General features: G+C 38.0%; 1 protein-coding gene across 2 annotated transcripts; it reads right to left on the reverse strand.

Annotated features, from left to right (window-relative positions):
- Nucleotides 1–23395: 23395 nt before the first annotated feature.
- ey (eyeless) lies at nt 23396–86754 on the reverse strand. 2 transcript variants are annotated; one of them, XM_043213342.2, is made up of 9 exons: nt 85985–86754; nt 82940–83128; nt 77773–77938; nt 70312–70492; nt 68623–69256; nt 54567–54740; nt 34392–34661; nt 25364–25754; nt 23396–24082 (listed from the first exon to the last, which is right to left on the reverse strand). In XM_043213342.2, the coding sequence occupies exons 1-9, from the start codon at nt 86091–86093 to the stop codon at nt 23500–23502; spliced, it is 2697 nt and encodes an 898-aa protein (XP_043069277.1). In that variant the 5' UTR covers nt 86094–86754; the 3' UTR covers nt 23396–23499. The 2 variants fall into 2 exon arrangements, with proteins under 2 accessions (XP_043069277.1, XP_043069278.1); XM_043213343.2 differs by lacking the exon at nt 82940–83128.
- Nucleotides 86755–144179: the final 57425 nt, after the last annotated feature.

Genomic DNA, 144179 nt, shown 5'->3' on the forward strand with positions numbered 1-144179 from the left:
ATTATCCATCCCAATTTTTAGGTAAACAAAGTGGTTATATTTCAACCATAGTCAACCATATGCATATGCATGCATTACATTTTTTTATTGTTTCCAGTGCAGAAGTTGGAATTTCGTTGCCTTCAGTTTTTTGTTGCTGCTGCCAGTGATATTGCCAGTAACTCAATTCACGCTCTTGTCATCATCCAGATGATTCCCGAATCTTTCTATAAAGCATCCTATTAGATCATTGATTTCGTTTTCTTTTAAAAGACTCGCTTTTTCTGGGAGCAATACATTCAATTGGTAACCATCCAAAACTTCTGGTGAAAAACGAGCTTCCAAATATTTTTTAATGGTATCCAGCATAGGTATGTAGACAGAGACCCTGTAGTAATTTTCGCATGTTTTCACGTCGTAATTTTCGTGTTTCGTTTGTCGACCACATGTTCTCGGTTTTGCTTCATCAACATCGAGTTTTTCCGCCATTTTCTTGGCATCTGAATAAATCAGTCGGAATATTTATTCAACTTTTTCCCTCTTTTTATTCAACGTGGCAACAACGTCCAATCATTTTTGATGCCTTCACCAAATCAATTGCTTCCTTCTGAAGAACTACGCTGAGCGAATGAGTGAGCGATAGAATGATAGAGGACAGCATCGTGTCTCTCTACCCATCTTGTTTCACACAACTGGACTATTTTTTCACCAAGTATCTTTGCTAATACAGTCACACGTTTTGGAAATGAGTACTTGAAGAATTTGTCCCCTTCTCGTATGGCACTGGCAAAGTTTTTGATTAATCGTACTTTCACTGACTTTAAAATACTGTTGTTGAGTTTGTGTGAGAAACACGGAGTCATGACAGCATTTTTTGCTTCTTTCCGAATTTCGATATCTGACAGCATGACCGCACATCCATCAGTCCCTATCGAAGCGCATTTCTCCATTCGGAGATTCATTTTCTTCAAGTCTCCAAGAACAATCCCCCCGATGGCAGATCCAGTTAGAGACAATTCTTCATCGGTTCGGTCATTTTTTCTATCAGTCCTGTAAGCCATTGATCCATCTTCATCCTCGCTTTCTTCTGATTCTATGCCTTCCGCGAGAGTATTCTTCGAAAGTTAACCGAATGCGTCCAAAATAGATACAAAGTCTTCTTGTATGCATGCTTCACCAGGAGAAAAATCTACGTATCTGAATAAAAATCTTATCTGTAACGAGAAACATTATTCAGTAAATTTCTGTTTATTTTCTTGCGATCAACCACTATCCGATAGTTCAGGCAAAAGGCATCAATTATTTTATTTTTACGGAAATTCTACGTAATAATTGGCAGGATTAAAGTATTACCTGAGTTTTTCCCGACAGATCTGGAGATTCATCGAAAACAATCGTATAGAACTCAGCACGAGCCACTCGTTGCAAAATTTTGTCCAGTATCTCTGCCCTGCAGCATTCAATTAGTTGGGTCTGAATCGTTTTTTTAATAGGTATTGGTCGCTCTTGAAGATGTGCTCCCAAGGTGATGCTCCAGAGTTTTGTCACCTGCATCGATTCTGAATCTCAGCAAAGCCCTCAAATTCCCTTCTTAGAGCCCTTAAATTCCCTTCTCTTAGCATATGTTCAAGTATGTACGAAGATTCGTACATAGGAAATTAAGGAAATTTACATCATGGAAATTAAATCATGTCCATAAGTTTTTTGTGGTTCGTGGTGTCACATGACGCTAGGTGACACTACGAACTACGAAAAACAGATAGACATGATGTAATTTCCATGATGTAAATTTCCTTAATTTCCTATGTACGAATCTTCGTACATACTTGAACATATGCTCGAAGCAATACTGCTTGTATACCTTGTCTAACGTTTTCTGCCACCCAAAATGCATGATTGCTTCATGGACATGATTTACTACAGACCACTTAAAGGCTCTTGCGATTACAAACAGCGTGTCTTTCCATTTATCTGAATTTTCCGATATAATTTTCCGATATATTCCTGTGCTTAACTTATTCGTCTTGGCTAAACTCTCCTGCAACTCTCCATCATTTAACTGGGCTATAATTTCCCTCAAGCTCGAATCACGCTGCTTCTTTCTGCCACCCAAAATTCATGATTGCTTCATGGACATGATTTACTACAGACCACTTAAAGGCTCTTGCGATTACAAGTAAACAGCGTGTCTTTCCATTTATCTGAATTTTCCGATATAATTTTCCGATATATTCCTGTGCTTAACTCATTCGTCTTGGCTAAGCTGTCCTGCAACTCTCCATCATTTAACTGGGCTAAAATTTCCCTCAAGCACGAATCACACTGCTGCTCAGCTACAAGCCAATTGTATGTCAGGTCAATGCAAACTTCAGGTATCCTATCTATTGTCTTAAATTCAGTATCAATCGGATTTATGGATAAAACGTCCACGTTCGCCATGCGATTTCCCTTGAAGTACTGTTTAGGTGAGGGGCCGTTTTGCCGCTCAGCTGTGCATAAGAGCGCATCAGCGCTGAAGAGCACATCCGCGCTAAAGAGCGAATCCGCGCTGAAGAGCACATCCGCACTCACTCCTCTGTGCACTCTCTCTCGCTCGTTGGTTGTCATCGATCGTCATTTTATTGTACTAGTTAAGTTAATCTCTTGTAAGCAGCGGAATAAAGCTGAACGCGTTTTTTGAATTTACCCCGACGACGCCCCCGACTTCTTATTTCATCCTTACTTCTGGAATCTTTTGCGGCAGCAACGCCCCCCTACAACATTTTTGTCCTTCGAGCCGGATATACTTTTTGATATTCACTACCAGCAGTTCCCGGCATTGTTCCGCCAAAAGATAAGTACGACATTTTTCTGTCTCCGTCTCTCTGCCCGTCTTCAGCAGTGGTCCGAACATTAAATTTCGTTCACACTTCTGCAAGATTTGTTTGTTTTTCCCTACCGTGTCAACTCCAAGTCCGAGTTTTCCGACACAACGGCAGCTTGAGATTTTCTACAAATTCTACAAAGTTTTCCATCCGTCTCCGTTTTGTGTGCTTCGCCATATTCCCCGCCGTTTTTGTCCTCTCCGTTATCCATTCGCTTGCCAACGGTAGAGGCATATGGGGATCCATATACATACATACACATAGGGTGACCAGGCCCTATTAATCCGTATTAATACGGACATGTCCGTATTTTCAGCTCTGTGTCCGTTAGTCCGTATTTTTTTGTAAAATGTCCGTATTTTTCGCGTTTTTAACGAAAAAACAGGTTGCACCTGCAATTTTTCCGAAAGGAGTTTCTAGACTTAAACATTCGAAAGCGCCCGCGCTCGCAGCTGACGTAGAGAACGCGCAATTAGTTTAGCACGCGTTAACGGTAAAATTCCCTAGAAATATGGGACGATTGCGTCTGGTTGTTCGGTTTGCTATGTATGTATGCATACTGTCGCGTACATATGTACATTGCTTTTAGCGTTGCTTTGTGTATTTCTGTAACAGCTGACTTTTTTATTCTCAATCAGTCAATCTGTAACAAAACAACCAACTCGTAAGTATTCTGGATGTTTTATAAACGCTAATAACGATTAGATTAGTTGAGAGCTTTATTGTAAAAAAAAAGTGTACTTGTTGTTGCAGATCCTGGAAGTTCAGGTTTCAAGTAATCGAATGGTCTGAATGTTTTCAACGCGAAATTCGGTAAAGGAAAATCTAACCTGACACTCGATAGGGACAACAAGCTTGTGACAATTAACACGGCATAATGTCCGAGTCACCCGATCACAAACGCTTGAAAACCACGCCGAATTCAACCAAACGCAAGTGTACATTTACAGAGGAGTTGAGACAAAAACTTATTCTCGTAGTTTTAGCGATGGGAAATCTGCATATTTTGCTCATTGCATTTTGTGATTGTGAGGTGTCAGTTGCAAATAGTGGTTTGTATTTTTTCTTTTTTCATGAAATATCGCCTGATTGCTATTGTGAAATTGTAGGAACCCGTGATCTGGAAAAACACCTCGCTACACCAAAATATTCAAAAAAAGTGCAAGATGCATTTACTTCGCGTTCCATTTTGGACTTCACTTATCAAAAATCAGCAACAGAGGCACATGCAGTTTGGGTGGCTGAAGGAACTTTGGCATACCACACCATAAAACATCATCAAAGCTACAGATCCATGGACTGCACAAGTCAACTCATTCGCTCACTCTTTGGCGATTCTCATGCAGAAAAAAATGTTTCTTGCGGACGTACAAAAACCGAAGCTATTGTAAATCAGGTTCTATCTGTTAATTCCATTGAAATGGTAGTGCAAGATTTGAAAAAGACACTTTTCTTTAGTATAGGCACTGATTCGAGTAATCATGGTAATTTGAAAATGTTTCCATTGATAGTCCAATATTTTGATCCTGCTGAAGGAGGGATAGTTGTCAAATTGTTAAATATCAAAGAAAAGTTTGATGAAAAAGCTCAAACTATTGCTAACATGATAAATAGTGAATTGGATAAACATGTTTTGACTGAGAAACTGGTCGCATACGGAGGCGATAATATCAATACAAACTTTGGTGGGCTGAATCGCAAAGAAGGAGAAAACGTATTGACTTATTTAAGGCGTGAAATAAACCAAAATATCATTGGCATTGGGTGTTCAGGCCATGTCATGAACAATTCAGCTCACCATGGTATAGATCGGTTCGGTTCTTTCGACATTGAATGTATTGTAATGAACATTTTCAATCACTTCTCGATTTACACTGTTCGGACAAATCAATTAAAGAATTTTTGCGATTTCGTTGACGTGGAGTACAGGAAACTGCTATCTCACAGCAAAACACGTTGGCTAACCCTCAAGAATTGATCTAATTTTACAAATTTTTCTAGCTCTGAAATCATTTTTTTTATCCACTGACCATCCGCCAATTATTTTAGAGAGTTTTTACAAAGATGATTTTGCGGAATTGCAATTGCTGTTTATAAGTTCACTTATGAATGTCTTACATAATAGAATCAAAAGCATCGAACGCGAAGACAATTCTGTTCTAGAAGTTCTGCAAATCATTGACGAAGTATCGGAGACTTTGACTGAAAGACTTAATTCGAAATTTATACCATTCGCAGTCAAGCAGAAAATGGAAAAGCTAACAAATGAAGGTAAAGAAACTGAGTGTCAAAACTTTACAGAATCCATGCTTGTGGTGTATGAAAGATCTTGTGAATATTTGCTGAAATGGAGCCAGTCATTGCGTCATTTGGAAGACTTCGAATGGTTAAATTTCAAGCCAGGAAAAGATTTGAGGTATGATTCTGTTGAAAAATCTGTTGCATTTCTCGCATCCAAAAATATTGAAATTGATGATACAAAATTGTTCGACCAGTTTGTTAATTTAAAAAAATTTTTGAATAAAAAAGAAGCAAAGGATAATTTTTTCAGAAAAAGAGGCAATGAAAAAGTCTGTGAATTTTTTTCTGCTAATAGTTGTCTTGAATCATGTTCTGAAATACTAAAAATTGCTCAATATTTCTTTGCGATTCCCTGTCACAACGCAAATTGCGAACGCGGGGGTTGGTGGAAACGAGAAAACGGCGGTGTCCGTATTTTCCACTTCAGTTATCTGGTCACCCTACATACACACATACCATACATATATTTTTTTCGGTGCAATTAATCCAAAGAGGAAAAAAAAAAATCCGCAAGTGAAGAGTGAAATTGTGTGGTGACAAAAAAGGGCATAATTTATATTGGCCAGCCGGTGTGAATTAGTTCCGGAAATTTCCAAATTCACCGAACAGTCCGCCGCTGTCGTAATATTTGTTTTTTTCTTTCCCAATTTTTGTACACCACATAACTTTTCTGTTCAACCAGTTATACAGTCCACTTATCAACGCTCCACTGTGCGAACATATGCCCCACATGCCCTTACATATATCCGTACTTGCAAGCATGTCCATAAATGTATATCCAAATATTTTCTGCCTCCGATTTCAGGAAATATATTACCGACAAAATTTAATATATACAGTCATATACAGTTACATATACAGTCCACTTATCAACGTGTGTCATCTACTAAACTTTGGCATTTCTCCATTCGGTCGCCGTCTAGACCCGCGCTACAATTAAACACTGCGGCTTACGTTCTTCTGCAGTTGGCAGGAAATCTGCCATCATATCCGATTCATTCCTCTGGCGGACCCCAACTTCTTTGAGAGCTCCCAAGTCGATGTGTTAATAGGCAAGTACGTGTGACGCTACGAGCTAGCGGCTTCACGGTCTTTTGCTCTTGCTCAGTTCCTGGGTAATGAGTAGCGCCTGAAGAGGGATCCGCCCCTTAAGGCCCGCTATGACTCGGTAATCCAGGAATATATCGACTTAGGCCACATGACCGAGGTCTCTCCCGCGAGCAGTTCCGCTAGCTACTATCTTCCACATCATGCCCGAAAGCACGACGAACAAGGTGCGGGTGGTCTTCAATGCTTTGAGCCCGACCGCAAACGGGACCAGTCTAAACGACATTCTTTACGCGGGCCCGGTTTTACAATCCGACCTGACGATCAATTCCTCAAGTGGCGATACTTCAGGTTTGTCTTCAAATTCTGAATTCTGTATCCATTGGAATCTGATGAAATCCACCAGTCACATCTAAGCAAGAGAAGTTAGAGGCAAGGGATATTTGTCAGCCACTGTATTTGCATTAGGCTCGTTATAATCTACGCACAAACGGTCACTGCCATCATTGTTTTTTACTAACGAAATCGGGCTCGCAAATGGAGAATTATTTGGACGTATTACGGTTGCCGCCAGCATTTTTTGTTTTTATCTCTAACTAATTTCTTTTCATCTACTCCAAGTCGATATGGGCGTCTCTGTACAGTCTTGTTGGCATATAATAAACGAATTTCTAATTCTCCAGTCGTGACACGCCTGCTCGGTATTCCAGTGATAAAATGTACAGTGTATGGATCAATAATGTTCTTCAATTTAAACTTTTCATTATTACTTACATATCATAATTTATAATAGTTTCATCAGATATTGAAATCACTTAGGATATCAGATATTGAACTTAACTTGTTTAGTTTTAAAAATGTTAAATTTATCAGCATCTATCGTTATGCCAAAGCCAAGTGCCAAGATTTTACGACCAATCATTATGTCATGTTTCAATTACTCATCTTCAAATAAATTAAACATGATTTCAAAATTAAGTTGACAAATTTGTATGGTGGATAGTATTTTTAAATTACAGTGTACAGTATTTGCACCAATTCCTTTAAAGGACTAAATTCTTAAGCCTTTTCCGGCAAATTTGTCTGCTAGCTTTGCCTTTATTAGGGAGTACTCGGCACCCAAGTCCAAAAAAGAATGGAAAGGCCTCACCAATTTGATAAAAGATTCCTTTGGGCTCCAACATTGTACAGACATCTACTCCATTCTCGTTCATACTGCTACTCGATGCTGCTGATCCATGTTATTATTGTTATATGGGTGGCGAACGCTGCAGCTTAGTGTCGTGTCGTGCAACGTGTGGGCCAGCACGAAAGAGATAGCTATCTCTTTGATGTCCATCGAATTCCATTTTGTCAAAAGAGACGTCAATAGTCGGTTACCAATAGTCCGTTGAGAATATTTAGACGCTGGCGTCTCAGAGTCGTAGTAGCGGAGAAAATATAATTCTTGATATTTTGGCCAGGTTATGCCAGCATATTGATCTGTGCCAGCCATTGGGAAGCGCTTCCTTCTAGTGCTCGCTCAGCGACATAACTAGCGCACTGTCCTCCAGGTTGTGCTCCGTGAAAGTCATATTGGCTGTTTTGCGCCAGCGCTGGCGTCAGCTTCAGCCGCTTCTGGTTGGAAATTTAATAGTCTGATTAATTTTTCACTTGTTTTCGTTAAAACAGGCTGCTGTATTGTTTTTTGTATTTCGATAAATCGTAGATTTTGTGCTTCCAACAGAGATCGCTATTCACTATCACGCTGGGCCTGAGCCGATCCCATTTCTGATGTCAGGGGTTGAGACGTTTGCTGTTCTTCTTTTTGCCAACTACGAGCACTTCCCTGAAACTCTGCTTTCATTTTGCTCGCTTATTATGGCACGCGCCATTCTATATTTCATCATCCAATTTCATCATTTCATTTCTCTCTCTCAGCGAGAACCAACACCCGACCGCGCCACACTTGGCTGAGACATCTATCTCGTTCTCAATCCTCGCTCTCATCAATTATGCAAGTAAAAGAAACCACAAATAACTTTATATCTAGTTTCTTTTGTTCTATATACCTTAAGGTTTCTCTTTCTTAACGATTTACAGCTTAATTTACATTTTGCTTAATCTTTTACATCTCCGACATATGTATGTAAACACCGGCTTGCGGCAATAATTTTAAAAACGCAGTGGGCAAATTTATTTTAGTTTCTATCCTTAATTTTTTGTTACCTCTAAGACAGTGGGGGGCAAAACTCACACATGCTTAAAATTTGAGTGTATGCGTAGCAGAGAAAACCAATGAGAGCAGAGTATACACTGAGAAAACCAATGATGAGCACCGCTGCTAAAAAATTTGAAAGTGCTCACACTGTCAGTGTCCCGGCAGCGCTGCGGCAGAATTTCCGACCCTATGCACGCGTGCAATGGAAATGAGAGTTTGCCCACCACTGCTCTAAGCCAAGTTTGTTGCGCAAAAATTTAATTTAAACAAGGACAGTTTTAAACCAAATTTACCCCATATCAAAAAAAAAAAATAATTATATAAGTAACCACAAGAGGAAAATTTATTACAAACTTTTCCAAGAACACAAGGAGATTCATCTCCTTTAATTTATAAATGGTATTAACTTTAATATATGTAGATGTACTTACCAATCATATTAACAACATAGCGGAGAGCATTTTCGTCACCAAATTAAAAAGTATACTTCATTTTTAATAAAAAAGAAATATAAGGTATTCGAATTTGTATAAAGAAACACAACTTTAAAATAGAAAACGATGTCGAATTATATAAAATATTAAAAATTGATCCAGTAGCCAACGAAAAACACGAGTGAGAATTTTCAAAATCCAAAGACCCATAATAGATTACCTGCTATTAACTATAAAAAAATATTAGATTTACAAAATTATATGGTATATGGTAAAAAGAAAACATTATTAAATACGTTGAAGCTAAGTGTCAAAGGATTGTGCAAGTGTAGCTAAGCCATGTGAATGTTACAAAAAAAAACGAACGAGATCAGCGAAACCGCGATCGAAGACCGCCTTTACACCTAGTCTTGGTTAAGAAAAGCCACAATTCCAATTATCCTAATCCTGAATAGGAGAAGAAGACAACCAACAACACTTTTTACCCCTTAACCAACCCTGCAATTTGTGTCGACCATATCTTTACTCTTCATTCGTGCCGTCCTCTCACTCTATGAGTGACTTCATGGCTACCCATTACCACTGCAAATCATCGCTACATTTCGACGACACCCAATACAATCAGCTCAAAGTGGGAGGAACGGCTGATTTAGAGGCGATTTATTAATATCTTATGAAATAATGATGATATTTTTATACGGATAATTTTTTTTTGATAGAGATTCGAACCACAAATCAAAATTAATATAACATTTTTTCTGTATATTTTTTAATATTTTAAATTTTTACGTAAAACTTTTTATTTTCTCAGTTATTTTGGTGCAGTCGCTATCATTATATTTATTTCTGTCCATGATGTTGTTGTAGACGTATGTCTGCACAGCAAATAAGAAAAACAACAATTTCCATCAATTTCCGAAAAACAACAACAACCGAACCTTTTTCCGAACCTCAAAAGTTCTGGTCTTTGTTAGTAAACATTATATCTCTTACGTGCACTACACGTCATGCAATTTTGGGACGAAAACAATCACAGGTCACAAACACTTATTTTGCAAATAATTACATACCGTTTTTCATATATAATCCCAAAAATGGAAATATTAAGAATTAAATAAAATGAATAAAATCAAATTATTTGCAAATCTTAGCAAGTGGTCAAAATTGGCGGGCGAGCGGTTACCGTCAGCTTATGAAACACATTTGTTGTGTTTGAAGCTTTAAAAGCTTTGTTGAAACATTGAAAGAAAGCGAAAAAACTATAATTAAGTAGAACTTTGGAGTATTCCAGTATTCCCTCTGGAGGGCTCACTCAAATCTTAGCGCTGCAATTAAAACGGCTACCCCGATAAAAAACTTTTCGGGATGCTGGGCTCGCAGCGACGAAGACAAAGCTAAAACATTCGCTACACATCTCCAAAGTGACTCCTAGCCAAACATTGCCTCGAATTCAATTCTCCTGCCACTAATTTGGCTAAACACTACCTCCCTGCCAACATCACCGTTATTCCGGGCGAACGAAATCAAAAAAGTCATAAGAGGGCTAAAACCCAAAAATGCTTCCAGTGGTGACCTACTCACGACAATGATGTACCTACTGACTTCCAAAATTCGCTAAAGAGGTCGTTTGTAAACTATTTATGGATATAGTTTACAGTCTATTTAATGGAATCATTTATCTTGGCTACAAGTCGCAAAAAAAGAAGAAATCCATTAATGATGATAATAATTCATATACTAATTATTTTTTTTTTTTTTTTTTTTTTTTTAAGGTTGCTTTTATTTCTTGAATCTTCTCTTTGCGAGACTAACAAGAGGTGTATCAAATCTTATATTTTTAACTTAACTAACAGTCATATTGACTGATACGGAGTTAGACGGCCCTAAAAATCGATTGCTGGGTTGGGAGGTCGTTGCGTCTAAGGCGGGATACGCTAGAAACCCGAGTCAATCCCCGAGCGAGAAAATTTGGGTGCGAAGACAGTTTTTCTTTGTATGACTCTTTTTGCTTCTGGATTTCGTCTTTCACTGCGAGGATGCCCAGATCCCGGTGGATGTTTTGATTGTGCGCGCTGTATGATGTCTATGTTGCTGCTGCTCGCGTTCCCCCACAGCTAGGAGCCATACGTCCAGATTGGCTTTAGGACTGAATTGTACAGTAGTAACTTGTAGTCCAGGCACAGTGGCGATCGTGAGTTTATGATCCAGTGGAGGCTGCTGGCTTTTAGTTTTAGGTGCATCTTTTTGCATTGCTGCTTGCGCCAGGTAAGTCTTCTATCAAGGTAAACTCCAAGGTACGTTACGTCGTTAGCTTGAGGGATCTGCATACCGTTTAGTAAAAGCAGAGGGCATGTTTGTCTATTAAGAGTAAACGTTATATGTTTACACTTTTGTTCGTTTATTTTAATGCGCCAGTCGGACAGCCACCTTTCCACTATTGTGAGATGATTAGCCAGTTGGGTTGTTGCCTGCGTTGGGCATCTGGAGCGACTAAGGATAGCGGTATCGTCGGCGAACGTTGAGGTTGTTAGTTGTGCGCTCGTAGGAATATCCGCAGTATACAAAACATATAGACACGGGCCGAGTGCGCTTCCTTGTGGAACTCCAGCTTCGATGGTGTAGTCGCCCGAAGTAGCTGCGTTGCATCTCACTGAGAATACCCTATTGTAGAGGTATGATTCCAGTAGCTTGTGGGTGTATGTTGGCAAATACGTTTTAATTTTGTGCATGAGTCCGATGAGCCAAACTCGGTCGAAAGCTTGAGATACGTCGAGGAAAATGGCGCTGCAGAATTCTCGCTGTGCGAAGGCTGAGCGTATTTCGAATGTTAATCTGTTCACTTGTTCGATGGTTCCATGGTTTCTTCGAAAGCCAAATTGGTGTGCCGGAATAATATTGCAAGCTTCCAGATGTGGTATTATGCGAGTTAACAAGCACTTTTCAAACAATTTAGACAAACAAGATAGAAGGCTTATTGGTCTGTATGATTGTGTGGTCTCTTCCAGGCTTCGGTATCATTATAATGATGAATTTCTTCCACTTTTTTGGGAAATAGCCAAGATTAATGATTCCATTAAATAGTTTGCAGACGGGAGCCTTTTTTGGTTTTAGCCCTCTTATGACTTTTTCGATTTCGTTCGGCCGGAATGAAGGTGCGGCCGACTGAGGGGAGGACTCTGGCTGAATTTCTGGCAGGAGGAATGAATTTGAGGCTGGGTTTGGCTGGAAGACACTTTGGAGATGTGTGGCGAATGTTTCAGCTCGGTCTTCGTCGCTGCGAGCCCAGCATCCCGAAGAGTTTCTTATCGGGGTGGTCGTTTCAATTGGGGCGCTAAGATTTGGGTGGGCCCTCCACAGGGGGTACTTTGTGCTTGTTGGCGAGAGATTCTGGTGGATGTCCTCAGCTGTGCATTTTCTTCCTGTTGGTGAAGAGCCTGGTCGAGTGATCGGGTTGCATCCTTAAGGCGTTGTTTTGAAGCTGGTTATCTGCTGTTTTGCCAATCACGACGCGTGCGCCTCTTTTCTCGCACGAGCTGTTCGATTTGCTGATTAGATTTGAAGTGTTTGTTTCGGTCTACTTCTTTCCTATGAGGAGTAGACATTTTAGCTGCCGCAACGAGTACTTCTTCCAGGGCGCTCGTAGTGTAGTCGATGTCCGATTCCATGATAAATTCCGGGGCGAGTTCTATGTGGGCACTCACGTACTTTTTGTATTTTAGCCAGTTCGTTTTTGGCGACGTCAGGCTGAAGGGGTGTTCGGTTATTTCTGGGCTTTGAAGAAGCGTTAGAAGCACAGGCGAGTGGTCTGATGATAAGTCCGAGACTGCTTTGGCACTTATTAGATTGCGAGGTATGTTTTTTGTCACTACAAAATCAATAAGGTCTGGTAGCTTTCGTGAGTCTGTTGGCCAGTATGTGGGGCTTCCAGGGGAAACGTAGTCCAGTTTATTTTTCACATTTATAATTGCATTGTACAATTGTCTTCCTTTGGGAGTCACTAGACGTGATCCCCAGTGCGTATGTTTGGCGTTGTAGTCTCCTGCGGCTATAAATCGATCCCCAAGTGAATTGTAGAAGTCCATAAATTGTCCTTCCGAGATTGCGAAACGAGGAGTGCAGTAAACGGCAGCGATTGAAAGGATTCCGTTGCTTGACTGAATTTGTATCGATGTGGCTTGCAAGAAGTTTGTTGCAAACCTTTTGTGAAAGTGGTGTTTAATGCGTTCTCTGATTAGAACTCCAGTTCCGCCATGGGCTTTCCCATCTGGATGATCTGTGCGGTAGATTGTGTAGCCTCTTATATGAAAGTTGTATTTGCTTGTAAGATGCGTTTCCACCAATAGCATAACGTCAATATGGTTTTCGGTTAAGAATTGTGATAATTCTAGTTTATGCCGTGAGACACCATTGGCGTTCCACATAGATATTCGTAGCGCCTGCATAGATTATTTAGACTGTTGTGCTACGAGCAGCTGTATCACCATGTTCTGGTTTTGAACAAGCGTATGTCATGAATGACATAAGCTCCATCATACTTTGTTGGAGGGTAAGCATCATAGTTTCCATTTTGCTGTGTGGCTGTTCTGGGGCCTGTTAAGCGCTTTGAGAGTTAGGCTGAATTGGAATTTCCCTTCCAGATCGTAGAGCATCGGCGTAGGAGAAGCCGTTGGTGGTGTTTAGTGGACCGAATGAGGATCTCGCAGCTTTGGCGTCTGTCCTTGTTTTTAGTGCAATAAGCGGAGTTGTGGGCGTTCCGCAGACTACACAGACAGTCCAAAGTGTGCAGTATGTCCTAGTGTGTCCATACTTTTGACAATTAGTGCATTGCACTGGACCGTTGCATTTATGTGGCTCTTTAACAGTGATTCTCCGATGCAGCTTGTAGACTGGGTGGACTTTGATCTTCTTCAGCGACCTGCTTTCTGGCTAGAACTAGACCTTGAAGAGGGGTTGTGGCTTTTTGTCCTTATTTAGAATGCTAATAACATTCTTGGCGGCGAATCCTTTTTCTTTAAGGGCGGTTTTTATTTCCGCGGCGGTAACATCGGGTTCGATTCCCTTTACTACCACTTGTAGGCCCTTACAGCTTTTCAGCTGGTACGTGTAGCCTGCATCCTCGCAAAAAAGAACCTTAACCTCTGTTTGCTACCCAATTTCACCAATGAAGACCACGTAGCCGCAGCCGTAGAGAGCCCAAATGGCCCTCTAAGGATATGTTCGGCGTATATGGGCCACGACCAGGAGACCCTTCCCCCGCACCCGCTAATCAATCAGCTGGTGGAAGACAGCAGGAAGCACAAGATTGACCTGATCATAGGCTGCGGTGCTAACGCCCATCATCATCAGTGGGGCAGCACTGACACGAACGAGAGGGGTGAGTCAATCTTCGATTTTATCCTAGGCTCCAATCTTTTGGTGGGCAACAGGGGTACAGAACCCACTTTCATAGTCAAGAAGAGAAGGGAAGTACTTGACGTCACTCTTTACTTTGAATCCCTAGCAGACAGGATTGTTAGATGGGGAGTCCTAGAGAAACACTCATTCTCACACCACCGATACATAGAATTAGTGGTCAATTTCGAGAATTTTAATCGACTAACGGTACGCAACCCGAGGAAAGCGAACAGGGAGTTATATAGAAAGAAGCTAGATAGTTCCTTGGGAAATCCTCCAACAGGGAACGTTGACAGTAGGGAAGCCCTGGATGCCATGGTGAACACGCTCACGACAGCGTGCGCCAGGGCATTCAATAAAGCTTGTCCCAAAAGCAGATCGGGCAATAGCAAGTCAAAGAAACCACCATGGTGGTCGCAAAGACTTGCGCCCTTTAAAACCAAGGCCCGCAAGGCCTTTAATTTCGCCAAGAAAACAAACTCGGAAATAGTCTGGGAGTCGTATAAAGCGGACCTTAGGCGATATAACAAAGAACTTCGCAAGGCAAAAAGGAATGCCTGGGCCAAGTTCTGTACGAACATTCAGCAAACGTCAGAGGCCTCCCGACTCAGGAAGGTCCTCGCAACAACTGCACCAAATGTAGGACACATTAAAACCTCAGAAGGTAACTGGACATCGTCCAGCAAAGAAACCCTAGAGGCTCTCATAGGGACACATTTCCCGGGATGCTCTCGAGAAGATACAACCCTGGAAATGCAGACACAGGGGAATAGCCCCTCCACCGCTAACCAACTTGAACACCTATTGAGTGATAGGTATCTCAGCTGGGCAATAAACAGCTTCAAGCCCTTAAAATCCCCGGGCCCAGATGGCATTGTCCAATGTCTCAACTTATTAAAGCCGGTCCTAACCTGAGATCTTGGGTCAAGAAAGCTTTCTCAGCAATTTTCAGGATAGGCATCGTACCCGCAATGTGGTTGTGGACGAAAGTCGTATATATACCCAAGGCGGGAAAACCATCTCACTGCACCCCCAAGGACTTCAGACCAATAAGCCTGTCGTCCTTCCTTCTCAAGACAATGGAGAGACTAATCAGCCTCCATATTTATTTATTTATTTATTTATTTATTTATTTATTTATTTCGCCAACGGACAAATCCTTACATGGCTACATAATAACAACTTATACCTAATAAATAAAACTACAAAATTAACAAAAACTTAATAAATGCCGTATAACCTTGCGTTTTAACACACCCTTATTAGAGCCCCACTCGATTCGGAGGTGCAAACGTTCAAAAGAAGGCAACGGCTCTGGTATGAAGGAACAGGATCCTGAAACCTTAGAGGCAGAAGTGCAAATTTTAAAAATTTTTTCTGGAGTCGCTCAATTCGGTTGGAACGAACTTTACACTCCGGATTCAAAATGATTGAGGCGTATTCCAGCCTCGACCGAATGAATGCAGCATAGACGCTGAGGCTCGAGTATGGACTTTTGAACTGGTTCACGTGCCTCTTAACAAAGCCCAGCATAGCATACGCTTTAGGTAAAATATAGTCTAAGTGACCAGAAAATTTAAATTTGCTGTCGAATAAGACACCAAGGTCTAACACCTCTTCTTTAGCTGCCAAATTATAATTATTGATGGAATAACCCGTACAGATTTCAAGAGACCGCCTACTGTAACGGGTAAACATACACTTAGATAAGTTTAATGGAAGAAGATTGCGGGAGCGTCATGAGTAAACTCTGGATATATCCTCCTGTAACAAGTAACTGTCACTGATGCAGCTAATCTCTTTATAGATTTTAAGGTCATCCGCATACATTAAAAAGTGCGAATGACGAAAGCATGACGAGATGTCATTAATGAAAATGATAAATAGAAGAGGTCCAAGAGAGCTGCCTTGTGGAAGACCAGAGGAGGTGACAAATGGACTTGAGATAGCATCTCCAACAGTAACGTGGCAAGGTCGGTCAGCCAGATAAGACTCGAACCAACTTAATAGGCAGGAATGAATACCTAATTTATATAATTTGGCCAGAAGGGCAGCATGACACACTTTGTCGAAGGCTTTGGAGAAGTCGGTGTAAATGGCATCAACCTGAAATCTGTTTTCAAAAGCTTCAAAGCAGTGCTTAGAAAAGACAGCTAAATTAGTGGTAGTGGACCTCCCAGGCAGAAAACCATGCTGGTTGGGGGATATGAAATTGCGAGCCAGAAAAGTCAATTTTTTAGTTACTATCCGCTCCAGTATCTTAGCGACATTGCAAATTTTGGCAATAGGTCGATAATTGGTAACATCACACCTACTGCCACCTTTGTGAATAGGCGTTATAGAAGTCATCTTCCACCGGTGGGGGAATCTACCAGATGAGAGCGAAAAGGAGAACAGCAACTGAAGGGGAGTAGAAAGAGAAGCGATACTCCTCTTAAGAAAGAATGGGGAGATACCGTCCACGTCAGGTGTGAGCGACTCGGTCAAATGTCCAGTGGCTTCAACTAGGTCACCGTCCAAAATGTCCATGTTACTCACATTAAGAAAAGGCTCAATGCTAAGAAGAGTTTCATGATCACTCCAAGGAACCTTCGGCTCCAAGTTAGAGGCAAAGTATTTTGCAAAAAGATCAGAAACGCCCTGATCCGAGTCGGCTGCTAAATTACCGTAACATATGGATGAAGGTATGTCCGATTTTGACTTTTTGCTGTTAACAAACCGCCAAAAAGCTTTAGGATTGGATCGAAGGCTAGCTTCGACATCAGATATATACTGATTGTAGAGGAACTTATTAAGGAAATCAAATTCCCGCTTAAATTGCCGGTACAGCTCTCCTGCTCGAGTCTCACCTGTCATTATAAATCGTTTATAGTTATAGTTATATAGTTTATAGTTATTATCCCTTCTATTCTTTAAATTTTTTAAACCTTTTGTATACCAGGGAAGCCTATAGGATCTTCGTACCCTCACAGGGGCATAAGTATCAATAATATTAAAAAGGGCAACCAAGAACTTAGTATAACAATCATCGATTGAGCCATCCGAAAAAAGGGAAACCCAATCAAAGGCTGAAATAGAGGCGTTAATAAGTGACAAGTTAGTATCATTCAGATGATAATATGGAATTGGAGAAGCAGAAGGCAGAAAACTATAAAACTCAATATTAATTACCAACGGCTTGTGGTGCATATCACAAGGACTTAATGGTACATTGCATAATTCTACTTTACTATTAACCAAATTATTTAAAAATATAAGATCAAGAATTTTGGATAAATCATTAAAAATATTATTTACTTGGGAGAGGCCCAGACTAAAAATATCATCTAAAACTACAATTTCATGACTCTGGTGAACGTTGCTAGGTAGCATGCAAGGAGAATCCGGGTCCCAAGACCAGACAACGGAGCTCAGGTTGAAATCGCCAGCTACCATCAAAGCGGTAGGGTCCGACGTTCTAGCACAGACACTACTGATGTTTTCCATATGCGCATGATAGATACTAAATGCGCTGTTCGGAGGGATGTATGATGCAATGATGACGAACGGGCCATGGACGCCCTGGATTAAAACCGCAAGCTGATCCAGTAAAGGGTCGGCCACCGGAAGGCGCAGTGGTGTAGCCTGAAGAGATCGACGGATAGCGATGATCACACCTCCACCTCGCTCACACTGGGTACTGAATGCATCTCGGTCCTTTCGAAATACATGGTACAAATTAGGCTCGAAGAACTCAGAAGAGCTGAATTTGTCATTGAGCCACGTTTCCACAAGGATGATTACATCAAAATCGCAGGCAGAAGAATTGAGGAATACCATCCGGGTCTTGGTTCTCATTCCCGATATATTTTGGAATAGAACTTTTAGGCTTTTATTAGGGTCCGAGGACGACGAGTAGCTACAGTCCAAACTGGGAATTGGACGGCAAGGCGGTGATGGTGAAAGTGCACTCCTGGTTCTGGTGCATGTGGAGGCATATCCAATACGCATAGCTTGCAAAATAGCCGACAAGGACACATAGACATTTCCATTAGACTCATCAGTAGACCTGCGAGAGTCCAGTAGCAAGGCAGATTCCGTGCCAGGTGCAAACATTGAGCCTTCATAGTCGGGCACATTCGAACGCAGCAAAGATCCTCCCACACGTCCAAAACGTAAATAAACATCTTCCATCGGCGAAAAGAAAGCACCAGCGAGTGGCCCAGCGAAAAGAGATAAGATAAGCGATGCGCTGCCAACGTCTCGATTACCATCGTCTTGTTGTTGTTGGGCATCCACAAGTGAAGATAAGAAATAAACAACTCGCCTTGAAAAAAGTTGTTGTTGTTGAAGAAAAACGATCAGCAAACGAAGCCAATTATTGGAGGAATTGAAGACAGCGTCAGCCGTTACCATGAACGCCCACGCCGATTGTTGTTGGTAGCGCAGCAGAGAGCAATCGGGGTGACGAACTGCAGCTTGAGACGATGTAGAAGAAAACGATGTAACGGCGCCAGCGGCGCCGCTTACTGGGGGTTTTTTGAAGATTGCGAATGCGGTAATGGTAGAATCGCCGGGAGGTCAATAACCTTAGCCGGCTCTCTATGAACAAACCGGCTGACTTTTACCGATACAGGCCAAAAATCGTCATTGAAGACTGTTGGGAAATTTTGCTCCGGAACTCCCAATTTAAAATTGACGAACTTGAGGGCGTTGATGTCAGCATCCTTTTTGATCAGCCTAGCACAGACTAAATCATTGGGCTCCACGTTCAGCTTATCTGCGACAAATTTGCACAGTGCATCCGGTTGAGTAGAAGTCGCGAATTTACCCACATGAAGGTATTTCAAGGTGGGAAGCACTTGAAGTTGAGCGCAACTGGGTGCTTGTCCCACAATGCGCCTATTAGGGTTGATCCGCTTCTTCTTCGGGACAGCCCCCTTAGAAGCCGCTGTGGCCTGCCCCAGAGTAGCCATTATGCTCCCAGTGCTGGTGGGCATTGCAGGGGGAGCAACAACATGCACCCCAGCCGAAGAGGCGCGTCCAGCGGGCACAGCCGCTCCATTTACCAGGGCTAGGTCAACTTTGGCATTAAGGCTTTCGAAGCGGGACTCCAGGTCTACAACTTTATGATTTAGCTCATCAATTTTGGAATGCGAATCATTTCCAATGACGCAGCTATCACATTGCCACATTAAGTTCGGAATGTTAATAAGTAATTTTATAGCCTCCGAGGGCAAATCAACTTAAGCGGTGTGATAGGCACGCCGGCAGATCGACGCGCACCGAACGGCCTCACACCCACGAAGTTGGGTAGCAGTAACTTCTGCACTGCACTCGGTGCAAACGAGAGGCGACATGAGCGAAAAAGTAGACGTCCGAACTCAAAGAAAGCTAGATGAAGACTTTGATATTAATCTTACTATCAACCCAGATGATATCTCGGGATCACAGCATGCGTATAGGAAGGGCCGATCCACGGAAACGGCACTCCACGAAATCACTACTTTTGTCGAAAAGGCACTTAGTGATAAGGAATACGCACTCATTGCTTTTCTAGACATAGAAGGTGCGTTCAACATTATCCTACCAAGCTCGATAATCAATGCGCTGACAGGACTAGGAATAGACGATCAATCCATACGCCTTATAGAGCAGATCCTGGTAAACAGGACTGTTGAGGCGTCACTAGGAGGAGAATCTATTCATAGATACGTCAGTAGAGGCACCCCGCAAGGAGGCGTACTCTCACCCCTACTCTGGAACGTGGCGGTTAATAGCCTACTGCGATCCCTAGAAGGGGGTGGTTGCAAAGTTATCGCTTACGCGGATGATGTCGCAATTGCCTTCTCTGGAAAATTTCCCCAGACTCTATGTGACCGCATGACGGACAAACTTAGGGTCCTCTCAACGTGGGCAGTTAGAAATGGACTAGGTGTGAACCCATCCAAAACAGAGCTCGTCCTCTTCACCAGGAAGTACAAAATACCAAACTTAAGGCTTCCAAAACTATTAGGAGAAACACTATCTCTTAGCGATAGCGCCAAGTAACTAGGGATTACGCTAGACAGGAAACTGGACTGGAAGTCAAACACTATGGATAGAGCTAACAACGCTACAATCGCGCTCTATACTTGCAGGAAAGCCATTGGCCTTAAATGGGGAATGTCCCCAAAAATAGTAAGATGGCTTTATACAGCGGTCATAAGACCCATCCTTTTCTACGGAGTGGTGGTCTGGTGGCCTGCTCTCACCAACTCCACAATCAGGGAGAAGCTTAGGAAAACGCAAAGGATGGCGGAGGTCTGTATCACAGGCAGCCTACGTACCACACCGACGGATGCACTAGATGCACTAGACCTATTACCAGTAGAGATAATGGGGGTCAAGATAGCCACGCTATCGGCAATTAGGCTACGAGAGACGGGCACATGGAAATGGACTGACTACGGACATACCAAGTTAGATCTAAACCACTGCACGCCAAGGGGGTCTGCGTACCTGTCGATAATCCCACCTTAAAATACAAGGTCTACATTCCAACAAGGGAGGAATGGGCCACACAAATCCCGGGACCAGCCGGTTCCCTCCATATCTACACAGACGGTTCAAAATTGAATGGCCAGGTGGGAGGCGGTTTCCATTGCGAACAGCTGTGTTTAAATGAGGCCCTCAGACTCCCCGACCACTGTAGTGTTTTCCAAGCAGAAGTAATAGCTATCGGAGAAGCACTCAGATCCCCAGCACTGATTGGAAATCAGGACACAATCTGTATCTTCTCAGACAGTCAAGCGGCACTCAAAGCCCTTGACGGTCTTTCATCCAACTCCAGGACAGTGAATGACTGTCGCAGATCTCTTAACGAGATGGCAGAGCAGCATGACATACACCTCATATGGGTGCCCGGGCATAGGGACCACGAGGGTAATTGCGCCGCCGACGAACTAGCAAGAGCAGGTACTACCAATCCTCTCCTACCGGAGAAGGAACCAGTAGGTATCCCCTTAGCTACGTGTAGGCTAAAATGCAGGGATCACTTTGACCGCGCATCACTGAGGAAATGGAGAAATCTCCAAAACGGCAGGAACTCCCGCATGATATGGCCCATCGGATCTAGGAAGAGGTCAATGATGCTTACCGCCCTAAATAGGCAGGACTATAGTCTGGCGATCAAGGCCATTACGGGACATTGGTTAATAGGAGCACACGCGGCTAGACTAGCGGTGCCACATTATGACTACTGCAGGAGCTGTGGAGACGAAGAAGAGGAAGAGACAGTTGCACACCTCCTGTGTCAATGCCCTGCGCTGGGGCGCATCCGACTCAAATTCTTGGGCGCAGCAATACTTACAGACCTTACAGACCTCGCGGAGGTCGCTCCACACAGACTCGTAGCTTTCATCCGTAAATCTGGATGGGACCGCGAGCCGTTTCATGAAGGATAGAGCACCCTTGGGCACATAAGTAGTGGGAAGGGAGAGGTCCTTTTGTAGGATCCTTGCCTGTGCGGTATCACAAGGAGCCCTAGCGGCTCAAGTGGATGGGGGTCAGAACCGGCCCCTCATCGCCGCCTCAACCTTACCTTACCTTACCTATCAATTTACTATCCAGACAATCCACACCAATAACTAACATTCTTTTAAGCATCCAGACCAGTGTTTGAAAAGCTACGCTACTCCCGTAGTTTTTCGTATTGCTATTGCTACCGCTGTCACTTTTTTCGAGATCGGGAGCGGAGCCGTAGCAGAAAAATGAAAGTTGTCTGCTTTGCTCTGCTCCAAGCTACGAAAACCAATAGCAGAGCAATATTTCTATGCATCTCGCTGGTGCGGAGTAGTAAATGCAAACCATGATTCGAACCTATTTCAAAATTTTATACTTGTAGTTGTCCAAATGTCACCTTCCTTGTTAAGGTAGCCTAGGGTTGTGGCTGAATGGGATAAGATTTTCCTAAGCCATGCAGATTGAGCTGTGTTTTTTATGTTCTAGAGCTCTATCGATTACCAGGGAGGCTGGTATTGTATTTCTTTTTTTTTATTTTGTTTTCGGGAATTCTCCTTTGGGGGCTCCAGAGTGTTTCGAGATTTTTACGTTTGGGGGATAGTCTGGTGGCTGTGGTGTGATATTGTTTGCAGGGATTTTGGAATTTTTGACCTAGTTGGTTTTCTTGGGGCTTTGAAAATTTCTGGCTTTGGATTTTGAAAGGGTAGATATGATTCTTAAAGAGCGCTCAAGCATAATGAAAAAACTTATCATAGCTTTTCTCGACATATAACACTTTCAGCAACATTTAACTATGCGCACTAAGCAATGTTCTGACGAAACTATGTGGGAAAGGACCATCAAATCGTGAACTTTCTGGTTAATAGGACTGTCAAGGCTACACAAAAAGATTCGTCAGAAGGGGCACCCAACAAGAAGGTGTACCCTCTCGCTTCTTTTCACCGTAGCGGTGAACCCTATAAGGTAGAAATTATCTCGGTCGGCACGGCCCTATTCCGCGGGCATAGGAAATTTCCCTGCCCGAGCTCTGCTACACACACAGAATAAATGTGAGAAACGTCATGCTTACAGCCTACTTTCTGCTATTCGTTACTAATACTAATGCATAAAAATAATAGCTTGCAAATAAGTGTTAACCTATTACTAGGGTCTCAAAATAAGTGTTGTTTAATGAGTCTTTGATCAAAAAGTTTGAGAGCAACCGTTTGCTTTGTTCGTATGAAAATTTTGCTCTCGCTCAAATGACGAGCAATATTTTCTGTTCCCAATTGCTCTGTTCTTTCCAGGACCGTTTGACTTTGTGAGATAATTCAAAAAGTCAACCGAAAACAAAATCAAAAGAAAGTAAGTCTCCAGCTCTGAGAGAGAGAGAGTGAATGTCAAGTTATGGTTAAAATCATATTAATGTATTGGGTGCCGACCACTGCCTTAGACATAACCCTAACGTCCTTGCCCGATAAAGATAATTTTCTTTCTTTAATTTTCAACTTCTGAAAAGGTGGGTGCTGTGCTACTACGTAGAAATTACATTATTAATTATAATTGATTTAATTAAATGAAACATTTCATTTAAAAGAAGATTATTTATAACTTTTTGTTTTTATTTAAATATATTTTGTATACACCAAATTTTTAAAACTAAAAGTTGAATTTCATTACCGAACTTTTTGATAAATACATATAATTTTTTGAAAAACTGTTTTATTATTGTGAGATATGTTAATTCTATTTTATATAATCTTTTTATAGCAGCTTACAAGCTTTTAAGCATTAATAATAATTAATTATCTAATCTAGTCTATACCCATGGAGAATAAAAACATGAAGCAAAAAACTGTTGCTTTCCAGAACCTCCGTGTGGTGAACTTGCGATGCCCGATGTGGGTACATTGCTTGTAGATGTTGCATAGTTGTAGCCCATATGAGTGTAGGAAGGGACAGGCGGCGAAATCGTTTCAGTAGCATATATGGCACTGCTGCCACCTCCCAGATGTAATGAATTTGAGGTGCAGGTCGAGTGACGTGATTCCAAAGATTGATGAGAAGTGCAGGCTGCTCCAGCAGAGATTGAAGGGGAAAAATTGGAACCAGAAGAACTACTCGACGGTACTGGTGGGGGTGGCAAGCCGTAAGCGGAGAGGACTTCATATCCTATGGCACTATTGTTGGCGCCTAGACTAGTCGGATGTGACGAACCATTACCGCTTGCAAGGCTGTTTTCATCATTAGTTATATGGTGTGCCGCAATTGGCGGGGGACGCAATGTCATATGACAAGGGTAAAGAGTAGGTGGAGTCATATTTCCTTGCTGTGACATTGGTGATGGTGAAGCCAAGGGTCCAATCGACGAATGATTAAAGCTTGACACTGGAGTGACCGATCTAAGAAAAAAAATAGTATGTTAAAATGTTACTGTTTCACAAAATTTTAAAAAATATGACAAACAAAAATTTTCAGGGCTAGCCGAAGTTGAAAAATCCTAGCAGTTAGTATTACATAAATATCAATAATATAAGATAAAGTTATTAAACAGTACAAGTATATACAAGTATTACAAGTACAAGTATTTATTATCAGTTAAAAATCAATTTCTTTCAACACAAATTTCGACAAGAGTCCGAAGATTTGGTCTTCAAAAACAATAGACTTGGTTTAGTTACATGAAAGCTTTAGAAGCTATAGTTGACGAATTCTTATGAAACTTAGTAGACCGAATCTGTTCTCCAATAACACAGTGTAACAGGGATTTGGAACTTTTAAAGAGACACAGTAGGAATTGTTCATCAGGTCGAATATATCCACCAAACCTTTAAGCTTAAAAATTCCTGAACTCGTAATTTTAAACCGATATTAAAGTTCCGATTTTTTTCAATAGTTTTATGTTGTGCTAAAAAACAAAAATACTATATAAAATAAAAATAAAAGTTTGCCTTTAATTTTTTTAAACAAAAAGGATAAAATTTGTACACAAGAAACTAATAATTTTGCATTTTTGTCGTATTTCGCGAATTTTGACGCCATTTTTCTGTAAAACTTACAGGAAAATGTATCATTTTTGACACACTTCAATATTGTTAATCCTGAATTAAACGAGACCAATTACATTAAGAAATTATGAAAATTGTTGAAGTAGTTAGGAGATTACTGAACATTGTACCTTATACATAAAATCAAAGTCTATAATTCGAAGTCGAATATAAATTAGCCACAGAGTTCAGCTTTGGCTTTAATTTGTCTTTAAAACTTTTTCTCTTTTAAAACTCTTCCCTGTACTGGCGCCTACATGCCATTTGCGGTGTTGAAAAGAGGCTGAAATAATGAAACACTTAGGGGTCACTTGGAGTTGGTGGTCACTAAACTCGGAGTTTAAGAAACTTTCTAAGTCAATCAAGCCACCACAAATGGAACCGCATAACAAAATGTATTATTAGCAATGAATTATTCTGGCTCTGTCTTGGTAGTTATTTTTAGTGAGTTACAAGAAAAGCATGCCTCTTCGCTCTGAGCAGAACATTCTTATATCAATAACACAAAAAAAAAAAAAAATGTTACGTCCTAATCGTTTTTTTTTTTTACATTGAAATGGTCAACAGTTTTTTGCAAGCTCTGGTAACAAGTGTTTTTGATTATACTATATGAAACGTTTTTTATTTCAATCTTACCCGTAACTTTCCGACATTGACAGAGTCGTATGATGCATACTTGAGTACATGGCACTGTTAAATCCTACCGGAGTTCCACTATTAAAACTAAGGCGTGGCGAGATCGCAGAAAGACGGGTGTGCGCATGAGATTGAGGATGAGATGAAACAGTGATCTGATGCTGATGTGTATTTTGCTGAATAGAACTACCATTAGGGCAAGGAGAACAGACATTGCGGCTGTCGTCAGTAGTCCGACTATCATTCATCTTAGACTTACTAACAACTGATAGTTGTAGTGTGGATGTAGGACTATCGTTGTCCTCCATAGCAGCAGTGATTTCACCTTCAACTGTAGTATCAGTAACAGGGACCGAAAGCGGGCTCAACGAAGCTATCTCATTAATTTTACCTATAAGTACAAACATTTTTATAGTTATGTTGATATATTATAAAAGTATATATAATATATAATATATAATATATAATATATAATATATAATATATAATATATAATATATAATATATAATATATAATATATAATATATAATATATAATATATAATATATAATATATAATATATAATATATAATATATAATATATAATATATAATATAATAATATAATATATCTTAATATTATAAAAGTATATAATATAAGTCATATAAGCGCAATAAGAGTTAATCTTAAAATAATTTGTTTAATATCTGACTTTAAATTTTATAGGTTTTAAATATTCTCGTTTACAACACAGCCTTTTGATTCTATATGGGTTATCATACCATTCTTAAAGGTTTTATATTTTTTTATCAAGAGTGGGCTGGTAGTGAAGAAGACCCCTTTAATGTTCATACAATTATTCTTGATCAAAATTATCTCCTGAGTCGATAGCATTTCCTTTAATCCATCTTGAAATTCGATTCTCATGAAATTTTTTTACGTATTAAGTCCGCCAACATCTGTTTATCATCCTCTTAAATCCTGTTCGACATACCAAAAATCGCATATAAAGTGAGTTACTACCTTATCACACTGACAAACTCACGCTTTCTTGGCATTTTAACTCAATTTAAACTGGGGCAAAAATCCTTCAACATTAAGTAAATACATTAATTCTGTTTATGAGTGTTTTGTACAGTAAGTAATGTCAAGAAAACGTGGAACAAGTAGATCTCGAAACATGCGAAATAGAGGATCCGAAAGAACCGAAGAACAAAACCAGCAACAGGGAACGTGGATGTTTACGGATTTTGTGTTGCGAGCATTGATGCTTTTGGAGCGTGTATATACATCGTTTTAAAGAAGCAGAGCCGATTATTGTGGTCAAAGTTTCGTATAGGGGCGACACCACTTTGACCATCCCGAAGCTGAAGTTTTCTTCTGCTGAGCTGTTGGCCAGACTAATGACTGAGGTGGGTAACTTAGGAGATTAAATTAGATTATTATTGGTGGTGTGATTATTCTCTTGCACTCTATTGGATACAGGATAAGCCGGCTCGCTTCGACATCTTCGTCGCCAATCGCATTACTGTCATTTAAAAGCTCACTTAAATATAGAGTGGCGATATGTTCAACGGCCGCTTATCCAGATGATATATTGTCCAGAGGAGCTCTTCCCACTGAGCTTTCTGAATCCGCTCTATGGTTTGAAAACTGAATGGCCTCTTGCCATTGTGATTAAGAAGCCCGCGGTTGAGCTGCATGTAAGGGTTTTATCGCGAATTTTGGAGCATATCGTAGCGGATCTTCCGAGGAAACGTGTTGATGACCGGCGTTGACTTGTGTAGGCCAATTAAGCCGGAAGTCCGGAATAAGAATCCCATAAAATGCTACAATAGCGAGTTTATATGCTTTACTACTCAAGCTGTGCATCTGGAGCTGGTCAAGAGTTCAACTACGAGCCCTTTTGCACCAGGCAACGGCTCAGGCAGCAGCGAGCATCAATCATCCCTTCAGGATTTCTGTCTGGTTGAGACAATTGACCGGTGTTTTGTTCCTTCACGTTCTACCCATTTTGGAGAACTTTGGGAGGCGGCCATGAAAACAGCAACCATAACCTAAACCGTGCAGTTGGAAACCCTCCGTCACAACGGAGGACGGGAAAATAGAAATCACAACGGGAAAATAGAAATCAACAGCTACACTGACCATCAGCCTCTCACTGCGAACTGCCGTTTCAAGACAACTCGGTAAGGCTATTTCGTAACCATCTTAGGTGACAAATATAGTTATGAGGGAGAAGCAAATGAAAGTAATGGTCATTGATCATAAATCACATAAATAAATCACATAAATCAATCGCAGCCCAGGAATTTTATTCAACTATAATTTTCCGAAAATAGGAAATATACCAGCCGAAGATAGAGTAAAATGACTAGTTTGCGAGAAGGAAAATAGCCTACTCGTGTTCGTGAAATGATATACGTCGACATTTTCTCAAAAACCGGGGAATATTTTGTTACCATATTATGTCTATTGATAAGTTTTCTAAGTTCTCATTTAAGGGAATGATACTTAACAATAGTCAACCAACTATTACGAAGGCAGTCCGATAAGTACTTAGCCTCCCCCGCCGATAGCGTCTCTAACACAAGAGAAATTTACTATCTAGCTGTACATTCTCGTAGACCGTTACTGTCGAAATTTCAGCCGAATCGGACTCGAGGTAGAAGTTGGAGCATAAGTGAACTATAAAAAAATTACACAACTTTGGTGTTTTTAAAGATAGAAGTTTGATACTTGGTACAAATTATATTTCTGAAAAAATTGGTGGTGTACTTTTGTATACATATCTAGCTTCCACATATTGTTTGGTATTCTTGATAGAAACGAAAGCAATCATAAAATATTACTATTTTTCACGTATATTTATTGGTATATTGGTATATATTGGTATTACACGCACGTTTTTTAGGCTGCGACAGCTGACTTTAAGAATTGACACTACTAACTGTGTGCTGTTTTTTAATATTTCTGGAAATGAGTTTCACGGAACCATATGCTTTTAAGATTTGTACATAAAAAAAATCCAATTTCAATAGTTAATTCAAATGTAAAACAAATGATGCCTCTGAAGTGAGTATATTTGTATATCATTAAACAAATTTTGGTTGTGCATTTGCTCGTGAAATAAAAACGTTCTGCTAGGCGATTTTGACAAAAAAAAAAATATATATATATTTTTCTACAAAATATATATATATACCATATTTTTCTACAAAATATATATTATATGTTGAAAATATTTGCATATGCACCACAGTATATCTTATTCCTCTTGTGTTATACACTAAAGTAACGAGTAACGAATTCTATTTCTTCATTAAGTTCTGGGTCTGTCTGGGTCTCTAATAAATCGTCAAACCGAATAGGTTATGGGCCCAGGCCAGCCAAAAAAAATACTGCGTAATAGTCGAAAAGATTATACGATAAAAAAACAAGAAAGGAAAGCTAACTTCGGGCGGAGCCGAAGTGTATATACCCTTGCAGTTAAAACCGGATACATATCGCAAACATCGGATATAGTTGGCCGCTCCTTATGGGAATATGAATATATAATCCAATTTATTACAATACAAAATCTAAAAAAAGTCCCAAACTTCTATCTTCAAACATACCAAAGTTGGTATTTCTACCAAAAACCATTTCTGATCGTTCAGTTATATGACAGCTATAAGATATAGTCGGCCGATCGTTATGAAATTCAGTAGGTCGGATAAACTGACCAAAAATATAATCTGTACCAAGTTCCAGCTTTCTATCTTCAAAAACACGAAAGTTGGGTCATTTCCGATTGTTCCGTTATATCGCAGCTATAGGATATAGTCGGCCGATCCTTACGAAATTTGGCATGTCGTATTATTTTGCGTTCATGTAAAATTTGAACTCTCTAACTCTAAAAACACCGAAGTTATACCATTTCCGATCAATCAGTTATATGGCAGCTATAGGATATAATCGGCCGATCCGGGCCGTTCCGACTTATATATTGCGTGCAAAGGAAAGAAGGGTGTGTGCAAAGTTTCAAGTCGATAGCTTTAAAACTGAGAGACTAGTTCGCGTAGAAACAGACAGACGGAGAGACAGACGGACAGACAGACGGACATGCTCATATCAACTCAGGAGGTGATCCTGATCAAGAATATATATATAGGGTCGGAGATGTCTCCTTCACTGCGTTGCACACTTTTGACCAAAATTATAATACCCTCTGCAAGGGTATAAAAAAGATAAAAAAGATGAGTTCGCAATACTTAATAGAAAAACTTGATAGTGACAATTATAGTTCGTGGGCAGTGCGGATGAAAAGTCTGCTGGTCGTGAAATTTAAAACTAAAGTGGAACGGTTGCAGAGCAGGCAAATTTTGATAACAAGGACGAAAAGGCTTTCGCGAGTATTTTGTTGTGTATAAAGCCGTCCCAGATTAATTATGTGAAGCTTTGCAAGTCATCAATGGAAGCTTGGAAAATCTGGCTAGTGTTCACATGCCTAGTGGACCAGCGCTTAACATACAGTTTTTTTAACAGTTGTTGTCATATGAAGATGTTAGAGTCAGACAGTATCGCATTGCATTTGGGTAATTTCAGTGACGTCATCGAGAAATTACAAGATCAATCAGTCCCAGATGAAATGATTGTAATAATTTTGTTGTCCAGTCTATGTAATTCGTACAAAAATTTCGTAGTTGCTATGGAGACGCGTGATTTTTTCCTTCCTTGAGTTTTATAAAAATTAAGTTGCTGGAAGAGGGAGAACGACAAAAAGTGGGAGAAAAAATAGCAAATAGAGCGGAACAGAAATTGTACTCGTTGCGTGCCGAAAAGGAAAAGCCCAAGCATAAGAAAGACATGAAAAATGTGGAGTGTTGGAACTGCGGTCGTTACGGACATGTTTCGGAAAAGTGCTACTCAAATCAGTAAATACCAAGACCAGACAAGGATACAGAAATAGTGAGAGCAAACGCGAAGATAACAAGAAGTCGTTCTTGGTTTCGCTGCCGCAGCGAGTCAAAGTGGACTTACGAAAAATATTTGGTGCGTTGACAGTAGGGCCCATTTATGTGCAAACGAATCGTTATTTGTTTCAATTCGTGTGCATAGGGAAAAAATAATGCTGGTTGGAGAAAATCACATTGAGGCTGAAGGCATTGCAACAGTAAATCTGTTTTGGCAAGAAAACATTATTGAATTGGTTGATGTGTTGTTCGTTCAAAACCTTCAGTGTAATTTTATTTCAGTGTCGATAGCAACTAATAACGGATTCCAAATAAGTTTTTCGAAAAGTAAAGCTTGACACTCGAATAAGAATGGCGAAATGGTATTAAAAGCGGACAAACAAATAAAAAGGCTTTTGCTGCAAACGGGAAAACAAATTAAGTGATAACGTGGCACAATAGATTCAGACATTTGAATTTCGAAAGTTTAAAATCCATGATTCAAAAAGAATTGGTATATGGTCTACGCGGAGTAACCGGTAGCACGAATGACTTTGTTTGCGAGACGTGTGCGAAAAGCAAGATATGCGGGAAACAATTCCCAAAAGTGGCGAAAAATCGTTCGAGAAAAGTGTTGGGATTGATACATAGGAGTACAGTTTCCAAAGGTGGAGCGCGTTATTTTGCTACATTTATAGACGACAAGACGCGTTATGTATCTGTGTATATGCTTAAAACAAAAAACCAAGTTTTTTAGAAATTCAAAGAATTTATGTTGTTGGCTGAGAAGCAAACTGGGCAGCAGGTTAAAGCTATACGGAGCGATAATGATAGAGAGTACATTAATGGCGCATTCGAAAACTTCCTGGTAAGCAATGGGATTAAGAGGCAGCTCACCGTTCCCCACACTCCACAGCAAAACGGCGTTACTGAGCGTGCCAATCGGAGTCGCTGGAAATGGCAAGGAGCATGATGGTTCATGCTAATGTGAACGAGTACCTGTGGGGGGAAGCGATAATGACTGCGATGTATTTGAGGAACCGATCAGAAACGTCTACATTGCCAGACATGACTCCATACGAAGCATGGTTTGGGGAAAAGCCCAGCGTATCCCATCTTAAGGTGTTTCGTACAAAGGCAATTGTGCTAGACAAGACAATGAAAAGAAAATTTTCTCAGAAAGAAATAGAGCATATCCTGGTTGGGTATTCAGAAACTGCCAAAGCGTATAGACCCTTCAATCCTGATACGCAAACTATCAAGGAAGCCAGAGATGTGGTGTTCTTTGAGCACGATATAACAAAAAGCGAGGATATATCGACCGTAGAATTTGTAGAAAACGGAAGCGTTTTTGGTAAGGAGAAAAATGGCGATCACGATGGAAATGACGGAGATCATGCAAGGGACGAACAGTCGGGAGCCGAAGATGGTGACGACGAGTTGGTTGATAGCGTCGACAGAGTTCAGCGAGGCCCAGGTAGGCCAAAGATAATTCGTACTGGAAAGCCAGGACGACCACATAAGGAGTACCATATGCTTAACGCTATTGAAGTTTCTGACGTCCAAGTACCGAGTGAAGTCAAGAAAGCTTTGAGCTTGAAACAGGCTGAAGAATAGAAGGTTGCGATGCAGAAGGAGTATTCTCAACTACAGTCCACCAAGACATGGAGTCTTGTAAATAATCCTCCTGGCGAGAGACATATTGGATGCAAATGGGTGTTTGTGGAACGGAGTACGTGGAGTACGGCATCGTGGAACGGTTCAAGGCTCGCTTAGTCGCAAAAGGTTGTGGACAGGAGTACGGCATAAACTACACAGAAACAATTTGCCCAGTGGCTCAATATTCTTCCATCCGATTGGTGATGGCACTGGCTGTAGAGAACAAAATGTTTATGCATCAAATGGACGTCTCAGCTGCGTATCTCAATAGCGACCTACAAGATGTAGTCTACATGCGGCAACCGGAAAGGTTCGTGGATACAGCGTATCCAAAAAGGGTGTTGAGGTTGCACAAGTCTTTACACGGTCTGAAGCAGATTGGGCGTGAATGGAACCAGAAGGGTATATCGGCCGAAGTCGGTTCCGGCCGAAGTTAGCATTATTTTCCTGTTTTTCTCTGCAGCCGGGAGCGGCCGACTATATCCTATAGCTACCATATAACTTATTGATCGGAAATGGTATATCTTTGGTGTTTTAAGAGTTAGTGAGTTCAAAGAATCGGTTAGGATATAGTTCCTAAAGCTGCCATATAACTGAACGATCGGATATGGTTTTTGGTAGAAATACCAACTTTGGTATTTTTGAAGATAGTAGTTTGGGACTTTTTTTTAGATTTTGTATTATAATAAATTGGGTTATATTATCATATTCTCATAAGGATCGGTCAACTTTATCCGATGTTTGCGATATATATCCGGTTTTAACTGCAAGGGTATATCAACATGTCTCCGCTCGAAGTTAGCTTTCCTTTCTTGTTTTTGCTACAATATTGGTTTTTTTAAAGTAAACTAACCTATTTTAAATCGGAACCGGTCCTAGGAACCGTAATCTTACTTTGTAAGATTTCGATAAGAATATCGATAAACAAGATAAAAATTAGTTCATTTTTGTAAATTTTTGAATAATATAATTTTTCAAAGTAAATATGGATTTAAAGTTTAAGTAATTTATTTAAATAAAATGCCCTGTCGAACATGTATGTATATGGAACATGTATGTACATACATGGCAGTATGTATATACGCATTTTAAAAAGACAGCCCGATCACTGCTGAGCGACTAAGACTAAGACAAATAAACTCTAGTTGCGTTTTGCTTGTGAACTGCAATTATCGTTTTAAACGAATATGATTTCCCGTACACAATGTTAGTATTGTTTTGATACAATTTATAGACACATTAATTTTAAATTTATCCCATGATACACCAAATGCTCAACGACAACTTTTTACATAAAAAACAAGAAAAGAACGTCTGTAGTCGAGTTTCCCGAATATATAATACTCGGTACGCATCACTTCCACCCAAAATTAATTTGGTACGTTAAAGGTATGGATTCTCAGGCACAAATTTTCTTGCATACTTTTGAGCTTGGGCAAAACAACAACTTCAGTTGCAATTAAGTAGGGAAGTCGACTAAAAAGTCTATGACTCTTCTAGAAATTATCCGATTTGGTGCTTTTTGATAGGTAGATTAGAGGCCATTGAAACAGTTTGAAATCAAAACATTTTCCAAAAACATAAACGAACTGGAGCTAAAACCAGATTTGTTTTGGGGGCGGGAGTGCTCGTGGAAAAATTTTGACACAAACTTCATCTGCGCGGATATCATACGATCCCTAGTTCAAAATCTGGTAGTTCTATCTTATATAGTCTTCGAAATCCACGCGTTCAAAATTTTAATCTGTTTTTTTTATGTATATGGGTATGTATATTATATATTATATATGGGTATGTCAGAAATTCGCGATTTGTGGAGGCGTGAAGGGGAGTGGCAAATTTTTTAAACAAACTTGAACTGCGTGGGTATATTAGGAGTCTGCATGCCAAATCCTATAGCTCTATCTCTTAAAGTCTCTAAGATCCACGCATTCATACGAACATTCTATACCCTACGAGTACCGGGTATAATTTCAGGATAACAAACATGAAAAATGTGACAAAAAAATATCTGGCTGTTGTCTTCTCTATTAGCCAGCTCTGCTTTAAAACAAAATAATTCTTTGTATTTCCTAAATACAATTTGAATAAAGTGTCGGATCGGGATGGTTGAAATGTGAATCGCTGCCTATAATGGTAAAATGTAACGAAAGGTATATTTTGCCTGATGACTCCAATGCTTCCAAATTAGTTATTTAAATTTTTCTACATTCACTAAAATTTATCCCGTTTTTATCTTCTATACTAACTGATTCGTGACAAAATTTGATGTAAATGATCTAATTCAAACAGTAAATGATTTTTAATTTTTTCAGAGCAGTTGCACTCAAAAAGGTAATAATTCTTCAGTTTGTCACCTAATAGGCCACGAATAGCTTTTTTTACGAAAAAAGTAACGAAAATGTGTTTTATAAAGGTATAATAGATTCCAACTAATTAAGTAGCATTTACTTACTGACTGTGGGACCTACGCCTATCGTTAACAAGGAACAGGCGCTCAAACTAGTTGGACTATCAGTTGCCGATACAGTAGTTGAAGTTGTGGATGAAGTTCCGTTACCACATGTTGCATTTGGAGTTCTCCTCTGATTTCGAAGTTTTTCTTCACGGCGCCATTTAGCGCGTCGGTTTGAAAACCAAACTTGAATCCTTGCTTCGGGTAAACCAATCTTACCAGCCAATCTTTCTCTCGCAAAAACATCTGGGTAATGTGTACGTTCAAATTCTAAGAAAAATAAGATAAATTGAGTACAAAACATAATAACATACGAAACTAGCCAAACATATGTACACAAGGTGAACTTTTGTTAATGTTTCACAAAAGGCGGCTTTTTCAATGGACAAAGCAAGATACAAAATTTGAAAATAACAACAAAAATCGTCCATAGAAAAAATTTAAATTAAATTTTTAAATTTTAAATCATTTTAAATTAGTTTTTCAATGATAGGCGATCCCATTTTGCTCAAAAGTGTTCGACACAGTAATTTATAAGTACCCCATGCTCACAGACCCTTAAAAGCAGGGCTAAGCAAGAAGATCGTAAAGCAAAAGGGAGAGAGTATTGGAAAATACACGAGCTGCTGTACTGAACGCATCGTAGCGTGCGTTGAGCTTTATCATTTTTTTTTATGTTTGCCATAATCTAGCAATATTAAAAACAGGGACTGTAACGGTTATAATTAAAAAAGCAAAAAATTACAAAATAAAAGTTATTTCTTAATTTTTATGAAAAAAATTGATTTTTAATAATTAAAATTAATTTTAATAATAAAAAATTAGTAATAATTATTAAGTATCAATTTTTATATAAAAATTACGCAATAACTTTTATTTTGTAATTTTTATTATATAAATTGGAAAATAAAAATTATTCGATAACTTTTATTTTAAAAATTGAAAATAAAGATTGAATCTATATATCTTTTGATCCGTTGAAGCCAGATCCAATAATATGTATATATATGATCTACACATCAATACCTTTCAGATGGTATATAATAAGTATGTATATATGTTTATCCGCTTATGTGCCTGTGCAGTATTGGCAGTATTCATAAATAACTATTTATAATAACTATACTATAATAACTAACCCAACTATTGTTGCGGCGGCTGAGAAAGAGTAGTTCATTAAATTATTAATCAAGATTAATTTACAACAATTTATTAGTTTTTAATATATAAATGGCTAATTATTTAATTTCAAGAACATTAACTTTTGCACGGAGTCTTCGGCAAGGTTGCATCTAAGATCAGTAATTACTAATTTAAGGGCCGAAAATGCCCTTTCAACCGATACCTGCGTTGCAGGCACTGCATGTACTATTTGAGCCAGACGGTACAAGCGTGGATACGTGAATTTTTTCAACTCCCAATAGCTCATGATATTCACGCTTGGATCTATGGGCTTTGGTGAATATTCGTTTATAAATTGTTGTAATTTAATCTTGATTAATAATTTAATGAACTACTCTTTCTCAGCCGCCGCAACAATAGTTGGGTTAGTTATTATAGTATAGTTATTATAAATAGTTATTTATGAATACTGCCAATACTGGACAGGCACATAAGCGGATAAACATATATACATACTTATTATATACCATCTGAAAGGTATTGATGTGTTGATCATATATATACATATATATTGGATCTGGCTTCAACGGATCAAAAGATATATAGATTCAATCTTTATTTTCAATTTTTAAAATAAAAGTTATCGAATAATTTTTATTTTCCAATTTATATAATAAAAATTACAAAATAAAAGTTATTGCGTAATTTTTATATAAAAATTGATACTTAATAATTATTACTAATTTTTTATTATTAAAATTAATTTTAATTATTAAAAATAAATTTTTTTCATATAAAATTGAAAAAAAAAACAATTTATCTTGTTTTTGAATTTGCCATGAAAATTTAACTTATGAAAATTTTTTTCAATTTTTTTGGAGACTGTTTTGGGCTTCAATTTTTTTAAACTCATATTCATTATTTACGGTCCCTGATTAAAAACGCTTTAGTCTCGGTAAAGCTAAAGATTAATTTCTAATTTTTTTCATTATATATCTAACTTAAAAAACATGGAATGACGATGATATTATATTAGAAAAGGTATGGTAACTATACTTGTTATATTATATTTGTTTGGGAACTATCGCTTAGTAATTAAGTTTTGACTCATATTGCCATCTTTATATTTGAGACCTAAGATCCAAACAATGTGTATGCACTAGGAATAAGCAACACCTATAGCAACATTGCCAATTTTCTTTAGTACCAATTAAACAGCGAAACAATCAAGAACAATAAAATATACAGTCCACTACAAAAAGGCTCTACGCATTAAGGAGCATTGTTTGATCCTTCGAGCCGGATGTTTTTTGTTGTTTTCTGTGCATTGGTTCTCATGGTAATTGTTCTTCAATGAAGCAATTAAAAGCCTTTGTAAAGGGACGCGCCAGACTTAAGGCCAATATCACACGGAGCTTGGCTTGGCCTGAGGACGCGCACCAATCACACGCCACATCGGCGGAGGTGTCTTCGCGGCTGGAGCATCTCAACACAACATGAAAGGAACCATGTTTACTATATGTTTTTGGGGTCACTGAATCTAAATCCGAGGTCCTAAAAACCCTAGCACGTCAGGGTTCTGACATAACCTAAAAAACCTCATACAAAATTATATTCGAGTCCGGGGGTCAGACCATGTTTATTATATGTTTTTGAGATCGCTGAATCCGAATCAAAGGTCTAAAAAACTCTAGAATTTCAGGGTTACGTCATAACCTTAAAAAACCTCATACAAAATTGTATTTGAGTCCGGTTGAAAACATATTATAAACATCGTCTGACCCCCGGACTCGAATATCATTTTTTCTGAGGTTTTTCGAGAATATATCGTAACCCTGACATTCTGGAGTTTTTAAGACCTTGGATTCGAATTCAGCGACCCCGAAAACATTACGTAAACATAGTCTGACCTCCAGACCCGAAAAAATATTTTTTTTTGTGTGGCTGTGCTATTGTTCGAGCAGTTGGCGGCAGATGAAGCCACTGCAAACTTGCTAAGACCTACAAGAGGTGAGGTCAGTCCGGCGAGTTCAGGTACCGCACCGATGGTAGAGGCATCAGCTAAAAGCGAATTGCCAAAAATTCAAATCAAACAGTTTGGTGGCAACTATTCGGAGTGAGTAGCTTTCAAAGACAATTACGAGAGCACAATTCACAACAAGGCGAATTTGACAAATACACACATATTTCATCATCTGAAATCTCTTCTTAACGACGAAGCTGCAAACTTGGTGCGACATCTAACTATTATGGATACAGCTAACAACACAGTGTGGGAGCGACTTAATGAAAGATATAATCGTCCACAGCACATCATGATTTCATTTATGGAGCAGTTTATGAAGCTCCCAACAACAACCAGGTCTGATACAACAACCTTGCGGAAGGTGTTGGACGGCGCAAACGAAATCGTGCGTGGTCTGGATGCCATTGAGGAAACACGACGATAGCGTTTGATCATCTACCTGGCGTTGGAAAAACTGGACGCAGATACTCGACGCAGGTGGATCGAACGCTGTGGGAAGTCAGACTTACCCACACTAGAGGAATTCCTAAAATTTTTGGATGCACGTTGCGAGGAGCTGGAGCTTAGCAAACCCGAATTAACTGGAGGTAAAACGGCAGCCTCTATTGGTGACGAAACAAAGAAGGTCACACATTCGTTGGTTGTGCTTGAAGGAAACAAGTGCAGTAAATGTCATTCTACAGAACATCGTCTGTATGGATGTCCACAATTTTTGGGGATGTCTGCAGGACAGAGAATCTTGTTTGCCAAGGAGAAATCTCTATGCCACAACTGTACGAAACCTGGTAATGTGGTCAGAAAATACAGAACAGAAGGCTCCTCAGCCTCAGGCTCCTCATTTGATGTGCAAAAGACACTGCAAGTTCAATACAATCACATGGATGGCACCCTAACCGAAGCACCCTACCTACGGCTATGGTCAACGTTCAAAACGCTAACGGGGATTTGGTAGCATGCCGACTTCTTTTGGACACAAGCTCAGAACTGTCATATGTATCTGAACGCTGTATTCACGCACTCGGTTTGGCTCGCACGCCATCCCTCATATTGGTCACGGGAATTTCATCAGATAAAGCAGACACAACAAAGAGATGCAGCATCCTACGCATCCAATCCCGTATTTCAGAAGATAAACTGGTAGTCCAGGCTCATGTGCTTGGAAGAATCACTTCATCATTTAAAAGGCAGAGCATAGACGCGTCTGCACTACAAGTCTTTAACGATCTACAACTTTCAAATTCACAAATCAGCAAAAGTGGCCCAATCGATATTTTTTTGGGCAGCGAGCATGTTTGGTGCTCCCAGTGCTATTACTGGGAGAAAAATATTTGACAACAACGGCAAACTAATCGCTATTTTATCAATTTTTGGATGGGTGATCACATCACGGTTTTCACCACGGGCGAGAAACACTATGGCCCTCACATCTACAATCGACATTGTCGCTACACTCAGACGATTCTGGAAACTCAAAGGAATTCATTGCAAGACAGAAGTTCAACCTGAGGACAAAGAGGTCGAGAAAAACTTTCTCAACACACACACTCGAGACGATAATGGCAAATACAGTGTGGAGATTCTTTTTCCGGATGATCCGGAATTCGCAGACACACTTCAAGGAGCTCTGCAGCGGTTCAAATCGGTTGAACGCCGTTTATCACAAAATCAACAGCTACGTAAGGATTACGTAAACTCTAGGTAAATTAGTAAACTCACACACGTGAGGAAATCTAGGACACACGCGAGAGATCTCATTGAGCGAAATTCCCAACGGAAGGAGTTTCTAGCTACCACATCATCCTGTATTGCGTCAGAATACCGGCTCATACCGGGACGCAAAAGGCAAGGCGTTAAACGACACACTCTCGATCGGACCCAATATTCAGCGAGACCTGTGTGCTGTACGCCTGCGGTCCCGTACGTACAAATACGTATTTTCAGCGGACATAGTCAAAATGTTCCGTCAAGACTGGGTGAGCGAAAAACATAGAAACTTTTAAAGAATTGTATGGTGAGAGCATCCATCAGATCCCATCAAGCATTTACAACGTTGCACGGTGACGTATGGAACATCATGCGCATCCTTCCTAGCAGCCAAAATCTTGATGGAAGACTTCTATGTGGATGACGTTTTCACTGGATCCAATAGGGAGAATGAGCTGCGACGCAATCGGGACGAACTCGTCCAACTGATGCCTGTGCTAAGCTAGACCTCGGGAAATGGGTATCGAATACATTGAATCGGAGGATAACAAGGGTTCCTCACACTCATCGGTAAAGGTCCTAGGGCTGCTTTGGCACCCTAAGAAGGACACATTGTCGTAAATTGTGAATCTAACAAAGAGTCCAAGCTTCACCAAGAGGCAAGTGTTGTCGGATATGCCACGCATATTCGACCCTCTCTGTCTATTAGCACCAACCGTAGTTCTATTCAAAATAGTATTTCCAAAACTCTGGCTTTTGAATTTTAATTGGGACGACGAACAAATTAACCGACAAGTGGCTCAACTGGCGAACGGATTTAGAAAACTTAGCACAATTCCAGAGACTACGCTTGGTTGAGAGCGACACCGACCAGATCGAATTGCACGGACTTTCGGACCCATCCACGAAATCATACGTAGCCGTAGTATACAGCTAAATTGTTAAGGACGATGGAACCATTTCGGTAGCCATACTTGCAGCAAAAACAAGGGTGGCACCTTTAAAGAAACAATCTTTACCACGCCTGAAACTGTGCGGTGCGCTTTTTCTGAGCCAACTTTCGCAATCGCATCAAGGCTTGATTAAAACACAAGGATTTGATAAGGATTTTGATGGAGCGACTCCACAATAGTCCTATTATGGCTAGCGTACTCACCAGCCCAACTAAAAGCGTTCGTTGGGAACCGCACCGCCGAGATCTTGGAAACCATCCCTAAGCAAAGCATAGGAAACCAATCAAAATTGGTAAAACTCTCACCGATCATCGACAAGGACAACCTGCTTAGAGTGCACTCGAGTGGGAGGACGAATCCAACACTCACAGTTATCGGCAGAGGAGCATAGAACATGAGCACCGAGTCAACCTGCATCCTGGAGTCTCATCTCTCTTCGTCATTTTCCGGCAACGATATTAGATTTTCGGCACAGGGAATCTGATACGCAAAATCACACACAACTTGGGATACTGGCAGAGTATCCAATCGATGTACCAAGGCTTCTGTGGCCAAAGTGGAACAAGGCAACACCCAACATCAATATCGGCAGCGTTGTGCTCGTCAAGGAGTCCAGCACACCACCAGCATCGTGGCACCTAGCGAGGGTGATCGAAACCTACCCTGGAAAAGACAACGTCGTGCGAGCAGTAAGGCTCAAGATGGTATCAGGAGAATTGTCCCGGCCAATAACGAAAATTGCAGAACTACCTCATCAGAAACCGTGTTTCAGTGTGGGCCAGGATGCTTGGGAACTATCGCTAGGTAATTAAGTTTTGGCTCATATTGCCATCTTTATATTTTAGACCAGTGGACCAGGCATTTTTCATAGCACGCGTGCATAGAGACGGAAATTCTGCGGCAGCGCTGCCGGGACACTGACAAAAGCTCTCTCATTTGCAATCATTTGACTCATCTGACAGCCCAAAGATAAAAATCAAAATGTTTCCACTGAGAAATATTTTCTTAGAAATTGGGGCGGAACAAGATTTCTCCATAGAAAATATAGATGGGGAAGCGTAGTTTTTAATTGCTTTAAGAACTGTTGCTAGCAAAGCTTTCTTTAAAATAAAAAACACTATTTTAGTGCCCATTCCAACTTTTGACTTAACGAAAAATTAAATAAAAAACTACGTTTTTTTCTCTCAGTGAATGCTTTGCTCTCATTGTTTTTCTCTGCTACGCTTACATTCAAATTGTAAACATGTGTGCGTTTTGGCCCCCACTGTTTTAGACCTAAGATCCAATCAATGTGTACACACTAGGAATAAGCAGCACCTATGGCAACATTGCCAATTTTCTTTAGTACCAATTAGACAGCGAAACAATCAAGAACAATAAAATATACAGTCCACTACAAAAAGGCTCTACGAATTTAGGATCAAAACTACTAAATCTAACTGAACTAAACAATACCATTTTACCATATTTTAATTTTGACAAGAATGTAATTTTTTAAAGTTTAAGCACTGTGAAAAGTGACATAGCTCTTCTCACTTCAACGCGCCGACTTCAATTAACCAAAATTTGTACTCGCGAGTATGTAAGTAATTTCGTAAGTTGTATGTGTGAAAAACACTACGTCACGAGCACAAGCGCGCCAAAGCTTTGCAAACTTTCACGGAACTACTATAGTATATTCGTATACTATAAGTATGTATAAGTAGGTATGTTATCGGAAACTTGTATACTATATACTACTATTTCATTTCAATAGTCGACATGCTGAAGCTGAAGCAAGCAACTGTCGACGAATTTTATTTTCACGACTGCGACTGCCAAAGACTACCAAAATTCTTCGACTTATGCTCATGATCGAAAGCCGCGGCAAAACAGTAAGCAGAAAAATAAAAATTGGCGACTGCGGATGCTGTTTCATATTAGCTGCTTTAAAATTAATGATTTTTCTCCGGGTTTATGATTATGATTTTACGGTTTCGGGTTTTTGCGGAAGCAAAATTATATGAAATTAAATTTACGGCAAGTTTTTAAACACTAATAAGAGTCGCATTTATCGCTCAATAAGCAATAAGAATTCTACTGTAGAGTGTAGAGTGTCTAGTGTAGAGATGAAGGCCTTAAAACTTAATGTTACAGGTTACGGGCAGGGAAATATTAAAGCTTAAGGCTGATGTCAGAGTGCGCGCGAGACGCGAAGCGATGAGCAAAGCGAGAAGATGGCAGAGTGAGAGCTTTGCCAGAAGCGAGCTGCATTGTTCGATTTTTTATTTATTAATTTGATCGTGATGGATTCGGACGATAATATGTTTTCTTTAAGTGCAACATTTCCCTTTGTGTAAAAAAAAGTGGCGTCCACCCGCTTAACTGCATTGGGAACAAAAAAGAATAGTTCAACAACTTATATAATGACTTGCGAAGCCGCCCAGAAAAGCTTTTTAACTATTCACGGATGTCTATTTCGACTTATACTATGTATTAAATAAAATATATTTAATAAAAACAAGAAAGAAAAGCTAACTTCGGGCGGAGCCGAAGTTTATATACCCTTGCAGTTAAAACCTATATACGGTCGCAAACATCGGATATAGTCGGCCGATCTTTATGGGAATATAAATATATAATCCAATTTATTACAATACAAAGTCTTAAAAAAGTCCCATACTTCTATCTTCAAACATACCAAAGTTTGTATTTCTAATAAAACCTTTTCCCATCGTTCAGTTATATGGCAGCTATAAGATACAGTCGGCCAATAGTTACGTTTGGTAGGTTGGATCAACTGACCAAAAATCAAACATACCAAAGTTGGTATTTCTACCAAAAACCATTTCCGATCGTTCAGTTATATGACAGCTATAAGATATAGTCGGCCGATCGTTATGAAATTTGGTAAGTCGGATTAACTTACTAAAAATAGAATCTGTACCAAGTTCTAGCTTTCTATCTTCAAAACCCCGTCAAAGCCCGAAAAACACGACAACAATTCAAAAATGTCAGTTTCTTGCGTAAAAATTGTATCATTTTTGTTGAAATAAATTAGAGATCTATTTTTTTTTTTGAAAAGCTACAACTTTTAACTATTAAAAAACGTGAAAAATTTTAAAATTGGTTTAAAATTACGCGCTTAGAAATTTTTAAGAGCAAAAAAGTCCCGAAAAAAGGTTTTTTCTAAAAAAAACAAGATTGTTAGGGTGTTCAAACACGGTTTTATACTATATTTGACCTAATAAACAATTCCTACTAGGTCCCTTCAAAAGTTCCAAATCACTGTCGCACTGTGTAATGATGAGACTTCAGGTACAAATTTATTCAACGCATTATAAATTGTTTCGTAAAACGGATCCGTATCAGCATTAATTGATTTTAAAGGTGACAGAAATTTCCAGTCGATTTCTGCCAAATGATTGCGAAGGGCATAATACAAAAAAACTTGTTGGACTGGTGCCACAGAAATTCGCGGCTTGTGGGGGCGGGAGGGGACGTGGCGAAATTTTAAAACAAACTTGAATAAAAACCGGATATAAAAACATCTTTTAAATCATTTCGTTTCTTTATTTTCGTTATTTTACTAACACCTTAAATAAACTATTTTTGGACTTACCAAACGTTTTTTTATAAAGAATTATTAAAATAAATATAATCGAAATTGGATATCTACAATATTGTAAGTTTAGAAAGAAGTTACCATGATTATTTTCTTTTAAATCGTAAATCGTTAAATCGCTCGTACGAAGAAAATTTCATGTTAAATAATTTTTTTACCCTTGCAGAGGTTATTTTGGTTATTTTGGTTATTTTGGTAAGCTATTTCCCAATGTAGATGTCCCATTTTGGTGGAAAGCCATTTAAAAAGATGTGCAGCATTAGGTAAGAATAATAGATATCCCACCAAATACTAGTTAAATTTCTTAAAATTTTTTTTCCCATAATGAAATAAAAATATTCTTTACTAAGTGTGTTAAACTTGTGGCTAGCGTTTTTTTTTGGGGTTGCTGAACTTAAGGTCCTGTGGCAGGAAGACAGAAAAAGATAGGACGATAGAAACAATCACAGATACTCTCAATATAATAACCTAGCCGTATGTAAAAGAATGTATGTAAAAGAATTAAATCCTTGCAAAATTAAAAATATCTTTCCAAAGTGCCAAACTTGTGGCCACCACTGCACTATGGGCAAAAAGTCCTAAATTGCGGCATTTTTACTATTTTTAAGACAGAAACACAAAACATATATATACATGTATACATACATATATAAATATATACATATACATATACACATATGTACACATATATGTACATATACATATATACCCAGCAGTTCGGCTGGTGGCAATAGTTCTTTTTGGGTATGGATTTGGGTACTCTTTTGTGGGTACCCATATCGCTTACTATTGGTATAGCGGCTTGGGTACTCTCTGCTTCATGTCTTTTTTGTATAACGCTGCGAGTATATACTTTGATACTCCTTTTGGGTACGACGGTCGCACCACAACAAAGCGCAAACGAAAATTAGCATTTAAAGGAAATGACCGCTTAGAAAGTGGACTTGCAGTAAATTGTTTGTTTTTGTTGCTAGAAGCAGTTAAACAGATGCGAGTATATACTTTGGTACTCCTTTTGGGTACGACGGTCGGACCACCACAAAGCGCAAACGAAAATCTTCTCTTTTTTTGATTTTTGCTTCAGTATAACTTGAGCATATTTGGTGACACGCCGTGAAAGTGTGGTAAATAATAAATAAATAATAAGAACACTAAATAAATATTAACAAGAAAGGAAAGCTAACTTCGGGCGGAGCCGAAGTTGATATACCCTTGCAGTTAAAACCGGATATATATCGCAAACATCGGATATAGTTGGCCGATCCTTATGAAATTTGGTAGGATGGATCAAAATATAATCTGTACCAAGTTCCAGCTTTCTATCTTCAAAAACACAAAAGTTGGGTCATTTCCGATCGTTCAGTTATATGGCAGCTATAGGATATAGTCGGCCGATCCTAATGAAATTTGGTAGGTTGGATCAACTAACCAAAAATAGAGTCTGTATTAAATTCCAGCTTTCTATCTTCAAAAACACGAAAGTTGGGTCATTTCCGATCGTTGAGTTATATGGCAGCTATAGGATATAGTCGGCCGATCCTTATGAAATTTGGCATGTCGTATTATTTTGCCAAAAATAGCTCTCATGTCAAATTTGAACTCTCTAACTCTAAAAACACCAAAGTTATACCATTTCCGATCAATCAGTTATATGGCAGCTATAGGATATAGTCGGCCGATCCCGGCCGTTCCGACTTATATACTGCGTGCAAAGGAAAGAAGGGTGTGTGCAAAGTTTCAAGACGATAGCTTTAAAACTGAGAGACTAGTTTGCGTAGAAACAGACAGACGGACAGACGGACAGACGGACATGCTCATATCAACTCAGGAGGTGATCCTGATCAAGAATATATATACTTTATAGGGTCGGAGATGTCTCCTTCACTGCGTTGCACACTTTTGGACAAAATTATAATACCCTCTGCAAGGGTATAAAAACAGTGACAGTGAAACAGTGATAAAAAAAGGATAAAAAAGGTAATAATTATAATTATGGTTTGCAAAAGAGAACAGAATTTATTTTCAGGCGTCAATTATAAGGCATTTGTTGCAGCCCTGGTGAAGTTGCCAGAAATTTAAAAAATATGCTAAGCGATTCCTTAATGATGGAGTATAAAGTCATTTAGCACTACTTGGTAAGAATTTAAAAAAAATATTGGTTTTAATTTTAATAATGATTTTTTTTTTATAATATTAGATGTAATTTCTGCTGATCGCGGCAATGGAAATATGCCTCAAACAACAACAACAACAGCAACAACAACACATAATTTTCGCACACGTAACACATATGTAAGTATTTTTAAGCCAAATAAAATGGTGTAATTCTGTGAATTTCTGATAAGTAAAATAATTTTATAAATTTTTAAAAATGAATTAAATGTATTTCTATAATATTTAATAATTTTATACATAATAAAAAACAAAAATTTATAAGAAAAAAAAATCTTTTTCTGGGTATGTAAATCGCTGTCCCTTGGTAGATACCCAAGTGGCTATACTGTATAGAGTACCCAATTCCGTACCTAAATCGATGTCCCTTAGTAGTATGTATTTGGGTACTCCTTATGGGTACCCCAATTCGATACTCATTGGTATACGAAGAGGTGACGATTGTACACCGCCTATGACATGCCTTAGTTAAATTCGCCTCTGAAATACATGTCTTAGGTATTGACTGGTGGGTACTCGTCTACCCCAGGGGCATAGTGAATTCGACACCCATGCACTAGTGCGGCGAACTGCTGGGTACATATGTATGTATATGTATATACATATATACATATGTATGTATATGTATATATATATATACATATGTATATGTATATAGAATTTTGGATTTTTTTTTAATTGAACCACGCCTTTCTTCCTGCCCTCATTACTAAGTTGCAATTTTTGATTTTTATACCCTTGCAGAGGGTATTATAATTTTGTCCAAAAGTGTGCAACGCAGTGAAGGAGACATCTCCGACCCTATAAAGTATATATATTCTTGATCAGGATCACCTCCTGAGTTGATATGAGCATGTCCGTCTGTCTGTCTGTCTGTTTCTACGCAAACTAGTCTCTCAGTTTTAAAGCTATCGACTTGAAACTTTGCACACACCCTTCTTTCCTTTGCACGCAGTATATAAGTCGGAACGGCCCGGATCGGCCGACTATATCCTATAGCTGCCATATAACTGATTGATCGGAAATGGTATAACTTTGGTGTTTTTAGAGTTAGAGAGAGTTAGCTAGAGAGTCAAATTTGACATGAGAGCTATTTTTGGCAAAACATTACGTCATGCCAAATTTCATAAGGATCGGCCGACTATATCCTATAGCTGCCATATAACTGAACGATCGGAAATGACCCAACTTTCGTGTTTTTAAAAATAGAAAGCTGGAATTTAATACAGATTCTATTTTTGGTCAGTTGATCCAACCTACCAAATTTCATAAGGACCGGCCGACTATATTCTATAGCTGCCATATAACTGAACGATCGGAAATGACCCAACTTTCGTGTTTTTAAAGATAGAAAGCTGGAATTTAATCCAGATTCTATTTTTGGTCAGTTGATCCAACCTACCAAATTTCATAAGGATCGGCCGACTATATCCTATAGCTGCCATATAACTGAAAGGTCGGAATTGACCCAACTTTTGTGTTTTTGAAGATAGAAAGCTGGAACTTGGTACAGATTCTATTTTTGGTTCAGTTCATCCAACTTACCAAATTTCATAAGGATCGGCGAACTATATCCGATGTTTGCGATATATATCCGGTTTTAACTGCAAGGGTATATCAACTTCGGCTCCGCCCGAAGTTAGCTTTGCTTTCTTGTTTTTGTTGAATTTTTTTTTAAATATTTTAACGTTATATATTTAATAAATGTATTTAATTAATCTACTTTTAGCAAACTTTCATTATGAAGTTGATTTGGATACCTGAAAAATTAGTTACAGTCCAATAATACGTTTTGTGACTCCATACCTTGATGCCCAGTTAATAATTTATTCTTCCCAAAGCTCTTCCTCCAACTCCACGGAATCCAGCCCAAGTATTTTTAATTCATTAAAATTGTTGTCTACACTTGCCCCTGTTGATGGAAGCTTAATATCAGGAAATTCCCAAGACATCTCTTGGTAGCCTTTTTTATAATTTAATCTTATAGCAGTTAACACATTTAAAACTTTGCCATCGATTAAAGTTTCTTTATTTCTTCATATTTCACTATTATTGTTTGCTGTCCGCAAGTGTAGGTGTGCTCTTCAAGGTTTTTTTTTGCTCGTCCATGGTTTTTTAATTTTTTATAAGTTCAGTTGTTTCCCTAATAAATTCCATTTTAAGGGGCATAATCTGACCGATTAAAGAGAAAGATTCAACCAAATAATTTGATTTTTGAAATCTATTAATTTCAATAAAATTATTGTGGTTATAATAACCTGATCTATCTATAACCTGACTGATCTAATCCAACAGGCTTCTCCGTGTGAAATCGCTGTTTTTATATACTTTGTCCTGTTGATCCATCAAATCCGTAGCTTAAAATTAATTTGCAATGCGTTGCTTGCGAATGAGCAGTTACGTCTTTTTGCATTTAAAATATGTGGTCAGCAGAATGATTTAAAATATGTATATACATATTTTTCAGCGATACTTCAACTTTAGATACAACTAAGTTATTTTATCTTGTTCTGTTTCCAACCAGGCTTTTCGCAAGGAAAATCATCTTTAAGAAACTCAATTTTTAAAAATAATGCAAACAATTGCGTATGCTTTTCTTTAAAACGGTCGAGCATTTTTTTGCATTTTAAAAAATTATGAATCAATATGTGTTAATGAATCAAAAGAATTCTCCGAGTTTATCTTCTATTTGTTTTGCTGGACATCACTTAATTCAGCCTTATCAAAATTTGCGGCACAGCAGATTGTTGGCGGTTGTTGTCGCTAAAACCATCAAGCAACGTTGAATAAAAAAAAAAACTGCAACTGCAACATTGAGTATTGCCGTAAATTTGGCAAAAAACGGGAAAAAAATTTAACCACTATTTGATTGTTAACAGTTTGCTTAATAAAATTTAGCTTTAAAATTGCTTCGACTGGCCTAGACTCAGAAGTAACCCTCCACAGAAAATCAGATACATTTGTAGGCAACAACATATGGTAAAAACGTAACAACAACTCATTGTACGATTAAACAATATACAAAAATACCATCGAAATGTAAAATTTTTTAAAATTATGATTCAGTCTTCTTTCAGTATTCTAATTCAGAAAAAAAGTCATTTTAATAATACGGAACACAAAAAAATATGTATTTTATAGCTGAGCATTTTATAGCTGTTGTATTTTAGGCTGAGAAACAGTTCTATTTATTTGAAATAATGAAGGTGTTGTAGAAAAAAGTTGTTGGCGATAGAGGTGACAGAAAACAGAAGAAGAGGCCTTAGAGGAGATACTTATAAAAATAACAAAGCTCCCGATATATATCGGGTAGTGCTGGCAATTGTATTTCCAATTCTTCCCCTCAATTGGTAAGCTGCTAATCGACTGGACATACACCCAAGGATGTCTTACAGGTGTTGTGTTTTGAGGCCCCAAGTCCTTTTGTTAATATGTCTGCTGGCATCTCGGTCGTTGAGATGTAATTCACAGACACAGTTCCCTCTTCAGCTCTCGGATGAAATGGTGGCGGATGTCAACATGCTTGGTGCGTTTCTGAAATACGGGGTTGCAAGCAAGTTGACCGGCTCCTTGATTGTCGTTGTGAATGACAGTTGTCTTCAGTTGCCCCAAAACTTCGCTAAGGAAACTTCTAAGGTGAACCGCTTCTTTTGATGAGTCTGATAGGGCCATGTACTCCGCCTCTGTGCTTGATAATGCAACCGTCCGTTGCTTTCTACATTCCCAGAATATTGCTGCACTTGCGAACTTGAAGGCAAAACCTGTGAAAGATCTGCGATCGTCAATATTGGCGGCCCAGTCAGCATCTGCGTAGCCTACTAGGTTTTGGCCACTTCCTTTATAAAACAAGCCATGGTTTTGGGTTCCTTTTAAGTAGCGTAATACCCTTTTTGCAGCCATCCAGTGCTGTTTCCCAAAATTTGTGTTATATTGGCTTAGTTATATTGGCTCACTGCGAACGCTATATCAGGGCGCGTTGATACTGCCAACCACATTAAGGCTCCTACCAAACTCTGATATGGCACACTAGACATTTCTTCCTTTTCGCTTTCTGTGGTTGGACACATTTCTGTAGACAATTTTTCGCTTGTATTAATTGGAGTATTTACAGGCTTGCAGTTTTCCATGTTGAAACGTTTCAGGATGTCTGCTATATACTTTGGTTGGGCCATGGTAAACTCTGTCTTGTCTTGGCTTTGTTTAAATTCTATGCCCAAACAATACGATATCTTGCCCAAATTTTTCATCTGGAATTTGTTAGACAATTCATGCTTCAACTGGGAAAGCATTTGGTCGTTATTTGTTGCTATTATGAGGTCGTCTACGTAAAGCGATACTATCAGGATCCCATTTCGTTCACGTTTCAAGTACACGCACTGATCGGCTGCGAGTGGTTTAAGATTCAGTTCTTTGAGTTGGCAGTCTAGCTTTTTGTACCATTGGCGACCGCTCTGCTTTAGACCATATAGTGCCTTTCTTAACTTGCAAACTTTCTCGGGGCCATACATCTTCTTCTCATTTGCTGTCAATATTTCCTGGAACTCAGGTGGGACGCTGACATAAAGTTCTTCCTCGATGTCCCCATTTAAATAGGCGCTGTTGAAATCGAATTGGTGAACATCTAATCCGAGTTCCGTGGCTAAAGCTATTAATGTCCTTATTGAGCTCATTCGGGATACTGGAGAAAAGGTCTCGTCGTAATCAATACCTTCGCGTTGTGTAAATCCTTTTGCGATCAATAGAGCTTTTTGACAATTTATCTTTCCGTCGGGCGAATATTTTGTTCGTAGCACCCACTTCGTTTCGATAACCTTATGGTTTTTCTGACGATCGACAACCTCCCATGTATTGTTCTTTTTCAATGACTTGTACTCGTTTATCAATGCCTCCTTCCATTCGATGGCGTTCGTGCCTTTAAGAGCTACGCTCGCAGTTAGCTCCTTTGAGTTCATTGCAAGTGAGGTGGCTTCATAGAATATGTCTTCTTGATCGGACTCGGGCTGCTGGTTTGATGTGTCGATTCGGTCTGCAATTATTTGATTGTACATTAACTTGGGCCTTCCTGGTTTGCCTGTTAATATATTCTTTGGTCTTCCGCGTCGACGTTTCCACGCGTCCATATTTCCGGTTCTGGTTGTTCATCATCTGGTTCAGGGTCCTCTGGCTCGTGATCTTCTGTTTGGCTGCCGTCGTTGTCATCTGGGTCGTCATTTTCTGGTCGATCAACTGCTACTGGTTCAATGTCGATATTGATTGGGAATTCCATAAAATCCTCGTACTTATAGTCGTGCCCCAATAAGTGTGTAAAAACGACATCTCGGCTTTTAATTAAAGTTTTGGTTTCTACATCATACAGCCTATAAGCTTTGGCATCGCTGCAGTATCCAACGAAAACACATTTCCTGGATTTTGAGCTGAATTTACTTTTCGATCGTTTGTCCAGTGAGTAAGCAATTTGACCAAACTTCTGCATATGCTTCACAACTGGGATGCGATTGTTTCACAGCTTGAAAGGCGTTTCTCCACATAGGCTTCTTGAAGGACTTCTGTTTCTTATGTAGTTAGCTGTGTTTACTGCTTCGGCCCAGTAGCTCGCAGGCAGAGCAGCCTGTAACATGAGACAGCGAGCCATTTCTACAAGGGTTCGGTTTTTACGTTCGGCTGTGCCGTTTTGTTGAAGTGTATATTCAACGGAATACTCATGCTTTATTCCTTGAGCTGCAAGGTAATTTTTGAACTCATTATTGGTGTATTCTGTGCCGTTATCTGACCTGATTGTTTTTAGCTTCTTTCCAGTTCGTCGTTCTACGTAGTTCTTGAATTCTTTAAATTTTTGGAACACTTCTGATTTACTTTTGATAGTGTAGAGCTCGCACCATTTCGAGAAGTCATCTGTAAATTTCAGAAAATAACGGCGGCCTCCGTGGCTGTTTACTCGCATGGGCCCGCATACGTCGCTGTGAATTAATTCTAGTACATCCCTTGCCCTTGAATTCGATACTGGGAACGGCTTCTGGGACTGCTTCCCCTTGATGCATATTTCACAAATTGGGAAACTTTCCTTTAGGTTTACCTTAGCTCCTTGAACTTTGCCTTTTCCGATCAGTTCTTTCAGATCCGGCTCATTTAGATGGCCGAAACGCACATGCCATTCTTTGATGCTGTTTTGCTTACTTATAGCGATCTGGCTGCTTTCTTGTGTTTCCTCGATCTGGTACAAGTCCAACTTGCGAGGAGCGGTAAAAAATAATTCTCCTCCTTTGGCTCTAACTACCTCAGCTTTCTCTTTCTTGAATATTACATTGAAGCCGTGATCACATATTTTTGAGACCGATAAGAGATTGGTTCTTAAATCCGGCACATAGAGTGCGTTTTTCAGGCTGGCGGTGAACTTGTTGTTTGGGGAGAACTGCACGGATCCACATCCTTTTTTATCTGTGGCCTCATCATTTGCCAGTCTGAGCTTCGAGCCTTCAGCTGGCTCCAGGGTATTCCAGGCTCCTGGCTCCAGATATTTTTCTGTGAGCACATGTGTGAAATTGCTCTAGAGTCTAGACACCAGTTACTGCAATCACTGTTTGTATAATTAGCAATGTTGATGTACATGCTTTCGCTCTGGTTCTTCATTGGATTTGATCTGAACTCAGCTGCACGGTGACTGACTTTTCACCAGCTGTAACATTTAAACTTAAACTTTTGATTAGTGCTTAGATGTTTCGGCTTGCTGGGATTATACTTCTTGTGCACCAATAATGCCCCAGGCGTCGACTCGCTTGGATTTCAGTTTCTTGCCTCGAATTCGTCTAGTAACTTAATTTTTAGTTCTACTGTTGATATTAAGTTTTCCTGAGTTTCAATCGCAATTCGAAACTGTTCGTACTCCTCTGGTATACTGTATAGTAGCAAGATGGATCGTCAATATTCAGCAGATTAACTTCGTTTATTTTGTCAACTAAATCGGAAAACTTATCTATCAGGCATGCTCCGGTTTTCCCTTTCGGTTTTCGTTTTGGGACCAAAACCGAGATTTTCGTTTTTAGGTGCTCCGGTTTTCACAAATTTTAGTTATCGTTTTGCTATCGAAACGTTTCATTTCTCATCATTTCTTGCTGCCGAAACAGCTGATTTGAGGTTTGGTCAGCAGCAAACAACGCAAAAAAATGCCTTTTTTATTTTCAATTGCATCTTTCGAAGCCAAAAGAATTAAGGGGTAAAGCCAGAAAAGCCAAGTTAAGGGGATGCCACCTTTTCAATGGATTTCATTTTCATTTCATTCCGGTGTTTTCAACAATTTTTTTTATACACTTTTAGCACAAACCTAATAAAATTAAATTAATTAATTAAAAAAAAAACATATTTTACCCAATTTCAACAAATTTATCGCCATCCGTTTGATTATAAAAGTATTTTTAACTTGCTTTTTCATTCTATCAAAAGTATGGCAGCTTAGGCGATAACCCATGGTGTCGGACTTATCGGTCGCTCACCAAAACGAAAATTGTTGTTGCCGACGGCAAAATTTTATATCCAAATTTGAGGTGGGGTCAGAAATTACTTGTTTTAAAAAATAATAACAAGCCTAATTGATCTTCTAGAGATCTTAAAAGAACGGCAATAAACCAATAAGTCAACTACTTTTTTCCTTTTGCAAATAAGATCCGATTTAATATAGAAAAAAGCATTTACTTTTGATTTAGGCAAGACAAATTTTTTCGTTTTGGAATTCGAAAAAATCTTGTGAAAGTGAAAACGGGAGCACCAATTTTTTTGTTTTCGTGCATTGTTTTGTGCGGGCTGCATTTGTATTTTCCAGGTGTCGAAATTGTCTTTGCCCAAAGGCTCTATGCATATACTAGCAATACTCATTTTGCTTTTTGATCTGCGTTTAGTTATGCTACAGAAGCTAACATTTCACGAAGCTAAACAAGCAACGAATATGCTTCTTTCCTCTGTTGCCAATAAGACGCCTTCTTTTGCGTCCCCAGAAGTCTCAGACTTTTACATGCACACGTGATGTATATATGTGTGTGCCGGCAATTTCACCACAAATTGAATTTTGCAATTTGAACTCACTATTTGTTCACTATCCTTCTTTGAACTATTCTCTGGCGCAGTGGAAGCGTGCTTGGCCCATAACCTTTTGTATTTTAGGCTGAGCAATAGTTCTATTTATTTGTAATAATGAAGGTGTTGTAGAACAAAGTTGTTGGCGATAGAGGTGACAGAAAACAGAAAAGAGGCCTTAGAGGAGATACTTATAAAAATAACAAAGCTCCCGATATATATTGGGTAGTGCTGCCAATTGTATTTCCAATAGTAAAAATACCGAATTCGGGACTTTTTGCCCATAGTGCACTGTATATACTTGATAATATATAAATAAACTACTTCACAGCATTTCACCCAAACTTTGAAAAACCTGTGAAGTGGTATACAAAGTAACATCACTAGTTACTAAAACAGGCTGATCAATTCCATTTTTTTTTACTCAACGAATAATTTAACTTGCAAAGTTCGAGTCAATCTTGAAACAAAGTCACTTCGGGATTAACTCGTATTTGTATTTTGATTTAAGTAAATATTTTTCATCTTACCTTTTTCTAAACTATCTATTTGCTCGTTTGTAAACGAAGTTCGATTCCGCTGCAACTTTCTTTTGAGTATAAGTCGAGCTTGATCATCTTCATTGTTTCCTGTATTTGATGTGCCTCCATTTGAGTTTTCACCTTCTCCAGAGTTTGTTTCATCGGATTGATGACCATCAAGTTCTGTAATTTAAAACATTTTTCGAAATTTAATAAATGTGTTTTTAGAAATTTATTAGAAAACCGGTTATAAAAACAAACACATAAAGTCTTTATTTTTTGCTTTTCCACGAAAAAGGGAATTCTGAAAATAATTTAATTTACTAGAGCTTGAAAATATCTGTTAAACCATTTTTTTTTAATGCTGTCTGTATAGAAACAAAATACATATTTTCACCGGAACACTTTTCTTTTAGATTTCTAACAGTTCTGGAGCTATCGCTTAATAATTAGATTTTTCTTTTATTCAGATTTTTTTTCGGGCAAATAGGTTTTTTATGCCCGCATGTATATTATACCTGGTCGAAATAAATATTGGGAAACTTTATTTTTTTTAAATAAAATCGTTAATGATTTTTAATTTTTTTTTTTTTTATTTTATTTGTAAATATAGAGTATAGAGTATTTTTATAATAAATACAGAGTATTTTATATATAAAGTTTTAACATGTTTAACACAATAAATTTTAAGAAGAAAAATGCATGTTAAGAAATAATGTAACGATATTTGAACTATCAGATGTTGACATTACAAGTTTATTAAAAAGTTTATTTAACAAGTGCTAATAGATTCCTTACTGGAAAAGTTAAACTGAGAAGCGTTTGCTTCCTTATTCGCTGGTAAGTTACATACTTACAACGATAATTTAATTAAACTCGATCAAATTGTGGAAGTGCATAATAGATCTTAAAATCGGCAAAAAGCCAGAAGGTCTGCTGTATATGAAAAAATTTATAATTTGAAGGCTAAGGAGAAAAAGTTATCAACTGGTAAATTACGCCACTTTTCAAAGGTTAAAAATAATGGCCCAAATACATTTTCAGGTAATTCAAATTATATAAAATATTTCGATATTGATGCAGAAACTATTGCAATTTTGAAGTTGAAAAACGAAAAACGATCTTTATTTTGTATTTAAGCTTTGCTTAAAAATTTGATTCTTATTATATATTATTTACAAATTTTCTACTGTCAAAAACAAATGTTTCTGCAAGGGCCATCGCAAAATGGTACATGTACATATGTATGCTTAACAAACTGTTTACTTTTCAAAAATCTCGAGACCAACAAAATCTGGCTGATGTTCAAAAGTGAAGAGGTGAAGCCTAGCCTTGTTAAGAGGTCAACGAAAAATGGGATCTTACTTTTGAGTGGCGCAAAAGTTTCTTTTTCTCGGACGCTACACTTAGCTACACATAGCTTATTGAGGAATTGCCCGTTCTTAAGCAGATTTTTGGACACAAATTGGTAATGTTTTTATACCCTTGCAGAGGGTATTATAATTTTGTTTTATATTATAATTTTGAGAGGCTCGGGACATCCATTTTTTTTTTTAATTTTAAATCTATTTATATTATATTTTTATACCCTTGCAGAGGGTATTATAATTTTGGTCAAAAGTGTGCAACGCAGTGAAGGAGACATCTCCGACCCTATAAAGTATATACATTCTTGATCAGAATCACCTCCTGAGTTGATATGAGCATGTCCGTCTGTCCGTCTGTCCGTCTGTCCGTCTGTCTGTCCGTCTGTCTGTCTGTTTCTACGCGAACTAGTCTCTCAGTTTTAAAGCTATCGTCTTGAAACTTTGCACACACCCTTCTTTCCTTTGCACGCAGTATATAAGTCGGAACGGCCCGGATCGGCCGACTATATCCTATAGCTGCCATATAACTGATTGATCGGAAATGGTATAACTTTGGTGTTTTTAGAGTTAGAGAGTTTGATTTCAAATTTGACATGAGTGCTATTTTTGGCAAAATATTACGACATGCCAAATTTCATAAGGATCGGCTGACTATATCCTATAGCTGTCATATAACTGGACGATCGGAAATGACCCAACTTTCGTGTTTTTGAAGATAGAAAGGATTTCATTAGGATCGGCCGACTATATCCCATAGCTGCCATATAACTGAACGATCGGAAATGGTATTTGGTAGAAATATCAACTTTCGTATTTTTGAAGATAAAAGTTTGGGACTTTTTTTAGATTTTGTATTGTAATAAATTGGATTATATATTCCTATTCCCATAAGGATCGGCCAACTATATCCGATGTTTGCGATATATATCCGGTTTTAATTGCAAGGGTATATAAACTTCGGCTCCGCCCGAAGTTAGCTTTCCTTTCTTGTTATTCTTTTAATGTGTTTTCCTAAATTCATAATCCAATAAAAAAAAAACAAAATTGTAAAATCACCTTAACATCGTCTCAGTTCGTAATGGAACCCATTGTAAAAATGTCTATAAGTGCGGGTTCTACGGCATTTTGGCAGGCCGCGTCGTGGAACCCGCTCTTAAATGTTTTAATTTTTTCCGTTGTGGAACCCGCTGTAATAATGAAAACATTTGAGAGCCGGTTCCACGACAAACGGCTGGCAGATGAGAGAGGGAAAGAGAGAATTCTATTTTTAGATCGTAACATCTTTGGAACGATGAAAGTTTGATACGTTTTACTCGAACCAATGTGAGAGTCAGAACTATCTTTTACTATCCTTACTCGTCAGCTCTGTTTTTGGTATGTATTCTAGCGCCTCCTTTAACAGCAATTTTAAGTATCATAAAATCAACTTCGAGGGTAGCATAGATAGATGGTGCGCGGTCCTTATTCATGGGGTCCTGGGTTCAATTTCATTAGGGGGCGGTTGTTTCAATTTTGATAAAGTTTAAGTTTAATGATTCTTTTTATATTTACTTTTATTTTTTTATTAATTTTTTCTTTTACTTTTAATTTTAACGTTGTTATTATTATTTTTAATTGCATTCTATTACAATTTATTTAGTAAAACTAAGTGACGGAGGTGTCCGATGACAAAATGCCGGAAGGACTCCCTTGAAATTTTATTAGCGAGACATAATTAAGAATAAAACAATTTTACAATTGTAAAATTAAAGAAAAATATTATAATTAAGGAAAAATAAAACAAAATAATTATAAAAGAAAGAAAAAGTTCAAAGTCCTTACGAGGATTTGAACACAGAAAAATTACACATAGAGTAAGTACTCTATGCATTACGCTACCATCCTGTCTCGATCTGCGGCGATTAAAAGTACTATTTGTTTTACCAACTACGACATCGGCGCGTCGAAAACAGAAACGAGATATTGAAATTGAAATTTGGAAGCCAAAACATTTTTACTCCGTCGTGCGAGCAGTATACATACATACATAGGTTCACATTTTTGTTGACGGATGCATGTAAAGAGTTCTACCAACAAGCTCGAAGAAAAAAGTTGACCGTTTTTGGCCCTGATGTCCCATCTATGTACTTTATAATCTTTGGTAAAATTAAGAACTGAAGAGAGCTAGCAATGGAAACAAATGTAAAAATATGTAAATGTAAGATGTACATAATTTGTATTGTATTTATTTATTGTATTGTATTATTGTATTTATTGTATTTGTTCTTGTATTTGTTTGTATTTTTAGGGCAATTTGCCCTAGATTTTAGAAAAAAAATGCCATTAATTTAAGAAAAATTTACCCTAAATTTTATGGTGCGGTGCCATTGACGTTAAAAATAGGGCGAATTTCTAAATCATAGGGTTATTTTATTTTATTTATTTATTTTTTTGTAATAGCAGGATAACGTTTATTTAAAACTGTCCTTTAGGGACAACCATTAATATGGTTAATATGGTATTAATATGGTAGAAATAAATTAGAGAAGTAAGGGAAGTTCCATCAGGTGTGTCCTTTTTAGTCTTCTGGGCTGCTCGCTGTTGTCCAGCCGGGAGCTGGCCAATAGGTTCGGGTGATTATGAAGCCTCTGCATGTAGCGTGCGCTGCTTCTTTGGATCTCGTCCTTGACCCAAGGAAAATTGAGAACCTCGTGGGGGGTGCGATTGTCATGATAGACGTGGGCCCCAGTGGCGATTCGAAGGGCTCAATTTTCGAACATAGTTCGGACATTCGTCTTGCTCGCAGTGCTCCAGAGCTGTATGCCGTTCGTCCAGATTGGGCGTTTTATGGCCTTGTAAATGAAAAGTTTCGTGGACGTTCTCAGCTTCGATCCCCCACCCATGAGCCAGTAGAAGGATCGAAGTCTTTGATCAGCCTGTTTCCTCTTCTTAATCAGATGGAGCCTCCAGGTGAGCCTCCTGTCTAGGGTGAATCCAACGTACTTGGGATTGTCTTCCTGCGGGATCGGGGAGCCGTTGAGGTTGACTGGAGGGCAGTGGCCTTTGCAGAGAGAAAATGTGGTGGCAGTGGACTTTTCATTATTGACGGCAATGTTCCAACGCTTTTGCCAGTCGCTGAGCGAGTCAAGCTGCAATTGCATCGTTTCTGCTGCCCCCATGGCGCTATCGGCGGTGGCAGGCGGTCAGGCATCTGAAGAACAGGGAGGTCGGCCATCTAAGCGTTGTACATCAACGGGCCAAGAACGCTGCCTTGGGGTACACTTGAGTGAGCTTCTCTTATACCGGAGATGGCCTCGCCGCATCTTACCGCAAATTTACGGTCTTCCAAGAACGACTTTAGGAACTGGAAGTATGGTCGGGTTAGGCCAATCTTTAATTTATATAGAAGACCGGGATGCCAGACTCGAGCGAACGCCTGCTTCACGTCCACAATGACGTCCATGCAGTACTTCTTGGTTTCAAATGCGTCCAGGATGCACTGCACCACCCGATGGCACTGCTCTGGGGTACCATGTCGCCGCCTGAAGCCAAACTGGTGGTCAGGGATCAGTCCAGCCTCGTCAAATACTGGCAACGCTCTGTATTAAAAATACTCGTTCCAGTCCAGCCAATACTCGTTTACCTGGGCACGTTTCCATGTGGACGGAAAGTACCCTATCTCCAAGCATCTATTATAGATCCTCGTAATTAGCTGAATGCTTGGAGGTGGTAACATTTTTAATGCAATTGCATTGATACGATGATCATCGCCCGGGGCCTTGTTGTTGCTCATGATGGTTATGAGCTCAGCTGTTTCCTCCTCAGTCACTGGTCGTATTGGATCGGCGTCCCTAGAAGGCTCGGCTAGCAGTCGGGCAGTTTCAGCAGCATCCTCCGGTGAGAAGCGATCAAAAGGCGTAAAGACACCTTCGAGGTGTTCGGCGAAAGCGTTGGCCCTGTCCATCTCCGATCTGCACCAGCTGCCGTCGGTTCTTTGTACAGGTGGGATCCTTTTCAGCGGCTGTCTGATAGATTTGGTGTTTCGCCAAAAACTATGTTGAGGGTCGCCTGGCTCAAGTTGTTCGACGAACCCGTCAAAGGCCTGCTTTCTTAGTCTTGCCAGCGTTTCTGTCAGACATTTGGTCGCACTATTGAAAGCGGATTTCTCCAAAGGATTCCTTGAGAGCATCCACACTCTTCGGAGTCGTCGCTTTTCAAGTTTGAGTTCTTCGACTTCTGGGCTCCAAAAGTGGATGTCCCTGTCAGTGGCTCGTGGGCGGTTGGAGGGCCTTGGTGCTGCTTTAGAAGCTGCCGCCTGGATATGGGCGGTTAACTCTTCTACAGAGGTGTCGATGTCAAACGGGGAGTCAAGTGTCGGGCTGGGTAGGTATCGTTGTTCAGGTATGATTGGTACTTGTCAACGTCTGTTGTCTTGTAGATCAGCTTTTTGCGGGCTGACCTGAGCAAGGCTGGGGTGAAAAGAGAAGAGGTCTTCTACTTCTCTCGCCTGAGTTCCGGCAGAATCCAGTCCTCCAGAGATGGCGAAGTCTAGGACATCTGGGATTTTGTGAGGATCCGATTACAGGTCAAGTTTCGGGACTGAATTTGCCTGTATAGGGCCGACTAAAGGGCTGGACAGCCCTTGTAAGAGGGCGCTTGTGGTCCGTCGCAGTAGAGGCAGACGGCTGGTTCACTAGCGATTTTGGTGCATTCGGACGATGGGTGCCTATCTTCACACTTTACGCATCTGTACTCCAGATGGCAGTACAGTTTCGTGTACTCGGCTGGCTCGAGGTTAATAAAGAAAATGTTTAGTGGCTTCTTTGTACCTTTTTGCGTGGGATTGTATATATCCCTGACTTTGTGTCCATGGCGGCTGAAACCCTCCTAAATATCCTCCGGGTCGGTGGAGAAGTGGAGGGGTTTTAATGACGATCCGATAAGAGCGCTCGTCTCGGGGCTGGGATGAGTGGAATCGATGGTTATTTTCGCTCAGGAACTTTTTCAGAGTTGAGTAAGTATCCTTGTCTGGAGTCATGACGCGAATAGTGTTGTTAGTGCTTGCCTTGTAGGTCACTACAATATCCCCGCCTAAGAGGAGGGAAATGTCTTTGGAGGCCCTTGATGCTGGATACGTTCGGGATAAAAATTGGGGGCGGTTTGATGATTTCCGCCGTTTTTTCCGCAGATCTCTTGGTCTTCTTGTCATCTTTTTTGTTCATACAGTCAACCTCCATGTCGCTATGATCTTCATCGTCTAAATCAGATAGAATTGCATAATAGTTTTTTTCAATATTAGCTTTAATTGCAGCTCTGGCTACTTCGCTGGTGGTTGGTTCGTCTTCCGTGATGGGTTTTTTAGCAGACTTCCGCTTCATTTCTCCATGCTCGGAGTCGCTGGAATCGTCATCTTGAATATTAGAATAGGCCTTCTTTTTCGAAGGAGGCTTGATTTTGAGGCCAGCTCATTGTGTTGATTTTGCCAGAGATTGGCCGCAAGATTATGTAAATAGGAGTGGTTTTATATTTGTTTGGTGTTTGGAAAAATTAATTTTAATTTTTCTTTTTACTTTTTTTTAACAAACAATATAACGATGCTTTAGGTTACTTTACTTTTTGGTAAAGTAACAGTTTCGTAAAAATCACAAATAACCAAAATTTTTTTTTATTTTTTTTTTTTACCAAAAAAATTTTGTGAGAAACTTGAAATTTCAAACAAGAAAGGAAAGCTATCTTCGGGAGGCGAAGTTGATATAACTTTGCAGTCCTTATGAGAATATAATGATATAACGAGTTTAATACAATACAAAATCTAACAAGAAAGGAAAGCTAACTTCGGGCGGAGCCGAAGTTAATATACCCTTGCAGGTAAAACCGGATATATATCGCAAACATCGTATATAGTTGGCCGATCCTTATGAGAATATGATAATATAACTCAAGTTATTATTATATAGAATCTAAAAAAAACCCCAAATTTCTATTTCCAAAATACCAGAGTTGGTATTTCTACCAAAAACCATTTCCGATCGTTCAATTATATGGCAGCTATAAGATAAGCCGGTCGTTATAAAATTTGGTAGGTCGGATTAACTGACCAAAAATATAATCTGTACCAAGTTCCAGCTTTCTATATTCAAAAACACAAAAGTTGGGTCAATTCCGATCGGTCAGTTGTATGGCAGCTATAGGATATAGTCGGCCGATCCTTATGAAATTTGGTAGGTCTGATTATCTGACCAAAAGTAGTATTTGTACGAAGTTTAAGATTTCTATCTTCAAAAACACGAAAGTTGGGTTATTTCCGATCGTTCAGTTATATGGCAGCTATGGGATATAGTCGGCCGATCCTTATAAAATTTGGCATGTCGTATTATTTTGCCAAAAATAGCACTCATGTCAAATTTGAACTCTCTAACTTTAAAAACACCAAAGTTATACCATTTCCGATCAATCAGTTATATGGCAGCTATAGGATATAGTCGGCCGATCCCGGCCGTTCCGACTTATATACTGCGTGCAAAGGAAAGAAGGGTGTGTGCAAAGTTTCAAGACGATAGCTTTAAAACTGGGAGACTAGTTCGCGTAGAAACAGACAGACAGACGGACAGACGGACAGACGGACCGACGGACAGACGGACAGACGGACAGACGGACATGCTCATATCAACTCAGGAGGTGATCCTGATCAAGAATATATATACTTTATAGGGTCGGAGATGTCTCCTTCACTGCGTTGCACACTTTTGGACAAAATTATAATACACTCTGCAAGGGTATAAAAAAGTCCCAAGCTTTGCTCTTCAAAAATACCAAAATTTATGGTAGCTATAAGATATAGTCGGTCGATCGTTATAAAATTTGGTATGTCGTATTATTTAAAAAAAATAGCATCATATAAAAAAAATACCAAAAATAGCATTCGAACACTCTAACTTTAAAAATACCAAAGTTATAACATTTCCGATCAATCAGTTATATGGCAGCTATAGAATATAGTCGGCCGATCTTGGCCATTCCGACTTATATACTGCGTGCAAAAGAAAGAACAATGTGTGCGAAGAGTGTGAACAGACAGACAGACGAACACGCCCATATCAACCCAAGAGATGATCGCGATCAAAAATATAAGCACTTTATAGAGTCGGAAGTGATTCGGAGATGTCTCCTTGTTGCATACTTTTGACCAAAATTATAATATTCGCGACAAGGGTATAAGAAGATAGGTCGGCTATAGTCTAGGCTCACGATACCGCCCGAGTCCAAGTTCCTTCGAAATCCACGCGTTCATACGGACAGACGGAAATGGCTGTGTAGACTCGGCTGTTGATATTGATCAAGAATATATATACTTTATGGGGTCGGAGAAGATTCCTTTCTCTTTGTTACATACATTCGCACGAATACAATATACACTTGTACTCTACGAGTATATTTTCGGCTCAGATGCACTTTTCAATTTTGCACCTCAATTTTTCCCTCCACATAAGTAAATTAAGAGCAAACTATTAACTAAAAGACAGACAGAAGTAGTCTTTAAAATACCGAATCCAAAAGAAAACAAAATAAAATTGTTTTACTTTGAGCAGATTTATTTTAGACCAAAAATTCTTTGAATGGTTTGGTCAGATCCAATTCTCAGCTTTTTTCAAACTCTGTTTTTATACCCTTGCAGAGGGTATTATAATTTTGTCCAAAAGTGTGCAACGCAGTGAAGGAGACATCTCCGACCCTACAAAGTATATACATTCTTGATCAGGATCACCTCCTGAGTTGATATGAGCATGTCCGTCTGTCTGTCTGTTTCTACGCGAACTAGTCTCTCAGTTTTAAAGCTATCGTCTTGAAACTTTGCACACACCCTTCTTTCCTCTGCACGCAGTATATAAGTCGGAACGACCGGGATCGGCCGACTATATCCTATAGCTGCCATATAACTGATTGATTGGAAATGGTATAACTTTGGTGTTTTTAAATATAGAAATTTTACACGAGAGCTACTTTTGGCAGAATAATAAACTTCGGTTCCGCCCGAAGTTAGCTTTTCTTTCTTGTTTTATATTACTTTTTAGCAGAAAAAAACATAATTCACTTGTGAAATTGGATCCCAGAGATAGCCTGTTTATGATGGAAAACGCTAAGAAGACCCTATTAATTTTTACCTTTTTATATCTTTGCAGAGGGTATTATAATTTTGGTCAAAAGTGAAAAACGCAGTGAATAAAAAAGTATATATGGTATATTTTTTATCAGGATCACCTCCTGAGTATATAAAAGTATACCGTCTGCCTTTCTGTCCGACTGTCTAGCCGTTTCTACACGAACTAGTCACACAGTTTTAAAGCTAGCGACTTCAACCTTTGCGCACAATTTCTTTCCTTTGCATCCAGTGTATAACTGATTTTGTATCACGCAGTATATACTGATTTCTCCATAGCTTTGGTGTTTTTAGAGTAAGGGATTTTCTTCGGATTCAACTTTTGGCAAAATGATTTGACGTACCAAATTTCATAGGGATTCAAATCCGATGTAGGTATTCTATAATTGCACTATTACTTCTCGGTAACTTATCGGTAATAACCCAACTTAGGTTTTTAGAAAATAGCCCCTTTTTTTTGTGATTTTGAAACATAATTTGTCTTTACGACTCTAAAAGGAGATGGAATGAATTTAAGTACTGCACATACACATTTATTAATCTTATATGTGTATTGTTCTACTAGTTTGTATTAGTTGTGTGCCATTGACGTTGAATGTTAGTGAATGTGACAGAAAAATACATGTTGATAGCCTTGAGGCATGCCGCAAGATAGGCTTTACACTGTCTGTATACATACATTTCTGAAGCACATTTTTCATGTTCTGACAGCCGTCTAGAGTACTAAAATGACAGTTGGCATCTGATGCCAAACAACAAAACGAACTAGCAAAACACGAGAGTTGAGCCAACGAATGAAGGTTGAGTTATAATTTGACGGCAGTGTGACACTCACACAGTTAAATATATTAAAGACAACCCCAGATAAGGATACAAAGTGGAGACTCGAAACAAAATTTTATAAATATGTATTATCTGTAATCTATTTATGCACCCCTCAAAATCATCAACGAAAAACTCCAACCCCATCCAATCTATATTCCGAAGCATCTCTAACCGCAGCCACCCTCACGATTTGCCGTTTAATGAAGTGTCATCGGCTGTAAAATGAGTCTGTAAATCGCATTAAAACAAACTATATGGTTAAGGGTAAACCTGTCATCCACGGCAGTAGCAATGTTAGAGGTTGCCTAAAGCGTTGTGTTTGCTCATTTTAGAAAGGAAAGAATCCGTATCTGATATGGTACACATGTTTGCGGCTTAACTTAGACTGAGTGATTTTTCTCTCCTGACTATACATTGATCAGAAAACGTTGCACTCTTTTTTAAAACAGCTGTAGCACCTGTAATAGGATATCAAATCGATCGAAAAAATTGATGAATGAGAGACTAAGATTTTTATCAATAAAAAACCAACTTTAAAAATGGTAGACAAACCATTGTGACCAAGAAAAGTCAAATATATATAGATGAAAATTTAAAAATTCCTCGTCACCAATTGCATTTTTCTTAGAATATATTGTATCCAAGCATTGCCAATAAGTGAACTAAAAAAGTTGTCCAGTTTATTTGTCCAATTATATGTTTCTAGTCGCAAACTAGTCTTTCAGTTTTAAAGCTGTTTAAAGCTGTTTAAATCTTGAAATCAAGATTTGAACTCTTAATATATTTCTATGAAAGCAATATATAAGTCGGATCGACCGGTATCAGCTGACTATATCCTAAAGTTGGCTTATATGTAAGTGGACGATCGAACATGACCAAACTTTTATATTCTGAAAGATAGAGACTTGGGATTTTTTATTTTAAGAAATTGGTTTTTTATGAAATTCTCATAAATGTTAATCGGACCAAAATCTTAACTCTCAATTATCAAGGACTTATTAGCTTTGGCTCCGCCGGCAGTTAGTTCTCGTTTCTTTTGTAATGTAAAAATGACGGGAAGTATTCAACTGAGGCTAGAACGCCAATATGGTTTCGGTTACAGTTTTTAAAAGCGATATTCTGTTGGGAAAAACGTCGAGCGACCTAATCAAGACAATTTATTATGACATCAGTTATTTACAGTTATGGCCACAACTGTAAAAATGTTGCGTACGTTACAATTTGTTAACAATGCTGACGAATTAAAATAAAAAATGCCAAAAATGTGACTCCTTTTTATTATTATAAAATGAACCGTCAACAGAAAGTATGTCTTACAGGGTCTTTTATTATAAAACTCTAAAGACTTCTACTTCTGTGGTTGTCCATCCTTCCTTTCTGGAATAAGAAGTTTAATTGGATCAAATTAGTAGTTTGGCAGCTGAAATAATTGAAAGCTTGTATTGAAAAATATGAACCTAGCAACCAGTAATAGCAATAGCAATCTCACGGAGAGACTTTTCTACATCATAAAGTATGCTAATGAGATAATTTTTGGAACTAAAACGAAAGATAATTCAATGCATACATGGTACATCAGACACAAAACTTTAATTTACGAACTCAGACTTCTTAAATAAAACTCTGGATTGCATTCCGTCATATCAGTCAGCCTTGATATGTTGATGTGTGCCTTTGATCACTTCTGAATCGCCAATTAAAACAAACGGAACTGATTTTTTTGAAATTTTTAAAAATTAATTCTGAACTGAACTAGCTTTGTTGCAGTATATAATCTGATCAAAATCAGCCATAATTGGGATTGATTTTCTGAGCTGAATCATCACAGAAAAAAATGGCTTATTAGGCCTTTTTCATAGACCAGATTCACTGTAGAAAATCTTATATTTTTAATATAGATCAAAAATTGTTAACAGTATTATCCCTAGTACTCGTAGACTACAACGGAATATAGTTTTCGTGTGAATGTAGTATCATAGAGAAGGAATCATCTCCGACTCCATAAAGTATACCATATAGTATTCTTAATCAGCATCAACAGCCGAGTCGATATAAATATATAGTTGATGTTTTTGGAAAAACATTTAATGTTTTAATGCCAAATAATACCAATAGCTAATGTACACCTAGAAATCAAAATTCAGCCAAATGGGATACTCGGAAGCCAAGGTTTAGAGGAGTTATCCACTTTATATTCTGTTTTCAACTTTATGTAGCTATATGTAGGGGGATTAGTGAGGCCTCGATTGTTTTTTTCCCAATTGCAAAAATATGCAACAAAAATTTTTCTTTAAAGTCTATACCTTTGATCTGCACAATTCAAAATTTAATTGATGTGGAAGAAATTAATACCTGGTATAATATAGTTAGGAAACTCGACTATAGCCGTCTTCGTTTTTTTTATTATTAATTGTATTACAACATATTAACACTTTTTTCCAGGGCTTGCAAATAACTGTAAATCTTTTTTTATTCAGAGGCATAGGAAATTTCTCTTCCCGAGCTCTGTATGGCCAAATATGGCCATCTTTGAACATAAAAAATATAAAAGTAGCTGACCCATCAGTTATTTCAAAGCTATAAGATATAGTCGTCCTTCGTGACTTTGAACTCGATAGCTTTAAAGCTGAGAGACTTGCATGCGTAGAAACAGGCCGACGGACATGCTTATATTGACTCTGTAGGTGATCCTCAAAAATGATCAGCATTGAGGTGATCAAGAGTACATAATATACACTTTGTAGGATTGGAAATGTCTCCTTAACTGCGTTGCACCATAGAAAATATCATCTACAGAAGGTTCCAAACTTTAAAATATACCAAAATTAATGTAATTCCGATCAATCGAAAAGTTGGATTCGATGGCATTAAGCTGAAGGAATAGTTTTTGTAGAAACAGACAAATGGTCATGCTTAATATCGACTCGAATTGAAGGCGTCAACTCCAATCATGTCAACTAATTATAATACCCTTTTATGAAATGGCATAAAATAAAAGAAAAGCTAACTGCAGGATGAGCCGAAGTTTGTATACGCTTTTGGTAAAGTGGCAGTTTGGTAAAAATCTTCAAATCTTCTCTTTAAAAATACCAAAATTTACGATAGTTTAATTATATGGTAACTATAAGATATAGTCGGTCGATCGTTATAAAATTTGGTATGTCGTATTGTTTTGAATTAGTGGCATTATATAATAAATACCAAAAATAGCATTCGAACTCTCTAACTCAGAAAAAACCAAAGTTATAGCATTTCCGATCAATCAGTTATACGGCAGCGATAGGATATAGTCGGCCGATCTCGGTCATTCCGACTTATATACTGCGTGAAAAAGAAAGAACAATGTGTGCGAAGAGTGTGAACACAGACGACAGACGGACATACTCATATAAACTCAGGAGGTGATCCTGATCAAGAATATATATAATTTATAGGGTCAGAGATGTTTCCTTCACTGCGTTGCACACTTTTGACCAAAATTATAATACCCGCTGCAAGGGTATAAAAACAGGAGTATGTGGCACGTCAATTTCACTTTAAGTGGACTTAAAATTAAATTTTAATTTTATCGTTTTTTGCGCACCCATGATAAATTGGCCCATAAAAAAAGTTTGGCCTTAACTCTTGAAAGACAGATATAAAAGCATAATAGCCTTTATGTGTCCGATAATAATTGTTAGTTTGCAGCTTAATGTAAAATAAAATAAAATATTAAAATAAAATAATACTAACTCACCCTTTTTTAAGGAAATGTCTTCTGTGTTTATTAGACCTAGGCGGTGTGAACCACCCAAACTTGCAATTTCATGCCTAGGACTTAAAGGCTGACCAGATATTGTTGATGAATATGGCATCGAAGGCATGTTGGGCGCCGATGACATAGGTGTATCACTGCCGCTTAAAGAGGTTGTATACCAAGGTCCAGTCGAATAATGGCGGGAAGACCAACCTTGATGATGCTGATGATGGGTTTGCTGGATACCAGATATCAGCTGATTGCCAGAATGGTTTGTTCCGAAATGACCAGGCGTTTGACACGCTGATGACGCAATGTTACTGGTATCTGTGGATCCTGATGCGTGTTGTGTGTTTAAGAGCCGAAGTTTCTCGTAAACGGCTTCTTGGTCGCTACCTTCTCCAGAATTACTGGCTCCTCCGCTTTCTGAAGAATTTAAAGGCGTTGCCGTCTGAATAAGATCAGACCCCGACGAAAGTGTACCTCTAGTAACACTTTTTACATTGCTGTTATTTATTTGGGACGAAATTTCTAAACTAGTGCTAGTTCCCGTAGCTGTTGAAACACTTGGCCCTGAGTTTTGCTGGTCTTTCTGCGCCGCCAAATTTCTCAAAACACGGTTTATCGATGATACCTACATTTAGGAAAAGATTTTATAAAGTAAATAAAAGACTACATTCGATTTTTTCAAATTTAATTTTTTCGCAGCAGATCTTACTGAAAATATTCATGTTCTGCAAACGATTGAATTACAATTTTGGAAGTCTTTAATATCTTAAATTTGATGCCTGTACTTGACAACGCTTTTCAAAGTAATTCAAAAGGAAACAAAAAAAGGAAAGAATAAACAGCTAACATATAAAAGAGCGAGTGAGTGAGTAAGAACTAAAAGAAAAAGTGCAGTTGAGTGGAAAAATTAGGCTGAATGGCCCTTATCAGGGGATATGGGAGAATTGGAACTTGGGAAAATACCTACCTAGAGTAGGTAACAGAGTAGTAACAGAGTCTTCTTCTAAGTCGATTAAATCAATTTTACCGTCGTTTTTAATAAGTGAAGCTAAATATGGAACATGTTTTTCACAAAAAACATCAATAAGTATTGAAAACTTACGAAATTATTTTTGTTCTAGAGAGTGTAAATTCTTAGAAAAATAATATTTTATCATTACAGGCGTTAAAAGTTTATCTGAGGCCCGGCCAACCAACGGTTTCCCACCCCAAATCCGAAACTGAAAACAACCCAAATGCCTATTCCCGTTGCGAACGTGATTCAGCAGTCCCCTTTGCACTGGCGCGTGAACTTCGACGCTTAACTGTTTGTGGTGGCGACGGGCCGTATTTATTTAATATTGTATTTTTCATACATTTTTCTAGCACTGATTTCCCTTTTTGTCGCTTAATACGCATAAAAGATTTTTCCTTCCATTTGAACGAACACATTTTCCACACAACTGTCAATGGGCTTAGAACTAAAAAAAAGCAGGACGCCATTGGCCACGGCTTCGACCATCAGCATGGGAGTTTCTATCGTATTCATTTGGATTGATATAAAAAAAAAAAACTGCTAGAAAACATAAAATAATGGCGGAAAAAAATCGATTAGGTCGTGCAAAATTACAAAACAGAACACTTATGGAAATAAACTGAGTTTTATTACATTTAAATAAATGGAAATTTATTTGTACTTACGCTGGGAATGTTATCATTAGTGCAAACGTTTTCTTGAAGCAACCGATCGCGTATTTCCCAAGCGAATATGCTTGGACATTCCCGTTTATATTGCGAAATTTTACTGACAACTTCGGCTGTGGCTACACGTGGCTTGGAGCCTCCAATTGCTCGTGGTCGTATGCTTCCAGTTTCATAATACCTATAATGTAATTTTTTGGACACATTTTTTTTTGTTTACAAAAATATTGGAACACATTGTAATTATAACTGCAAAGACCTGTCAACGCATTAAACGTATTTGAAGACCAAAAAGAGAAAATGCATCAATAATAATGAATTTAGCACCAGTTTAAAAAAAAATTTACCAAACTATTCCAAAAAATTCAGCAAATTCAAGGAATAAATATATTTAAAGATGTTAGTCCTTTTTACTGCTTTTCACATGAAAAGATGCGTCAATCAGCGCCCCTTTGGATCCATGTTCCGCCGGATACGCCATTTCTAATAAACTTATTTATTACGTTTTGCCCTTTTTGCCTTTATTACTTAATGCTATTATTTAAAAACAATTGAAGGAAATTTCATCTATATAGTATACCGTACAATGAAATCGGACAATGAAATCCGGACACCTAAGTACTTGCACTAAATGTGAACTTTACATTAGTGTGGTGGAAGCGCGTGTTATTATATCGAGTTAAAATTTGTTCGTTATATCCAAAAAGTATTTTGCTTTCAGGTTCGAAAAGCATTTTTTAAATTATTAAATTTCTTATGTTAAAAAAAATTTTTTTTTAAATGTGTCGAAAATGACTGAAAGGTTTCAAGGGGGCATATTGGCCTTACAATCGAAAATCTTAAGCTTCCGAGGAATAAGCTCTAACGTTGGATTTATTAAGTCTTCTTCTTCTAAGTCTTCTTTTAGAGGATTTCCTACAAAATGTTGAGAAAATCAGAACTCTAAAGCATTTGCCAGGATCAGGAAAGAAAAAGAAGACCAACTACCAACTACTCGAAACCTTTCACGATTAGGCATGACTGATCGTTTCAAATCAGCAAAACATGTAAGAAGTAAGTTTTTCCAGTTAAAAGTTGTCAAAATAAGCACTCGAACCGTTCAAAAGGAACATTGAGGAGGCCGGATTTCATGGCCGGCGAAAAACCCAGTCTTGACCGCAAAAATGCTCCAGAAAAGGCTACAGTGGGTCAAAATGCATGAATCTTAGACTGAACATGATTGGCGAAACGTCATTTTTTGTAACGACACCAAAATAATCCATTTTTCTTACAATAGTATGAGCTAGGTGCGCGCCAAACGCGACAAACGCTTTAACAATAATTGCTTACGGCGAACGGTCAGGCAAGAAGCATGCCGAATGGTCCGGGCATACTTTTCTTACTGGCATTGATCTGGCATTAATTAATGGAACTGTGAATGCTGAAAAGTTCCAAGGTGTTCTGAATCGTCACCTTCTACCCTCAATGAAGGAGCATCTTTTTCATGCCCCAAACATAATCTTTCAGGACGACTCAGGACTTGCTAACGTGCAAAAAAAAAGGGATATATATTTTTTTTTAATTTTTTAAGGATTTGTTTAAACCATAATTAAAGTTTTAAATTTCTAGTATTATTTGCAGAAAAATCGAGTATCAACATTGGACTGGCCAGGCAGTAGTCCTCACTTCTATCCGATTCAATATTGTTGTCTTATTTGAAAAGTTAATTTACATAAAAACAAACACAAAAAATAAGAGAATTTAATTTAACAGTGGAAAGTGTCTGTTATAAAGACATAATTAAGAAAACTAAAGAACACTGTTTAGATTTTATGCTATCAATAATAAAGGCCTAGAGTAAGGCCACCTAGAGTAGAGGGAAAAAGTTTGTTCCTTATTCAAAGCAATTGGTCTTAACAAAGGGAACTTGGAAACATTTCATACAAACATTAGTTTGTGAAAAGCTTATAATGAATAATTTTAAACATTATATACATATAAATTATGGAATACAATAAAAATAAGTAATGAATGTCACTTATATTAATTTTTATGCCATTTTAGAGGGTTTTATAATTTTGGTCAAAATTTTGCAACGCAGTGAAGGAGAGATCTAGGACATCTCATAAAGTATATATGTTCTTGATCAGGATCACCTCCTGAGTTGATAAAAGCATGTCCGTCTGTCCGTCTGTAAGCCTGTTTCTAAACAAAATAGTCCCTCAGTTGTAAAGCTATCATCTTGAAACTTTGCACACACCCTTCTTTCTTTTGCATAAGTCGGAACGCCCGAGATCGAACGACTATATCCTATAGCTGACATATAACTGATTGATCGGAAATACTATTACTTTAGTGTTTTTTATGTTAAGGAGTTCAGATTTCGTACGAAATTTTTGGCAAAATAATACGAGCGCCATATAACTGAACGATCGGAAATGACCCAACTTTCGTGTTTTTGAAGACAGAAAATTGGAACTTCGTTCTAGATTTTACAGTACAGTTGATCCAAACTACTGATTTTCAAACCTATCTATATTTTATGACTATATTTTATAGCCGCCATATAACTGAATGATCGGAAATGGTATTTGGTAAAAATACAAACTTTGGTATTTTTGAAGATAGAAGCATGGGAACTTTTTTTTTTAATTTTGTATTCTTGTAAACTAGTTATATTATTGTATTTTCATTAGTTGGCCGATCCATCCGACATTTGCGATTTATAAGCGGTTTTAACTGCAAGGGTATATCCAAATAGAATCTGTACGAAGTTCTGTCTTTCTGTCGGCCGATCCTTATAAAATTTGATATGTCGTAGTGTTTTGCCAAAATTTTCGTACAAAATCTGAACTCTCTAACTCTACAAACACAAATGTAATAGCATTTCCGATCATTCAGTTGTAATTTTGTGCGTCGAATTATTTTTCCTAAAATAGCATTCGTACGAAATCTGAACTCTTTAACTTAAAAAAGTTTTTTAAAATACATCCCAGTACTGGCGTTGCAAAAATTTGCAATTTTTGGTGGAGGGCGTTGAAAATTTTGAAACAAACTTGAGATGGGTGGGTATTGTAGGAGTTGATATTAACTAAAATTCAAACCATTTATATATAAGCTTAAGGTTTTATGTTTTTAGTTTCTATAAGTATAAAACAAGAAAGGATAGCTAACTTCGGGCGAAGCCGAAGTTGATATACATTTGCAGCTAAAACCGGATATATATCGCAAAAATCGGAGCTAGTTGACCGATCCTTATGAGAATATCATAATATAACCAATTTATTAAAATAAAATATCTAAAAAAGGTCTCAAGCTTCTATCTTCAAAAATACCAAAGTTGTTTTTTCTACCAAATACCATTTCTGATCGTTCAGTTATGTGGTAGCTATAAGATATAGTCGGCCGATCGTTATGAAATTTGGCATGTCGCATTATTTTGCCAAAAATAGCATTCATAATAAATTCTAGCTCTCTAAAAATTCTTACTATTCTGCTTTAAAAACACCAAAGTTATAGCCTTTCCGATCAATCAGTTATATGACAGCTAGAGGATATAGTCGGCCGATCCCGGCCGTTCCGACTTATATAATGCGTGCAAACGAAAGAAGGGTGTGTGCAATATTTCAAGTCGGTAGCTATAAAACTGAGAGACTAGTTTGCGTATAAACAGACAGACAGACGGACATGCCCATATCAACTCAGGAGGTGATCCTGATCAAGAATATATATACATTATAGGGTCGGAGATGTATACTTTACTGCGTTCAACACTTTTGACCAAAATTATAATACCCTTTGCAAGGGTATACAAAAACAGCCCTATAGGTCCCAGAAATGTAATTTATTTTTGTCACGTTGCGCTGAAATCAGTGCTCGAATTGGTCTTAAAAATGTAATTTCAGTCTGGGTCGAGAGTGACAGACCTAGTTTTGTTTCGTGCGGATCAGTAGTTGATATACTTTTTCAGTTAAGAACAAATATGTATCGCATCGGATATAGTTTAGCAGTTCGATCAAAGATTATAAAGTACATGCATGGGACATCTCACAGAAACTAAAATTTATTATGGCGGGTTCCAGCGCTAAACCTGCTGAAACGAGCGGGTTTCACCGCGCGACAAGTTAAGTTTAAGCTATTCTTCCTTCGACAACGAATGAGAGATGCCCAAGTGGAAGAGTGCTTGGCTGATGTGCAGAGGGAAACAAGTTCAAATCAGGCTCGAGACATCCACTTTTTGTTTATTTTAAATCTATTTATTTTATATTTTAATTGCTTTTAAGTGTTTTCCAAAAGTTTCCAAGAAAAACACAAAATTTTGAAATCACCTTAACATCGTCTCAGTTCGTAGTGGAACCCGCTGTAAAAATCTCTATAAATGCGGGTTCTACGCCATATTGATAGGACGCGTCTACGAACATTTAACTGGCAGATGATAGAGAGAAAGAGAGAATTCTATTTTTAGAGCGTAACATCTTTGTAACATCTCTCTCGCTCAGTGTGAGAGCAGAGATCAGAAATATCTTCTACTACTCTATCTTCAGCTCTGATTTTGCTAGGGATTCTCGTTTTTATTTAAATACCAACATTAAGTATCACTGAATCAACTTGGAGGGTAGCCTTGATGGAAAGCGCGCACTCCTTAATTTTGGGGTCCAGAGTTCGATTTTATGAGTGATGTTGTTTCAATTTTTAAAAAGTGAATTTTACTTTTTTGGTACATTTTATAATTTTTTTATTATTATTATTTTTTTTTACTTTTTATATTTACTTTATTATTATTTTTTATTTCTATTGTAGTAAAAATAATTATGTTTTTATTAATTTTATTATGAGAAATTAGCGGAATGGAGAAAATAGTGACTGACGTGTCGGATAACAAAATGACGGACGGACTCCCTTGGAATTTTATTTACCGGCTATAATTTTCAGTTATTTTTCTTGAATGTTATAATTAAAGATAAAGCCTAAAGATAATTCAAAAAAAAAAAAAGAAAAACGTCGAAGTTCTAAGCAGGATTCAAACCTAGGAAAATTATACAGAGAGAAACTACTACTCTATGCATTAGGCTACCACCTTGACTTGACTGCGACTGAACAAAAGTACTATTTGTTCTACTACCACATCGGCGCATTGTAAACAGAAACGTTGAGAAATTGAAATTTCGAAGCCAAAACATTTTTACGCCGTCCTACGAGCAATCACACATACACAAAAAGGCGCACATTTTTTGAGGCCTACATGTAGAGTTCCAAAAATAAAATCGTATGCATGTGCGTCCCCTTTCAACACAAGCTATAGGATTTGGCATGGAGACTCCTACAATACCCACTCATCTCAAGTTTGTTTCAAAATTTTCAACGCCCTCCACCAAAAATTGCAAATTTTTGCAACGCCAGTACTGGAATGTATTTTAAAAAACTTTTTTAAGTTAAAGAGTTCAGATTTCGTACGAATGCTATTTTAGGAAAAATAATTCGACGCACAAAATTACAACTGAATGATCGGAAATGCTATTACATTTGTGTTTGTAGAGTTAGAGAGTTCAGATTTTGTACGAAAATTTTGGCAAAATACTACGACATATCAAATTTTATAAGGATCGGCCGACAGAAAGATAGAACTTCGTACAGATTCTATTTTTATTCCGTTGATCCGAGATACCGATTTTCATAACGATCGGCCGACTATATCTTATAGCTGCCCTATAACTGAACGATCGGAAATAATATTTGACAAAAATACTTACTTTGGTGTTTTTGAAGATAGAAGCTTGGTAATTTTTTTAGATTTTGTATTGTAATAAACTAGTTATATTATTATACTCTTGCAGAGGGTATGATTATTTTGTCCAAAAGTGTGCAACGCAGTGAAGGAGACATCTCCGACCCTATAAGGTATATATATTCTTGATCAGGATCGTCTTTTAAAGCACAGTTTTAAAGCACACACCCTTCTTTCCTTTGCACGCAGTATTTAAGTCGGAACGGCCGGGATCGGCCGACTATATCCTATAGCTGCAATATAACTGATGGATCGGAAATGACCCAACTTTCGTGTTTTTAAAGTTAGAGTGTTCAAATTTGACATGAGAGCTATTTGCAAATTTTGCCTTTTTTGCCAGAGCTATTTGCAAAATAATACGACATGCCAAATTTCATAATGATCGTCCGACTATATCCTATAGCTGCCATATAACTGAACGATCGGAAATGACCCAACTTTCGTGTTTTTGAAGATAGAAAGCTGGAACTTGGTACAGATTTTATTCTATATTCCGGTTTTAACTGCAAGCGTATATCAACTTCGGCTCCGCCCGAAGTTAGCTTTCCTTTCTTGTTTTGTAATTAATTGGTTTTATAATGATATTCTCATAAGGACCGGCAACCTTTATCCGATGTTTGCGATTTATATCCGCTTTTAGCTGCAAGGGTATATCAACTTCGGCTCCGCCCGAAGTTAGCTTTCCTTTCTTGTTGTATTCTCATAAAGATCGGCCAACTATATCCGATGCTTGCGATATATAAGCGGTTTTAACTGCAAGGGTTTATCAACTTCGGATCCGCCCAAAACTTTCCTTTCTTGTTTAAAATAATTTTTAAGTTATTCAAATTTTATAATGAATTTCGTAATATGTGAAATTAAAAAGTTTCTAAGTTTTTTCTTGGTAAGTTTCTTGCTGTTAACATGTTATTTCTATGTTATGCCCTTTTTATGTTATAATGATTACGATTATATGTAATATGTGAAATTAAAAAGTTTCTAAGTTTTTTCTTGGTAAGTTTCTTGCTGTTAACATGTTATTTCTATGTTATGCCCTTTTTATGTTATAATGATTACGATTGAGGAAATTGAACGTCTTTAAAAAATTTGCCTTCATTCAAAATCGCTTTTGCTGGCCAGAGTAAGAAGAAAATATATCGGATCCGCCCGAAGTTAGCTTTCCTTTCTTGTTTATTTTTGTACCCGGTCCTCGGGTATAAGGGTATATTGTAGTCGTGTGAATGTATGTTATGTAACATAGAGAATAAATCATCTTCGACCCCAAAAAGTATATATATTCTTGATCAGCATCAACGGCTGTTTGATATAGCCGATATAGAGTCTATATAGCCATATCCGTATGAACGCGTGGATCTCGAAAATATAAAATATAAATGAAGAAATGCCCCGCGTCATACCACCAGCACCGAGGTGGTAACCAGGATATTTTGGTGCCCGTCGCGCGGACATATATTGACGTGCTGGGTTAAAAAACGGCTACGCCAATGTTATAATGGATAAATGAAAAACGCAGATAACTTAAAGACACGTTTGTGTCAAACAAAGGAAAAAGCTAATATCAGCTGATATCCTAACTTTAAAGGATCGAAAATTCCTTTTTGACAGCGGGGCAAACTTTTTTACAATAGTTATAAAAGCTATTAAGTATTATAAAAATGGCCAGAGTAAAAAAATACGCTGTTTCTCTATTTTCTTACCTTCCAAGAATTTTGCTAACACATCCGTTTGAAACTTGGAGAATCCGAGAAATGTCGCACGGCCTAGCTCCAGAATGGGCCAATTCAACAATCTTTTGTCGAGTTGAATCTGGAAGAGGGCGACCACCAACAAAAACACCTCCCAATTGATTCACTCCACTGTGACCTGAAACAATGTAAAAACAAAATTCTACTATAAAAGTTATAATATGAAACACGTACACCATTGTAGATAATGATGAAAATAATTTTTAAATTTTTTTAATTTGTAACTCTTTTAAAAGAAAATATCTGTGGTTTTATGTAAGAAATTTTTCTGACTGCCGGTGACTTATCTGTCACCATCAAATGGGCGTTGCCTTTATTTTACCCCATATTAAAATATGTACATAGTTTGTTTTTGCACGTGCCGAATAAGAATATTTTTATACCCTTGCAGAAAGTGTTAATTATACCCTTGCAGAGGGTATTATAATTTTGTCCAAAAGTGTGCAACGCAGTGAAGGAGACATCTCCGACCCTATAAAGTATATATATTCTTGATCAGGATCACCTCCTGAGTTGATATGAGCATGTCCGTCTGTCCGTCTGTCCGTCGGTCCGTCTGTCCGTCTGTCTGTCTGTTTCTACGCGAACTAGTCTCCCAGTTTTAAAGCTATCGTCTTGAAACTTTGCACACACCCTTCTTTCCTTTGCACGCAGTATATAAGTCGGAACGGCCGGGATCGGCCGACTATATCCTATAGCTGCCATATAACTGATTGATCGGAAATGGTATAACTTTGGTGTTTTTAAAGTTAGAGAGTTCAAATTTGACATGAGTGCTATTTTTGGCAAAATAATACGACATGCCAAATTTCATAAGGATCGGCCGACTATATCCCATAGCTGCCATATAACTGAACGATCGGAAATAACCCAACTTTCGTGTTTTTGAAGATAGAAATCTTAAACTTCGTACAAATACTACTTTTGGTCAGATAATCAGACCTACCAAATTTCATAAGGATCGGCCGACTATATCCTATAGCTGCCATACAACTGACCGATCGGAATTGACCCAACTTTTGTGTTTTTGAATATAGAAAGCTGGAACTTGGTACAGATTATATTTTAGGTCAGTTAATCCGACCTACCAAATTTTATAACGACCGGCTTATCTTATAGCTGCCATATAATTGAACGATCGGAAATGGTTTTTGGTAGAAATACCAACTCTGGTATTTTGGAAATAGAAATTTGGGGTTTTTTTTAGATTCTATATAATAATAACTTGAGTTATATTATCATATTCTCATAAGGATCGGCCAACTATATACGATGTTTGCGATATATATCCGGTTTTACCTGCAAGGGTATATTAACTTCGGCTCCGCCCGAAGTTAGCTTTCCTTTCTTGTTTTAATTTAACACTTGGCAACGCAACGCAAGTGAGGGAAGTATATATATTTATGACCAGGATCACCTTTTGACATGATATCAGCCGCCTAAATCCTGTGGCTGCGATATAACAGAACAATTGGAAATTCACGAAGTTAACTTTTTCTTCCTTGTTTTATTATAAGAAAATGGGCTTATAATAAAATTTTCATAAGAATCGACCTACTATATCAGATATTTGCTTTTCATATAAGCCCAGGGTAAAGCAACTTCGGCTCCGCTCAAAATTAGCTTTTATTTATTGTTTTTTATACTATTAGTTTAAAAGAAAGTCAAATAGAAATATAATTCTTTTTCGTCTTATATGTAATAAAATCTTTTATTATACCCTTGCAGAGGGTATTATAATTTTGGTCAAAAGTATGCAACGCAGTGAAGGAGACGTCTCCGACACTATAAAGTATATATATTATTGATCAGGATCACCTCCTGATTTGATATAAGCATGTCCGTCTGTCTGTCTGTCCGTCTGTCTGTTTCTACGCAAACTAGTCTCTCAGTTTTAAGGATGTAGTCTCATGTGTGAGGTTGAAAAAATCAATTTTTTTTTTTTTTTATATTTTGATAGTATTGTTTATTATGAATGTACTGTTAAAGTTTCAAATAAAAATATCAAATAATGACAGAGATACAGCCCATAATCGAGAGCGCGCCTACACCGAAAAGTATGAGTTTCTCGGTAGCGTCTAAACTTTAAACGCGCTTTTCTCGAAACGACATTTTTGTGTGCGGCGCAGGTGATTCACAAAATTCTATGGTACCGATCTAGCTGAAATTTGGATATGTTGTTCTAAAAAGTAACACCTCTGTCCCGTACTAGAATCATTTATTTTTAATGATTAGTTTTTTTTTTATCATTAATTTAAGACAATTTTTTTAAATTAAAACAAATTTTTTGTTTTGTGAGTTCGCCATTTTGTTGTTTATTGATGAAAATATTTCATTCTAGTCCGGGACAGAGCCATTAGCTTACAAAACAATAATCTATTCTAATTTTTTGTTTCGGATGACTCTAGCAGTCGAAATCACCTGCGCCAGGGACCTATCTTTTTTTTTTATATGCATACTTTGGCATGCTATAAAGTGTATTCAACTACACAAGAATAAATTAAACAAAATATTTTCAAATAGTTTATGATGCTTATAAAAACATATTTGAAAATTGAAACGATCGCATTATTTTTTATTACAAAAAATTTTTTTTTGAAATAACCTCTAAAAAGTAGGCCGGCACATGAGACTACATCCTTAAAGCTATCGACTTGAAACTTTGCACACACCCTTCTTTCCTTTGCACGCAGTATATAAATCGGAACGGCCGGGATCGGCCGACTATATCCTATAGCTTCCATATAACTTTGCTGTTTATTGAGTTAGGGAGTTCACATTTTACATGAGAGCTACTTTTGGCATTACGACAATAATACGAAATAATACGACATGCCAAATTTCATAAGGATCGGCCGACTACATCCTAAGCTGCCATATAACTGAACGATCGGAAGTAACCCAACTTTCGTGTTTTTGAAGATAGATCTGAAACTTTGTACAGAGTATATTTTTGGTCCCTTAATCCAACCTACCAAATTTCATAAGGATCGGCCAACTATAACCTATAGCTGCCATATAACTGAACGATCGGAAATGACCCAAATTTCGTGTTTTTGAAGATAGAAACTTGGTACTTGGCTGGAACTTGGTACAGATTATATTTTTGGTCAGTTTATCCGACCTACTGAATTTCATAACGATCGGCCGACTATATCTTATAGCTGTCATATAACTGAACGATCGGAAATGGTTTTTGGTAGAAATACCAACTCTGGTATTTTGGAAATAGAAATTTGGGGTTTTTTTTAGATTCTATATAATAATAACTTGAGTTATATTATCATATTCTCATAAGGATCGGCCAACTATATCCGATGTTTGCGATATATATCCGGTTTTAACTGCAAGGGTATATCAACTTCGGCTCCGCCCGAAGTTAGCTTTCCTTTCTTGTTTTTTATGAATTTAAAAAAAAAAAATTTGTAAAGCAAGCTTAAGCTACACAAGTTGTTCAATTTTTAGTAAGAGATATCGACAAATACATGGACAAACTAAATTTCATTTTGGAAACGGTTTATAAATATTCTTTAGTAACTTTTCCAAAGGGCCCGACCCAAAAAGGTTGGAGTACCAATCGGCAAGAATTCAAAAAATGTAACAATAAAAATATTTTTTTTTAATGACTATCCCACTAGTACCAATTAAGGGGATCAAATTTTTTCACTTTTATCGAAACTTTAAGTAAATCGGAAGACTTTTGTTTTTCTAAAAATATTACATATTAGGTTGGGATGACAATTTTAAATTCTTTGGTTTCTTCGGTCACCTACGTGTACTGCCGCCCAAAATGATTACAGTCAATACCGATGAAGAAGGCCTTAAAAGAGACTTCTCTATTTTCCAGTGAAGCATATTAAGGTTTAAAAAGGTTCCAGTTACTTGATAATGTTGAAATAAAATCCCAAAATATGTATATCAATTTACTTCTTTATTGGTATAAAACCAATGAAGCATAAGCAGCATATCTTTTGAGAAAGCCCCTTGACAAGGGCTTAATCCGAATGTTTTTTGTTTGATCATTATGCGTCTGAAGATAGATAACGTTATAAACCACAAAAAAAAAAAGTAAAAAAAACTTCTTTTAAAACTTCATAAGATACCTGAAATTATGTTTTAAACGCCTCCATTCCCTTTAATAAAGTCATGCCACATTATGAGTCACTTTTTCTGTTTCTGGGCCTACTCAGTCATATAAAGTACATTTCTAAAAGCGAAATGAGAAACAATAGGTACAAAGTCTCTCTATTGGGATTATTAATGTAATTTCAACACAAATCAGTTCGCAAGCCAAACAATAGTTTACAAATAATTTACTGGACCTGGTCCCCCCCTGAGAGTATGCGGATCAGAAGCAAGGACCGATTTTCGCCTGCGAAAATCGACAATACAATTCAAAGAGGGTTGAAAATACGATTTACAATGCGCTGGTTTTTGGACATCCGCTAAAGAGGCTCATTTAACATTTCTGAGTGCATTGTAAGTATTTGTATTTACTCGACTTCGGCTTTCAATTCGAATAATTGTTTCTATTTGTAGCTACATCACACGAAGCGATCGAGAGCCGTATAGAACAAATACTTCAAGACCATTAAAGGTGGAAAATTATTGTATTGATTCATAAAAGCAACAATAGCCCTACCAAGTACCTAACAATTCGACAGAGAAAGGTATGGGGATTCGGTCTTTGATTGGGAATAAACTCCGAGGATTACTTGGAAATTTCTTGGGTCATCATTCACATAAAAGTCGACACGGAACTCAATTGTCACCACTGATCAGCTATTGGCATTGTGTTATTATAATTGGCAGCATGTGCGCGCTTTTTAGTGTTTGAACAGGCAACGTTCAAAATTTACGCAAAAAGATTTCCTTTTATTTATGCAAAAGAAAATTCCTAATTTAAATAATTGATGTTGCTATTTTATTAGCATCCAGTATAAATTTAAAAATTTCAAAGAGTCTTCAGAGAGTCTTCATTAAACTTACGAAAATATTCTTCGGACTTGGGGAAAAGATAAGTAAGCTTAATTGTAGAATAAATGTAAATTTAACAAATTATTTAAAGGATAAAAAATGTAAAAAATGTGTTTGCAGAAAAGCTTATATGAAAACATACATTCGTCTTCAGTCAAGTGATAATATGTTGTTGTGAAGTACGACGATGATGAGTGGGGTTGTGGCCCTGTGTTCGCATCTACGGCATCCATAGTAGATTCACTCACAGTCGGTTTTCCACCAATACCGCCAAATCCACTACCACCAACGGCACCCAAACATGGCAGATTTCTCATAGCAATCACATTGTCTAAAAAAATATCAAAAGAGTAAAATCACATCAAACAGTCACTTATGTATGTCATCATTATGGTTTTAAGGTATAATTAAAAATGATTTATTTTAAAGCTTATATTACTTTACACGTCAAATTATCGTGTTCAAATGTGTAAACCTAGTCTGTATAATCGTTTTGCAATATTCCATATGTCCCATACGCAAGTTGTATGAAGTTGAACATTTTTAGATCTTTTAACCCTTTTTATAGAATGAACCCTGATTTTGATAATTATACCCGTGCAGAGTGTTTAATTATTATGGGTAAAAGTGTGAAACACAGTGCATGAGACATCCAAATATATAATTGACTTCATATATGTATGTATACGTCCTGATCATGATCACTTAATGAGACGATATAAGAATCTCCGTTTGTCTTTTTCCGCGCAAACTAGTCTTTCAGTTTTAAAGCAGTTATTTCAAAGAATTCACACATTCTTCGTTGTTTTGTCCCCAGTATAAAAGGAACGGTCAGGATCGACCGACTATATTATATACCATTTAATCATACATTTATCGGGATTATTATCCCGAGTGAAATTTGTACAGCTTTAAGAAGATAACTTCTAAATAATTTAAAATTTTTTGAATCCGTCGGTCTTTTATATTTTTAACATACTTGCTATTTATTCTATAACTACAAGAATAAATACTCTTCGAACCCGAAATATATATTACTTTCATATTATTTTTTATAATATTCCAAAAATATAATCAAAAGAAATTTCTTAGAAACTGAGAGACTAGTTCGCGTAGAAACAGGAGGAGGTCCTAATTAAAAATATATATGACCCCTTATAGTGTCGGAGAGGCTCGACCTTCACTGCGTTGCACACTGTTGATTAAAATTATAATACCCTCTGCAAGGGTATAACAAGAAAATAAAAGCTAACTTCAGTGAAGTCGAGGCTAGATTTCAATTAATGCGGTTTATAATATAAGATGTATATCGGATAGAATACATATCGAAATATCATATAGTTAATGAGAATTTATAAAAATTTTAAAATAAAACAAAAAAGGAAAGCTTACTTCGGGCGGAGCCGAAGTTTATATACCCTTGCAGCTAAAACCTGATATATATCGCAAACATCGGATATAGTTGGCCGATCCTTATGAAATTTGGTAGGTTGGATAAACTGACCAAAAATATAATCTGTACCAAGTTCCAGCTTTCTATCTTCAAAAACACAAAAGTTGGGTCATTTCCGATCGTTCAGTTATATGGCAGCTATGAGATATAGTCGGCCGATCCTTATGAAATTTGGCATGTCGTATTATATTGCCAAAAATAGCTCTCATGTCAAATTTGAACTCTCTAACTTTAAAAAAACCAAAGTTATACCATTTCCGATCAATCAGTTATATGGGAGCTATAGGATATAGTCGGCCGATCCGGGCCGTTCCGACTTATATACTGCGTGCAAAGGAAGGAAGGGTGTGTGCAAAGTTTCAAGACGATAGCTTTAAAACTGAGAGACTAGTTCGCGTAGAAACAGACAGACAGACGGACAGACGAACGTGCTCATATCAACTCAGGAGGTGATCCTGATCAAGAATATATATACTTTATAGGGTCGGAGATGTCTCCTTCACTGCGTTGCACCCTTTTGACCAAAATTATAATACCCTCTGCAAGGGTATAAAAAAACTTCTTAAACTATAAGCTTAAAAAATAACTTGTATATTGAAAAACACCAGATTTCCGATTGGTAAGTATAGGGAGGATAATTGAAAATTCAATTAGCATAGGGGGATTCGTTTAAAATTCGTTAGATCGTTAGAATTCTAAAAAAAAATAGAAAACTAAAATTAGAATTTGTAGAATGTTCCATCATTCTTTCTTAAGAAATACCAATAGATTTTTCGATCAACCCGTGTTTGAAAAAGATTCAAGATTTCGAACTTGTAGAACGCTACATAAGTCTTCCTAAAACGAAGATTTCTTTTGTGTGTAGATTATGATTTAACCTCATTACGCTCAAGTCGACTTCATTGTTTCGTAATTTTGAGACGGCCAGTTTTTTTGCAATTATTATCTCTGCGTATTTGACCTGATCCAGAACTTTAAAAGCGCTAGTTAATTACACACTGCGACAACACAGTGCAAACGGTAGGAAGATTACCATACACTGACTAGTTTTGGCAAAGCGTTATAGCTTCAACAATTTTCATAATTTTTTATGCAATTGGTCTCATTTTGTTCAGAATTAATGAGAAAATATTTATATGTGTCAAAAATTATACCATTTCCTGGAAGTTGTACCGAAAAAATGGCGTCAAAGTCCGAAAAACACCACAAAAATTCAAAAACGTCAAAAAAACTATTAACTATTAAAAAACGTCGGAAATTTTAAAATCCGTCTAAAATTGCGCGTTATAGAATTTAAAAGAGCAAAAAAGTCCCAAAAACCGTTTTTTCTAAATAAATCAAGATTTTGAGGGTGTTAGAAATATTTCAAACACGGTTTTGTACTATATTTGGTCTAATAAACAATTCCTACTAGGTCTCTTCAAAAGTTGAAAACCACTGTCGCAATGTGTTATTTTTTTTTTTGGTATTTCAACAAATTATCTTTTAATTTTATAAAAATAATAAGTAATAAGTTTAAATCGGATATTTTTTTCTTACATCGAGACAGATTACAGATTTAACACGCTTTCTTTTCTTGTTTTTATTTGATCAGCTATAAATGAAAAATGATCGACGTGGGCCGATCAACTATTTCCCAAGATTTAAGAAAAAAGTTAAATGCAATTTATTAAATTGGTAGCTCTTCCGATTGCAAAGAACGGGCTTTAATTAAAAATAATGTTCATTACTTACCCTTATGAGCCATATCCTCCAAAGACGGAAGACGCTCTAACAAAGTTCCTGCTGACCACGACGGCCCTACGGAAGTGATGGTGGCAGGAGCTGATTGCAGTGTAAACATGACAGAGTGTAGGTATTTACGTGGGCGTGATTAAGCCGCGGCCTCGAACTTCAATTCAAATATAGGCTCTTAGATGTGATACATACAAATTCAGTCTTTGATATTGATAACGAGCCCACTTTTCCTAATAAAGTAATTATACGAACTCCAAATCTAGACGTTTGGTTTAAGCTCCACTCTGTGAGGGTGGGGGAGGGGTTGGTGAGCGGGATGGCATAAGAAACTCCCGTTAAAAAATTAAAATTATGATGTTAGAAAACTCCTGGCGTTCACTTAAGAATGCTTTTGCATAGGGATATGAGGAGGTACAAGAGCAGTCTCTTTTGTTTAATTTCACTTGTTCACTTCTCAATCATTACTCCCAAAATCGGGAATTGACACCATCAAGAAATTTTTGATTTAAACGTGCCTTATTGCCTCCACGCTTTGATCCATTCCTTCAATTGGCAATACCGATACAGATTTTTAATATATATCGATTATTAAAAACGAGAACAGAACGGCTGTTGTAACTTGTAAACTGGTAATCTTTTATAAAAATGTAAAACGCGTCGGCCAAACTACATTTATTTTAAAAACACAAAAGGCAATAATAACGCAACGACTTGCCTTTAACGGACTCGTCCCAAAACCCAACTAGGCCGACCCACGATCTGGCCTGCGAGCGACCTCTTTGTTGGTCGTGAATGTTTTGAAAAACCATTTCGATTGGTCATTGCTACTGAAGCTGGCTTACACACCACCGAATACCTTGCCGAAACACTGTGGTTGGTTGGTTCTGATACGAAGCGTCTGTCTCCCTCGAGTTTTGTGAGCGAGTGCGAAGGAGACCGTTGAGGGAAAATATTTGTAAACTTAGTGTGGGGTGGCAACTACCTAGCTATGCATACATACATATATACATACATGCGTATATATTTTTTTACATACATACATAAGTATATGTATGTTTAATAATACGAAGTACGTACAAATTAATAGTGATACATAGATGAAAGTAAAGCTTGGCGAAAATAACGTTTAAAAAGAAAAATAAATAACATGCAAGAAACGTTTATGTATGTATTTACATATTTATATATATCACTTACAAAGGCATACCTATTACTTTTTCATGGGGTTATTTGTTAGACAACGAACATGTTGCAATTAGTCCCAAATTTAATTTCGTGCGAAAAGTAAATTGCTATATAGGCGTCCAATAGAATTGTTTTAAGTTGATACAACATTCGATTCATGCATCCGTTAGCCGCATACTTCCGCACAAAGCTTATAAAAACACGACGATTGGGCGTGCGTACAAGATATTATGTACATATGTATGTATGAATTTTTTTGTAAAGTGGAGCATCGACAAGCCTAAGCATGTTTAGACACACCCACAGGTTTAAGGTTTTGAATGTTTTCTCCATTCACACTTTTTCTTAGAAATCTATAAGATTTAAGGTAAATCATTTAACCTATAGAAATGGGAATATTTTTAAAATTACTGCATATGTGCAGTGTTTAGTTACAAATATTTTGAAATATAAATATACAAATATCTACTAAATCCTTCATATGGTGATGATGCAAATATGCAACATAGCTATTAAATGTCCTTATGATACCCTTGCAAAGGGTGTTAAAATTTTGGTCAAAAAGTGTGCAACGCAGTAAAGGAGATATCTTTGAACCCATAAAGTATTCTTGATTAGGATCACCTCCTGAGTTAAATAGTCTGTAATAGTCGCACTGTGTAATTTATGTTTAATTCCAACAATGTTTATAGTTCCCTTCTTTGATTCGTCTAGTGTATAAATTATCCATGTTCAGCTGCCCCTACGTGACCGTGCGCGGATATAAGCGAAAATGTGCCACTTCCGATCGGACTAATGTCCGAAAAAACCTTATAAGCCCGAATCAAAGATTTCAAAAATTGTCGCTTGAGCCATACACATAAAAACTCTTGCAAAAACACAATGGAGAATCTTTTGCACTTATTGTTAGTATCGTCAGATCCTTTAATAACAAGCGTTTCCAAAAGTTCGACCAATAACTTTCCTTTGCACGCAGTATATAAGTCGGAACGGCCGAGATCGGCCAACTGCCATATAACTTGATCGATTGATCGGAAATGTTTTTTTTTGTTTTTAGAGTTAGAGAGTTCGGATTATTTACGAATGCTATTTTTGGCAGTATAATACGACATACCTGATTTCATAACGATCACCTCCTATATCAGCCGACTATATTCTACAGCTGCCATATAACTGAAGAATCGGAAATAGTATTTTTGGTGATAAATGATTATCACCAAATAAATGATTATTTGGTACAAATACCAACTTTGGTATTTTTGAAGATAGAAGCTTGGGACTTATTTTTGGATTTTATATTCAAATAAATTGGTTTTATTATGATATTCTCATAATCCGATGTTTGTTATATATATCCGGTTTTAATTGCAAGGGTATATTAACTTCGGCTTCGCCCCAAGTTGGCTTTCATTTCTTGTTTCATGTTGTGTTCTTTGAAGTTGTCAAAAGTTGTAAAGAAATATTCGTTTTTTTTTGTAATAGTGAGGTGTAATTTTCGATCGATTGTTTCGATGAGGGAAACGCGCCTGGGTACAGGATATACATAATTGGCCGATCCATATGAAGATAAAGGCATTTTCAATCGATCAGTTCTAAATTATAATGGTTGCTAAATTATAATACATATTTCCAGACAGTTTCATCTTATGTACTGTTTGCAAAGAAAAAAGAACTTGGGCACAGATTAAGGGGTTATATACAGTTGTGATATATGAAAAAATCGATTTTTTTTTTATTGCATATTCTTTAAGTATATTTTATTGGGAATACTCTCACAAAAATTCATAACGATCGGAGCATTAGAACTGAAGCTGCAGCTATTTAAAGCGCACTATCTGCATATAAAACTTGAACAACCTTGAAACTTTAAACGCGATTATCTCTGAATCTTTTTTTTGGGAAATTACCTTTGCGGTGGACACGATTACTAAAAAACTACTAATCCGATCAACACCAAATTTTGACCACTTATTTATTATGATATTAGCTAGTCCGTGAACGAGGGATTTTCAATTTTTTTGAAAACTCCTTTTTTAAAGCACAAAAAACGAAAATCTTATACGTTGAAAAAGTACATTTTTTGTTAAAAACGTCGCCATTTTTTTTTTAATCAAAATTTTTAAAAATCCCTCGTTCACGGACTAGACAATACAATATACTAACTAAAATTTTTTGAATTTTGGATTTCGGATGAACCGTTTTCGAGAAATCTTGTCCACCGCAAGACACCATCGAAAAAAGACGATCCGGGGATTCGGCTATAACAGTTTTGTTATGTAATATTTTTTTATGAAAAAATTTAATTAAGTACCCAGAAACATGTACTAAACAACGTCGGTAAAACATTTTTCATAAATATTTTCTATGGTGTCAAAAAAAAATCGATAAAAATCCATATTTTTGCGCGGTACAACTGTATATAACCCCTTAAAGTCGAAAATTATACATTAGTGATACAATAATAAAAGCAGTAATAAACAAGAAAGGAAAGCTTACTTCGGGCGGAGCCGAAGACGATGTACCATTGTAGTTAAGATTGGAAATATATGGAAAATAAAGCATGGACGCATGAAGCATTGAATAAAGCATAGTGGGAGGATCCTTATTATAATTGCATAATAAAACGAAGTTGATATACCCTTGCAGTTAAAACCGGATATATATCGCAAACATTGGATATAGTTGGTCGATTCTTATGATTACATCATAATAAAACCAATTAATTACAATAAAAAATCTAAAAAAAAGTCCCAAGCTTCTATCTTCAAAAACACAAAAGTTGATATTTCTACCAAATACCATTTCCGATCGTTCAGTTATAAGACAGCTATAGGATATAGTCGGCCGATCCTAATGAAATTTCGTAGGTTGGATCAACTGACCAAAAGTATAATCTGTACTAAATTCCAGCTTTCTATCATCAAAAACACGAAAGTTGGGTCATTTCCGATCGTTCAGTTATATGGCAGCTATAAGTTATAGTCGGCCGATCCTTATGAAATTTGGCATGTCGTAATGTTTTCCCAAATATAGCCCTTATGTAAAATTTCTCTCTCTAACTCTAAAAACACCAAAGTTATACCATTTCCGATCAATCAGTTATATGGCAGCTATAGGATATAGTCGGCCGATCCGGGCCGTTCCGACTTATATACTGCGTGCAAAGGAAGGAAGGGTGTGTGCAAAGTTTTAAGACGATAGCTTTAAAACTGAGAGACTAATTTGCGTAGAAACAGATAGACGGACAGACGGACATGCTCATATCAACTCAGGAGGTGATCATGATCAGGAATATATATACTTTATAGGGTCGGAGATGTCTCCTTCACTGCGTTGCACACTTTTGGACAAAATTATAATATCCTCTGCAAGGGTATAAATATCATTACATTCTATTCTATTATAACTGAAAGCAGAAACTTTGATATTTATTTCCTGGATAATTTGCGTAAATGCAATAAAGAAATAGAAAACTTAAAAAAACGGTCAGTCGGGTTAAATGCAAAAATGGAAATAGACTTAAGCATAGACATTGCTGCTTTATTTCTGCTGTCCAAGACTTATATATGAAAACGGAAAATCTCGTCTTAAACATAAGCTGGAAACTGATCTGGCAAGCAGCGAGGAAAATAAGACAAGTTTGATTTTACATGCAGCCACAATTTCGGCACGAAAAAAAACCAAAAAGACATCGCTTAAGTTTTAAAGAATTCCACGTCTGCAAATGGAGCCCGCATCAAAAACCCGTACCAATAACTCCAAACAAAGCTCTAGCATTTGTTCTCGAGAATTCATTTAGTAAGGCATTAAGCATTATTTGTTCTCGAGAATTCATAATCATTAAGGGGTTATATGTATACCTTCTTTGTCGAAGAAAAAGAGGAAAGTTCGGATTTTTTTTTAGGTATGTAGCAATTATTTAATTACAGGGATGTTTTAATTTTTTGATAGTACACTTTATTAACAATGTTTGTGCAAAATTTGTTGGAAAAATATTAAATAGTTTTTAAGGGGTGGCTGTTTCCCTTAGAGGCTTTTTTTTTTTAGAGCCTTGCGGTGACAGTTCCCCAGGTCAAACAGGTCAACTTAAACCATAAAAATAAAAAAATTTCATTAGTTTAGTGTATTTCCTTGTGCTTGAACGATCGATTTTACAATTTTTATTTTTTTTAATCATACGGGAACGTTTTATGCTAAAAATGAACTTTTTTGTCTCTAGAAATCTCACTAAAAAATTCATTTTGGCGAAAAAAAAGTTTGTGCGTGAAAAGTCGATCGTTCAAGCACAGAAGAATTTCATTACGAACATTAGGAGCGCTGTAACTTTTTTTCTACTGCTCCAATCTCTACGAAAATTTGGGAAAATATTCTCAAGGAGTTGTTCTTCAAGATAAAGCAATAAAAAAATTTTCGATTTTTTGAAAATAAAAAAGGTATATAACCCCTTAAGGCAGTCAAGAGGCGGGTAAATGTTATCTGCTATATTTCCATATTTTGGTCATTATAGGGATCGGCCGATTTTATATGCTAGAACTTCCATATAACTGATTGATCGGAATTCCCATAACTTTGATATTTTTTGAGTTAGAGGGTTTTGATTTTTTATAGATACTATTTTTGGTATAATAATGTCAAAATAATATGACATACCCAATTTTATAAGTATCGGACTATATCCTATAGCTGCCTAATAACTAAACTGTCGGAAATTCCCAATTTTGGTGTTTTTGAAGATAGAAAGTTTTCATTTTCTACAGATTCATTTTTTTGCCGATTGAACTGACCACCAAATTTCATAAGGCTCGCCAGATTATATCCTAAAGCTGCCTTATATAACAGACATATCGAAAATTTAATTTGGTATGTGATAAATATACCAACTTTGGTTTTTTGGAGATAGAAGCTTGGGACTTTTTATACCCTTGCAGAGGGTATTGTGCCATTCCATTGCGCCTTTTATATTACATTCTTTTACACACTTTTACTGCGGAGCGCTCGCAAGATTGCACTGACTTGTTTTGGGAACAACGTTATAACTTCAACAATTATTATAATTTCTTAATAAAATTGGTCTCGTTTTATTCAGTATTGATATGTGTCAAAAATTATACATTTTTTTGTAAGTTGTTCCGAAATGGCGTCAAAGTCCGACATACACGAATAATATGCAAAAATGCCAGTTTCTTGTGCACAAATTTTATTCTTTTTGGTTAAACAAATTAAAGATCTAATTTTTTTTTAAAGTTAAAACATTAAACTATTGAAAAACGTCGGAAGTTTTAAAATAAATCAAGTTCCAAATCACTGCCGCAATGTATTATCTACATACTTTGTGCAATATTATCCATTTTTATACCCTTGCAGAGGGTATTATAATTTTGGTCAAAAGTGTGCAACGCAGTGAATTAGACGTCCGGAGACATCATTGAGGTCAGTTGATCCGCTCTACCAAATTTCATAACGATGGGCCGACCATATCTTATTGCTGCCATATAACTGAACGATCGGAAATGGTAATTGGTAAAAATACATCCTTTAGAATTTTTCAAAATATAAGTTTGGGTCTTCTTTTTAGGTTTTTTATTGTAATAAATTGGTTGCATCATGCTATTCTCATAACGAACGGCAAAATATATCCGATGTTTGCGATATATATCCGGCGATATATACTGTGAGGGTATATCATCTTCGACTCCTCACGAAGTTAGCTTTCCTTTCTTGTTTTAATTTTATTTATACATATGAGCATAAGAATTACATTTAAGTATCATATTACAAGAAAGGAAGGCTATAGACGACATTCCCGACTATATTATAAACGGCACTCACTTCGTCCACCCAAACTTAAAATAACCTCTAAAAGCTTACTAGATTCTAAAAAATTAAAAGTATGGATTTATTATTTACAACAAATTATTTACAAAAAATTATTTTCAAACAACTGAAGTAATCCAGTAGAGAAACAGAATACAACCTTTTCTAAGCTTTTTCCTGTTTGCCTGAATATTTATTTTTAGGTAAACAGGGTTTTAAGTGATTAGCCATCAGGAGTGTATGGCACCGTAAAAAAATTATGACACAAATTTTCGTGGATACCAATCCGATAGTGAAAAATTTCAAATTTAAAAAATTTGAAATAAAATTGGGACCTTGCTTTTGTCATACGAGTCATTATTGTTGTCTGAGAGATCCATGCGACAGACAAACGGACGTGGCTATATCGACATAAGTGTTGACGCTGATCAAGAATATATGTATGTATTTTATGAGGTACGAAGATTATGTATTCTCTGTAACATATTCATTCACACGAATACAATATACTTATGTGCTCTACGAGTAGCGGTAAAATTTTTTTTCTTACAAAGTGGCTGCTATAAAAACGGACATGCATGTATGAAGCTAACAATATTAAAGTCTTATATCCACAATAGTTTGATTTCCCTTGAAAAATGGGATTAATAAGCTTGTAGATACAGAAATTAAATCCGATCCTGCTTGTGCTGAAGTAAATATATCTCGGGCGGAAAACTTTACGGAATACGAGCATGTGCCGTGTCAGCGGCGCGTGGCACGTGGCGATTGCTTAAGCTGCGTTCCAGCTTCAGCAATAGTGCGAACATAATGTGATGATTGCAAGGCGGCGTCCATTTCCTACGAAAGGGAATTTGATTTTCTTTTATGTGTTGCCATGTGGCATAAAATTTGTGAAGATACAATACATTTTATGATACAATCTTTCAACATTATAAAGTGTATATTAAAAAAATACTGAAACTTTTAATAAAAGTATTATAATTTTTTTTGTAAATGCTATTAGATAAAGTAAGGGAATTACCTCCCTATCTACCCCGCCCGACAGTCGATAGTACAGACACTTTACATTATTCAAACTCTGTATCAGGAGAAACTGTAACTTGCTTGCAGTTATTTTGTTTTATTATTTAAATTTCGTATTTTCCTAACAAATTGTATTAAGTATTAAGTTTTAACATCCATATCAAAATAAAATATATATAATATCAGACGAAATTGATAACAAAAAAAACGAAAACAAGAAAGGAAAGCTAACTTCGGGCGGAGCCGAAGTTTATATACCCTTGCAGTTAAAACCGGATATATATCGCAAACATCGGATATAGTTGGCCGATCCTAATGGGAATAGGAATATATAATCCAATTTTTTACAATACAAAATCTAAAAAAAGTCCCAAACTTCTATCTTCAAAAATACGAAAGTTGATATTTCTTCCAAGTACCATATCCGATCGTTCAGTTATATGGCAGCTATAGGATATAGTCGGCCGATCCTAATGAAATTTGGTAGGTCGGATCAACTGACCAAATATATAATCTGTACCAAGTTGCAGCTTTCTATCTTCAAAAACACGAAAGTTGGGTCATTTCCGATCGTCCAGTTATATGACAGCTATAGGATATAGTCAGCCGATCCTTATAAAATTTAGCATGTCGTAATATTTTTCCAAAGATAGCACTCATGTCAAATTTGAACTCTCTAACTCTTAAAACACCAAAGTTATACCATTTCCGATCAATCAGTTATATGGCAGCTATAGGATATAGTCGGCCGATCCCGGTCATTCCGACTTATATACTGCGTGCAAAGGAAAGAAGGGTGTGTGCAAAGTTTCAAGACGATAGCTTTAAAACTGAGAGACTAGTTCGCGTAGAAACAGACAGACAGACGGACAGACGGACAGACGGACATGCTCATATCAACTCAGGAGGTGATCCTGATCAAGAATATATATACTTTATAGGGTCGGAGATGTCTCCTTCACTGCGTTGCACACTTTTGACCAAAATTATAATACCCTCTGCAAGGGTATAAATATGCTGATAAAACTTGTTAGAGCCGATTAGCACTCGTTATTTAAAATATTGAATATTAACACAAGGTCGAAATAAATATTGGGGCACTTTATTTTTATACCCTTGCAGAGGGTATTATAATTTTGTCCAAAAGTGTGCAACGCAGTGAAGGAGACATCTCCGACCCTATAAAGTATATATATTCTTGATCAGGATCACCTCCTGAGTTGATATGAGCATGTCCGTCTGTCCGTCTGTCCGTCTGTCCGTCGGTCCGTCTGTCCGTCTGTCTGTTTGTTTCTACGCGAACTAGTCTCCCAGTTTTAAAGCTATCGTCTTGAAACTTTGTACACACGCTTCTTTCCTTTGCACGCAGTATATAAGTCGGAACGGCCGGGATGGGCCGACTATATCCTATAGCTGCCATACAACTGACCGATCGGAATTGACCCAACTTTTGTGTTTTTGAATATAGAAAGCTGGAACTTGGTACAGATTATATTTTTGGTCAGTTAATCCGACCTACCAAATTTTATAACGACCGGCTTATCTTATAGCTGCCATATAATTGAACGATCGGAAATGGTTTTTGGTAGAAATACCAACTCTGGTATTTTGGAAATAGAAATTTGGGGTTTTTTTTAGATTCTATATAATAATAACTTGAGTTATATTATCATATTCTCATAAGGATCGGCCAACTATATACGATGTTTGCGATATATATCCGGTTTTACCTGCAAGGGTATATTAACTTCGGCTCCGCCCGAAGTTAGCTTTCCTTTCTTGTTTTGAATAAAATCGTAAATGATTTTTAATTTGTATCGTTATTATTTTATTTGTAAATATAGAGAAGGAATGCATTGAAAACAGATAAAACTTTTTTATTTTACTGAACCTTTCCACGAAAATTGTAATTGTTATGTAAGCTCCCTTAGAAATAATTATTGGGACACTGTAAAGAAAATAATTTTTTAAAAAAATTTATAATTGTAGAAAAAAATGTATTTTCTTACCTAAAAGTGGGTATTGCCTCCGTGCTTTGAAATTAGTTCAGCCAAGCGACATTAAATTATCCAAATCCTGCAATGTTTTTCGTCGATTTTGGTCTATTCTTCAACAAAACCCTTCTTGAGCTGTGCCTAATTTTCAAACTGCCGTCCATTGCTGTATACTCTATTTGAGAGTATACCCACACATTCTAAATCGGGTTTAGGTCGGGTTGTAGTCCACCCTGGCCACCCCAAAAAATCAATTTTTGAATCCTCAAAAAACTGCTTTGACACTTTGGATACGTGAATAGCGGCGTTATCCTGTTGAAAAATTAACTTTTTCTCAAAATAAGTTTCGCCAAACGGTATCAAAACGTCGTCCATGTACATCTGAGAATTCATTCGTGTTACTAAAAAACATATAGGGGATCTTCCGGCGTTTCCAAATGCGGCCCATACCATCAGTGACCCACCTCCGAAATTACGAGTATAGCAGGACTTGCGTTCACGGCGGATATCTCTCTAGGACATCATTTTTCCTTCAGGACCATTCAAGTTGAACGTATATATATATAAGGTTGCCAAAATGTCTTGCGCTATTTTCGCTAGATGTCGTTTCAACCACATATGTAGTTCTAGTTGTATTCATTGCATCAGGACATACAATATCATGTTGGAAACACCGCGTTTGACACTTCTTTGTTTGATTCAGTTGGCGTTTGTGAGTTATAGCGTCGCACAACTGCTGCAAAATAAAGAGGAATTAAAACAGAAAAACATCTTTGACGGTCTGGAAGGCTCAATTTAGACCTGTACTGCCAAAAACTGGACCGCTTGAAAGCAGCACTAATGCAGAAGAGACCATCTTTGATCAACAGGGACCGGATTGTCTTTCATCAGGACAACGTCAGGCCACACACATCTTTCGTGACGCGCCACATGAAACTCCGTCATTTCTTGTTTAATTTTTTTTGTGTCAATTGTTGTGTCAATTTCTTGTTTAATTAATGTGTCAATTGTTTTTAGGTTTTTCAAAATTTTTATATTATTATCGAATAAAAAATAAGAATACAAAAATCATCCAATCTTGGCCTCAGATCATAGTGGAATCGGCTGTAATAATCTTCATGAATGGAAACGTTAGTCTATCAGTCTCTATGCGAACTAGTCTCACAGCTTAAAGCTATAAGCAAAGATTATAAAGTACATAGATGGGGCATCAGGGCCCAAAACGGTCAACTTTTTTCGTCGAGCTTGTTGGTGAGGGGGGAACGCACATGCATACGATTATATTTTTAGAACTCTTTATATGTATCCGTCAACAAAAATGTGAGCCTTTGTATGTATGTGTGACTCCTCGCACGACGGCGTAAAAATGTTTTGGCTTCCAAATTTCAACTTCAATTTCTCGTTTCTGTTTTCAATTCGCCGATGTGGTAGTTGGTAGAACAAATAGTATTTTTAATCGCCGATCGGGATAGGATAGTAGCGTAATGCATAGAGTAGTCACTAGGGTTGTTGGTTTTTGAAAAAATATCGTATTGATGATATTTGCTGTGAAAAAAATATCAATCGATAATATTCAGAAATATCACCCAAAAAAATCGATATATCGAGTATTTTCGATATTTTTTATAGTCAGCTAAATTTGAAAAAAGGTTATTTTTAAATTTAAAAAAAGGTTTTAATATGTGTTTTTATCCGCCATGAACTGCAAATAAGACATATTTTTTTATTTAAAAAGTGAATTGAAAAAACAACAAATATTTATACCCACTCTCAAGCAACTTTTATTTAAGTTCTTTGAAATAAAAAATAACAAAATTATTAAGGACATTGTATTCAAATTTATTTATAAAAAAAACTTAATACAAAAAAAAAAGTTTCATGGAATTCATGGAATATGTACTTAATAATTCTAATTACTTAATTCTCTTATTTAATGCTCTTAATTACTCTTAATTACAAAATAAATCTTTCTTCAATGATTTAAAAAAACTCTTTCGGTTATATGCTGGTCTGTCATTCGACTACGGGAGTCACAGACAATACATTTAATGGCAGAAGCCAACCGTTCAGATGGAACCGAACTTCCAGGCGTGATAAGAAAACTTAAAGCAACCTTCGCTAGCATCGGCATCGTTGAAATTTGTGAGTTCCAGAATTCCAACGGATTTGTCTCCCAACTACAAAATGGCATACTCAAGTAAACCTGCATTTCCTTTCTTTCGCAACAAATATCGGAGAACACCAACTCAAAAATATTATTATCGACTATTTTTGCCCAAAAAATATCACGATAATAAAATTTTTTAAGAGAAAATATATCGATATATCGATATTTTGATATATTTCCGACATCCCTAGTAGTCACGTATAATTTTTCTGTGTTCAAATCCTTGTAAGGCCTTGAACTCGTTCTCTTTCTTTTATAATTATATTTTTATACCCTTGCAGAGTTTATTATAATTTTGGTCAAAAGTGTGCAACGCAGTGAAGGAGACATCTCCGACCCTGTAAAGTATATATGTATATTATTGATCCTGAGTTGATATAAGCATGTCCGACTGTCCGTCTGTCTGTCTGTCCGTCTGTCTGTTTCTCTGTATGTTTTAAAGCTATCGTCTTGAAACTTCGCACACACCCTTCTTTCTTTTGCATGCAGTAAGTCGGAACGACCGGGATCGGCCGACTATATCCTATAGCTGCCATATAACTGAAAGATCGGAAATGACCCAACTTTCGTTTTTTTGAAGATAGAAAGCTGGAACTTAGTACAGATTATATTTTTGGTCAGTTGATCCGATCTACCAAATTTAATAACGATCGGCCGGCTATATCTTATAGATGCCATATACATAACTGAACGATCGGAAATGGTTTTTGGTAGAAATACCAACTTTGATATTTTTAAAGATAGAAGCTTGGAACTTTTTCTTTAGATATTTTATTGTAATTAATTGATTTTATTATGATATTCTCATAAGGATCGGTTAACTATATCCGATATTTGCGATATATATCTGGTTTTAACTGGAAGGGTATATCAACTTCGGCTCCGCCCGAAGTAAGCTTTCCTTTCTTGTTTTTCTTTAATTTTACAATTGTAAAATTATTTAATTTTTCATTATCTCCGGCTAATAAAATTTCAAGGGATTCCGTCCGGCATTTTGTCATCCGACACGGCCGTCACTTATTTTTACATAAATTGTAATAGAATGCAATTAATAATAAAAATAAAGTTAATATGAAAAGTGAAAAAAATAATAAAAAAGTAAAAGTAAATATAAAAAGAATCATAAAACTTAAACTTTCTAAAAATTGAAATAACACAGTGCGACAAAAAAAGAAAAGTTGGAGGAACTTTTGAAGAGACCTAGTATGAATTGTTAATTAGGTCGAGTATAGTATAAAACCATGTTTGAAATTTTTCATACACCCTCAAATCTTGATTTATTTGGAAAAAACGGTTTTTCGAAAATGTTTTGCTCTTAAAAATTCCTGAACGCGTAATTTTAGGCCGATTTTCATTTTTTTTACGTTTTTCAATAGTTAAATGTTGTAGCTTTTGAAAAAAAATACATCTTTAATTTATTTAAACAGAAAGGATACAAATTTTACAAAAGAAACTGACATTTTTGATTTTTTGTCGTGTTTTTCGGACTTTGACGCCATTTTTTCGGTGCAACTATTTTTTGGGAAAAGCGTTATAACTTCAAGAATTTTCATAATTTTCTAATGAAATTGGTCTTGTTTTATTCAGAATTAATGAGACAATATTGATATGTGTTAAGAATGATACCATTTCTTGGAAGTTTTACCGGAAAATAGACGTCAAAGTCCGAAAAACACGACAAAAAATCAAAAATGTCAGTTTCTTTTGTAAAATTTGTATCCTTTCTGTTTAAATAAATTAAAGATGTATTTTTTTCAAAAGCTACAACATTTAACTATTGAAAAACGTAAAAAAAATGAAAATCGGCCTAAAATTACGCGTTCAGGAATTTTTAAGAGCAAAACATTTTCGAAAAACCGTTTTTTCGAAATAAATCAAGATTTGAGGGTGTATGAAAAATTTCAAACGTGGTATCAAATTTCAATACTATACTCGACCTAATGAACAATTTCTACTAGGTCTCTTCAAAAGTTCCAAATCACTGTCGCACTGTGTAACCTTTCTAAAAATAGAAATAACCGCCCACTAATGAAATCGAACCCAGGACCCCAAGAATAATGAGCGCGCACTTTCTATCTAGACTACCCTTCAAGTTGATTTAACGATACTTAAAATTGGTTTTAAAGTGAGCGCTAGAGTCCATACCAAAAAGATAAGAGTAAGAGGCTGAAGAGTAAGGATTGAAGAAGATATTTCTGATCTCTTTGCTCTCACATCTCTTTGCTTTCAAACTTTCATCATTCCAAATATGTTACGTTTTACCGCTCGTTCCAGCGTGTTCCACTGCTGGCAAATTTTAGAAAATTTTTGTTTGTATGAGATGTCCCATCTAAGTACTTTATAATCTTTGCTATAATATTTGCGTAGTATATAAGTTGGGAAATTACCCAAAAAACCCCAACTTTCATGTTTTCCAAAATAGAAAGTTGGAACATTCTCAATTTTATGAAAATTTAGCTTGGGCCATTTTATCCAACCTTCCAAATTTCATGAGGATCCGGAGACTATATTCTATAGTTGTGATTAAATAAACAATCGGAAATTACGCAAGTTTAGAATTTTTGGTATTAATCCGCTCAACCAAATTTCATAACGATGGGCCGACCATATCTTATTGCCGCTATATAACTGAACGATCGGAAATGGTATTTGGTAAAAATACCTACTTTGGAATTATTTAAAATAGAAGCTTGAGACTTTTTTGTTAAATTTTGTATACTCATATATTGTTTTTATTATGAAATTCTCTAAAGTATTTGCCTATTATTCCCCATATTTGCTATCTTAACTGCAAGTCAACTTCTTCAACTTCAATATAAACTTCGGCTATGCCCAAAATTAGCTTTTCTTTCTTATTTATTTTTTTTTATGCTTAAAATTAAAAAAAAAAAATAATAAGACAAAAATTACAAAAATTCTGTAATTTATGACACATCAATGTTGTCTTATTAATAATCGGTTTAAAATTACGCGCTTAGGAATTTTTAAGCGCAAAAAAGGCCCGAATAATGTTTATTATAAATAAATCGAGATTATTAGGTTGTCACAAACAATTCAAACACGGTTTTGTGTTATATTCAGCTAGATTCCTACTGTCATAGTATTTAATGATAATTTATTTCTTGTTTTCTGCTACACATATTATGTTGCGGTATTATTGGCAAACAAACATTCAGCAGCAGAATTTACCGTGACAGACCTACACAAATTTAAAAGTATACAAGTATACCAATTAATAACCCCGGAATAAAGAAAAAATTAAATAAAATAATAAATAATACTTATTTTTATTAAACATAATTTTTAAAAAGTATATAAAGTGAGTCTAGAGAAGTCCATTAATGAAATGTATTGTAATGTATTATAAAAATTCTAAATAGAGAAAAAATTTAAGAGAGCTTTTTTAATATTTAAAAATAATACTAAGATAGTATTAACAAGAAAGGAAATCGAAAATCGGGCGTAGCCGAAGATGATATACCCTTCCAGTTAAGGTCGGATATATATAAAAAATAAAGCCTTTTGTTTGACTTTTGTGATAAAATTGGAGCGAAACTTTTGTTGACTTTGTGTCCGTCAAACGACGCATATTCAAAATTATAATGTTGTTGAGGGAAAATATTTTGTTTGGAGACTCCAATGTCCCCCCCCTAGCCAAAATGTAGTGATCAAACTCTTATTACTTTTACTGAAATGTGATATAATTAAAACAATACCTTTCGATTGGTATAACATTCATTCAGATCAAACGCACAAGGAAAATTTGTAAGTCTTCGCTTCACAGAAGATATATAAAGTTGCGATTATAGAAATAGTTTGGCATTTAAGCTGTTTTTAAACACATTCCTGTACTGGGATTACAAAAATATGCAATTTGTGTGGGCGGGTACGTGGCAAAAATTTTACACAAACTGGAACTGCGTGTGTATTTTGGGAGTCGTCTTAGAGCATAATCGTTTAGCACCACAATCGTTTCGATATGCACCACAAGCCGTTAGTAATTTATATTGAGTTTTATAGTTTTTTGTCTTCTGCTTCACCCATTCCATATTATCATCTGAATGATACTTATTTGTCACTAATTAATGCCTCTATTTCAGCCTTTGATTGGGTTTCCCTTTTTTTTGGACGGCTCAATCGATGATTGTTATACTAAGTTCTTGGCTGCCTTTTTTAATATTATTGATATTATTATTGATTTATGCCCCTGTGAGGGTACGAAGATCCTATAGGCTTCCGTGATATACAATAGGTTTAAAAAACTTAAAGAATAGAAGGGATAAACATTTCAAACGATTTATAAAGACAGAGCAGCCTCGACCAGAAGAGCTGTACCGGCAATTTAAGCGGGAATTTGAATTTGAATGTCAAAGCTAGCCTTCGATCCAATCCTAAAGCTTTTTGGCGGTTTGTTGACAGCATACCTTCATCCATAAGCGTTTCTGAACTTTTTGCAAAAAACTTTGCCTCTAACTTGAAGCCGAAGTTTCCTTGGAGTGATAATGAAACTCTTCTTAGCATTAAGCCATTTCTCAATGTGAGTAGCATGGACGTATTGGACTGTGACCTAGTTGAAGTCACAGGACATTTTACAGAGTCGCACACACCTGACTTGGATGGTATCTCCCCATTCTTTCTTAAGAAGAGTGTCGCTTCTCTTTCTACTCCCCTTCAACTGCTGTTCTCCTTGTCGCTGTCAACTGGTAGATTTTCCTATCGGTGGAAGATTACTTCTGTAACGCCTATTAACAAAGGTGGCAGTAGGTCTGATGTTACCAACTAACGACCTATAGCCAAAATTTGCAACGTCGCTAAGATACTGAGATAGTTAAGATCGCTAAGATAGTTACTAAAAAATTTACATTTCTGGTCGTAATTTTATATCCATGGTTTCTTGCCAGGGAGGTCCACTACACCACTACGATTGAGCGGGCTCTTTCTTATTTTAACTCGTTGACGACTAGCCTCCGAATTAAGTGAGGCTCTGATAAGGTTGTTTTTAAACGTTTTTCAAGTTTTTATTAAGTTATTACTTATTAAGTTTTTATTAGTATTGTACTATTTTTTATTAGTTTGTAAGTTTATTTTGTAGCCATGTAAGGATTATCCGTTGGCGAGTAAATAAATAAATAAATAAATAAATTCAGCTGAATGGAATCGGCTGTTAATACCGATTATAAAAATATATACTTTTTGGGGTCGAAGATGATTATGTTAAATATGTACATCTATGTAAAATACATTCACCCAAATACAATATACCCTTTTACTCTACGAAACCGGTTATAAAAGTGCTTTACTGATAACAACGATAAAACAAAAATTGTCGATAGAAAAATGTATGGGGCCAAAGAAGAAATTTAAAAATAAATGTATATAATTGGTGAAGAATATACTCTCGGTACTGTGTACCACTCGTGTTTTTTTCTGGTTTCTGTGCTTTTCATACAAATTACCCATTTCCATAGTATTTGAAAACCTATCTTTTATGTACTTGTTGTTTCCAATTCGAAACAAGAAAACTGGCATATAATAAAGGTATTTAAATAGTACGTTGCAGATTTGTACCACTACCAATTGAAGAATATAGTCAAGAAATTAAAAATCCAAACTTTAATAAAAAAAGAAGAAAAAACAAGGATTGTATACGAAAATTTTTTGTGAATGAGGATTTTCATATTTTGTTCCTTTTTAGTTGCCTACCTTGCACTTTGTCGATAAACGAATCTTTACGCCCCTTTCCAGTCTGTAACTCTACCTTAAACAGAATTTCTTTGGTGAGTGAAGTCTTGCGCATATGCGATAAGAAACAAAGTTCCTTTTAATGTCATTAAATTTTCTCATCTACGCTGACTTTTATATTACAGATGTATGGTAGAATAATTTTACACTTTAATATTAGGGTACTATAATAAAGGGTACAATATTAATATAAGAGTATAATAAGGAACTGTCACAATTATAAGTTACAAAAAAATAGTAAGATAAATCAATAAATAATTTATTATTAATAATAAACACAATACAATTTATTATTTTAAAGTTTGTTTTTAACCTTCAAGACTTCGTTTTTTTTCTCAAACTCAAAAAAACGTGCATAAACTTAAAATATAATCATTATTTAGTGATCTTTAACTTTGTCCTTCTATGATTTTTCCCGATAAATTGTTCCATGGAAAATAATAATTTTGTTATTGCCTTTCGCAAAGCACTACCATTTTTACACCCGGTACTCGAAAACAAGGGCATGTTGTAGTCGTGTGAATTATGTAACATATCTACACAGACTTTAGCAAAGCATTTGATTCAGTCAATCATTCACTCTTTTTGAGTAGATTTGGGATTTCTATATGCTGGGATTTCCTAAAGACCTTCTTACGTGGAGCTTCAGGTACTTATATGGAAGAACACAAAGAGTCTTACTTATAAATATACATATTCACTTGGTCCGTACTACATTTGGCGTCCCTCAAGGAAGTCATCTTGGCCCGTTATTATTTACTGTTTTTATTAATGTATGAAGTTAAGTTTTGATTTTAATACGCATCAATCTCTGCTCATTGCGATCTTGAAAACTTTCAGAAATGGTGTTTAGCAAATGATTTAATACTTAATGGATCAAAATGCAAGCTTATGTCCTTTTAGACAATAAATTTAAATTTGCCGGCCATATTTTCACAAGGCTAAAGGAGTCTGTCGGGTCAGGCAGCAGCCGATGAATTATTTTAAAGTTTATTTATTGAGTTAAAGTATGGACATATAGCCTTAGTTGGTTGCAAGCCGTCACATTCTTAACCGCTCGACTTCAACGGGCCTTTAGCTTCGCATTGTCTATGTCGAGCCGCCCTCTCCGCTATCAGGATCTTTAGCTGTATGTTTACATAGCTCGCAAATAACTGTTAACCGATTGCTGGGGTCTCAAAATGAGTGTTATTCAATGAATCTTTGATCAAAAAGTCAAACCGTTTGCTGTGTTCGTATGAAAATATTGCTCTCGCTCAAATGACGAGCAATATTTTCTCTTCCCAATTGCTCTGTTCTGTTCAAAGTCTTTTTGTATGTATGTGTGAATGTCAAAGTTAGTGGTTTTTGTTTTATTTGCCATTGTGACATTCGGATATTAAGAAAAAATAATTAAAAATTATTTCATTCAAAAAGCATTGAACAGAATTTAAAGTGTTGAAAAGACTTTTTGAATTGACTTTCTCGGTCAATCGGTCTTTTAATTAGGGTCTCTGTGCGAAAGTCAATCATATCTCTCAGTGAGCGATGCTCAGTAGGCGAGCATTTTACAAATCTTTCAACGTAAAACACTCAACCGAAAACCAAAATCTAAAGAAAGTAAGTCTCCTGCTTTGAGAGAGAGTGATTGTCAATATTTTTTTTCGGTTGTTCTCATAAACTGAACGTAAGGAAAAAAAGGTTAACAGTTATTTGCGAGCTATGATGTTTAGTCGGACCGCACTCTCTGTCTATATCATAGTCACTGATTGGCACCATAAACTGGATGATCAAAATGGTTGACCCCAGTTTCATCTGCCTGCAGAATAAATAAATAATAACGTGCAATACTTAAATTTGGCTTAAATTTTGAAGCGGATTTAAAGCATTGAAACCCCTCAATGACCAAACAGGGTCCTTGGTTTCAAGGTGGTCAAAAAATGTAACGACTCCTACATACCTCAAACCTTATTCACTCCTTTGATCCGTCCGATACTGCAGTACGGTTCATGTGAGTGGAATCCCCAATATGGAGTAAACTTACCAAGCTTAACAAATCGTAGGACAATGCTAGGTGTAGTTTTTATACATAACCTTATTAATAGGGATGAAAATAGCCAGAATTTACTAACACGCTTCCATTTTAACATTCCTAATAGAAGGACTAGAAACTTTAGTCCTCGATTCTTTAGCTATTGTAGTTCTAACTACAATGGTCTCTACTCTATAACATCTCTTTCCTGTCCTTTAAATTTAAAATCTAGTTTTTTGAATTTCCTTACTCCTTAACTCCTCTTAGCTTAACAAATAACAAATAGCTTGAATACTCCTCGGTCGTCTGGGCCTCTAAGCTTTATGATGAATACAGGAATGCTAGCTGATGCTCTAACTGATGCACAAGCATTTCCAAAATTCTTAAAGACCGCGAAAAAAAATAAAAAAAAAAGAATCATCTCCGACCCCATACCTTATGGGGTACATATATTCTTGATCAGCATCAACAGCCGAGTCGATATATACCTACATGCCCGTCTTTGAGTCTGTCCGTATGAACGCGTGGATCTCAGAGACTACTATAAGAGATAGAGCTATAAGATTCGGCATGGAGAGTTTGTTTCAAAATTTTGTCACGCCCCTTCGCGCCCAAACATATTGCGTAATTCTGTAGCGCAAGTACTGGAAAGTTTTTTGTAAGACAAATATTTGTACAAATATTTTTTCATAAATTCATAAACATGGATTTTAAGAAAAACGACGCTCGTGCAATGAACTCACAAAATAGCATAAGTTTTTGTCCAAATATATATGTTTTGTAACAAAGTCTGTGTGTTTTTTTATATGTTTGTAATTGTCTTTTGTATGTTTGTGGCTATTTAGTGCCAGAGAACCAGGTTTTAACACATGTATAAAAACCAAATTATTTGCAATCAGACACTGGACAAAACAATGGAATCATCTTTTAAAGAGTACGCTGCCACGCTAGAATCCAAATTATTATCCATTATGGCTTGTATTACAAGCCACAAAGATTGGATTTCATTTAAAACAAGAAAGGAAAGCTAACTTCGGGCGGAGCCGAAGTTTATATACCCTTGCAGTTAAAACCGGATATATATCGCAAACATCGGATATAGTTGGCCGATCCTTATGATTACATCATAATAAAACTAATTAACTAAAATAAAAAATCTAAAAAAAGTCCCAAACTTCTATCTTCAAAAATACGAAAGTTGATATTTCTACCAAGTACCATTTCCGATCGTTCAGTTATATGGCAGCTATAGGATATAGTCGGCCGATCCTAATGAAATTTGGTAGGTTGGATCGACTGGCCAAAAATAGAATCTGTATTAAGTTTCAGCTTTCTATCTTCAAAAACACGAAAGTTGGATCATTTCCGATCGTTCAGTTATATGGCAGCTATAGGATACAGTCGGCCGATCCTTATGAAATTTGGCATGTCGTAATGGTTTGCCAAAAACAAGTTTCGTGTCAAATGTGAACTCTCTAACTCTAAAAACACCAAAGTTATACCATTTCCGGTCAATCAGTTATATGGCAGCTATAGAATATAGTCGGCCGATCCTTATGAAATTTGGCATGTCGTATTATATTGCCAAAAATAGCTCTCATGTCAAATTTGAACTCTCTAACTTTAAAAACACCAAAGTTATACCATTTCCGATCAATCAGTTATATGGGAGCTATAGGATATAGTCGGCCGATCCGGGCCGTTCCGACTTATATACTGCGTGCAAAGGAAGGAAGGGTGTGTGCAAAGTTTCAAGACGATAGCTTCAAAACTGAGAGACTAGTTCGCGTAGAAACGGACAGACAGACGGACAGACAGACGGACAGACGGACATGCTCATATCAACTCAGGAGGTGATCCTGATCAAGAATATATATACTTTATAGGGTCGGAGATGTCTCCTTCACTGCGTTGCACACTTTTGGACAAAATTATAATACCCTCTGCAAGGGTATAAAAATGTTGTAATATTGTTTAGCTTTTTACTTCTGCCCGCTCAAACTTTGTAAAAAAAACTTAATGTTTCAGTCGCCTGTGCTTTGCAATTGCAACAGCTGTGTTTGTCAACTGATTCTCTTACATTTCTTACAGCGTCGTTTTATGTATTTCGCTGTACATATTTTTTCGGAATTTCACAATATCCAGTTGAATTGTGAAAAATTTCGTCGGTATAAGCGGATTGTGCTAAAAGCGGAAACGTTCTAAGCGGAGTTTCTTTCATATAGGTTTGTATGTGAACCAACCAAACCATCGAGTTTTCGTCGCGATAACCGGACGGCCTCTATGAGCGGAGTCGTTATAGCCGGATTCTAATGTACTTATATTGATTTTTTTCGTCACAAAAATGGATATCAAATAAAAATCTTGTTTTGCGGGTTCGTCACCGCCATTTTACCCCATCAATGGGTTTTTTATACCCTTGCAGAGGGTATTATAATTTTGTCCAAAAGTGTGCAACGCAGTGAAGGAGACATCTCCGACCCTATAAAGTATATATATTCTTGATCAGGATCACCTCCTGAGTTGATATGAGCATGTCCGTCTGTCTGTCCGTTTCTACGCGAACTTGTCTGTCAGTTTTTAAGCTATCGTCTTGAAACTTTGCACACACCCTTCTTTCCTTTGCACGCAGTATATAAGTCGGAACGGCCGGGATCGGCCGACTATATCCTATAGCTGCCATATAACTGATTGATCGGAAATGGTATAACTTTTGTGTTTTTAGAGTTAGAGAGTTCAAATTTGACATGAGAGCTATTTTTGGCAAAACATTACGTCATGCCAAATTTCATAAGGATCGGTCGACTATATCCTATAGCTGCCATATAACTGAACGATCGGAAATGACACAACTTTCGTGTTTTTGAAGATAGAAAGCTGGAATTTAATACAGATTCTATTTTTGGTCAGTTAATCCAACCTACCAAATTTTATTAGGATCGGCCGACTATATCTCATAGCTGCCATATAACTGAACGATCGGAAATGGTATTTGGTAGAAATATCAACTTTTGTATTTTCGAAGATAGAAGTTTGGGACTTTTTTTAGATTTTGTATTGTAATAAATTGGATTATATATTCCTATTCAGATAAGGATCGGCCAACTATATCCGATGTTTGCGATATATATCCGGTTTTAACTGCAAGGGTATATAAACTTCGGCTCCGCCCGAAGTTAGCTTTCCTTTCTTGTTATACCCTTGCAGAGGGTATTATAATTTTGTCCAAAAGTGTGCAACGCAGTGAAGGAGACATCTCCGACCCTATAAAGTATATATATTCTTGATCAGGATCACCTCCTGAGTTGATATGAGCATGTCCGTCTGTCCGTCTGTCTGTCTGTCCGTCGGTCCGTCTGTCCGTCTGTCCGTCTGTCTGTCTGTTTCTACGCGAACTAGTCTCTCAGTTTTGAAGCTATCGTCTTGAAACTTTGCACACACCCTTCCTTCCTTTGCACGCAGTATATAAGTCGGAACGGCCCGGATCGGCCGACTATATCCTATAGCTCCCATATAACTGATTGATCGGAAATGGTATAACTTTGGTGTTTTTAAAGTTAGAGAGTTCAAATTTGACATGAGTGCTATTTTTGGCAAAATAATACGACATGCCAAATTTCATAAGGATCGGCCGACTGCCATATAACTGAACGATCGGAAATAACCCAACTTTCGTGTTTTTGAAGATAGAAATCTTAAACTTCGTACAAATACTACTTTTGGTCAGATAATCAGACCTACCAAATTTCATAAGGATCGGCCGACTATATCCTATAGCTGCCATACAACTGACCGATCGGAATTGACCCAACTTTTGTGTTTTTGAATATAGAAAGCTGGAACTTGGTACAGATTATATTTTTGGTCAGTTAATCCGACCTACCAAATTTTATAACGACCGGCTTATCTTATAGCTGCCATATAATTGAACGATCGGAAATGGTTTTTGGTAGAAATACCAACTCTGGTATTTTGGAAATAGAAATTTGGGGTTTTTTTTAGATTCTATATAATAATAACTTGAGTTATATTATCATATTCTCATAAGGATCGGCCAACTATATACGATGTTTGCGATATATATCCGGTTTTACCTGCAAGGGTATATTAACTTCGGCTCCGCCCGAAGTTAGCTTTCCTTTCTTGTTATACCCTTGCAGAGGGTATTATAATTTTGGTCAAAAGTGTGCAACGCAGTGAAGGAGACATCTCCGACCCTATAAAGTATATATATTCTTGATCAGGATCACCTCCTGAGTTGATATGAGCATGTCCGTCTGTCCGTCTGTCCGTCTGTCCGTCTGTCCGTCTGTCCGTCTGTCTGTCCGTCTGTCTGTCTGTTTCTACGCGAACTAGTCTCTCAGTTTTAAAGCTATCGTCTTGAAACTTTGCACACACCCTTCTTTCCTTTGCACGCAGTATATAAGTCGGAACGGCCGGGATCGGCCGACTATATCCTATAGCTGCCATATAACTGATTGATCGGAAATGGTATAACTTTGGTGTTTTTAGAGTTAGAGAGTTCAAATTTGACATGTGAGCTATTTTTGGCAAAACATTACGTCATGCCAAATTTCATAAGGATCGGCCGACTATATCCTATAGCTGCCATATAACTGAACGATCGGAAATGACCCAACTTTCGTGTTTTTTAAGATAGAAAGCTAAAACTGAATACAGATTATATTTTTGGCCAGTTGATCCAATCTACCAAATTTCATTAGGATCGGCCGACTATATCCCATAGCTGCCATATAACTGAACGATCGGAAATGGTATTTGGTAGAAATATCAACTTTCGTATTTTTGAAGATAGAAGTTTGGGACTTTTTTTAGATTTTGTATTGAAATAAATTGGATTATATATTCCTATTCCCATAAGGATCGGCCAACTATATCCGATGTTTGCGATATATATCCGGTTTTAACTGCAAGGGTATATAAACTTCGGCTCCGCCCGAAGTTAGCTTTCCTTTCTTGTTTTTTTATTAATCTATCACAAAATTTATAAAAATTTTTATTTGAATAAAAAAACTTTCCGGCTACCGAAAACGCTGGGTAAGTCAAAATAGTTGATAGTTCTAAACATTTAAGGATACTGTGTTTATGATTAGTTTATGATTATTACAAGAGAAAAAGGACGATTATAAACAAGAAAGGACGGCTATAGTCGAGTTTCTTGACTATATTATAGCCTCATCTATTTGACCTACAAATTAACTAAATTAATTAACTTAACTTTATACTTTAAATTTTTAAGGTATGGATTCTCAGTAATATTATTTTGATACATACTGTTGCGCTAACCCAAAACAAAAACTTCAGTCCCCCCATGATACAATTAATCAATTATATTATATAATTGTATCATGAGTCCCCCTACGGCCACACTACCGATTTAGTAGGAAAGCAGACAAAAAAGTCCATAACTCCTCAAAAAATAAGTCAAAATATAAATAACAAATAATAAATAATAAATAATAAATAATAAATAATAAATAATAAATAATAAATAATAAATAATAAATAATAAATAATAAATAATAAATAATAAATAATAAATAATAAATAATAAATAATAAATAATAAATAATAAATAATAAATAATAAATAATAAATAATAAATATAATAATAATATAATAATAATAATAAATAATAATAAATAATAAATAATACATTTCGGCGGGTAGATGCCGAAGAATTTGAACGCGCATATTCTTCGTCAGTTTTACTTTTTCAACATTACGCCACAGTCGCGATGATTTCAAGCAACCATTATTTTAATCAGCGTATGTTAAACGTTGAATAACGGGAATAATTTGTCTGAAACACCTAAAGCAAGAAACAAAGAGCCGCCAAATAGTTTATCATTGTTTTTTATATCCCTCAATGTCCTATTAAATAACTCAAGCGAATGTTTATGTGCCATAGTGCATTCCGCCCAAATAATTATTTTACATGTTGCACACTGCATCGAGATTATTTTGAATTATCAATGCAATCTAATAAGTAAAGTAGCTGCAATGCCAGAAGATGCGATGGCCAATGCGATCCCATTTTTTGATCGTATCTCGGCAAGAAGTAGCAAAAGAAGGATTTTTTTGCCCATGTTTTCCACATGGTGCATTAAAAAAAATCCTTTTTGTCCTGCTGCATCTGCAAGCATAATGCTGTCGTAAATAATTTTTTGTTCGTCATTTAGTAGTGAAACATTGCGACCAACAATGCCTGTAATTTCTACAGTATCGTACTGTAGTGCACGATTCATATCTTTGTTGAGTAAAAACGTTGTCATTTGGAAGCATGAATTGAATGTACGAATTGACTTCAAGGAACAGGGTAGAATCTGGATATGTACCGAAAAGTAAACCGCGCATTGGTACTTGTACTTTTCCTGATGAGCAACACATCTCAAGTGGCTTATTTTTAAATTTGAGTGCATGACATTACGGTCATTCTTTTTCTAAAGTACCAATAATCACTTTGGAACAAGCACAATATTCAACATCAGGCTCGTACTGGAATGCTAATGGAAGAAATGGCCCTTATGTAAATCCTCGATGAACTCGTTGGCGTTGTTGGTCAATTCTACTTCTAACTTAGATTCATAATCTAAGCGCTTCTCTTCGTTACAGTTGTCGTTGTTTATTTTATTCATCTCGTGCCTCTTTCGATTGTGCTTGTCGTACCTGCGCCATGCATACACGCGCATTTTCATTATCTTCTTCGATTTGTTCTCCTGATCTTCGTACTCTTCTATCTCGCGCGGCTCTAGACTTGACCTTTCGACGACTCAAATTGGCCCAATTGTGTTTTCTTGGCATTGCTGACTGTAGATGAGTGGTCGGTAGGGCCCTATTTCAGGACACACACATAAATGTACGATACGTTACGCTCACAGAAGGGGCTCTGGCGACCGAGCTAGGGCGGTATAACTCCCATTGCTCCCGCCAAGAGGAAATTCTAGGCGCACCGATGCAATGCAGTGCATTCCAATGCAACCTGACAAGGCGGTGCCTCACTTGGCCGCCCTGGAAACGAATATTACAAGTGCAGAAGATGCAAAGAGTGCCAAAACGGAGGCCCGTTCAGAAAGAGCAATAAAATGCGTCGCTCGCCGCTATTTGCACCCCAGGCTGGAAGTTCAGCAGTCACCGGCGACCCAGCAGCGGTAGAGAAGGATACGCCAAAGAGGCCACGGGAAATGCTTAGCCCGGACAAGGACCAGAGGGCGGCTCCCCCGAAGAAAAATAGGGCTGGCAGCCCGCCGGCAATAAGCGAAGAATGCCTGCCGGAGCTGGGCACGATAGTAAACGAGCTGCTATCGTGGGTCACGAAAAAGAACAAGAGGCATATTCCCGCGATGCAACCATACCTGATAACCAGATTGAAGAACATCCATTCTGGTCAAAGGTGTTCCGAAGGAGCATGCGCGACCGGTCATCATGCCCAAGCCAGTGTGCCCCAGATGCGAGAAAGCCGGTATCGAAACCGTGGAGAAGGAGCAACAGACCCTTCCGACGGAGGTCTCGACCCAAGACCAGGCCGTGCAGATCGGCAGGAGCCCGAACAGCACAGGCCCCAGGCAAAATACTGCGAGGGACATGGGAGCCAAAGTAGCAAAGGCGAACACGGTGGCAAGGCCCAAACCAGCGTTGGTAACCCTGGCTGCCAGCAAAGGAAGCGACGAATCAAGCACGAGGAGGCCAGAATGGATGGAAGCCAAGCCTAGAAATCCCGAGCGGAGACGAGCCCGACCCGAAGCCATAGTGATCCAAGCAGCAGGCAGCAGCGTCAAGAAAGTGAGGAAGACAGCCAAGGGCGGGCTGTTAATGTAATTGGCCAGGAAGACGGAGAACTCAACTCAAGGCAGAGGTGCGGGCGTACTCGGAGGAGACCAAGGAGTCGCTCATCGAACTACGAGGAATCGACGCAGTAGCCACTTCGGAGGATATCATCGCGGCTATTGCGCAGCAGTTAGCGGTGGACAAGGGCACCTTGAAAGTCAAGAAACCGAGAAGCAACTATGGCGAGACACAGACCGCTATCGTGGCTTTCCCCGCAAGCCTTGCCAAGGCCATCATTGCTGTGAGCAAGGTGAAGTTTGGGTGGACAGTATGCCATATAAAGGAAAAGGATGTAGTTTCTCGCTGCTACAGGTGCCTTGGGATGGAGCTCATGGCAGGCGCTTGCAAGAGCTCGAGGGAAAGGAGTGGCTGTTGTTTCCGCTGCGAAGAAAAGGACCATAGGGCGGCCACCTGTAAAATGGACCCTCGGTGCTTCTCATGTGAAAAAAAGGGCCGGAAGGATGTGAGGCCTCAGACTAGAAGCAGGCAAGGCATTGGAGGGTATAGGCGGCGCATGCTTCACACCTGCAGTATGGCACCTAGCTTAACCAGCAATGAATTTGAGCGCATTATGGACTGCTTGCGAAATGACATCAGAGGCCGTTCTGATATCCTTGTAGCAGGGGACTTCGACGCGTGGGCGCAGGATTGGGGCTGCCCGAGGACGAATGCGAGAGGGAGAGTGTTGAGAGAAACATATGCCTCACTCGATCTCGTACTGCTAAACGAGGGAAACCAACAAGCACTGAAGGTGGCCATCCGAGATAGCAAAAGGAAATGCTTCCTGGAGCTATGTGACTCGGTGGAGGAAAACGCATGGTTTGCAACGAATACCGGATAGTGGTGAATAGGCTGCACCCAGAAAGCCTAACCGAGCCCTGAAGCTGGCTCTGGCACTGCAGCAGGGCAGCTTTGCGGAGCTATACAACAAATGTATGCGCGAAGGCACTTTTCCCACCAGGTGGAAGGTGCAGAAGCTCCTGCTGCTCCTCAAACCAGGGAAACCAAGAGAGGAGGCGTCGTCCTATAGGCCAATCTGCCTGCTGGACACAACGGACAAGGTCTTCGAGAGGGTGATCGCGGCGAAGCTCAAAGCTGCCATAGAGGAGGTGGGAAGGCTGTCTTCCAAGCAGTACGGGTTCCGGAAGGGAAGGTCGACAGTGGATGCCATGGCAGCGGTGGTTGGCATTGCTATAGCAATAACGGGAACCAGGTGGAAGGGTGGCTCCAGGCAATACTGCCTTATAGTCACCCTGGACATCAGGAACGATGCGGGATGCGGGTTGCGACGTCGTCGGCTTTGCAGATGACGTTGCGTTGATGGTTGTAGCCAAGCATAGGAAGGCCGGGGAGAGAGCGGCAAACAAGGTAATTGAGGCAATGGAGCATTGGCTCCAAAATGCTGGACAAAGCCTAGCCACGCAAAAGACGGAAGCGGTTCTGGTCAGAGGCGGCAAGGTGCTGGAAACGGCGACGATTCAGGTTGGTGAAATGGCCATAACCTCCCAGCGGGCCATAAAATACCTGGTCGTGATGATCGACACCCGGCTCTCCTTCCGCGAGCACATTGAGTACATCCAGGGCAAGGCTGCAGCCACTACCAGGGGCCTTGCCAGGATCCCTTTCAACACCAGAAGCCCGAGGTAGAACAGGAGAAGGCTCCTCGTGAGTGTTACCTCGGCGCAAAATTTTGTACGCAGCACCCATCTAGGCTGAGACGATGAATGCGCTCAGCTACAGGAAAGGGGTAGATTCAGCGTACAGGCTGGGAGCCACAAGAGTAGCGTTCGGCTTCGGGGCAGTCTCCGACGACGCCATTTTGGTCATTGCGGGGAAGGCCCCTCTGAAAGAGCACGCTCGAGAGCTCCAGAAGATAAAGGAAACTCGCGCTTGCTATGAGGGTGCTGGCGGCGCCCTCAATACAACTACAAGGGAGGAGACCAAGGAGAGGTCGCTCACAGCCTGGCAGGATTGCTGGAACAAATCGACGAAGGGACGCTGTACGTACATCCTTATTCCCTTAAAAAGTGGGGGCTTGGAGGCCACGGGCAGGTTGACTTTTACCTGATCCAGGTCTTGAGAGGACATGGCTGCTTCCGGCAGGTATTGCGTTTTGGCCACGCGGTGGAGGACTGGTGGCCGGAGTGCGGGAGATCTATCGTCGAGGTCGTCAAGCACGTTGTCTTTAAGCGCCGCCGGTTTGCACGTGAGCGCAACCGGCTGAAGACGACGGCAGGAAACTCAATCCATCCAGGAAACCTTGTGGAGGTAATTCTGGAGAACCAAAAGATCTGGGACGCAGTAGCATCTTTTGCTGCAGCGATAATGCAGAGGCTCAGGAGCATCGAGCAGGAGAGGCGGTAGGTTGCTGGGGCGTGCGGCGGGCGTTGCCGGGGTTGTTTCTTCTTGAGAGCATCCCGGGAAATATGCATTTGTGAGAGCCCCCAGGGTTTCTTTGCTGGACGTGGTCCAGATACCTTCCGAGGTTTTAATGTATCCTACATTTGGTGCAGTTGTTGCGAGGACCTTCCGGAGTCGGGAGGCCTCCGATGTCTGATGAATGTTCGTGCAGAGCTTGGTCCAGGCATTCCTTTTTGCCCTACGCAGTAGTTTGTTGTACTGCCTGAGGTTTGCTTTGTACGTCTCCCAGGCTGTCCCGTGTTTGCTTTATTGGCGATATTAAAGTCTTTGCGGGCCCTGGTCTTAAATGGCGTAAATGTTTGCGACCACCTTGGTGGTTTCTTTGACTTGCTACTGCCCGATCTGCATTTGGGACAAGCTTTATTGAATTCCCTGGTGCACGCCGCCCTTAGCGAGTCCACCATGGCATCCATCCTACTGTCAACGTACTTTGTTGGAGGTTTCTCCAAGGATATTTCTAGTTTTTTCTTATATTACTCCCAGTATGCTTTACTCGGGTTGCGTACTGTTAGTCGATTAAAGTTCTTAAAATTGACCTCTAATTCTATATATCGATGGTCCGAGAAAAAGTGACTCTCGAGAACTCCCCATCTAATAATCTTGTCAGCTAGGAAGTCAGAGTAAAGAGCGATGTCAAGTACTTCCCTTCTGTTCTTGACTATGAAGGTGGGTTCACTACCCCTGTTACCCACCAGAAGATTGGAACCTAGGATAAAATCGAAGGTTGAGTCACCCCTCTCGTTCGTGTCAGTGCTTCTCCACTGATGATGATGGGCGTTGGCATCGCAACCTTTGATCGGGTCGATCTTATGCTTCCTGCTGTCTTCTATTAGCTGTTTGCGGTTCCCAGCTGATCCTCCACCCTTGGAGGACTCTTTGGGCTCTCTATGGCTGCGGCTACGTGGCTTTTATTACTGAAAATGGGTAGCAAAAAGAGGTTAAGGTTCTTTTTTGCGAGGATGCCGGCTCGCCTTTTAGCTGTTGTTTTGGCTTTGTAGAGCCTATACTCCGACGCCCCCAACCTACGCAAGACGTAAGAATCCTGTCTCCAAGGATCCAGGGTTCTTGGATCAGGGCCACATTAGCTCCACTCTTGGCGAGGTGGAGTAGGAGGGCAGCTGATGCCGCTTTGCCGAATGACAGGGACATTCTTACGATTCTCCACCACAGTAACTTCTGCCTCCGTCTCGGAGCTCAACAGAGAGTCCTCCTCCACTCCGAAGTCGCTCTCCCTTGAGGTGTAGCCTTCCAGGATGTCCTCCTCCTCATCTGACATTCCTTCCGGTGACCCTCTTCGGTCGGCTCCTCCAAGTCTGGCTCCTGTGCGTTTGCTTCCAGCTCGATTTCAACTGGTTTGCTCTTCGCATCAGATTTATAAATACGGACCGTCACATGCTCGAATACATTTTTAATCCGGTGCTCCGACCTTTCCAGGGTTTTTACGGTCTCCTCGTTGAGCGTGAGGATGACCTGCCTCGGTAGTCCTACCGCCTCCTTGACCTTGGCGACTCTCCAGTCCGTCGTGAAAAACGTCGGATTGCACATCGTAAGCATCGTCAAGCATCGCTTTGGTGTCGGCAGGGGGTAGGGGGGTAGATCTCTCCAAGCGATGCTACCATAGGCTTGTAGGTTTCTACAGATCGCGCGTCTGGGCAGGCAATTACCTTGATGCTACCTTGATACCATCATGCGTCTTCGCATTCTGGTGGGGGTCCTCCGCTCTGTAGCATCTCCTCTACGAAGCGCCCATGCAACTCGTTGACCACTTGTCGCCAAAGTCCTTGGAGATGAGCCCATATTTTGATCCCTTGTCTAGGACTCCAATGAGGGTTCTTCCCTTCGTCACTTCGGCGAACGAGCGGTTGGACTCCTGTGGCTGGGCCTTCCAATTCTTGGCTTGGAGGGCTCCTCCCTCCGTGGATCTCTGCCTTTTCGCGCTTGGTTTAGAGGTTGACCCTGGGGTCTTCCTCTCCACGCCGTTCTCCATGGAAAGACCCACTTTGGAAGACGATGCCTTGGCATCCTCCTCCGCACCGGCCCGTCCCGCCTCCAGATATTACCGCTCTGTGGAGGGCTTCTAAAACTCAGCAACTCCTTGGCTTTTCAGGGCCTTGGAATTTGACGGGACCATTTCCGGACTTTTTTAGGGAGTTCCGTTTTCCACTTTGGTTTTTGTTTGGTACGATATTGTTCATTTTTTGGTCCAATGGGTCCGATATTGGTCCAATGAGTAGGCGGGAAAGGGTTCGTCCATCATGACATAGCCCGCTTGTCACAATAAGCCTGGTTAAAACTGGGAGGCCGGCCGGTCCCCCAGAGTTCGCATATTAGCGTCCGGGCTCCCCCTTGGATACGCATCCTTCGGCATATGCTGTTCCACCTTCGATTGGGGTGATTTAAGGAAGGAAGTGTTCGGTGTTAGGTCCCCCTTTGTACCCGTTGTCTGACGGCATGCGATGAGGAAAACGGCTCATACAATCGACGTGCTACAACATTTTTTCTGATTTTTGCTTTACTGGAAGTCCTCCATATATATTACCCAATCTGCCACTGTTCTAGGTACATTTCGCTTCTTTTGTGTTGAATGTGTGAGTGAATGCCACGCAGTCTGTGATCAACTTGAACGATGAACCAAGCAGAAAAGGACGGCATTTATCTGAAGCTGTTCAAGCATTGAACATTATTCTATATACAAATTCTTTAGATAGAGGGATCGGACCCATGAAATAAGAGACAAACAGAATGGTATAAAACCAATCCCCTGCAGCCTAACACAAACACATACATAAGTGGTGCGCTTATCACACTCGAGAAAGGGTCGCATAGCATGTCAGCGTGCAGTGCGTTGATAAGTAGTTTTAAAAAGATTTAAGATTTTTATGTATTTTACTTATAAGAGAATTTTAAAAAATAAATAGAGTTTCTAAACGGAACTTATTGGAGTAAGACCTATGAGTCACCCTGAGGCACCCTGACGTTTTCCTCCCTGTGGTAAAAGACTCAGGTTTTAAAATGGCACCTAAGTGGCTGTAAAAATATAAAAATTCTCAGCCCAGGGTAGCTAAAAAAATAAGGCTGGTAAAAGACTCAGGTTTTAAAATGGCACATAAGTCGCCGTAAAAATATAAAAATTCTCAGCCCAGGGTAGCTAAAAAAACAAGAAAGGAAAGCTAACTTCGGGCGGAGCCGAAGTTTATATACCCTTGCATTTAAAACCGGATATATATCGCAAACATCGGATATAGTTGGCCGATCCTTATGGGAATAGGAATATATAATCCAATTTATTACAATACAAAATCTAAAAAAAGTCCCAAACTTCTATCTTCAAAAATACGAAAGTTGATATTTCTACCAAATACCATTTCCGATCGTTCAGTTATATGGCAACTATGGGATATAGTCGGCCGATCCTAATGAAATTTGGTAGGTTGGATCAACTTTGCACACACCCTTCTTTCCTTTGCACGCAGTATATAAGTCGGAACGGCCCGGATCGGCCGACTATATCCTATAGCTGCCATATAACTGATTGATCGGAAATGGTATAACTTTGGTGTTTTTTAGTTCAAATTTGACATGAAAGCTATTTTTGGCAAAACATTACGACATGCCAAATTTCATAAGGATCGGCCGACTATATCTTATAGCTGCCATATAACTGAACGATCGAAAACGACCCAACTTTCGTGTTTTTGAAGATAGAAAGCTGAAACTAAGTACATATTTTATTTTTGGTCAGTTGATCAAATCTACCAAATTTCAGTAGGATCGGCCAACTATATCCTATAGCAGCCATATACCTGAACGATCGGAAATGGTATTTGGTAGAAATATCAATTCGTATTTTTGAAAATAGAAGCTTGGGACAATTTTTTAATTTTTTTTATTTTAGTTAATTGGTTTTATTATGATGTAATCATAAGGATCGGCCAACTATATCCGATGTTTGCGATATATATCCGGTTTTAACTGCAAGGGTATATCAACTTCGGCTCCGCCCGAAGTAAGCTTTCCTTTCTTGTTTTTTTTTTAATGGTAATGAATGGTTTTAATGAATTGTAAATATTTTTTTTTTAATTTTTACCGTACCATACAGTTTTTAAATTTTCTATATTAATGCGTGTTATTGTCCTCTGTTGTTTCCTTCCAAGAGGTAAGAAACAGAGAGAATAAAATTATATAAATGCCAATGAACATTCAAATATAAAAAAATAATAAAAATGAGTCAAATAAAAAGAAATGTTGTCAACCGTGGAGTATTCTCAACCGTATTTTGGGGCTCCAATAAAATTGGCACCTAAATAGTGGCTAGATGTGGCTAGATCAGTTTCCTCCCAAGAGGTAAGGAACAGAGAGAATAAAATTATATAAACGCCAATAAACATTCAAATATAAAAAAATAATAAAAAAAATGAGTCAAAAAAAAAAAGGAATATTCTCAACCGTGGAGTATTCTCAACCGTATTTTGGGGCTCCAATTAAATTGGCACCTAAATAGTGGCCAGATGTGCATTGACCCACTCAGTCCACCGTAGCTAAGATGGCTGCGAACTGTGCATAAAAGAGCTCAGTGTAAAATCGTAGTCCTCTGTTTTTTTTCCCCAAGTGGTAAGGGACACAGAAATTGAGAATTACCATCGAGAAATAAGTGCGTTTTTTTATTAGCGCAGTAATGTTCGAGGCCTTACATCGGAATGTTTATGAAAAATCTTTGGGCTGGAATTCAGCCATCGGATCTCCAAAGCGATTTGGCGCATGGAGTTAAAACCACAACTTGTGTAGGGAAAGATCCTGATTACAGTTGTGGAAAATCAAAAATAAGATTTCACTAAAAAAATGTTTTTCCGAAAAAAAACCGGAAATATATATATTAAAAATAATATACGGCGAGTTCGAGGACAAATATCGAGGAAAAAAATTCGAGTTCATGGGAACAACGACAGCCAAAGTCTTTGGCATTTTATACGGCGGGACCAAGGTCTGCGGCAGGACCACCGGGTAGAAGAACAACAACATCAGCGGCAGAAAAAACAACGAGCTACACCATCAGCCGCATAAAGATCGCATCCTTTTACATCATCTTTAGGTAAAAATTAAAAAAAAATGTTTACAATTAAAAAAAAAAAATAAAGTTTTTAGATAAACATATCTATATATTTATATATTGGTATATTACCAACAACCCAATCATTTTTTAAGTGCTAGAACATGACATGACATGAACTACAAAAAACAAGAAAGGAAAGCTAACTTCGGGCGGAGCCGAAGTTTATATACCCTTGCAGTTAAAACCAGATATATATCGCAAACCTTGGATACAGTTGGCCGATCCTTTTGATAAGATCATAATAAAACCAATTAACTAAAATAAAAAATATAAAAAAAGTCCCAAGCTTCTATCTTCAAACATACCAAAGTTGGTATTTCTACCAAATAACATTTCCGATCGTTCAGTTATATGGCAGCTATAAGATATAGTCGGCCTTACAAAATTTGGCATGTCGTATTATTTTACCAAAAATAGCTCTCACCTAAAATTTGAACTCTCTAATTTTAAAAACACCAAAGTTATACCATTTCCGATCAATCAGTTATATGGCAGCTATAGGATATAGTCGGCCGATCCGAATTATAATTTTGTCCAAAAGTGTGCAACGCAGTGAAGGAGACATCTCCGACTCTAAAAAGTATATATATTCTTGATCAGAATCACCTCCTGAGTTGATATGAGCATGTCCGTCTGTCCGTCTGTCTTTCTGTCTGTTTCTACGCGAACTAGTCTCTCAGTTTTAAAGCTATCATCTTGCAACTTTGCACACACCCTTCTTTCCTTTGCACGCAGTATATAAGTCGGAACGACCGGGATCGGCCAACTATATCCTATAGATGCCTGTTGAGAAATAGTTCGTCTTTATTTTGCATTTAAGTAGTCTTACATTTGCTTCTTTACTTGTTAATTAATTTCTTATTATCGCACCTATTTTTGCGCACATCATTGTTTTGTTTACCATTTGGGAGCTTTAAGCTCACACGCATAGCCGAAATTGCAGTGCAATGCGTTAGTATTAGAACATCACGCGATCGTTTTTCAGTTCTTTTTCTGCACGTTTTGCAAGCCGGCCGCATTCTCTTGTTGACATTAACCGCAACCGCTCGCTGATAGCAACCCCGCTTAAAACATTGTAAACCCGCTAAATAGTGAAAATAAATGCATAAAACTATAATAAAAACCATAATACAGTCCACTATTCATAAACATAACAAATTTTGGTCCGTTCGAGCCGGATACCCGCGTTTATTTGTGCATTTACTTTTGTGAACATTAGAGACAAATTTACCGCTTTTTCGTCATGAACGCGATAATGCATAGAACGATTCAACAACGTGGTGCCTGCAAGGGGCAAATAACGCGCACCCTCAACAGTGCTGTGGAGTTTTCACAAAGATGTGAAAATGTGGAAACATTGCAATTCAAGCTGGAGCGTTTGGTCGCCACTTTCAACCACTTTATGGAGCTCTCAGATGAGTTAGTGGAATTTCACTTGGAGGAAGGATATGAAGACCCTGGATTGGACATACCCGAATACGAAGACAAGTTCTACGCCGCGCATGCTATTTTTAGTAACGCCATCAAGGACATGGGAGGTCAAGATCATGGACAGGACCAGTCGAACATTCTACTTTCAAGTACAGTGGAACGCCTATTTGAGGGACAAAACAACCTTTTGGAGAAAATTCATACTTCATCGGGAACTGCTGATTTAAGGTTTGAGAAAATTCGGATTCCCACATTTTCTGGTAAATATGAGGATTGGAGCCAGTTTAGTGATTTGTTCTTAAGCTCAGTAAATAGTAACGAAAAGCTCTCCAAGTGCCAAAAGTTTCATTATCTCAAATCATATCTGGGAGAAGCACTGTCCCTAATTAAACATATTGCCGTCTGTAATGATAATTACCAAGACGCATGGGAAAAATTAGAAAATCGTCATAATAAAAGGTCGCTCATCGCTCGATCGTTTGTTCAGAATTTTTTATCGTTGCCAACCGCTAACAATTCGAATATTGCAGAATTACGCAAGGTAATTGACTCGGCCGACGAATGCATTCGAGGCTTACATGCGCTGAACTGTGACAGCCGCGATGTATGGCTCATTCATATTTTGCTGTCAAAGTTAGGTTCAGAAATTAAACAAGCTTGGGCCAGCTGCAGTGTATCGGCCACTGAAGACGTCACCATAGATGATCTGTTCGCCTTTCTTTTCGCTCATTGTGATACTTTGGAGTCTTGTCAGGATTTACCTGCAATGCAACCCTCAAGACCAGCCCAGAGTAGACGCCGCCAAGCCGCCTTTCATGCCAGTGGATCCACTCAGTCGTCTCGCGAATGTATATATTGCCAAGGACAGCATTCTATATATTCATGCAATGAATTCAAGGCACTGGATGTAGTCAGCCGCCGCACCTTCGCCAAGGATACAAAATTATGCTTCAACTGCTTGAGTCGATCGCATCAAGTCAGGGATTGTAGTTCATCGAACACTTGCCGTCAGTGCAACGCTAAGCATCACACGTTAGTACACCCGATTGAAGCAAGATCGGTTCCTGTGGCACCTGCGCACTCGACTGCCGCTGATACGAATACTGCCGCTGTTAGCCATCATATTTTGGAGAGGGCCAACAATCCAGCCCTACTGCCAACTGTTGTCGCCAATGTAATTGACACATGGGGAAACGAGACCTCATGTAGGTTATTGCTCGATACTGGATCAACAATAACCATGGTATCTGAGTCCTTTATCCAAAGGATCGGAATTCCTCGCACGCATGCCCGCATTTCGGTAGTTGGTTTAGGTGCTAACCCGGCTGGTGTTAGCCGAGGTCGCGCTAGCTTCACCTTACTCTCAAGAACCACGACTGCATCATTAGAAGTCTCTTGTCTAATTATGAGTTCTCTAACTTCTACGATTCCAGCTCAGCAGGTCAAATCAAATGCAACTATTTGGACCAAGATTCGCAGCCTACCGCTAGCTGACCCGACGTTTGGATCTCCGGGCAAAATCGACGTTATCTTAGGCGCTGATCAGCTGTGGAACTTATATACTGGACATCGCCGAGAGTTTGGTATCGAATACCCCATCGCACTGCATACTAATTTTGGTTGGGTTATTAAAGGCAGCTATACTGATTGTAACGAAGCATCTACGCACGCACAGCTTCATCACATGCTCGTAGAGAAGATGGTGTTTATATTGTTCAATACCCATTCAAGGAGCCCCGCACGCCAATTGGCTCCACTTTGCCACAGGCTTTAAACCGCTTCGCCGCTTTGGAAAGGAAATTTAGAAGATTCCCCGCACTCAAACAACAATATGTGGATTTCATGGATGATTATTTAAATCGAGGACATATGGAATTGATTCCGGCTGCTGCAGGCGGTGAGGATCCCGCACGCTACAACTATTTGGCACACCATGCAGTTTTTAAGCCAGATAGTACTACCACACGTTGCCGAGTGGTATTTGACGGCTCTGGAAAGGATTCCACGGGTCATTCTCTTAATTCGCGACTGCATATAGGATCGCCTATTCAAAGGGACTTAATTGGAGTATGCCTTCGATTTCGTCAGCATCGTTATGTATTTTGTGCAGACATCGAGAAGATGTTCAGAGGCATTTTGGTGTCGGACGAACATACACAGTACCAACGCATAGTTTGGAGGAAGGATGAAAACGCTACGCTGGATCATTATCGACTGTTGACAGTAACATATGGATTAGCTTCATCGCCGTTTATTGCAGTTCGAGTTCTTAAATAGCTCTCGAATGACTATGCCGAATTGTATCCCACCGCTGCTGTCGTGCTCAACAGAGACGCGTACGTTGATGATATTCCTACTGGATGCGACAACATCAAGAATCTCATTGCACTCAAAGATGAATTGATTCTGCTTCTTAGCGAAGCTCAATTCAAATTGCGGAAGTGGAGCTCAAACTGTTACGCCCTTTTAAAGTCGTTGCCAAAGGAGATTTGTGAGTATCCACCAGAGGATTTAGAGGAAGACCGCTCATTTCGATTTGTTTGGGGATTGTGTTGGGAACCAAAACCGGACTATATTTTCTTCAAATTATTGCTTTCAGAACTAGCCAAGATCTACGACCCGCTGGGTTTGCTTTCGCCAACTGTTGTTTTTCTGAAGATCCTATTTCAAGATAGTTGGCTAAGTTCTGTCGATTGGAATGAAGTACTACCGCAGCAATTATGTACACGGTGGCAACAGTTTGTATCGGAAATGCATTTATTGGAAACTTGTCGAGCTCCTCGCTACATATCTGCACCACATCAAGAAATGGAACTGCTGCCGTCATCTATAGCCGCGTCGAAGTCAATGGATATGCTGTCAAACTGATTATGGCTAAAACTCGCGTAGCCCCTATTAAGCCTATCTCTATTCCGCGACTAGAGTTAAACGCAGCTCATTTACTCTCTAAACTGATTTATCTGGTCAAGCAATCATTAACTGTTCCTATTTCCAGAATCAATTGTTGGTCAGACTCTGAAATAGTCCTGCATTGGCTATCTTCTCCGCCTAGGACTTGGAACACCTATGTTTGCAACCGCACTGCTGAAATTCTAGAGGTTTGCCCACGCAGCTGCTGGCAACATATTCGAAGTGGTGATAATCCCGCAGCCTGCGCATCGCGAGGTGTACTGCCAAAGAACCTCGTGGATCATCAAATATGGTGGAATGGACCACCTTGGCTATCTCAGTCACGTTCAGCTTGGCCACCTGTTAAAGCTAAGTTTGTTCTGTCGACAGAAGAAGAGGCCTGCCTAGAGATGAAGGCTGAAACGAAAGTTAATCTATAGATTTCCAACGACGGAAATTCGCTATCTTGTATGATCAACAAATCCTCCTCATGGTCCCGTTTATTAAGGATAGTCAGCTACTGCCTTCGCTTCGTTCATCGTCTTCGTGAGAGGAATCGACTTTCACCATTCCTATCGGCGTGGGAGCTACAATATGCACGAGCTAAGATCTTTACGCACGCTCAAGAGGAGTTCTTCAACGTGGAGTACAAGCAGTTAACTACCGGACAGCCATTGTCGAAGAAATCGAAGTTGATTCGCTACACACCCTTTTTAGACGAGCAGAGAGTAATGCGTGTTGGTGATCGCATCGATAATTCTATAGCTACTTATGACGCAAAACATCCCATTCTCCTTCCTAAGGAATCTCCAATAACTGGTCTGCTAGTTCGCTATCAACATGCTGCATTGTTACACGCTGGAGTCGAAAACACGTTTCATAGTCTACGCCAAAGGTATTGGATTCTAGGAGCTCGGAACCTCGTCCGCAAAACTGAATTCAATTGCAGAACTTGCTTTCTGCAGCGAAGACACACGAGTTCTTAACTTATGGCTGATTTACCGGAGTTTCGAGTTTAACCCGTCCGTTGTTTCCTGCACACTGAACTGGATTATGCTGGACCTGTGTCAATCAAAACATCGACAGGCCGGACACCAAGATTTGGCAAAGCTTGGTTTGCGATCCTTGTCTGCCTATCTACAAAAGCGATTCACATAGAATTGGTCAGTGATTTGACGACATCCGCCTTTGTAGCCGCTTTCAAACGCTTTTGGTCTCGACGTGGACCTATATCGGATTTATACTCGGACAATAGAACGACTTTCCATGGAGCCAAAAGAGATTTAGCTGAAATGCAACGAATGGCAATAGTTCAAAGTCAAGATGAAGAAATTTCAAGCTTCATGGCCAGCCACGAGATTAATTGGCATTTCATTCCGCCATCTGCTCCCCATTTCGGAGGCATTTGGGAGACTGGTGTGAGATCCATAAAGCTGCATTTAAAACGAGTCATTGGCAGCAGTGCCTTGACATTCGAGGAGTATTCGACCCTGTTAATTCAGATTGAAGGGCTTCTGAACTCTCGCCCTTTATGCGCACCTAGCGATCACAGTCTTAACCCGCTAACTCCTTCTCATTTTCTAACAGGTCAGCCTCTCACTTCGGTACCAGAACCATCTTTCCTGGATGTAAGCATCAACAGACTGCAGCGCTGGAGACAACTACAGGCCAAGGTTCAAGGTTTCTGGAAACGTTGAAATCTCGAGTATCTCAGCACGCTTCAACCTCGCACGAAATGGCATCAAGATGCTCCAAATGTTGACGTGGACACACTGGTTGTGCTGAAGGAGCCCAATCAACCGCCAAGCAAGTGGATGCTAGGACGAGTCACCGAAGTTCATCCCGGCCAGGATCAGAGGGTCCGGGTGGTCACCGTTAAAACCGCCAAGGGAATCTACAAGCGCCCTATTACGAAAGGGGGGGCCTTTCAGGGGGGCCGGTATGTTGAGAAATAGTTCGTCTTTATTTTGCATTTAAATAGTATTACATTTGCTTCTTTACTTGTTAATTAATTTCTTATTATCGTACCTATTTTTGCGCACATCATTGTCTTGTTTACCGTTTGGGAGCTTTAAGCTCACACGCATAGCCGAAATTGCAGTGCAATGCGTTAGTATTAGAACATCACGCGATCGTTTTTCAGTTCTTTTTCTGCACGTTTTGCAAGCCGGCCGCTTTCTCTTGTTGACATTAACCGCAACCGCTCGCTGATAGCAACCCCGCTTAAAAACATTGTAAACCCGCTAAATAGTGAAAATAAATGCATAACACTATAATAAAAACCATAATACAGTCCACTATTCATAAACACTGCCATATAACGGATTGATCGGAAATGGTATAACTTTGCTGTTTTTAGAGTTAGAGAGTTAAATTAGAAATTAGAGTTAGAGAGTCAAATTTGACACGGGAACTATTTTTGGTAACACATAACGACATGCCAAATTTTATAAGGATCGGCCAACTATATCCCATAGCTGCCATATAACTGAACGATCGGAAATGACCCAACTTTCGTGTTTTTGAAGATAGAAACTTAGTACAAATTCTATTTTTGGTCAGTTGATCAAACCTACCAAATTTCATTAGGATCAGCCGACTATATCCTATAGCAGCCATATACCTAAACGATCGGAAATGGTATTTGGTAGAAATATCAATTCGTATTTTTGAAGATAGAAGCTTGGGACTTTTTTTTTAGATTTTTTATTGTAATTAATTGTTTTTACTATGATGTAATCATAAGGATCGGCCAACTATATCCGATATTTGCGACATATATCTGGTTTTAACTGCAAGGGTATATCAACTTCGGCTCCGCCCGAAGTTAGCTTTGCTTTCTTGTTATATATTATTTTTGGATTATTAATTAATAATATGGAATTTAAACTGGTCTGTTCTATGAAGTCGGTAACAAGACCATCTCCTCATCCCAGCCTACCATCCATAGTTGGCTATGTGAAAACGTCGTACACGCCAACTGTGCCGGGTCCACTGCCTTAGTTTCGAATGCCATTTCCCGTAGGTCTGAAATGAGGTCGTCATTCCAAGACGAATGAGACAGACTAAGAACGGGTTTAAAGAGTTGATCACTGGTTTTTGGAAAATCAATGACCAGATTTGTGCGCTTGACACTCAGTTTAGCGCTAACTGAAGCTGCTTACTGAATCCCCTAAGCGTACGAAATCCGCCGTTCGTCATCCGCCTCAGCCTGCTCAGTCGTCAATAACGCAGCCGCTCATATCTTAGCTCATATCATATCATATCTCATAGCCGCTAGCCGCTCAAGAGTCGCATGCGTCAAGCGACTGCAACGCGCAAACAAAATCCACAGAATGTGTACATTGCGTCAAAAGCTACGCCAAACGTTTTCTTCGCCAAAGCTGTAAGGTCCTCATTCGGATCCCTAAACACCACCAACGGTTTCTCCCATGCCGTTGCTCTAAGATTTGGAATGGAAAATCCAATTTAACCTAACTCACAAAGCATTTAAAAGGCCCCATGCTTACTCTCGAAAAAAGTATGATGGAGCTTATGTCATTCACGAAAACAACCATGCAAACAGCTGCCCATAGCACAACAGTCTAAATAATCTGTGCAGTCTATCTACTTGACGATTATTAATGTGAAACGCTAATGGTGTCTCATGGAATTGACACAATTTTTGAACGAAAACCACATTGACGTTATGCTACTGGTGAAAACGCATCTTACAAGAAAATGCAACTTTCAAATAAGATGCTATACAATCTACCGCACAGATTATCGTATGGGAAAGCCCACAAAGTCCGGAGTGCTAATCAGAGAACGCATCAAACACCATTTTCACAACAATTTTGCAACTTACTTCTTGCAGACCAAATCGAAACAAATTCAGTCACGCAACGGAAGCTTTTCAATCGATGCCGTTTACTTCCCTTCTTGCTTCTCAATTTCGGAAGGACAATTTATGGACTTCTACTTGGGGATCGTTTTATAACCGCAGGACACTACAATACCACACATACGAATTGGGGATCATGTTTAGTGACTCCCAAAGGAAGGAAATTTTGCTATCCCACAAAGAACTCACCCTGGAGCTTAGCATAAAATCGGACACCGACTACGGTACGAGCGCCCTGGAAGAGGTACTCGTTGCGGCAACTAAAATCTCTACTCCTTATGGGAAGGAAGTGGACCGAAACAAATACTACAAATCTAATTAGCAAATCGAACAGCTCGTGCTGCAGATCTCCAGTGTCAAAGAAACGCCTTACATCCAGAATCTTTCGCCAACAAGTACAAAGTATTCCCTGTGGAGGGCCCACCCAAATCTTATTGAAACGGCCAATCGAAACGGCCAATTGAAACGGACTTTGGTATACCTTGGTATGTTCGCAACGAAAACCTCCACCGCGATCTGGGCATCCTCCCAGTGAAAGACGAAATCCAGAAGCAAAAGAGAAAACTCCTACAAAGAAAAAAAGTCTTCGCACCCGAATTTCCTCGCTTTTTCCTCACTGGCTAGGGTTTCCAGCGGATCCCGCCTGCGACGCAATGACCTCCCAACCCAGCAATCGATTTTTAGGGCCGTTTAACTCTGTATCAGTCGATGTGACTGTTAATTAGTCTCGCAAAGTAAAAAATATAAGATTTTATACACCTTTTGTTAGTCTCCCAAAGAGAAGATTCAAGAAATAAAAGCAAAGTTAAAAAAAAATGTCTTCAATTACTTGTGTGACCATTGTTAATTTTTTTACCTTCATAGATTCAATTACACAGTGCGACAAAAAAAAGAAAGTTTGGAGGAACTTTTGAAGAGACCTAGTAGGAATTGTTTATTAGGTCGAATATAGTATAAACCCGAGAAGAGAACTTTTGAAGAGACCTAGTAGAAATTGTTTATTAGGTCGAATATAGTATAAACCCGTGTTTGAAATTTTTCTAGCACCCTCAAAATCTTGATTTATTTAGAAAAAACGGTTTTTTGGGACTTTTTCGCTCTTCAAAATTCCTAAGCGCAAATTCCTTGAAACCGATTTTAAAATTTTTGACGTTTTTTAATAGTTAAATATTGTAGCTTTTGAAAAAAAAAATAGATCTTTAATTTATTTCAACAAAAAGGATCATAACAAACAAACTTATATGAACAAAAATCACAAGGTAGATTAATTGTTAAATAAATTCAGATTTTAGAAACATGTTATTAAAATTCAGTAAAAATCATGCAATAATATATACGTATTCAGCAACTTTCATTTTTTGACAGATAATGATTTGAAATCATGTAGCTTTTGTGTATGATTTTAATCATTCGAACAAACCCGTTTCTTGATAGTAATAACATACATCACTTTCTCAACCCTTCGAGGTTAATTATTTTGAAAGGCCTTTGTTCACATGATCGTTTAAGCATACCAAAATACCACAGAAAGCCAACCCAAGAGCGATCGCTGAAATTCTGAAAATAAAAAACAAGAAAGGAAAGCTAACTTCAAGCGGAGCCGAAATTTATATACCCTTGCAGTTAACACCGGACACATATCGCAAACATCGGATATACCATAGTTGGCCAAAGCTTATGAGAATATTAAAATATAATAAATTTATTTTAATAAAAAATCTAAAAAAAAAAAAGTCCCAAGCTTCTATCTTCAAAATATCAAAGTTTGTATTTTTACCAAATACCATTTTCGATCGTTCAGTTACATGACAGCTATAAGATATAGTCGTCTGATCCCAACCGTTCCGACTTTTATACTGCGTACAAAGGAATGAAGGGTGTATGCAGAGCTTTAATTAGATAGCTTTAAAACTGAGAGACTAGTTTGCTTAGAAACAGACAGACGGACATGGTCATATTAACTCAGGAGGTGATCCTGATCAAGATCATATTTGCTTTATAAGGTCTCCTTTACTGCGTTGCACACTTTTGACCAAAATTATAATACCCTCTGCAAGGGTATAACAACATACTTGAGAATGCGAATCAAAAGTGCAAATAAAACCATAATTGCATGTTTTCACACGAGAATCGATAATAAGAAAAACCAATTTTGGGTACTAGGGGTTGCACAACCGTCATGGTGTGCGGAGGCTTTAAAAGTTATACAAGAAGCTGCATGCTGATTTTAACGCATGCTGAGAAAAAAAACCAGAATGATCAAAGTTTTTATTCTTCCATTCAATCTTAAACACATAATAGAGAACTAATAATGGTGAAACATTATTGTGATTTGAAGCTGCAATAAGTCAATATTTTATTAAACACAAAACAAAACTAAGAATTGTAAACTACGAAAGTAACTTTAAAATTTATTTTTAATTTTTTTATTTTTGAAGAATTTTTAGTGCCAAAAAAAAATAGGTAACAAATCATGAACGCATGCGCTTTAACAAATCAAAAACATTACAAACAACATAAAATGACGACCTGATTTAACTAAGGGGAATAAATCGAAATACAGGACCTGATGCAGACCGTCTAATCGTCCGTGCTTCTAAAAGGGACCCTCTAAAAGCACCAAAGGCGTGTCCTTGGAGATTTTCCAAACTCTCTAACTCTAAAAACACCAAAGTTTTACCATTGGCGATCAGTCAGTTATGTTCAAAGTTTCAAGACGATAGCTTTAAAACTGAGCTTGAAAACAGACTGACTGAAATACTCATATCAACTCAAGAGGTGATACTGATCAAGAATACATATGTATACCTTAGAGGGTCGGAGATGTCTCCTACACTGCGTATCACACTTTTGACCAAACTTTTAATACCCTCTGCAAGGGTATAAAAATGGCTCCCGTGTGACAAAAAGTATGACATGGGTCGTAATGTAAGCGTAACGTTTTGGGGTTCTGTTTCATATAATGGTGTGGAAGGATTGGTTCCCATTGACGGATTCATGGACCAGAACCGATATTGAGAAACCATACAAAATATTCGTTTCTTTCCGGTGACAGATTAACAGGAAAAGAATTTTTTTTTTCAGCAGGAAACTAAGGCTACAATGATTACTAGATTTTTAAGAGATGTTCAGGTGGAAACCCCCGATGGACCACCACAAAGTCCCTACTTAAACATTATTGAAAATGTGTGGGCGCTTATAAAGCGAAATAGAAGCACTGATCTGACCAGGACCTATGACCAGATTACATTGAATTTTGGTATATTTATAATTTAATATGTAGTAAGTTATAACATATTAAGTTAATTATTATAACTAATTGAATTATGTACAACCCTTAAATATTTTTCTCTTGAACTAAAAAAAAATTCGAAAAAAAAACTGAGGCATCGCTATGACAAAATATATTTGCCGGCCATTGGATTTTCCTTCTCCTAATAAAAGAAATTTAAATAAGTATTCAAAAGATATGGTAACTTCTAGATTTAATTATGTAAATTTTTTTTCTTGGGGCATACAGATTTCAAAAACAAGAAAGGAAAGCTAACTTCGGGCGGAGCCGAAAATGAAATATCCTTGTAGTTAAAACCGGATATAGTTGGCCGATATGAATATCATAATATAACCAATTTATTACAATACAAAATCTAAAAATTCCCAAACTTCTATATTCAACAACACCAAAATCGGTATTCTTACCAAATACGTTATGAAATTTGGTAAAGTGGATCAACTAATAGAATCTGTACGAATCTCCAGCTTTCTATCTTCAAAAACACGAATGTTGGGTCATTTCCGATTGTTCAGTTATATGGCAGCAATAGGATAGAGTCAGCCGATACCGGCCCTTGTGTTTATTATACTATTTTGCGTCCAATGAAATAAAGGAAATGGTTAAGAAGTAAGACTATACGTATAATTATAAAAAATAAAATTTGGTAGAGCTGTGTATCTAATAAAAAAAGAATCAAATAATATTTTTTTTTGTATTATTGACTTTATTTTTCTTAATTTAATTATAATATTGAGTCAGATTTATATTTTTCCTTTTTGTTTTTTAGCTCTTTATCGACTCAAATTATAAGCAATTAAAAATTATTAGAGTATAATAAAAAAGTTGTTAAAAATTATTTTAGAGGTGTTTACCATTTGAATAAGCGCAATTGGAGGAAAAGGAAAATAAACACTGTGACATATACATAGACTGCCAAAAAAGTAATTATTAGTCATCCCCTTCAGTTTTGTACTCATTCGTCAAGATCTTTATATCGGCATGAGAGTAAAACAATCCTTTAAACTCAGCATGGTGTCTTTTAATAACTTAGGAGTCCGCGACAACTTTTTTTCATTCTTCAACTGCATCCTACCCTATGTTTTCAATGATGCTATAGCAGTAGGGTGTCCTTTCATGAAGTGGTTATGATTTTGGGATTTTGTAAAATGATAGATATTAGGTAGCTTGTGTTGCTGTGTGTGGTGAAAAACGGCAACGGATTGCTGGTTAAAATAATTGAAGCATATTTACGGGGACACGCATAGCTCTTCCGGGGATTAGCATGCAGACACCCCCCTGGGAACTCCGACACGGATGATGCTGTCCACCTCCCCAACATACCCATACTACTGAAAGGCTTTGCCTTGTTTATATTTGGTTGGATGGACAAATGCTGAGCTGGTCATGGGTTTTTGGGATGCACTATGGAAAATGTACCCTTTCTGCTAAACTTACATATAAATAAAAGCACTGGTCGACACTCAATGCATTGATATGATTTAAATGCGTTAGTATTAATAACGAGTAGCTTGTGTAGGCTTGTGTCAGGGGCAGAGCTCAGGCAGAAAAATTTTCTATACCACTGGAATAGGGCCCTGCCGACCACTAAATTGAAGAAATACATAGTTTTTGATTTTACATTTTTTTTATTATTTTTTTATGAGTGTTTAAGATATATGGGCTATTCCTGGGGTCGCGAGCATACGTAATTAGTGCCAAAAAATTAAAGAAAAAAACATTTTATGAAACTTTTTTTTTTTGTTACCGATAGCGTTTGGTAAGTTATTTTCTGGATGGATTTTTCATTTTCATAATATTGGCAAAAAACATGAGGTCGCAAACGTACGCGAAATGGAAGTCGGTTTTGGCTTGCTCTAGCAAAATCAAAAAATTTGCGAATGGAAATGGAATGTTTTAATGCAATAACTGTACTTTTAAAATAGAGGCATGTAGCTTTCTATCGAGTCTATTCCCAATTAAATATCTCCATTAATTTATTTTTAAATTACATTAAGTACGGGTAACGTACGATTTTTCCATATATAATATATTTTGTTGTTTACCATTTATTAATATAAATAAATTTATATTTTCATAAAAAAACCTGTTTCACTCAAATTTTTTTTTTAATTAGAAATTAAATTTTTATTTTAATTTTAATTTAATTTAATTTTAATTTTCACTTCTTTTGTCCATCTACAAATATTTATAAGCTTGTTAAACAAAAAAAAATAATATTATTTTTTATACGTACATACGTCATACAAACGGTCGCGAACGTACGCCACTTTAAAATTCAATATAAAACAAGAAAGGAAAGCTAACTTCGGTCGGAGCCGAAGTTGATATACCCTTGCAGTTAAAAATGAAATTTGGTAGGTTAGATGAACTGACCAAACCAAAACTAGAATCTGTACCAAGTTCCAGCTTTCTATCTTCAAAAACACAAAAGTTGGGTCAATTCCGATCCTTCAGTTATATGGCACCTATAGGATATAGTCGGCCGATCCTTATGAAATTTGGTAGGTTGGATCAACTGACCAAAAATAGAATCTGTATTAAATTCCAGCTTTCTATTTTTAAAAACACGAAAGTTAGGTCATTTCCGATCGTTCAGTTATATGCCAGCTATAGGATATAGTCGGCCGATCCTTATGAAATTTGGCATGTTGTAATTTATAGGGTCGGAGATGTCTCCTTCACTGCGTTGCACACTTTTGGACAAAATTATAATACCCTCTGCAATGGTATAAAAATTGTCTTGCAAAAGTCGGAATTTTTTTTTTAAATTTCAATAGTTTACACTAAAATGACTTAACACATGAAGTTTTATCCATCTGCTTTCACTTAATGCGAAGCAATTACAATAAAATTATGTTTTGGGGTCGCGAACGTACAATTAAAACATAGTTAAGAAACAAAATACAAATTAAGAGGTAATTGAAAATTTTTTCGGTCTCTTTGAATTTTTCTCGTCTTATTTGATTGTTATTAAGAGATTTAGAAGAAAAAGAGCAAACATATCATATGTGATCCTTGAGAAGTAAATAAACATAAAACTGTCTTTAAATGTAAAAAAAGGTGAAAATTACATTTTTTGACTTTTCTGGATTAAAAAAAAAAAAAGCTGAGATATCCTATAAATCCAGAACATTATGAAAATTTTTATATTTATTTATGAAAATACAAAAAAAAATCAAGGAATATGAAAATTTAATTTTTCGGTCCTGACGGATTAGCTCATATTTCAAATTTTGGCAGCCGCATATACAAAATGAATCTCTTGTTTTTGAAATAAGCAAGAAAAATCGAAAAGTTTTCCATAGTGCAAACGGTACTGCTTGAAGTTGCGATGCTTTAATTGTTAAATGGCTTGTTATATGAATCAGGGTATTCCCAGTGGGAGGGCTTTTGTCGAGACTATACAAGCCGGTACTTTAAAGAGTGATAATTGTTGTATACACACGTTTTAAGTTTTTAGAAATTGAAAAAAAAGATACTTTTATTTTCTACAAGCTAAAAAAAAAGAAGTGATATACATATATATAAATATATATATAAATTCGTTATATATATACATATATGTATGTATATATATTTATATATATCTGGTAATTTTTGTATTACCATATATACATACAATGTTAGTATACCTATTCAAGAATATGTAGCGTTCAAAACGAAATTCCCATTACTTCCGATGATATGAGCACTCAAGTAAACACCGGTCAATTCCGTTCCCAAGCGGGGGCTCGTTTTCAATTGCGTTTTTCTCGAAACGAATTTTTTTTCATGCCCTAGCCACATGCCTTAGACATCGGAAAAGCCATTGGCATCAAAAAATTTTTCAAAAATATTAACGAAGCTTGCGAAGATTAGCTTACCTTGCGTGTGAAAACACTGTATAAGTTAACAATGGTTATCTAAGATAAGGACACGACGGCGTTGGCCGACGGCTGTGGTCTGTGCGAGTTAGGGTTACGACTAAGCTCTCCTTATCTTAAGTTAGTCAGTTCTGATCTGACAGCCGAAGAATAAAGGCACCTCTTCCAAGTCTTATGTTTTATTCCTAATCACCGTTGGAGGAATAACTGTAGCCACGACCCGGCTACCTGTTTACAAGAAGAGGATCAGCAGCATCATTGTCACTGATCGTGGCCACCACCTGGTCTTGATCGATGCACTGCATCGTTACGGAAGTGCAGAGACATCTACAAAGTGTCCGACCGTTGTGGGCAGCAACTTGCCGCATCGGTTTCGTCAGAACCCACTATTCCGTGAGCAGCACGTGCCACGGTGGAACCCTCCTGCAAGAGCTGTGCAGGTGGATAATGTTGTAGGCAAACACGCTGCCACAACTAAATCAAACCTTATCTGGCGCCCAACCAAGTCGAAGACCCCGACGAAATCTCCAAGCCTCGAAAACACGAGGAAACACAAAATCATCATTTCAAAACTGGTAACGTGGTCTGGACCACACAGAAGACTGCGAAAAGGAAGGAAAACTTTCATAGTTTCATGTAAGTGAAACCCTTTTGTGAATTGCCAGGAAAAATTAAAAGAATCGCTAATAAAATAACATATTTAGATTTGTGTTATTTCTTATAAAACATTTCCTTTTGAAAACAGTGACGGCATTTAAGTCAAGAAATTATTTTCCCTTATTTTTTTTGAGACGACTGTATGAGCGATTCAGAGTCTGAAAGCTTGATTGTTCGGCTAAATAACCTCGCGTTATCAGAAGAGGCCGCCGACAGGCAATCATAAATCTACAGGCAATCATAAATGCTGCGGTTTCGGCCGCATTACAGGTGCAGAAACAAGAGTTTGAAGAGAAATTACAGAAAGTCACTGATAGGTTTAGCGCTGCGACACTATCTGCTCCTGATATTGCGGTATACTCGCCAGTTGCTGTAACCGGTAATACGCCTTGTGACGAAGGCCTTGAGGCGGTAAAATCATTGCCAGAGTTTGATGGCTCACAGGGAAAATATGTTTCTTGGCGACAGGCAGCACTAGCATCATATGAGTTGTTCAGACGTTTTGACGGGAGTTCTAAGCATTATCAGGCTGTTCTAATAATCCGTAACAAGATTAGGGGATCTGCTGATTCTATCCTTTCATCCTTTAATACTATTCTTAACTTTGAGGCTATTATAAGCCGCCTTGACTTTACCTATTCTGATAAGCGTCCATTATACTTGCTCGAGCAAGAGCTCACAATACTAAGGCAGGGGCAGATGTCTATTACACAGTTTTATGAGGAGGTTGAGAAGAAGCTGACACTCCTAACAAATAAGACAACTATGACATATGAGACTGACCATGCTCGATATATGAATGAAAAGTATAGGGCAGATGCCCTACGTGTATTTGTTTCCGGTCTGAAGAGAAACTTAACAGACGTGCTCTTTGCTGCTCAACCTAGGGACTTGCCATCAGCCTTGGCAATGGCTCAGGAAATAGAGGCGAACCACGAGAGGCATGCCTTTGCCACACAGTATGCCAGGTCCATAGAGGAGAAACATCTTAGGCAGGCCCAGATTAATCCGTTACAAGGGACACCCGATTCCACCTACAAACAGATACTTAAAAAGGGGTGGAAAATTCATATTTTACCAGGGATCAAGGTCAACGAACCGTTGGTGATAATACCCCATTAGAGAAGATGGACGTAGATCCAACATCGTCTAAATTCCGTCAAGCGACAAACTTTCAGCGCTCTCAGGGTTCTTCCGCAATGTAGGCACTGGATGCACAGCCACAAAATTTACACAAGAGACCGATGAACTCTCAAAGGTTGTCTGACTTTAGGCGTCAAAGGGTTAATCATCTGTTTGAAGAAGAAAAGGGTGGTCAAACCGAGGATTATTATAATCAGATTGCTACTGATGCGGTAGATGACATAGATGATGAAGAAAAAACGGGCTATGAAAGTGATGCCGTGCATTTTTTAGGGGGATCGTCCCTACTTCCGTTCGTCCAACGAACAGTAGCGGGGGAACCACGAAAGTTTCTAGTTGACACTGGGGCCTCTAAGAGCTACATAAAGAGAGAGATTGGGTGGCCGACTTCAATTCCCGTTGATTCTCCATTTACTGTCAAGTCGCTCCATGGGGTCGAAAAAATAGAACACAAATGCCAGTTTTATCTTTTTGGTGTAGAAAGCCCTTTCTTCTTATTACCCAGGCTTAAAACTTTTGACGGCATAATTGGCCTTGACCTGTTAGCGCAAGTAGGTGCGACCATTGATCTTAAAAGCAATTCTATTAGATTTAATGGGGGACGTGAGGATCTGCACTTTCAAAAATGCGCTCAGGTTAACTTTACGAATATTGAGGAAATTGTCGTGCCCCCAACAGTGCAAGAAACTTTTCAGCAGATGATGTCTAAATACTCAGGGGCCTTTGCTGACCCAAATAAGAAGTTGCCGTTCAACACAAATGTTGTAGCGACTATTCGGACAGAGGATAATGAGCCGGTTTATTCAAAACTGTACCCGTTTCCGATGGGTGCTGCCGATTTTGTCAATCAAGAGATTAAGGACTTACTAAAAAACGATATTATTCGACCATCTCGGTCTCCCTACAATAACCCCATATGGGTTGTCGATAAAAAGGGCTCCGACGCTTCGGGATCGCCCAATAAACGCTTAGTAGTCGATTTCAGAAAGTTAAATTTGAAAACTATTGCCGATAAATACCCCATGCCGAGTATAAATATGATACTGTCGAATCTGGGAAGGGCCAAATTTTTCACTACCCTCGACCTCAAGTCCGGATACCACCAGATAGAGCTTGCGGAATTGGACAGGGAGAAAACTTCTTTTTCGGTCAATGGAGGCAAGTACGAGTTCTGCCGGCTACCCTTCGGACTAAAGAATGCCTCAAGCATTTTTCAAAGGGCAATAGACGATGTCCTCCGGGAGAAAATAGGAAGAATCTGTTACGTCTATGTGGATGACGTTATTGTCTTTTCAGAAACTGAAGAATCTCATGTTGACCATATTGCGGATGTTTTAAAATGCCTGCAGGACGCCAACATGCGAGTGTCCAAGCAAAAGTCACACTTTTTTAAAGAAAGTGTCGAATTCCTCGGTTTTGTTGTGACAAAGGAGGGTACTAGGACAAGCCAGGACAAGGTAAAAGCCATCAAGGATTTTAAACAGCCAAGTAATTTGTTCGAGCTGAGATCGTTCTTGGGCTTAGCGAGTTACTATCGATGCTTCATCAAAGATTTCGCATCAATAGCGAGACCTTTGACAGAGTTACTGAAGGGTGAAGGTGGCAGGGTCAGCAAATACCGTTCAAAAGGCATTTCGGTGAGCTTCGATGAGTCCCAGTTAAGCGCATTTGACAAGCTTAGAAATATTTTTGCTTCAGAGGACGTTATCCTCCATTACCCAGATTTTACGAGACCATTTGATTTGACAACTGATGCTTCATCCTTTGGCATAGGTGCAGTTTTGTCTCAGGGAAATAGGCCTATAACAATGATATCCAGAACGTTGAAGGATAGGGAATTAAATTATGCCACGAATGAAAAGGAACTACTAGCAATTGTATGGGCTTTGGATAGTCTTCGTCACTATCTTTATGGAAAAAGTGACATAAACATATTTACGGACCATCAGTCCCTCATATTTGCGGTTTCTGATAAGAATCCTAATTCAAAACTCAAGCGCTGGAAAGCCCGCATTGAAGAAAGTGGTGCAAAGCTCATGTATGAGCCAGGAAAGGAAAACTGTGTGGCGGACGCTTTGTCGCGACAGCGTATTCACACTTTGCAAAGTTCAGCGGAGTCGGATCGAGTCACTATTCACAGTGAAGAGTCATCAACACTTGTTATTGAGGCCACGGAAAAGCCAGTTAACTGTTTTCAAAACCAAATCATATTGCAGGAGGCGTCCACGTCAAATAAGCGACTATTTATTGTGTTTGGTACTAAGACTCGACATCAAATTGATTTTTCTGATTGGGAGACATTGGTGGACTTAGTGAAAGACGTAGTAAAGCCCAACGTCGTGAACGCCATACATTGTAAGCTTCCAATTTTGGCCCGAATTCAAGATAGTCTGGTTCGGCTCTTCCCGGCCACTAGATTTTGGTATTGTAAGTATTGGGTGTCGGACGTTATCAGACCGGACGAGCAAAAAGAAATACTAGTTGTGGAGCATAACAGGGCTCACAGAGCTGCCCAGGAAAATATTAAAGAAGTGCTGCTTGACTATTATTTTCCAAAAATGGGCAAAATAGCAACTGAAATCGTTCTAAACTGCAGGATTTGTCAGAAAGCAAAATATAATAGGCACCCATTAAAGCAGGAATTAGGAATTTCGCCAATACCATCGCGGGTGGAAGAGATGTTACACATGGACATCTTCTCAACAGGGGGAAAGTACTTTCTCAATGCTGTCGATAAATTCAGCAAGTTTGCGGTGGTCCAGCCAATAGCATCGCGCGCCATTTTAGATGTGAAAATTCCAATCCTTCAACTGGTGAATCTCTTCTCTAATGTCCGATCGATTTATTGCGATAATGAGGCATCGTTTAACTCCGAAACTATACGGTCCATGCTGAAAAATCATTACGATATCGATATAGCAACTGCCCCACCTTTACACAGCACATCAAATGGACAGGTGGAAAGATTCCACAGTACTCTTATAGAAATTGCCAGGTGTCTAAAATTGGAGAGGAAAATGAACGATGTCACGCAATTATTCCTTCAGGCAACTTTAGAGTACAATAGGTCATTTCACTCTGTCATTAATAAAGAACCTATTGACATCATCCATGCTAGTGCTGACTCTGCCCCGGACATAACTATGAACCTTAAAAAGGCACAGCAGGAGCACTTAAATCGTGACAATCCAGCTCGACAGAATAGGGTATTTAACGTAGGTGAGAGAGTTTTAGTAAAAACCAACAAGAGACTGGGAGATAAGCTTACTCCTTTGTATGTCGAGAACAGGGTCGAAGCTGATACTGGGACAACGGTCCTAATTAATGGTAGGGTGGTCCATAAGGACAATATTCGATAAGGGCCACCAAAACAAAAGAAAAAAAAGAAAAATATTGTTTCCCAGGCTTAATGTACCAAATTGTGTTAGGTACCCCAAACTCTGAAAACTTGCAGAGGTAGAGTCTTACCATCGATGTCGAATTTCTGGCTCAGAAGAACGCTCACACAACCGTAGTCAATAGCTTAAATTGAAAATAACGTATCTGCTTTCACTCTTTCAAAAGTAAATGTTGTAATTCACTTAATATTAACACTAATCCTAAAGGCGATTTTGAAAGAGGGTTTCACAAAGGCTAACTTGCTGCTTAAGGTGGCTAAGATGAAAATAAGAAATTGTTGAATTTTGTAAAATTAATATTTAGTTTGTATGAAAATACTAGCTAGTAAGAAATTGTTGAATTTTGTAGAAATAATATTTAGTTTGTATTAATATTTAGATGAAAATACTAGCTAATAAGAAATTGTTGAATTTTGTAAAACCATTATTTAGTTTGTATGGTGTATCTTATACATCTTATGATATGTATCTTCTCCGATCGCACTCATACCATACGCCAGATATCACACGCTTTCACGTCCTAGGCTACGACTTACCATTCGCAGCGATTCAAGGATAACCCATGCGCCTCTCCACCGCAACGAAGTGCTCTCAGACTCCACTCCACTTTAAGCCTGTCCTTTTTTCACTAAACGAAAAAAGCCCGCAGCATATAACGGAGCTGCAATTACCTACAACAAAATGCCAGCTGCAGCAGCGCTTAACTGCTTCGCGTTCTGCGTATCGATAAAGATAAAGATTTATCAGACGGCGAAGCAGAGCCTCGATAGTGGTGACTCAAATCCTCGCTAACATGGATATGGCCGAGGACGTCCATGTTTTGAAAAAGGAGAGTAGTTAACAATGGTTATCTAAGATAAGGACACGAAGACGGACGACGCATATGGTCTTACGACGGGCGTTGGCCGACGGCTGTGGTCTGTGCGAGTTAGGGTTACGACTAAGCTCTCCTTATCTTAAGTTAGTCAGTTCTGATCTGACAGCCGAAGAATAAAGGCACCTCTTCCAAGTCTTATGTTTTATTCCTAATCACCGTTGGAGGAATAACTGTAGCCACGACCCGGCCACCTGTTTACAAGAAGAGGATCAGCAGCATCATTGTCACTGATCGTGGCCACCACCTGGTCTTGATCGATGCACTGCATCGTTACGGAAGTGCAGAGACATCTACAAAGTGTCCGACCGTTGTGGGCAGCAACTTGCCGCATCGGTTTCGTCAGAACCCACTATTCCGTGAGCAGCACGTGCCACGGTGGAACCCTCCTGCAAGAGCTGTGCAGGTGGATAATGTTGTAGGCAAACACGCTGCCACAACTAAATCAAACCTTATCTTATATAGCCGCAGAATTAAACAAGAAAGCAAAGCTAGAATCTGTATTAAATTCCAGCTTTCTATTTTCAAAAGCACGAAAGTTGGGTCATTTTCGATCGTTCAGTTATATGGCAGCTATAGGCCGATCCTTATGAAATTTGGCACGTCGTAATATTTTGCCAAAAATGTCAAATTTGAACTCTCTAACTCTAAAAACACCAAAGTTATACCATTTCTGATCAATCAGTTATATGGCAGCTAAAGGATATAGTCCACCGATCCCGGTCGTTCCGACTTATATACTGCGTGCAAAGGAAAGAAGGGTGTGTGCAAAGTTTCAAGTCGATAGCTTTAAAACTGAGAGACTAGTTCGCGTAGAAACAGACAGACAGACCTGATCAAGAATATATATACTTTACAGGGTCGGAGATGTCTCCTTCACTGCGTTGCACACTTTTGGACAAAATTATAATACCCTCTGCAAAGGTATAAAAATTTTCTGTGTGCGTCTGATCTGAATAAGACATATATTAAACGAAAGGTATTGCTCTTATTCGACAATTTTTTTCAAAACATTTGCCAACAGTCGCCTTTTTAAAAGAAATTTTGCGTAAATGTAAAATTATTTTAATTGACTAAATTGGGGCTAGGGTTGGAGTCCGAAGTTATCTTTCCTTTCTTGTTTATACACTGTACTATGTACTACCTTAGATACCTTAAACGAAATTGAACAAACTTTTTAAATTAAAAGTTAAATTATTATTAAATTTAATTAAATTAAATTTTTAAATTAAATAAAGTTATCTTAACATGCTGCATTTCGTTGGGAAGGGGTTTTTTAATATCTTTTAAATTTTTTTTAAAACCAAACGTCTAAATACATACATTTATTTGAAATACATTTGAACAATGTTCATACATTTCTACAAACAAATTGTTCTCTATGTATTTTTTTTTAATATTTATATTAATATAATATTTATAAATATACTATTTTTTTAAA

The sequence above is a fragment of the Drosophila bipectinata genome, chromosome 4, assembly GCF_030179905.1.
Source record: "Drosophila bipectinata strain 14024-0381.07 chromosome 4, DbipHiC1v2, whole genome shotgun sequence".
In the NCBI taxonomy this organism is placed as follows: Eukaryota; Metazoa; Arthropoda; class Insecta; order Diptera; family Drosophilidae; genus Drosophila; species Drosophila bipectinata.

Excerpts from the sequence above, each read along its gene's own strand:
- ey (XM_043213342.2), bottom strand. The coding sequence starts at position 86,093 with ATGTTTACACTGCAATCAGCTCCTGCCACCATCACTTCCGTAGGGCCG. Across the intron at positions 83,129-85,984 it reads GGAGGATATGGCTCATAAGG|ACAATGTGATTGCTATGAGA; the intron begins GTAAGTAATGAA and ends ATATTTTTTTAG. Across the intron at positions 54,741-68,622 it reads AGACATTTCCTTAAAAAAGG|AACTTGATGGTCATCAATCC; the intron begins GTGAGTTAGTAT and ends TTTAAATTACAG.